The sequence below is a fragment of the Acinonyx jubatus genome, chromosome B4 (genome assembly GCF_027475565.1).
Source record: "Acinonyx jubatus isolate Ajub_Pintada_27869175 chromosome B4, VMU_Ajub_asm_v1.0, whole genome shotgun sequence".
NCBI classification, from domain to species: domain Eukaryota; kingdom Metazoa; phylum Chordata; class Mammalia; order Carnivora; family Felidae; genus Acinonyx; species Acinonyx jubatus.
In genome coordinates this window covers 26,855,193-26,999,371 of record NC_069387.1, presented here as the reverse complement: position 1 = coordinate 26,999,371, position 144,179 = coordinate 26,855,193, and the positions used below count along the sequence as shown (strand labels likewise).

Below are 144,179 nucleotides of genomic sequence, written 5' to 3'. Positions count from 1 at the left end.
TACAATACACACAGCTATGTGCTAACAGTCCATCAATTTCCAAAAAAAACAGGTGTTAGTATAAAATTTGCCACGACTCCTTTCTGGTTAACTAAGATCATCATAAATATATATTTTTTTAATTTTTACATGTGTTTATTTGTTTACTTTTTGAGAGAGACAGAGAGAGAAAGAGAGCAAGCCGGGGAGGGGTAGAGAGAGGGAAAGAGAGGGAACCCCAAGCAGGCTCCACACTGTCAGTGGAGGGTCCAAGCCAGGCTTGAATTCACAAAACTGAGATTATGACCTGACAAGAGTCAGACATTTAACCGACCGAGCCACCCGGGTGCCCTAGTCAGTTGTTTTTTTTTTTTTTTAATGTTTATTTATTTTTGAGAGAGAGAGAGACAGAGTGCAACAGGGGAGGGGCAGAGAGAGGGAGATAGAATCTGAAGCAGGCTCCAGGCTCTGAGCTCTAAACTGTCAGCACAGATCCTGATACGGGGCTCGAACCCATGAGCTGTGAGATCATAACCTGAGCCAAAGTCGCATGCTCAACCGACTGACCACACAGGCGCCCCTTGAATTTATGAACCGTGAGATTATGACCTGAGCTGAAACAAGAGTCGGACATTTAACCCAACGAGCCACCCAGGTGCCCTGGTAAGTATTTTTAAAGGGGACAGCCAAATGCCTGTCTGGTCTGTCCAAAATAGGTGTAGGTGATATCCAGTGATATAATATATAAATATATTGTGTGTATATAAATACATACACATATTTATGTATTTATATTTATTTATATATATTCAATTGTAGTTGAATTAAGCAGAGCCCAATTAAGGTTGCCACCCTCACCTCAGGCTGCCTGAATCCTAAGAGATCAAAAAGTTGGGGGAAGCAAGCAGAACTGAGGAGTTCATCTTGCTTTGGAAAGGCACATGCAATGCGGTAAAGTTGAAGACTGTGCAAGACTACGTGTTAATTTGATACAAAATCCTGGGAGTTCTTCTTTTTAAATTTTTTTTTAATGTTTGTTTATTTTTGAGAGACAGAGGCAGAATGCAAGTGGGTTTGGTCAGAGAGAGAGGGAGGCACAGAATCTGAAGCAGGGTCCAGGCTCTGAGCTGTCAGCACAGAGCCCGATGCGGGGTTCGAACTCATGAGCTGTGAGATCATGGCCTGAGCTGAAGTCAGACACTCAACCAACCGAGCCACCGAGGCACCCTCACCTTGCACATTTTTGAGGTGACATCTACATTTTTTTCTTCATTAAGTTTAAATAGCTACAACAGATAGAATTTCCAGCACAACACAAATGTTGGCATTTTAAAACAAAAGGGCTCCATCACTCTTTCAAAAATATCTAATGGAAAGTAGACACTATAGTGATTTCATGTTCAATATCATCCACTTTAAAAGACATAAAAAATAAAATAAAAATACATATATATTCTCTTCTTTAGCTGTTGGAAATCTGTTATCTTTAAATCCTCCTCCACATAGGATTTTATTCCAAAAATATATATTTTTTAGTATTGAAAATCTTTCATTGATTGCCCGTCATCCTTCTTTGCCAAAGAAAATGTGGGAGAATGGAAATTAAAAAGTCATTTTCTTCCAGACTTAGTTATTTTAATATTAGTCCACATTTCATCAAAATAGTTACTTCGCAATAAATTGTGATGAAAACAATTACTAAATATAAAAAAAATTTGTTGGAAATGTGTCTTTTAATGAGATAGTTAAGGATATCATGATGCCTTGATAAAGGGACGCCTTGCTGATGCCAGTATTTCTAACGATCCCGTTTTTGGTACCCTGGTGTGGTAGATGGACCCTAGATGGTCTCCACTTATAGCCACCTCTTGGGGTCCACAAGCGGGGTAATCCCTTCCCTGAAGGTGAGAAGAATCTGACTTACTTCTAACCCGCAAACATGGCAAGGGTCAATAGGATGTCACTTTTGTGATTGTTACATGAGCTTGTAACTTCCGTCTTCCTAGCCAGCTCTCTTGCCTCTCTCCCTTGCTGGCTTTGGTGATGTAAGCCACCATGTGAAGAAGCCCACGTGGGCAGGAACTCGGAGCCTCTGGCAGCTGACCGCCAGCTGGGAGCTGAGGCCCTCATTCCGACGGCCGACAAGGAACCAAATCCTGACCAACACCACATGTGCTTGGAAGCAAATCCTTCCCCAGTTGAGCCTCAGATGAGACCCTAACCTCAAAAGACCCTTTGAGTACAGTCTTATGAGAGACTGAGAAGCAGAGGACCGAGCCAAGCCACACCTGGACTCCTCACTCACAGAGACGATGAAATCATAAATGTGTGTTATGTTAAGCCACTAAGTTTGGGGTAATTTCTTATGCAGCGCTGAATGAAAACTACACCCCAGATTAGCACTGTAGTAATCGTTGAGATGAGGGAAGGACATGGCTGCCTCTTAGAAAGTGGTAGAAGGGTGTTTGTGACAGGGAGGTGGAAGATAGAACTGGCCTGATATTGCCACCAAGAGACTGTTGTCTTGCAAAGATTTGATTTTATTTTATTTTATTTTATTTTATTTTATTTTATTTTATTTTGTTTTGTTTTGTTTTATTTTATTTTATTCTAGTCTATTCTTTTCTATTCTGTTCTATTTTATTTTTCATACTCTGAAAGGTAGAGTGTTTTTTGGTGTTTAATTCTTTTTATTTAAATTTTAGTTGGTTAACATACGTGCAAAATTGGTTTCAGGAGTAGAATTCAGTGATTCACCGCTCAGATACAACACCCAGCACTCACAGCAACAAGTGCAAATATTTTAGAAAGGAGTACATTTGGAGGTTGAGAATCTGGAAAATGGATTCCCTTAAATGTATAGTGTCCACAAAGGCCTTGGAAAATCTCTGCATCCCCAGAGGTTGGTGGTTGGCTTAGTTTGAATTGGATTGTACAGTTTGAGCCATTGTGCAATATTGTGATTATAAGAAAAAAATATACATAATCATTTAGGTATTTAGATCATTTGATCATTTAGATACCAAATAGATACTTCTCAATATACTGGGGCTTTGGTCTTTGTCCATGATTCCTGACTCACAGGAATTGGAATTTCCTAAGTGATGAGAGTTTAAAGCTATCTATTTTGTTATGCTAATGAGATGACTTTTGGAAAGTACCTAAGGATGGGGCTGGTTGCCTGTGGAGCCAACCAGGGGATTAGAAGGTTGGATCTGTCAGTCCCACCCCACGCCATCTAGAAAGGAGTGAGAGGCAGGAGAATGGCCAGTGATTTAACCAATCATGTCTGTGTCATCAAGCTTCCTTAACACAGAAGGAGAGGGTCCGAGAGTTTCTGGGTTGGTGAGCACAGGAGAAGCAGGGAGAATAGGGCAATCAGAGAGGGCATGGAAGCTATTCACCCCTCCCCGCCCCCGTACCCTGCCCTGAGCATCTCCTCTGTCTGGCTGTTCTTGAAGTCTATCCTTTTTATAATAAAGCTGTGATCTAGTAAGTAAAATGTTTCTCTGAGTTCTGTGAGTTGCTCTAGCAAATTCAGGGTACCTAAGCAGAAGTGATCTAGAACCGCTCCGGCAGAAGCCCACGTGGTAGCCTGGGCTTGCCCCTGGTGTCTGGGGTGCGGTGGGCAGTCTTGTAGGACCGAACCCTTACTCTGTGATAGCCGATGCGACCCCTGTGTAGAAAGCGTCAGAATCAAGTTCAATTGCAGGACGTCCAGCTGGTGTCAGAGAATTACTCCTTGGGGGCATGGGAGAAACCCTGCCTACACGTTGAAACTGGGTCCCAGAACCCCAAAGACACTTTTCAAAAGTGGAAAGTAGGGTGTCTTATGGTAGCTGCAGCCGCAGAAGTAATACGGCGTCTCCACTCTCCCATAGTAAGTTTCCTTCCTCATCTCTCTCTGCCTCTCCTTTCTCCGAGCTTCCAAGAAGGACTCACAGAATTCTCCAGTCACAGAGCCTGGTGGATCTTCCTGCTCGGGCCCCTCTCCTGCTGTCCTTGCCAGCTGCTGCTAAGATGGGAAATGAGCAGGTTTGGGGCATAAATATGGGCACGAACCTGGACATGATTACCTGGGCATGTTTAGTAAGAGGGAAAACACGTGCTTCAAATCGGAAACTTTTTTTTAAGTTTATTTATTTGTTTTGGTGGGTGGGGGGAGGGGTAGAGAGAGAGAGAGAGAGAGAAGGAGAGAGAGAGAGAATCCCAAGCAGGCTCAGCACCGTCAGCACAGAGCCCGACGCAGGGCTCAAACTCACGAACCGGGTGATCACGACCTGAGCCGAAACTGAGTCTGACACTTAAGTGACTGAGCCACCCGGGTGCCCCAGAAAACATTTCTTTTGAGCGCCCTGGGACTTCTGGGATGATCGTACTGAAGTTCCGCCCTGTGGATTTATTTCTCTTCGTCTTCCCCACAGCATGGCCCCTTGGTCTGTATCCGGAACCAAGAGCCTCCTCCCTCTTTCCTTCTTTGCCTGGCCCTCTTGTGCTGTCACATTCAGAGAAGGCAGATGCTGGTCACACAGCCAGTGCTCGGGTCGCTGGAGCCCCGGGCAGGTAAGGCCAGGCAGGGCTCTGACCCCCTCTGAGCTGCGGGACAACAGCCCATGGGCAGCCCACAGGGGGCCCAGCCCCCAGCCCCGGGAGGACGCCTCTTCTCTTCATGCTTGCCCAACAGGGCATCCCATCCGTTCTTACTTCATGTGAAACAGTTGCAAAGCCGGCTGGCAGTGTTTTCCCACCTTGTTGCTCCGCCTCAGCAACGGGTTTTGCAGGAGATGAACATGCCCAAGGAAGGAAGGTCTTTGAAAGGGGGAGAGGTCCGCAGAAGAATAAGCAAGTTGGATTGTACAACTCACGCAACCTGGGTGACATCAGAGTCCTTACTAGAAGCCCCCAGAGACATCTCTCCGAAGCACCACACTCAGAGAAGGGATTGAGAGGCTTGTTCCAACGAGGGCACGGAGAGGTGAGGGCTATCGCCCTGGAGTCGATGAAGACATTCACGAATATTTATAGAGCACCTATTATGTGCAAAGTGTTCTATCAGGCACCATAGGAGGAAAAAAGGAGATCAAGAAGACCAGTTCTGTGTGTGACAATATGCGTGTTGCCCCATCAGAGAGAATGCCATCATTTCGGGAATACGCCTTTTACTCAGCAAGCATACAGTTCCCCGTTCCGCTCCGGTGCCACAGCCCCCAGCTGCCCGTCACACGGTGCAAGGGCCGCCGCTCCCATCTCCACTCTCCCAGCCCCCTGCCCGCCCTCCAGTGCCTCTCGGCCGTGGGACTTCCCGTCCTCCCGTCCATTTCTCCCTTGCGACACTGGAAGGGGGCCCCGAATTTCAGATTCAGATCAGAATTCCACGTGTGTCACTTGTTGGCCGTGTGACCGCCGACAAAGTTCGTCATTAGTTCTCTGTCTGTTTCCCGGGTTGTCAGATGAGGGTCGTCCCAGGCAGCTCGCTGGGAGCATCACAAGCAGGGCTCACCGGCAGGGTGTCCCTCTTCCCCGCGCTCCAAAATCCCCGGGCGGACCAGGGTACTGTTCCCCCTTCCCAGCAGAGGTTTTGAGATACGGGAAGAATGCCCTATCGCATGAGGATTTAATGAGCAAAAGTACAGTCGTTATTTTTACATTTTGGATCTCGGTTTCATTCTCGCTCTGCCACGGTGATTAATGTCGTATCACATTTCCTCCCCCAGCCAGAGCCGCTTTTATTATGTCATCAATTATACACGGACGGATGTCTGTGTTCGTGGGCCCTTCCAGCTCTCTGGAAGAGGAGGCACCAGGTTCTCAGGCCGTGGCTGAGAACGTTATACGGGGACTGGGACGTATGCGGCTCGCTTGGCCGGACCTGTGAACGTTATAGATTTCCCGTCTCGTGTTCAGGACAGCCAAGCAAAGCCAGCTGCCTGGAGGTGAATTTGCCCTGAGAAAAAGGGACCCAGCCTCTGCAAGTTTTGTGAGAAAACTGACGTCTGGAGGATCAATACAAAAGGCAGCCACGGCGGGTTCACAACAGACCCAAGCCTGTAGCCCAGACTCATGGCCCACGTATGGCCTTGGTAACTCTGGCCGTATTGAAGACCAAGTCGTGCACAAAGTGAGGCTGGCACTGTCTGGAAATCATCGGTAAAACGGGACACTTGGTGCCAGGGAAGAATGTTTCTGTCACTCCCTGAAACTATTCACGGGAATGCCGTGGCTCCGACAGAACCCACAAACGCTCACGTCCTGAGCTAAGGGCTTCAGCTGGCTATATCAGTCCACGTTGCAAGGGACAAGAGAGAGAGAGGAGGGGGCACCTTTGTGACGACCAGGGACTGACTGCTCTTCTGAGAGATCAAAGACCTTTGAAGGCATTCATTTATTTTGCTGTGAGTGGAGACCCGCTCCCTCAGTAGGCGTTTGAGGGACTGTTCTGGAACACAGCCTTGCCTATGGGGGTGTTAAACTATTCTAGGACGTGTCTAGTCTAACATATGTCAGAGGAATCGAGCCCAGTGGGGTGCTGACTGCCTTGGAGTGGCTGCCAGTCCTGGGCAGGCATCCCGGGATCGGAATTCCTAGGGGTGGGTCTAACCAGATTGCTTCTTCCTTTCCCCACTCTGCACTAATTATTTGAAAAACACAAGGCAAGACTCGAAAAGTTTGATTACGATTCAGACCAAACAATGCCAGAGATGCCACGAGGCGGTGGGCCACAGACCCCGGGTAGGGGACAGGCCGTGGGTGCCTGGAGATTTGAGGGCTGGGGGGGGGGGTACTGTGGGGTCAGCGGTCAGTGGGGCCCCAGGGGTCCAAGAACAGTTGACATGGCCAGGTCTGGGCCCCAGAGAGTCAGACGGGCTTCTAGGGAATCATTTGGCCACCAAGAATCCTAGCCGGAACCCCAAGGATTTCAGCCCCAGACGGAGGAGAAGCCCGGGCTACCGGAAAGACGGTGACCTATCCCACTTCCTTCTGGACTAGTCCCTTCGCCCAGGCAGGGCCGTCAGACCACTCCGTGGACTCCCTTCATCACGGCTGAGGGGCAAAACCAGGCTAACCTGAATGTCATGCTCTGGCTTGAGCGATAGCCCCACAGCCTGTGGCAGGTGCGAGGGACGTTCCCAGTGGTGGGTCTAAGGGTTGGTGAGCAGACTCTGTGCTTCCGAGCTCCCGCTGATGGCCCCTCACCAACTCCATCAGGCTCCCTGGTTCTGTGCCCAGCCCCGGCCGTCAGCACACCGATCAGCACTGGTTCTTCCCCGGGAGGCCAGGAGCTTCTGCTGCCAGTGACCCTGAGCAGACGAAAACACGTGAGATGTTGGGAACACCTGCAGAGGGGTGGCAGAGGTGGCCGAAGCAGTGTGCCATGTCTTGCTGGAGTATAGGCTCCCCGGAGAAATCCCTTGAAGGGGGAGCTGTTTCGAGCACGGGTACAAAATAATCACGGGGGTAGATCTAGAGAATAAAAGACTTCCTTCTCGTCCTCTTCCTCAAGTGGAATCCATTTGCCTGTTTGTTTATAAACCCATTCTGATGCGCACGCACAGATTTCTTCCCAGCGTGCGTGGAACTTTGTTGGCCGCGTGAATATTCTAGTACGTCCTACTGGCGTCTGTAAGCATTGCGATAAATTAGACATTTGAAGTCTACATATCTCTGAAAATAATTACTCGAGTTTTGGCCCACAGAGAGGTATCCCCAAGAGAGGCATCCATTTCTTTTGCTGGAGAAAAGGCCAACGGTTCTATACAAAAACAGTGCTCACTCCACGGAGAGGTGGACGTCGGAGGCTACATGAGAGACAATGCAGAACTTTTCCCATGCAGCTGAATTGAAAGACTAGACAAGTGTTTTGAACAGCTCATATGTCAGAGAGACATGTGCAGTCTCCATTTATTAAAATAATAGTGGTATCACGGCACACTGATGTGGTGCTTTTATCTTCAAAGTAACGTGTGAGTGTTCATGAATGGACTTGGGACAAGAGGTCAGAAATTGGCAGGAGATCCCGGTTCTGTGATTGGGAGGAGAATGCATGGGACAGAGATCAAAGAAGTACCCCTCCACCGCCCCCCACCCCCCCACCCAGGCTTTGTTGTGTGTCCTTTCGGAGCCTAAAAGGAAGCGGGTGATTTGGTCCCCGGAGAGGGAGAAGTTTCTTCTGGACAGTGGAAGCTGACAATTCAATGGCAGGGAAAACGATCGTATCTGTTTTCACCAAATCCTATTCCCCTGGCCCTGTCTGGTCGCGGTCCTAGAACCAGGGCGAGCCAGGAGATACATTCCACATCAGGGTCCCAAGGACCACCTCACACCCAAATAAGAAGTTTCAGGCCCTAACACGGCCTGTACATCATTCTAGTCTTTTGAGGCCAGGATGACCCCGCAGCCTAAATCTGATGTCATAATAGTGATACTGTTACTGAGTGTGTATAATGAACTAGGCCTGTGTCACTCTTTCTTTGGATTGTACCATGGAATCCGCACAACTACTCTTTGAGGTAGGCGCTCTGATTTCCCCCGTGTTAGAGATGGAGACAGAGAAACATAGTGTGGTTCTGAAGCTTTCGCGAGATCGACACATATAGGCAGTGGAGTGGAGGTTCGTACTCAGGAAGTTGGCCTCTGCGTCTCATGCCTTCAACCCTACGTTGCCTCCACACTGCAGAGAAAGAAGTAAAAGTAATTTCTTTTAATTTTTTTTTTTTTTTTGAGAGACAGGGCAGAAGCAGGAGAGGGGCAGAGAGAGAGAGAAGGAGACACAGAATCGATAGCAGGCTCCAGGCTCCGAGCTGTCAGCACAGATCCCGGCACGGGGCTCGAACCCATGAACCGCGAGATCACGACCGGAGCCGAACTCAGACGCTTAACTGACTGAGCCACCCAGGCACCCCAGGAGTAAAAAAAAAAAATAGGTATATATTCTGTATACAACAAGCTTCTGTGAGGACCTCAACTGTGGGCTTGTGCTCAGTTGGTCCACCATCCAGTGGGCGTTTCACACTGTTGTCAAGAAGGGCAAAAAGCCAGGTGGCTTTTCGGCCCACTCCGTGTTCCCGGATCACTGAGAAGTGAGCGGCAGACTTTGATCTTAACCGGCTAGGTTAGGAAACAACAAGAAGAAAACTTCTAACTGGACTATAGCAACGTGTCTTTGCAGACACCATCTGTTTTGACCCAGATGTCTACTTCCCAGTCCCGAGCAGGCCACTGCTCCTTTGCTCTTTGGGGCAAAGAGCTTGCTCCCTTGGTCTGAAATGTATAGCTATTCCCTTCTTTCTATGTACATCTGTCACTTTCCCATCTCTCTCTGGGCTGACCGACACTCTCAGCTTCTCGGTTACCCCGCATCCTTGTGGTTCCTTCCTTTCTATTAAGCTAGCCTAATGATGGTGCCTTGGGTAAGGGGACCAATGCCCTCAGACACCTCATGCCTTGATTGGCTTCCGTGTGCCTTAGTGAAGTCTGTGGAGCACCCACTCTGTGCCAGGCTCTTTGCTAGGTGCTGGGGACACGGCTTGAATAAGACAGTCACTGTCCTTGCCCTCATGGAGCTGATGGTCTACTCATCCCTGGAAATGAGCACCTCAAACGAAAGCCCTGGGGAGCCGAGTAAGCAAACTGGCACGGGCTCCCCACCTCACTCGGGAGTCAGGAAAGGCTCCCTCGAGAACGTGGTATTTGAGATGGGTGCTGGGGACTCACCAAGAGGAAAGAGGGTGGAGGTGGGGAGGGGTCCAGGAAGAGGAAACTGCTGTGGGAAGGCCTGAGGTGGCAAAGAGCCGGTGAGGCGAGGGGCTTTAAAAAGGCCAGTGTGGCCAGAACCCAGAGAGTGAGGAGGCAGCAAGAGACAGGGAAAGGGGTTACATCCCAAGTTACGGGTCGTCAAAGAGGATACGATCTGATTTACATTTCTTTAAGTTTATTTATTTATTTTGAGAGACAGAGAGTGAGCACGTGTGGGCACCCACACATGCAAGTGGGGAAGGGGCAGAGAGAGCAAATCCCAAGCGGGCTTCGTGCCGTCAGCACAGCGCCCAACACCGGGCTTGATCTCATGAATCGTGAGATCGTGACCTGCGCCCAAATCAAGAGTCGGACGCCTAACTGACTGAGGCATCCCAGTGCCCTTCATTTACATTTTTAGAAGATCGCTCTGGCTCCTGTGCAGAAAGGGGTTGCCCAGGGCAGGACTGGAGGAAGGGATGACCCGTTAGGACACCATTCTAACAGTCCAGGTGAGAGAATGGGCTTGGATTAGGGGTGTCAGACGAGACAGAGGGGACTGGCTTGGCTGGATGTAAGTTTCTGCAGGCCCGAGGAAGAGGCTTCGCATACATGCTCCGTCAATAGTAAGTGTTCTACAAAGGTCAACGCTTGTCATTCTTGGTGTGGTCCATGTATTTTGTTTGGAGGTGCATAAATAAATTAACACAGCATCATTAAGTAGTGGGAAACAGCATTCGAGACCGAGAGCTGGCAAAACACAGCTCACCTGTGAGTCCAAACTGGCCCACTGCCTGCTTTTGTGAACAAAGCTCTGTTGGAACACAGCCACATCCACTTATTTCCACATTGTTTATGGAACTTACCTCTCCTTTGCCGAGTGAGTTGAGTAGTCATAACTAAGATTATGGCTTGCAAAGCTGAAAATACCTATTATTTTACAGAAGAGTATGCTAATCCCCATTCGAGATCCTGATGCTTCCTGTGATGAAAGCTGAATTTCCTGACTTTTTTTTTTTTCTCTCTGGCTTTGCGAGTCCTGAGAGCGTTAGGGCTCCTCTGTCATTTCTGCCTTCAAGGTAAAGGCAATTGCCAATCTTCCTAGACAAAAGAAGTGCTGTGGATAGATGGGTACCGCCTGTTATATTCTATGCATTCTTGTGCTATAGGACAGACACAAATAGAACAGGAAGGCCACTGGCCCGGGTATTTTATCTTAGATTGATACTCTGGGTGAGTTACACGTAGGGCACTTTGACCAGATCCTACAAAGTCTCGGTGGCAATTTAGAGAGGGTGCTCTCAGAAGCTCCCGGCTGCCCGACAGGTGGCAAGCGGAGACATACACCTGTGTCTGTGTCTGTTGAGGTGTCTTAACATCTCTGCTCCTATCCACAGCAGGCTGAATAGGTCAGGCTTGAAAGCATTTTTCAAAATAAAATTGCGAGATTGGCAGCTACCGAGGAATTTTAAAATGCTTATGTCTGAGGAGGCTTAAGAAAAAGCTGCATCCAATCTCATAGTTATTTTCGTGGATTTCCAAGAAGTGGCAATCATCAACACCTATCGGTAATGGGTAACCTTGAGGGATGGAATCCTCAGCTTTCTGTGACAATAGGTAGGTCACCTGTCAAGATCACAGGGCTTGGCATGGACGGTCTGGGCTTCACCCAGCTGTGTGACTTTAGAAAACCATCTGATTCCTCCAAAATCATTTCACAAATGAGGAAAATAACAACACTAACCTCATAGGGTTTTTCCAACACATATTTATTGAAGATCTACTATACCAGGACGGTCCTTGTTTTGAAGAATACAGTGGAATAATCAGACGGCGTCCACACTTCCAGAGCTTCCAGAGCAAGAGAAGCCATGAGACGTGTCCAGCAGATGCAAAGCTCTTCATGAATTCAACTCGTACTGTCCAAAAAACTTAACCCATTTCGCCAAATGGTTACCTCGGACCTTCTTCAGTAACCCACGTTTTCAGGCTTGTGGCTGTCTGAGAATTGTACACAAACAAAGTTAGACCGTGGTCAGGAGCACATGTCTCAAATGCAAAGTTTCAAGGGGCACCAAAAATTTCTAATCAATTCAACATCCATAAAAAAAAGAAAACATAATGCAGAGGAATCCGTGATGGACAAAGTGTCACAACTTTATTTATTTATGTATTTTAAATATAGAGTGTGAGTGGGGGAGGGGCATAGAGAGGGGGAGAGAGAATCTTAATCAGGCTGCACCCTCAGCAAGGAGCCTCACATGAGGCTCGATCCCACGACCCTGGGACCAGGACCTGAGCTGAAATCAAGGAGTTAGACGCTCAACCAACTGAGCCATCCAAGCGCCACAAAAATGTCACCACTTTAAACAAAAATGGAATCATCTCTACTGAATTTCTGGTTTGCCTCAGGGGCCAAGATAGCTTCACACAGAGCGGCACGAACTTAGAGCCTCAAATCCAAGTTCACTCGCCCTGCCCTGGGGTGTACCTCACACTGTTCCAGGGCAGACACGTTTCCTCTCTTCTCTCTGAAGCGTAACTACTAGCAAAAACTCCCAATTGTTAAGCATATGTTCAGAAAGTCCTTTTCCTCTCCTTCAGACACTTCGGAAATGGAGTCTTTGCTGTTTTATTTTATTTTGTTTTGTTTTGTCCTGTTGATGTAAACCAGAGAGCTTCCCATTGTTATTGGCAGCGCCTGAGAAAGTAAAAACACATAAATAATTAAAATGGCACCCAGTCAATTTAGACATGCAGCCTTGGAGGCCTGTGGGCTTGGGAGAGAAGAGTCAGACCTCGTCAGCCAGGCCGACACAGCCCAGAATTCAGAGTTAAAATGATTTGTGTCACATGAGGATATATATTCATATGGAAGTTTGAACAAAGTAAGTAGTGTGTGTGTGTGTGTGTGTGTGTGTGTGTGTGTGTATGTGGGAGAGAGAGAGAGAGAGAGAGAGATGGGGAGGGAGAGAGAGACAGAGACAGAGAGAGAGAAAGAGAAGAAAACCCTCCCAGGAACATAGCAGATCCCGTGAAGTCATCTGGCCCAACATTAATGCGGTGCAGATGTGGTGGTTCAAAGCCAGAGAGCCTCTCAGCCCCTCCCCAATGCCCCGATGACAGTGAGCAGCCTCCATATTGTTGTTGGCATTGCTAACAGCGGCAGACGCTGCCCAGCTTCATATTTAACGCAGCCTGCAGGCCCGATTCATTAGAAGGAGATTTATGGGCGTTACAGCGTTTTGCTCCAGATTCTGTCTCCGGGAGGAGAGCCTTCTGTGCTCCAGGCAGGAGGAAAGGAGGCATTCGATTCATCAAGTCCAAGTTGAGCTACATGATCATGAAGAACATTCAAGCAGGTGAGGGTGCAGCCTAAGAAACTCGTGGCTCATTGGTTTTCCCATTTGTAAAGCACACCTGAGAAATCGGTAGATGGCCTGGGTGAATTCTTTCCCTTGGCGGAATTATACGTCCGTTAGTAGTCAACAGCCACCTGCGGCTTACTGTGCAGGAAGCTTGGAGGGAAAGGGGTAAACGACGTTGATTCCTGCCTGCAAGGGGCTAACAGCATAGTTGCCTGATTGTGAAACGATGACACTTCTTGGGGGAAATGGTTTGCGGAATCCATTTTAGGAATCGGCACCACCCCTTGCACACGCTCGACCATCAGTTGGCACACGGGACTGGGGGTGGAAGGAACACAGCCCGGTCCTGCCACCCACCGTCTCTGTGACCGTCCCATGGCCCCTGAGGGGCAGCAGCAGCAGCATCACCATCCCCCAGTAGCTTGTGAGAAAGGCACATGCTCAGGCCTATGCAGACCTCATGAATCAGTGGTTTTGGGAGTGGGGTCCAGCACGCTGCTTTAACAAGCCTTCCAGGCAATCTGGAAACATGCTTAAGTGGAAGAATCATGGCCTTAAGCAAATCCCTCGATCTCTTTGGTCTTATTTTCCTCACCACCCCCCCCCCCCCCCCGCCCCGCAACACGGTAAAAATCGCATGTCGTTGTCCATCCACCCATTAAGTTGCGGGTATCGAATAAGCGAATCAAGGCACTTATAGATAGCAAGGAACATTAACGAATTATCAATAAATAACTAAGTATCACCAGTGCAGAGCCTAAGGCGTCTCTGGAGGAGATCAGCAACTTTTGGCAATGATTAGGGCTTTCCGTTTCAGGGATGGTCTCCATCATGGAGAAGGGCAAGAAGAAGTCTCCATACACGACCGTAGTTTAAGTCCCCACAGCCAAGATAAAACCGATCCCTCATCCTCAGCAGGGCTGCTGCCCTCATTCAGCATCTTCAGTGTCTGGAGAGGAAAGAGTCCGGATTTTCGGATGCATGGGCCCTGTGGGTGTGGGCGTGAGGCCAGGGTACTTCAGGCCAGACAGGTTGGATCCTTTTTGTCCAGAGTTCCTAAGCAGGAAGTGGTAGTAAACCCAAGAGGGAGACATTCAGGGGGATTTGGCAAAGTTATCCCATCACGTTGGAGGCAAATTCAATCCATCATGATGAACAGAAGAAAGAAATTTCTTTGTTTAGGACGTTGGGAGAAAGATTACGTTGGTAGTTTCCAGAAACCGTCTCTACTGTTCAGTGTTAAAAACAAAGACAATGCAAGATCCAAACAAACGATTCTTTTCGGATAGAAATTCCCAAACTGATCAAACAAGAACGTCTCTTGGTAATATCAGCTTCTCACCTGACAATGTTTTTACCTTTTTTTTAACTGTGGCACAATATGCATAACATAAAATTTACCACATTAGCCACTTAGGGTGCACTGCTCTGTGGCACCCTAAGTATGTTCACGCTGTTCTCCCACCATCCGTCTCAGGGCCCTTCATCTTCCCCAGCTGCAGCTCCATACCCGTTAGACACTAACTCCCCATTTTCCTTCCCCCCAGCCTCTGACGACCACCAGCCTACTTTCTGTCTCTAGGAGTTTGACCATTCTAGGTGGGTGCCTCATATAAGCGGAATCAGATAGTATTTGTCCTGACTTATTGTACTTGGCTTAACGTCTTCAAGGTTCATCCGTGCTGTGGCATACGTCGGAATTCCCTTCCTTTTGTAGGATGCATAACATTCCGCTGTAGGTATGGACCCCATTTTGTTGACCCATTCATCCACTGATGGGGAGCGTTTGGATTTTCGGTTGCTATTCACTAAACCACCTCAAAAGGTAGGGAATAAACAAGGCATCTGCAAAACACTCCGTCCCATGCTCAGAACCCAGTATGTGCTCCGCAGATAAGGATTAGCACTAGTTAGTATCTCTTGACTAAGAAATGCGTGTTCACCCACAGATGTGTGCCCCCCGCCCAGCCTAACTGCTCAGCCACTAGCAGGGCGGGGGCGGGGGGTTGGGTCACTGTCCCAGGCTCTTAGCAGGGGAGTTGATCCGATGGCCCCCATGCCCAGCTTGAGAAAGGGATGGAAAAAGTGACCTAAATGTTTGTCTGTAGAAAAACAAATATAATCAGGGTCATATGACTGGTGATGTTAACTTTTATGTTAAGAAGCTCCCACAACAACGTTTTGAAGCACCAGAAATAATGATGTCGTGGTGTAGACTTATCTGGCAAATGTTTATATATATATATATACACTGAGCCTGGATCCACTAACAGTGACTACAAGGATATTAGGGTTAAGGTTGATGATTCTATTCTTAAACTAGTGGTTTATTTAAGCAACAGCTACTGTCTTTATATGTGGTGAGTAAATGCTTTTAGGATATAAATGTTCAAAGTGCTGCATTTGGGAAGGACACAATTTGGTGTTGCTTTCTCATTTGTTCCAAAATCTGCCTTATTTTTTAACAAGTTTGTTTATTTATTTTGAAAGAGAGAGCAGGGGAGGAGCAGAGGGGGGCAGGGGGGAAGGGAGAGAATCCTAAGCAGGCTCCACACTGTCAGTGGAGAGCCTGACGCGGGGCTTGAACCCATGAACCGAGAGATGATGAGCTGAGCTGAAACCAAGAGTCAGACGCTTAACCAACAGAGCCACCTTACCTAAGGCTCTAATGAGGAGTGTAATTTTTGCTCAACCAAAAGGGAAGCACCGAGGAAACAGGGGTCCCTGCTGGACTGGCCATGACTGCGCACGAGTTAGAAGGTACGTGTCAACCAGTGGCAATTAGCAGCATTATCTATGGAACTGTGACACTAGTCTCTATGAAACCTCCCGGTGGCCTCCCTTGACAGGAAATGAGGAAGAGAGACGCCTGGCCGCTCCCATGGCGCCCAGCCCATCCCTCGGCAAAGACCAGCCTCTCTACCCTTTGGCTCGAGTTGCAGAGTGAGTCGGATGCAGGTGTTGTTTGTCGGGGTCTGCTTACTCAGCAGAACGAAAGGGGAGAAGAAAAGTTCAACTCCACGTGCGCAAGGGAATGGCTCCCTAGGGGAGAGAGGAAGGTCTGGCCAGCATTCGTGCTAGGTGGAATATTTCATTAATATGGCTAGCGAGGCAGTAAGAGGGTGATTAACCTAATGTTCACATCAAATTAGTAACCCAGGGGAACGGGGAGAGAGAGGAGAGCCCTCTCCATCTCTGACAGGATTCCCAAAAGAACGCGTAGAAGGCTCTTTCTCACTTCTCCCCCTAGAGATCATCTACGCACTACTCAAAATGCCTCTCAGTCTCTAGCTCCTGGGCCTGTCTGAACATCGAATCCTATTATCTTCCCTATTCCAAATCCATTTATTTAGGAGAACTCTGCTAACTCTGAGCTCTAGAATCTTGCTCATTGCATCGAAATTCTCTCTCTCTCTTTCTCTCTCTCTCTCTGAAGACAGCGTCTCTGGCCTGGGGACTAACAATGTGTGTGGTACATAGTGTGTAGTCGGTAGGTATTTGTTGAATGAGTGAACGATAAATCATTGTATCTATCCATCCACGAGACCACGTGGAGTTTCGGAACGACCTGGCCTGATTTAGACAGGTCCAGGGGCACATCTTCGCGGGAACCCTGAATGGCCAAAGTCAAGTGCCAGCAAGGACCCCTCCAGACCAGATAACGCCCAGCTTCCTTTCATCTGCCACTTTTCCAACAGAACTTCTCTTTGGACCAATGCTCTTCAACAGGAATACGATGCGAGACCCAAAAGCAAACCTCCTACGTCGTTTTGAACTTCCTGGTATCTACATTAAAAAAGTAAAAAGAAATGGGTAAACTCAAATGTATTTTCTTTGACCCTATGTTTCCAGAGTAGTATTTTAACATGTGATCGGATGAACATCGTAACCGAGAGACGTTCTATTCTTTTTTTTTTTTTTTTTTTTTTTTTTTTTTATACGAAGTCTTTGAAACCCAGTATGTATTTGTACTTGGAGCACATCTCCGTTGGGACCAGCCACACTGCCATAACCACATGTGGCCGGGTGCCACCCAGTTGTACAGGGGAACTGTGGAGCAGAATCTATAGCAACACTGATTAGCCTGCAGCTCCTGGCTGGTCAAAAGAACGTGAGCCACAGGACAGAAGACACCATCCATCCTGGAATGAGCAGTAGTTCGTCGGAAGAGCCTTTGGCCATGACGTGAGGTTCAGCTCAGGCCTGATGATAGATGAGGACAATCAGCACCAGAGGGAAGGAATTCTGGCCTTCTCTTCGTTCAGTCTAACAGATACTTATCACACATCTGCGCTCAGAGAAGCTTTTTTCCTGTTGGGTTTTTTTTTTTTTTTAATTCCTTACACATGCTGTATTCTGTACCCTGCTGACATAGAATCACGAGAAAATGACAGAAACCGAAGTATGGGGTAACTTGATAATGAATTTGATACTTTAAAAATACCAAAAATATCTGTTCCTCTCCCCATGTTTGTACATCATCTCCAACCATTATGGAAGCAGCGAATTTTAAATTACAGCAAAGAAGGACCAAAACTCAAAAGAAAGATTAGTTCAATTAAAAAAAAGGCAACGTATGAAAACTCTTGCTGTTTTTCTACTTGCCAACCTTCTTTCCTTCTTTTCTGTGAGATCCCATAAAACCCAGCATTTTCTTGGCAAATGTATTCTCATACTTAGGCCTCATACGCCTGTTTATATTTTCTTCCCGCGTGCTCCTGGGCTATCTTCATGTGGCTATACTGGCAGGCCGCAACACTTTGGCCATCCGTTCTCGAAGGGATTTCACTGCGATGAGTTGTTTAACGCGTGGTCTCCCTGCCCTGCCTGACACTTGACCAGGAACAACCAGACGGAAGGCAAGTGATCACAGTCAGGGCTTGCACAGCCCCGGGTTCTTTCTGGGAGGCCTCTGCAGCCTGGAAGAAATTCAGGGTGCCGGGGAGTTGGTAATCCTCGCCACCTCTCCACCAGCTCACAGTAGAAGCAAGCTTTCGACCAAATTTCACCGCACACGGTGACACTTATTAAACAAGTGTTTATTTGCAGCATGCAGGCCCCTAATGGCCTAGATAACTAATTTGGGAGCTTGATGAAGGCAGTTTGCTGCCTGTTTAGGTGTCCAATCCCCCCTTTGGTGAAAAGCTTGTTCTAGAGAAGAGCACATTCTGTAGGCAGAATCTGTGGGCATCAGACAACAAAAACGTCCTCAAAAAACTCCATCAGAAACAAGATCATTGGGGCCGAACCCCAGGACCATCCCTAAGGGTACGGGCCTCCCTTTTACAAGGGTGAGGAGTAGTTCCAAAATATTTTTTCCTATCCACATAGCTCACATATCTCGACCTCCTTGCATTCCACTAACGAGGGCTTATTGCTAACATTTAACACACTAGTCAATAATCCTTTGTTTTCAACATTAAAAACCTGATTTCTAGGGTTCATATGCTAAAGGATAGCCTTTCGTGTGCTGAAGAATGGAGTGAACAGTTGATCAGGAATAGGTAACAAGACCTTGCAGTGGCCACCTTTGGACGATGGCTTGATTTTTCCCCACTTTACTGAGGTATAGTGACAAATAAAATTGTGTATATTTGAGGTGTACCACGTGATGACTTTCTATACGTATACGTTATGAAATGATCATCCTAACCGAGTTAATTAACACACCCATCACCTCACACCATTGGTTATGTGTGCGTGTGGTGAGGACATATAAGATCTACTCTCCACAAGTTCTAAATATCCAATACGATGTTCTTGACTGCCCTCACCATGCTGCACATTAGACCCCCAAACGTACTCATCTCATCACGAAAAGTCTACCCCCTTTGCCGACAAATCCCCACTTTCTCTAGCCTCCACTCCCAGCCCCTGGCAACCGCCATTCTAGTCTCGGTTTCCATGATTTTGACTTTCTTAGATTCTACATGTGAGATCATACAGTATTTTCCTTCTCTGGCTTATTCACTAAGTCTAATGCCCTTCAATTTTATCTGAACTGTCACAAATGGCAGGGTTTCCCCATTTGATGGCTGAATAATATTCCATGGTGTGTGTGTGTGTGTGTGTGTGTGTATATATATTACATCTTGATTCATTCATTGACAGACACTTGGGTTATTTCTATATCGTAGCTATTGTTAAAGATGCTTTAGTGGATGTGAGAGAGCAACCATCTCTTCCAGGTACTGGTTTCCTTTCTTCTGGATAGATCTGGAAGTGGGATTAGTGGATAATGTGGCAGTTCTTTTTTCAATAGTTAGAGGAACCTCCGTACTGTTTTCCGCCGTGGCTGCACCAGTTCACATATGCACTGACATTGCACAAGGGTCCCCTTTTCTCCACATCCCGGCCCACATTTATCTCTTGTCTTTTTGAAAGTAGCCATCTGAAAAGATGTGAGGTGATATCTCACTGTGGCTTTGATTTGTATTGCCCTGATGATGGGTGATGTTGTGACCATCTTTCCATGTACTTATTGGCCATCTGTAAGTCTCTTTTAGAAATCTATCAGGGCGCCTGGGTGGCTCAGTCGGTTGAGCAGCCGACTTCGGCTCAGGTCATGATGTCGAGGTCCGTGAGTTCGAGCCCCGCATCGAGCTCTGGGCTGACAGCTCAGAGCCTGGAGCCTGTTTCGGATTCTGTGTCTCCCTCTCTCTCTGACCCTCTCCCATTCATGCTCTGTCTCTCTCTGTCTCAAAAATAAATAAACGTTAAAAAAATTTAAAAAAAAAAAGAAATCTATCTATTCAGGTCCTCTGCTTATTTTTTAATCAGATTACGTGTTTCTGACGTGTGTCAGATCATACCTGCTTAGGTGCCAACCTTTTGACTAATGGGAACAAATAATTCCACACCCTGTGCTGATTTTGAAGTAAATTTTTTTAATGTTTTATTTTTGAGAGGGATCCCACATGTGTGCACACACATGAGCAGGGGAGAGGTGGCGGGGTGGGGGCTTGCGGACAGGGGATCCGAAGTGGGCTCTGTGCTGACAGCAGAGAGCCCGATGTGGGGCTTGAACTCATGAACCATGAGATCCTGACCTGAGAAGGACATTTAGAAACTGCAGCACCCTCTATTAGGAGAGAAGGACAGGGGACCATGGGGCGGCTGAGCTAAGGGAGAGAAACTAGTCTGGCAGCCACGGAGTTTCTGTGTGAGGTGATTATGAACAGAGCCTTGAAGGATGAGTAGGAATTGGCCACGGGAAGGAAGAGGGCAGAAGGGCCCAGGGATAGGAAGGCCCTGGTGATTGAATTGCCACAGAGAAGGAAGCAGGAGGAGCTGTGGGCACCCTAGCTTCACAGGAAACAGCTTGGCCCCAAGACCCAGGACTCGGACACAGATTTCTATCTTTAAGAACAGGCCTAATTATCCCAAGGGCTCAGTTTCCTTTCAGGGGCCCGACAGTCTCTCCCTGTTACTTCTGACCGTGAACTTGGGCTGCGATGTCAAGGTGAACATTAAGTTCTGAAACACATTTATGTGGAATTTTGCACCTCTGCTTTGTTTTATATGCTGAGCTTAAGTGCGAGCGAACGTAAGGCTTAGGTGCTGAGCCACTTTTTTCAATGCTCATTCATGGCTCATCTCTAACTTCAAAACTGTTGCCTTTCATTACTGGAAGGAAATGGATTTTTGAAACCGAAATCTTTCTTTCGCCCACCAAAAAAAAAAAAAAAAAAAAACAAAAAACAAAAAACAAACCTGCTTTTGAATCTGATTTCTTCTTTGTCTCAAAAATTTTCAGCTGGATGATCATTTTCCCACCCGATGGGGTGATGGCTGCCTTGGGGGGAGGGTCTGTAATTATCTACCTGGGGGACAGAATCACCTCCTATTGAGGCAGAGGGAGCTGGGTTCACACAATGGGCTGAAATCACTCCTCCACCTCACAGATCAATAATCAGATGTTGGAAATACCTTCTGCTGTATTTAAATTACCGCAGAACCATCAGCCTACTCACGATATTATGATCTGCTAGTTTAGTAGGCATTCAGGTATCTTCTATTTTGTCTTCCAAATCAATAAATACATCAGGACAGATGGGAATCAATAGACCAGTTGTAACACTTGAAGAAAGCTGGTGACTTCACCTGCCACGGCTGCGTTAGTCAATGAGAGGCAGCTCAGACAGAGCTTCTCCTGAATAGGAGGAAGCAGAATTTGCTTGCTTAACAGGCTGCTGGGCCCCACCCCAGAGCTTCGGATTCAGTAGTTAGTACTGGGGGTCCCAGAATTTGCATTTCTAACAAGTTCCCAGGGGATGCTGGTGCTGTGGGTCCACAGAGCACATTAGAGAACAAAAGAAAGAAAGGACTAGAAAAAAAGAGAAAGAGAAGGGAAGGGGAGGAGAGGGGAAGGGAGGGAAGGGAAGGGAAGGAGAAAGAAGGAAGAGAGAGAGAAAGAAAGAAAAGAAAAGAAAAGGAAAGAAAGAAATTGAAGGAAGAAAGAGAGGAAGAAAGAGAGGAAGAAAGGAAGAAAGAAGTCACGAGCATCAACTACCAGATCTGTTTTCTTCTCTGATGACTCTTGGCTTCTTTTTGGTTGTCTCCATAACCATGTGGGTCTCCACAGGCAGATAATCAGAGAAATGTCGATGGCGAAGAGGTTGATGGCACAGAGATGGGTATCCAGAGACCCAAGCCAAGCATGGGAGATGGCAGTGGAGCCCACAGATGGGATGGGGAGCCCAGGCAAAGCTGTGGGGGATAAAGCCAGGTAAGCCTGGCAGGTGGAGGGGAGACCCAGAGATCTAGAATGCAAATGAATCATTTAGAAATTCTGTGACAGTACAGTTTCACTAGGGCTGGGGGGGAGCCAGAGAAACTTTCTAACACGTTCCCAGGTGACATTAGTGCTGCTGGTCACTAAACCGTTTTTGGAGTAGCAAGAGTCTAGATGGCACAGGTGAGAGGTCTTGGCATTAAACCCACGACACCTATAGCAAAACAATTGGAAATGGTGTTTGCCAACCTCTCCCCAGAAACTTCGTGTGTTCGTGGCCCAACCCGGAGCACTGGGGGCCCCAAGCTTGCAGGAGGAAAGGCTGTGTGCACAGCAGGCTAATCTACCCAGAGGCAGAAGTTTGAATGAGAAAAGAAAGTGGATTCCATTGGCCATTGACTCATAGAAGGACTTTTCCTTGTTGCTTGACTAGTATTTTTCTTTTCTTTTTTTTTTTAAGTTTTATTTATTTTGAGAGAGAGAGAGAGTGCACATGTGCATGAGTGGAGGAGGGGCAGAGAAAGAATACTGAGCAGACTCCATACTGCTTAGTGGAGCCTGATGCAGGGCTTGAACTCATGAACCATGAGATCATGACCTGAGCCAAAATCAAGAGTTGGCCGTTCAACCAACGGAGCCACCCAGGCGCCCCTTGACTAGCAATTTTCAAATGTTATTTTGATTTAGTCATTCACTTGTTCAAAAATCTTCCACAGAGAAACAACAAATGTTGGCAAGGATGTGGAGACAAATGAACCCTTGTGTACTGTCGGTGGGAATGCAAGCTGGTGCAGCCAGTCTGGAAAACAGTATTGTGTTTCATCAAACAATTTAAAATAGAGCTCCTGTATGATCCAGTGTATCTCACTACCGGGTATTTACCTCGCAAAAACAAAAACACTAAATCAAAGGGATGTGTGCACCGCCATGTTTATAGCAGCGTTATTTTCAATACCTGAGATAGGGAAGCAGTCCAAGTGCCCATGGATAAGGAGGTGGGCAGGGGGAGATGGGTGAAATAGGTAATGGGGATTAAAGAGTACACTTATCGCAATGAAAATAATAATAATAATAATAATAGTCTTCCATGGCTACTTGTTGCTTCAGTATAAAACCACACTGTACTGGGAACAACATTAGCTCAATGTATTTTTGGTAACTTTCTTCTTTGATAGCTTAGGCTCCAAACTCCTCCCCGCTTCCTGCCATCAATCCAATGGACTATTCCACTGGAGATGAAAATAGAAACCCAGCCCATGGAGAAAGGCTTCCCTGGAGGCTCTGTGCATTTCTTCTTCCCATCTTTCCTCACGCAGCTTAACAGCTTTTTGTTGATCTGATGTTATGTAGCTTTCACGGAAGTACCATTTCCTCCCAGATGTCTCTAACTGTTCTCTCTTCCATCCCAGCCACACCGACTGTTAGCATCTCCTGCCATATTTGTGGTACCCTGACTATTAAAAACCTTATGGAAACTAGATTGTTAAGTTTCTTAAAAACTTTCTCACAATTCGGCCTTGAACCTGAAGCGAGTCAAACTCAAGTAATAGACATTCCCGCGGGTATGCGTGAATGATGAACATTCAAGGGAGCATCATTTGTGTCTAAGGGAGTTACTTTGATAGTCCTGTCTGAGCCTTTGGTACGAGTTTACACTCCTTAGCCTCTAAGACTTCCAGAAAATTCCAGCATTATTGGAGAAAGTGGTCACTTCCAGAACAGCATGTTGGTTTGATAGAACTGGTTAAGGAACGATACTTTTTTATTTAAAATCAGTTCTGCTTCTTTATGATGCTCTCTTGCAATATCCAATGAATGTTTTCCTGATTAGAGGTGGAAAGAAGAAAAAAGAAAGAGGGAATGGACTAGATGGGGTTGGGGCTGCGGCAGGTGGGGTTGAAGGGGTGGGGCGGGTGTGAAGAAGGCTGCGTCTTCAGAAATGGGAGAGAGGCTCTGAGCATTTGGCAGACTGTATCCTAAAACAGGGTTGACGGGGCTGGGAGCTATTTCTCTGCTTTATACAGCTTGACTGGTTGAGAGAATGTGGCCTTTTTGAAATGCACCAGTAAAAATATTACGTCACTGATACATATAGAGAGGAAACTATGATATAGCTCTTCTTTAAGTGTGTCTGCACATATTTATCGAGATGCCTATCCATTGGCTATTGTCTTGATTTTCATAAATGGGATCACACTACATGTATAGTAACAAATAACATTTTGGAGGTATTTGCTCGACACTGGTACCCTGAGTCCTTAACGTGCAGAACTTAAGTCTCAGAAGAGCCTTGTAAGTACTATCTACACCCCCATTACACAGAGAGGGGGGAAAAGGCATGCCGAGAGTCAGTGGCTTGCTGGGAAATGACAGAGCCAGGGTCTGAGCCCCGGCTGTCTGGTTGTAGAACTCTTGCTTATGACCAAGTCAGACCACCTCTCCTGTTGGTTCTTGAACTTATTTTGTATTTAAAAATGTCTTTTGTAAATACATTTCCATGTCTGTTCATCTCATCCTTTTAAACGGCTGCGCCATGCATAAAATTCCCTTCTGCGTGTGCTCTGTGTTTTACGTAATCGTTTCCTATTGACCTTTAGATTGTTGCTTTTTCTCTCAGGAGGCAGCAATAAACACCCTCCATCCAGGTTCGTGGGTCTGTATGGGCAAGCACACACTCCTAGAACTGCAATTGCTGGATGAAACGTTGTGTGTCCTAAAACCTGTGATCGATAGCTGCCAAATTGCCTCCAATTTACGCTCTTGTCATCCGTGTATGGGAGTCTCGATTGCTCCCCCCAAAAAATAACTGCATACGGTCAGTTGTAGAATGTTTGGTTAGCAGAGCAACTTTTAAGTCATCATCAGGCTTAACTCCCTTCCCTCAAGAGACAGGAGAGGAGACTGTGTGAGTGGTTACAAAAAACCCAGCTCTTCAGCTTCTAGATCCACGCCGCCAGCCCCTTGTTCTGTACCCGTTGCACCCCCACACACCATTTGCACAAAGAATAAATTGGAGGGTTTTTTTTTAACACTGTGACTTTATTTAATGGGTTAATTATTTAAATTGAACTAAATGATTAAAGTATGTAATCCGCCCTATGCGTAAGTGTGCAGCTTGATGTGTTTTACGTATGTCATTGAACTGTAATGACCACCAGACCTACACATGGGACATTTCCAGCACCCCAGAAGCCCTCCACAGTCACAAGCTGTCTCCCCAAGTGTACATTACCTGGACTTCTGTCATTATAGATTAGGTTTGCCTATTTCTTAACTTTATATAAATGGAGCTGGAAAATCCGTCCCCTTCGTGTCTGGTTTCTCTCATTTACTCTTGCGTGTCAGATGCATTCATGTCACGGGACTGAGCTGCCTGTTCAGTTTCAATGCTGTGTTTATTTCATGGCACGGATATACCATAGTTTAGTTATCCGTTTGCAGTGTTTCTAGTTCGGAGCGATTCTTGCACATCTTTCGATCAACATATTGGGTAGCGACTGACGAATGGAATTGCTGGGTGATAGGATTCATGTATGTTGTTTTAATAGACGCTCCCGGTCAGTTTTCCAAGGTGGTTGTAGCAGTTTACGTGACGACGGGCAGAGCGGGTAGTGTGCTTTGCTCCATATCTCACCAACATTGTATATTGTCAATCTTTTAAAAAATTTGTACCGTTCTGATGTGAGTGTACAGATACTACACTGTGGTTTTAATTTGCATTTTTATTTTTATTAATGTTTATTTCCTTATTCTGAGAGACAGAGTGCATGAATGGGATGGGGCAGAGAGGGAGAGAGGGAGAGAGGGAGAAAGAGAGAGAGAATCCCAAACAGGCTCCACGCTGTCAACACGGAGCTGTGGAGCTCGGACTCAAGAACCAGAACCTTGAGATTCTGACATGAGCCAAAATCAAGGGTCCAATGCTTAACATTTAACTGCTTTACTGACTGAGCCACCTAAATGCCCTTTAATTTGCATTTCTTTAATGACTAATGCGATCGAACACCTTTTCATATGTTGATGGCCATTTGGATATTTTCCTCTAGTATACATTCAGTATTTTTGTAATATTTCTCTTGGGCTATCTGCCTTTTCTTAATGATTTATAAGAATTCTTATTCTGGGGCTCCTGGGTGGCTCAGTCGGTTAAGCATCTGACTTCAGCTCAGGTCATGATCTCTTGGTCCGTGAGTTTGAGCCCTGCGTCAGGCTCTGGGCTGATGGCTCAGAGCCGGGACCCTGCTTCCGATTCTGTGTCTCCCTCTCTCTCTGCCCCTCCCCTGTTCATGCTCTGTCTCTCTCTGTCTCAAAAATAAATAAACGTTAAAAAAAATTTTTTTAATAAAAAAAAAGAATTCTTATTCTAAATCTGAGGTTTTTTGTTGGGACTTGAGTTGCAAATACATTCTCCCACATTGTGCCTTGTCTTTTCTTTTTCTTAGTGGTAGCTTTTAATCGACAGAAATTCTTAATTTTAATATAGTCAAATTTTTAAAAATTTTAAGTCCATTTTTTGTGTGTGTGCTTAAGAATACTTTGCCTAGCCAAAGTCATGAAGACATTCTTCTGTATTAGCTTGTAGAACTTTATGCTTTCCCTATCATAGATCTAAAATCCAACTGGGATTGGTTTTATTGATAGCATAAGGGAGGGATGCAGTTGATTTCTCTCTTATATGAATATCCAATACCTCCAGGCACAATTGATTGAATAGAACATCCTTTGCCACTGAAGTGTCTTAGTCAAGCGACCACATAGGGGATGATGTGTTTCTGGACTTCCCATTCATTTTCTCTGGTCTATTCTTTCTTCTTGGGCTGACACCACGTTTTCTTAATTATGTAGCATTGTAATAAACTTGATTTCTGACAGTGCCTATTTTCCAACTCTGTTCTTCAAAACTGTCTTTGCTATTCTTCTCCCTTCGCCCTTCCATATAAAATTTAGAATCCGCTAATGTCTACAGAAAATGGCTGGTGTTTTTAATGGAATTGCATTGAATCTACTTATTCAGCTTGGAGAGAATTGGGGACAAAATTGTAGTCTCTATGATATTCAATCTTTAGCTCAATACGTAAATATGCTATATCCCTCCCTTTATTTAGGTTTTCTTGAATTTCTCTGCAGTATTTTGCAGTCAGTGTAGAGATACGGAATACTTTAGTTCCTAGATATTTGACTTTTTATTCTACTGTAAATGGCATTTTAAATCAAATTTTCTAACTGTGTGTTGTTACAGCCTGCAGTTGAGTTTTTAAAACATTGAAATCCAGTAACCTTCAGAAATTCACTTATTTACCCTAAAAGTTTAACTGCTAAGTTCAAAATCATTGTGCCTGACAATATAACAGTATCGTTTCTTATAAAAGTTATTTATTTATCAATTTATTTTTCTTGCTTTATTGCACCAGCTAAGACCTCCTGTCACAGAATGAATAGTAAGTGGTGAGAGCAGGGGAGCCTGGTGGCACACTTGGTTAAGCATCCAACTCTTGATTTCAGCTCAGGTCATGATATCCTGGTTGTGAGATCAAGTCCCACACCAGGCTCCATGCTGATTGTGGAGCCTGCTTGGGATTCTCTCTCTCTGCCTCTCTCACGGTGTCTGGCTCTCTCTCTCTCTCAAAATAAAAAATAAACATAAAAAAATGTGGTAAGAGCAGGCTTCTTTGTTTCCTTCCTCATGTCAGAGGGAAAGCCTTCAATGATCAGATGATCATTGATTGGGATGCTTGCTGGTGGTATTTTTAGAGTTCCCCTTTAGCCTATTAAGAAAGTTCTACTTCTAATTTTCTATTTATCACAGATGAGGTTTCAATTAAAGAACTACGCATTTTGCTTATTTTCGTTTATTTTCTTCACTAGAATTCAGCCCTTCTCTCTTTTTTTTTTAAGTTTGTCTATCTTGAGAGAGAAAGAGCACAAATGGGGGTGGGGCAGGGAGAGAGAGGGAGAGAGAGAGAGAGAGAGAGAGAGAATCCCAAGCGGGATCTACACTGTCAGTGCAGAGCCCGATGGGGGTCTCAGACTCACAAACTGTGAGATCATGACCTGGGCTGAAATCAAAAGCTGGACGCTTCACCACTGAGCCACCCGAGGTGGCTTGGGTACCCAAGGGTAGAATGCAGCCCTTCTGAGAGCCGGGATTTTGTCTGCTCTATTCCCTGTTGTTTCCCCGGTGCCCAGAACTGATACCTAGAGTCATGGTCCCGAGGCTGTGGGGTTAAATGAGATAATGTATGTTAAGCAGCAGGCACTATGCCTGACGCACAACAGAACCTCATGAACGGTTGCTGGGGTTTTTTCGTCATCGTTCTGACTGTGTGACCTGCCAGGTGGCTCGTCCGTAGCTCCCATTCACGTGCCCGGGTACGGAGGGCATACCTGGGGCCATCCACCAGCAAAGGCACCCACAAGAACTGTGAATTGGGGTGCCTGTTTTAGCTCTTGAGGCACTAAAGCCTTCTGAAGTGTCCCTGCTTGCCCCCACAGCGGCTGTCACCCTGTGTGCCTCCCAGAGCAGGGCTGGAGAGACTCCCGCAGATCACACAGGTGCTGTCCATTCACATCTGGCACCTCATCACCAACATGGTGCGGGACCACTGGAGGGGTTCAGAGAAGAGCTCTGGCTCCAGTGAGGACAGTTGACAGGCCGGTTTACAAGGCGTGGCTGGAGAAAGGACCACTGAGAGCAGAAGACGCCACGGGAGAGCAACTATTAATGTGGTGTGAGCCTAGCACGAAGAGAGTGTTTCTTGAAATGCTCCAGGATAAAACCAAGGGGAGACAACCTAAGACTGGCTGTTGTGGGGTGTCCCTGACAAAAAACAGCAGGTCAGCAGAGTTGTGTTTTTTTTTTCAACAGGAGAGTTGGAGCCTCTGTCACTTAGAAAGCAAAAAAAAAATTAGAACAGATAGAGTACTATTAATTATTGTAGGTGAAACTTCCTGAACCAGCCAGGGATCGAACCAAATAGGACATCTTTGGTCTCTAGAACACTAGTACCTCAAGGAAATTGCCAAGGATCCATGATCCTGCCATCTGTGTCCTGTCTGGTCCAGAGGAACAACAGCAACGGTGTATGTAACTTACTCAAATTGAAACTAGAGTAAGCATGTGCAAGTCAGGGAAGGGCCTGGGGGCAGCTCTGGGAAGTGCATGTACAACTTAACCTCCCATGCCTTTCAACAAGCCTATGCCTTACGGCAGGGTTTCTCAACCTCAGAACTATAGACACTGGGGGCCAGAGAATTCTTTTCTATAGGGGCTGCCCTGCGCATTGTAAGATGTTTAATGGCATTTCTGCCTCTACCCGCCAGATGCCAGTAGCACCCCCTTCCCAACCATAACAATCAAAAAGGTCTCCAGACATCACCAGATGTGCCCCTGAGGGACGAACCCACCTCTGATTGGGAACCAGCGCCCTAGAGAAAGTGAGCGTGAGAACGTGCTCAGAACCCAACACCTTACTGTATTGTGAGTATCTTGCCACAATAAACACTTTCAAATTTCCAGGGGGCGCCTGGCTGGCTCGGTTGCAAGAGCATGTGACTCTTGATCTTGGGGTCACGGGCTCACGCCCCACGTCGGGTGTAGAGATTACTCAAAAAGGAAACGAAAAAGAGAATATAAAGACATATGTAAAGACATTTCTTCTACTACTTAACTTGTGAATACAACTCAAACATTTTATCCAGGATAGATGAAAAGCTGGCCCGTCGTGGGCTTCCTGAGGAATGCTCTTGACGTGGAGGAACACTACAAGACTCTTCAAGGAGTACTTTGTCCACGATCTGCACTTCATGCTCTAACGTTAGACCCCAGCCTCTAAGTCGGAGGGTACTCCATTGTGAGGACCCTTTGCTGCACCTGGGATTATAAGAAAGGTGGATGGAATTCAAGGCATTTTGCAAATAGAGGCGTGCAAGTTGCCATTCTTGGGAAGATAGGCATGAATAGCCACGTGAGGACTGAACCTAGATGCAGGGGATGCGGTCCTTGAAAATTCCACAGTGGAAGGAGTGCATTTGGGTAACAAACAGCCCCAAAATCGGTGGCTTAAGAAAGGCAGATGCTTATTTCCCACTCATTAATGCTCCCCATACTGGAGGAACAGCTCTGCTAAAAACGAGAGCTTTGACCTTTATTGGCAAGGACCCAGACGTCCATCTCACGACTCCACCATCTCCTAGGGTACTGTCCTTGGCCGCCAGACCGAAGCCAGGCCATGAGATGTCACTGAAGGGGAAAGAGAGTCCAGGGCAGCAAATTCCGTCTGTGGCAAGTGAGGCGGGAGTGGCACATACCTCTTCTGTTCACATTCCATGGGTGACAACGAGCTATGTGGCCACACCCAGCCACAAGGAAGGCAGCGACGTGTATAAATGACTTGAGTTTTGTGGTCCTATGAAAGGAAGAAAGGGAGGAACGAAGAAAGGAAGAAAGGAAGAAAGGAAGATCAGGGCTGGGAGAACTCTGACCAGCATCTGCCAAATGAAGAATTCCAGTTCAAATTCTGGAATCCCTTCAAAAAAGGATTAATGTGGTTTTTTTTAAGCTTATTTATTTATTTTGAGAGAGAGACAGAGACAGAGAGAGAGAGAGAGGGGCAGAGAGAGAGAGAGAGAATCCCAAGCCGACTCTGCACTATGAGTGCAGAGCCCGACCCGGGGCTCGAACTCATGAACTGTGAGATCATGACCTGAGCCAAAATCAAGAGTTGGGCGTTCAACTGACTGAACCACCCAGGCGCTCCAAGGAATTTTATAATCTCTCTAGATTATACTTGACCCCTTAAACTTTCCACATGCTCCTTGATTTGGGACCAAAGGTTGTTTAAAGACAGGCATCTGCCTTTCCCCCAAACATAGGCCTCGGGGAAGAGACAGTAAGCCTTCTGAGGGCACGAGTTATTTGAGAGAAGATGAGGGACGCCAACTTGGTGGGTTTAGGGCCCTCCCTAGTGACACTGCAGGCCTGGGGCTGGGGTTACGCCAACAACGGGCACCCTGACATTTTTCCTACTTCCCTGCAGAATTTCTGTGCTGAGGGAATTAATTATCTTCCCAATTTATCCTCTTTCCATCTCTGATGGTTAGAGCTAACTGTGCATAACGCAAAGGCCCGGGAAAAATAATAAAAATGAATAAAAGGCCTTCCCTTTAAAGGGACCAAAACCCTGGGTTTTTGGTCCAGGCATTGAGCACAGTCCAGAGACCTACACCTGGCTGGGCTGGAGACAGGGACGGAAATGAGCCCTCCCCTCACCTCCTGGGCAACCCCGGGAAGAGTAACCAGAGGAAGGGGTTTGTGCAGGAGCAGAGGACAGAGGTGAGGTGGAGGGAGAGAGCGGAACCTAAAAGCCCAGAGAAGCCCGGGGCTGGAAGCCGGGCCCTGACTTTATTTCCTTTGCAGAAAGTAGGTCCTGATCCCGCCCCCAGTCAAGACTCCCTTCGGCCAGGTTAGGTTAAATGTGAGCGAGCCTGCTCCCAAAGCCATCTTTTGCCATATCACCTGCCATTGGGAGCACTGAGAGCACAGTAGGACAGATGTGTCCATCATGGGACGGACGTAAGCCTGGCCCGGCCAGAGCAAGCATCGATGCCCAATCCAGACACCCAGACGTTCTTTTTTTTTTCTTTTTAGTTGTAAATTTATTTATTTTGAGAGAGACAGAGACAGCAAGACTGGGGGAGGGACAGAGGGAGAAGGAGAGAGAAAATCCCAAGCAGGCTCCACGCCACCAGCACAGAGCCTGAGGCAGGGCTCGAATCCACAAAACCATGAGATCCTGACCTGAGCCGAAATCGAGAGTCGGATGCTTAACCGACTGAGCCATCCAGGCGCCCCCCCAACCCCGACACCCAGAAGTTCTGACGGAATGGGTCTGCATGGAGACACGGACCGCGGTCATTCTCAGCGCAGCCAGGACCGAGAGCTGTGGGCATACAGAACCTCCAGAGAGCCTCTGTCTCCCCACTGAGAAAAGTTGGGCCATTTTATGGATGAGGAAACCATGTTGAAAGTGAGATCGCCAGCGGACTAGTCATTTGATTCTTGGCCAGAAACCACAATTGAACTGCCCCTTGGAGGAAAAGAGAGAATGTTTTTCAGAGTGGATTTACAGGATGCCCCTGCCTGTGCGGTCTGTAGCGATAACGTGATTCAGTTTTACTCTTGCAAAAGTGACCGAGAGGAAGCCACCTGGGTCCCCAGGGCCCCACCTGCGTTCTTCATGTGCCGCGCTCGGATGAGCCTGCGTGCGGGAGAGCGAGTCACTCGTTTACACGTTGCCAATGTGTGGATTTTATGCCACGTGCTTTTGGTCTCCTACAAGCTCGGCCATTAGACATTTGTGCCTTGTTCTTTTTTCTTGCCTGGCATCAGGCATCTCCACTCTGGAGAATCCAAGTCTGCCCCCACTGCTCTCAATCCCCCACCGCCCCCTCCCCCAGGAAGATACCAGCCTGAAAGCAAGCTGTGGAGTGCAAAGCAGGGGACATCTGAACCACAAAACAGGTTTGAACTAGAATGTCCTACTTGAGACTTCTTGTGGCCAGCGGGGGGGACATCTGTGTACAATTATGGAAACCATTTTGTGTTGTAGAAAGACCCAGCACGGCAGCAGGACCTTCCTGAAGTCTGGGGACCCTGACCTGTAAACAGAGGTCTCTTCCCACAACCACCGAGGATGTCTGGCCCCAGCAACTGCTGCTACAGGGAATGGGGGGAAGAGGTAAGATAAGGAACACTGTCGCTTTGGGAGTGTTAGAGCAAGCGCAAGTGCGCACGCGCATCATCACGCCCACCTACGCAACACACGCTCGCCGCAACAGCCGCAGCACCTGCACAGGTAACACACGCTCGTGCAGCGTGCGTGGACAATACATGTTCTTTCAACACACGCTCATGCAACACGGAACGCATGTAACACACTCATGTGATACACATACACAGCACGTGCACACACGACACCGCGCGTGTGCATGCAACACACGCTTGTGCGACACACGGTGCACGTCACATGCTATGCGATATGTACACAACACGTGCGCACACAACACTCTGCACGTGCACCTGTAACACACGCTCATGCAACTCATACAGTGCACATAACACGCTCATGCAACACATGCACGAAACACAGCGCACGCACATGTCACACACGCTGCTGTGACTCACGGTACACACGCGTGCACTCACACTCACATGCAGGTTGCTTCCGAGGGACCTCACAGAGCATTTGCGATGACCAGCCAGCAGGGGACAGCATTGCAAAGGCTTTGGAGGGCGAGGACTTTGCATCCAGAAGCAATACTCACAGAGGACCAATTTCCCAGGCTGCCTCAGTCGATTGCTTACGTGGTGCCAGGCATTTTGCCGGGTGCTGCAGGGAGCCGGCAGTGAAAACCACCGGAATGCCTTCTGCTTCCAGCCGAAGCTTCCTTCTGACACTCTCCCGAGCGGGGCTGCACCCAGAGCCAGCGTGGGGCCGCCTGGCTCTGAGGCAGGCGTGGGGAGTAGAGTCGCTGCCTTAGATCCAGCCCTGGGCTCAACAGGTCCGTGATGGCAGGCAGGCCACTTCATCCCTGCCCCGTTTCTGGAACACGAAGCGGCTGCTAGAGCCGCAGCGCCCGATAGAAATACAGCGCGAGCTGCCAATGAAGCCACACTGGGGGCTTTAAATTCCCTAGTAGCACCTTTGAATAAAAGAAACGGGTAAAATTATTTTTCACAATGTATTTAATGTAACCCAATATATCAAAATGCTATTTCAACGTCTAATACACAAATATTGGGCTATTTTACATTTGTGCTGCACGGAGCCTTCAAATTGGGGTGCAGTTTCTTTCCACTTACAATGTGTCTCGTTCCAGACAGGCCGCGTCCCAGGTGCTCGGTGCGGACGGAGTGGCCCGAGTCTTTGCAGTGCATTGGAATCATCTGGAGAGCTATTAAATTTTTTTTTCAACGTTTATTTATTTTTGGGACAGAGAGAGACAGAGCATGAACGGGGGAGGGGCAGAGAGAGAGGGAGACACAGAATCGGAAACAGGCTCCAGGCTCTGAGCCATCAGCCCAGAGCGTGACACGGGGCTCGAACTCACGGACCGCGAGATCGTGACCTGGCCGAAGTCGGACGCTTAACCGACTGCGCCACCCAGGCGTCCCTGGAGAGCTATTAAAAAAAAAAGCCACCCGTGGGGTGACCGGGTGGCTCAGTCGGTTAGGGCCCGAATCTTGGTTTCAGCTCAGGTCGGGAGCCTGATATCAGGAGTATCAGGAGCCTGAGGTTGTCACCAAATATCAAATGGCAGCCTCGCCCTTTCTTTCCCCTTGTGTAGTGTGTACCCTCATCCTACTCTCCACACACACACAGATACACAAAGACACAGACCCATACAAATATATACATGCACAAATACACACAAAGATACACACACAGAAGATATACACGTATACATATATACGCACACAAACACACACATGCAAATACACACACACACACACACACACACACAAAAGCATATACACAGGCAGGTACACACGCATGATGTTTGGAACCTAATGTTAGAGGTTTATTAGAGTTGCCTTTTATCAGAAAACACAAAACAGGGGCGCCTGGGTGGCTGAGTCGGTTAAATGTCCGACTTCGCCTCAGGACGTGATCTCACAATTCGTGAGCTCTAGCCCCTCACTGCTGTCCGTGCAAAGCCTGCTTTGGATCCTCTGTCCCCCTCTCTCTCTGCCCCTGCCCTGCTCACGCGCACTTTCTCAAAAATAAATAAACTTAAAATATATTAATAAAATATAACATAAAACACAACACAAAGGGATGGAAGAGAGAGTCGGACTCGTGCATTTCTTCATAGCTGGACTCCAGCCCCTGTTCTGGGGGCCCCGTGGCTTCAGCTGAAGTCCCCTCAGAGAGCTCAGTACTGCCCTCCACAGTGAGGCCGGGACGGCCCCTCCTCTGTTCCAGTGCTGGCCGCCTCTTATCACCTTCCTTCCAGGCGCACAGTGCCAACTCCTTTGTTGCTGAGGAAGCTGCAAGTCCCAGCAGTCACAGCCCTTTCCTCTCCTAGGAGCTCAGCCTCCGCCCGCCCCCTCCCTGCTCCCACAGGCTAGGGTGAGGCGAGGTGGGGACTTTCAGGGCTCCCTGCCTGCGGGCATTTCAGCATTTCCTGGGCTGAGAGAGCCTGGCTGATGGGTGTGGCTTGAAGCTTTCCAGAGGGGATCACCTGGAGGCCACCAGCTGCCCCCTGGCCTGGGTGTCCAGGTATGTGACTGTTGAGGCTCCAGGGAGACAGACGCAGGAGGAATGGCCGAGGGAAACCCCCATGTACTTTGGTCCCTTGAGCAAGAGGATAATAAAGCAAAATCCCATTGGTACCACTCGCTCTCTGTAGGGAACCAGAAATTAGTTTAATAGCAAGCACACATGTAACTCCTAGTTACCCCATCCAGGTTTGGGAAGAGAAGAGAGGTTTGGAGGAAATATTGTTTCCACTTACTGTCCAGACGGGTCTCCTCTGCCATGATATTAGCTGACCTTGGAAATGTCCCTAAACTTCCTGAGCGTCTGTTGCCTCACCTGCAAAATGGGAATGAAAATACTGCCGTGTCTGGCTCTCAGGGGGTTGAGGAGGCCAGAAAGGAGACATTGGCTCAAACTTTTGTTCAGCTCAACGAGGGGTTGGGCACGGCCGCCCTCCTTGTAAGCTAGCCAGTAAGTCAGCCAATTTCGCGGGTGGTGGTGGAAGACACGAGACTCATGGGTCAGAGATGAAGGACTCTACTCCTCACAGCTATAGCGGCAAGCCGGGTAGCAGCATTTCTTGCACCAACCTAAAACCCAGTTCACGGGGCAACATAAGACCCCCATGCGGGACAGGAACCCTGCACTCAGGAAGCCCGTGGCATTTAGAATGGGTGGTGAGCTGGTGTGAGCTCTGCCCCACAGAGACACATTCTCCTCATTCTACTGGGCAGTGAACAGACCTGCCTTTGCTGTGGAGACAGCACTGCCTCTGTCTTCCCAGGCTGTTCGCTCTACAGACACCCTTGGCAAGCTGGTCCTGAGCAAAGTCCAGAACAAAAGCAGTCAGCTCTTCTGTGGGCACGTGGGAGACCCATGGAGAATTATCTCCCCACAGAAGTGCTGTATAAAGGGTGCACACTGTGCACATGTAGGGCGTCCGACTTCACGTATTCTGACAATTGCCCCATGAGGAGGGAGAAGCAGAAGTTACCATTTTGTCGCTTAGGTGGATCGGGAGCCTGGGGTGGGAAGAGGTTAAGTATTTGCCTACGGCCACCCAGCCACTTGGTGAACTGCCATGTCTAACACTGAGAAGTCTAGACTCCAGGCCACTGGCAAGATGATCTCTCACTCATTCATCTCCACTACAATCTACAGATTGTAACACCCGGGGGGCACTCAGCACTCACTGCCTTTAGACTCTTCTAAAGCTTCCAAGGCTGAGCTCATTTGAAAACAGGTGATACGGACCCTGAATAACTAGGCTCTGTTCTGGGTTATCAAAATGATTCCAGGGGCTGTCCTGACCTGCCAACTTGGATGTCTGGAGGGAGGGATAGGAAAGAGCTCAGCGACACCCAGGAGCAATCAGGCGCCACAGGGATCGGCCTCTGTGAGCCTCCTGATCCAGGAGCTGCCTGGGAGGGGCAGGAGGAGCAGGCCTGAGGGGTGGAGGTCAGCCAATGCCTCACACCTGCCCCCCATTGCTGCTCTGTCCCCAGGGGTCTTGCCCTGAGGGGTTCTTCCTGTGCAGCAGCTGAAGGTTGCCAGCCTCAAGAGGTCACATGGCCTGGGACTGAGGTCTCTGCTTCAACAAATATGGTGGCACTTCCCCCCTCACCCCCGCCAAGGGGCAGGGGCTTGTGCAGAAGCAGCAGCCTGCCTGCTGGGTCTCTTCAGGGGTCTCATGCCCAACGGGGGGGCCCCTTTCCAAGCCACTAGTTTGGCTGCCTTGTTGACACTGGTTGAACGGTGCTGTGACAAGCCCGTAGCAGGCATGACCTTATTTAATCCTCACAAGCTGCATTCCTACGGTGACATGCTCCAGTCACACAGGTAAGTAACCGAACCGCAATTCACCGAAGGCCCATCCGTATGTGCTTCCAGCCAAGGGCTTGTGGGTTATCTGCACATCTCCACAAATCAGGTAGGGGTCCAGGAGCAGAATCCCTTAAAAGCCTTTCTTTGCCAGCCCGTTGCAGCCAAGTCCCTCAGCCTAGATCTCTACAGAAGCTACCACGTGGGCTCCGCAGGAAAAGCTGTGGCTGTTGTCCCATCCAGCAGGGCCCCTGGCGCTGAGGCACTCTGTCCTCTAGTGGCATGAGCATACGCTGCCCTCTAGTGTCCAAAGAGCGGCAGGACACTTCCTTGGTTCAAGACGCGCAGGCTGGCGGCCCCTGGTCTTTTCTTGAAGCGAGGCACAGAGCCCACATTTTCCCACTCTGAAGAATGGGCCTCTTCCCGGCGGGCTCTCCCACACAGACAGCGAGTGAAAATCCCCCCGTGTGAAAATCCCCAGCATCCGTGTGCCACGTGGGGCTGCCAGGACCCCTGCAAGCTCAGCTCTACAAGAAGGGAGTTTTGTTTGACTCTGAGGGGGACTTTTGTACACTGTTGGCCACAGTCACCTCCCAAGTGGCGAGTGTTGATACGGAACTATTTTCAGCTCGGATTCCACAAGCCTCAGATCTATTTCCCATTCTCTCCCATGTCGCCGTCTCTCTCTCTCTCTCTCTCTCTCTCTTTTTTTTTAACGTTTATTCATCTTTGAGAGACAGAGAGCATGAGCAGGCGAGGGGCAGAGAGAGAGAGGGAGACACAGAATCCGAAGCAGGCTCCAGGCTCTGAGCTGTCAGCACAGAGCCGACGTGGGGCTCGAACTCACGAACTGCCAGATCATGACCTGAGCCTAAGTCAGACGCTTAACTGACTGAGCCACCCAGGCGCCGCCCCCCACCACCCCGCTTTATTTTTTACCATGTCACCATCTCTTCAGAAACCTAGGTCCGAAGAAAATAATCTGTACACTAAGGAGCAAAGCAACTCCTCACGTCAGGATTTTAGAAAAATGTTTTGAATGTACAAAAAGCAGAGGAGCCCTCTGATGATTAAAAATCATTAGATCATTATTACCCTTTGAAGAAGTGTGAGAGGAAAAGCCTGAGTTCAACCTGACCACCAGGAATAAATGGGGGTGAGCCTGCATGGTGAGATTTCCCAAGGCACCAGTCCTAGGCTAATCGAGCACTGATATTTCCAGGTCAGGTGCAGGGTCAAAGGGCAGAGAGACAATCTCTTGAGTACACTCCCTCTCCAGGAAATTCTTGATATTCCTGAAGGCCTTGACCTCAGGCACAATTCTCCCCTTGAATGTAATAGCATATACATAAAAAATGGAATTAGCGTATGTCTCAGTCAGCAACCATTATCATTGTAATGCTGCGTAACAAGCAACCAGAAAGATTTCAGGGTAGTTTTCCTCATGCATCTGTGGGTTAGCTGACCCTTGTCAAGCTATGGGTCTTCAGGTTGACTGGGGTGGTCTGCCTCTCTGTGTCTCTTATTTTCCTGAATGAGGGGCTGCCTAGGGCATATTCTTATGGCAATGAGAGAAGCACGAGAGGGAAAGCCCAACCATGTGAACACATTTCCAGCCTTTGCTCACATCCCGTCTGCTGATGCATCGTTGGCTAAAGCAGGCTGTGTGGCCAAGCCCCAGCTCAATGGGCAGGAATTGATTCTCCGCCCTCCATGTGTGCACTGAGGAGGGGGGAGTGGAGATTAGAGACTAAACGTTTGTTCAGCTGTAATCCAAACAATTACACCCCTTTGGACCCTCGTGTGCCTTTGACTTAATCAGTGGGTGGGATACACAGAACCATGTAGAAGCAGATGCTGGGCTGACTCTCGGATGGGTGACCTATTCCCACACAGGAGGCCTTATTTATGAGCCATCACTACTCTTCACAAAAACCACTCAAGAATAGACAAAACTCTGCAGGCCAGCTTGGTAAAGGCCCTGTGACGGTCCAGCTTCCTCGGGCTGAGAAGTCTCCACCCAGGCGGGTCTTCAAGCTGGTCAGTGTGGAATTGCCTGTGGAGACGTTCCTCCGTGGGACTCCTGGTTCTCAGGCCAGCGCTCACGCCTTGAAACGGGTGGCCTGGCACAGTGTCTCTAACACTTGTCTCCAACAAGACATGATGGAGAAATCTGCACTGGGAAACCACATGTTGTTTGCACAAGACGTTTTCTCTCTATTGTGTGGGATCTATGCGATGGTTCTGGGACTTGAAACTTCTCTGGATTAAGAAAAAAAACTGAAATCCTCCACAGAGACCATCCACTGGAGGTCCCTAAACTGAATAAAGATGCTCTGTCGTAAACGAAATGAATTCTGCAGACTTCAGCTTATTTTTCCTCATGGTACGACCTTATGTACGTGGGACGGATCTCAACCAAATATGATATGGGCACGATTTTAACTCTGACAGGGCATCTTCTGTGTAACAGACCTTCATGATAAAGATAATCATTTTAACATCGTGGTAGGGACCCCGCGGCACACCCGTGTGACCCAAGCACAGCGTTCCGTCCAAGCTCATGCACGCGGGGCTTCCCAAAGGCGGAAGTGACTCTCCTGACAGCTTGTATCATTTGTTCTTCCAGAACAGACCCCGTTGCAAAATTATGAAGCTGTCGGAATGAATCCCCCCAGCCCCCCGGTCTTCTGTTTCTTCTTCTTTTCCCTGATGGCGACCACAAGTTTCCCTCTGCTTTCTGACTTCCTTGCTCGGGTTCAAGGTCAAACATCCAGAATCAGTTTCCTAGTTCTGTGCAGCAGATCCCCTCCAAACACCGCAGCTGAAAACAACGGGACACGTTCATTATTCCACATCATTTCCGCAGGCATGTGGGAGCAGCCGGGCTTGGTGGCACAAGGTGTCCCTTGAGGCCACCCTGGAGATGTCAGTGGGAGACTCTGGAAGCCTCCATGGGGGCGAGAAGGCCTGCCTCCTCCTCGGCTGGCTCGCAGGGCCCGGTGGGGGGCTGGCACTGGCTGGCAGCGAGGGCCTCAGCTCCCCACCTCGTGGCGCCCTCCCCCGGGCTGCAGGAGCACATCCTGACCTGGAGGCAGGCTTCCCTCAAAGTGAGGTACCCAAGACAGCAAGCTGGACACCCCAGTGGTGTGTTTTTTTGTTTTTTTGTTTTTAATGTGTTTTTCAGAATTCACACACCGTCTTTTTTGCAACCTGCCGTTGGGTACAAAGTTCCGCCTTCCTCAACGTGGGAGAAGATTCCGTAAGCACGTGCAAACCACAGAGCAAGGGTTACAGGGTCCATTTTGTGAGGCTGGCTACCAGGCCTCCAGCTCAGGGTCAGGAGCCTTTTAAACAGAAATCCCTTTCTCCTACTGAAATGGAAATCAATCTGAAATCAGTCATTGGCACCGGCTGATTGAGTGGCTAGATTTCGGAGTGAATATCAGGCAACAATCCATCAACCAGCGCCTGATCTTATGCCTAGTTGTAATAAAAGGCGTCGTCCCACGCTGAAAGTATGGAGGAGGCACGCACCAGGAGGAATGGGGGTGCACCCCTGCCATCACCTGCTGATTTACCTGAGGTCTGATGTGAGGGGAACGGACGGCCCTGGGAAGAGTGAATAGGGTAAAGAGGCCATGCGGGATCTGTGGGCTTTCTGCAGTGGGGGAGGGGTCCTTCCTTCGGCATCCACAGGACCCACCATCAAGACAGGGGAGGGCCAGGGGCATCAGGGTGGCTCAGTCAGTTAAGCTTCCAACTCTGGGTTTTGGCTCGGGTCTTGATCTCATGGTTCGTGAGAGATCAAGCCCTTTGTCAGGCTCCATGCTGACAGTGAGGAACCTGCTTGGGATTCTCTTTCTCTCTCTCTCTCTCTGTCTCTGCTCTTCCCATACTCAGGCCCTCTGTCTCTGTCTCTCTCAAAATGAATAAAAACTTTAAAAAAGAAAAAAGACAGGGGAGGGCCAGCCCAGGCTGTGTGGGGAAGACAGAGCGGGAGGGGGAGGGTGCGTCCTGCTCTCCTCCCACCCATGCCTGCTCACGCCCTCCGCCCACCTTCCCTGAACTCCAACGACAGAGCCAGGACCTCCTGCGTGTGGCTAAGATTCCACAGCCCTGAGTCTGCCTCCCCACCGAGCCCCCCCCCCCCCTTGACCCATTCAAATCCCAACTACCCTGTGTTAACATGGGCAACTCTGACCCCGCTCAGGATCCAGTTCGATTCACTGGCTGGTTTTTCTCCTGTCTCTTTTTAAACTCTTTCCTCTTGGTCCATGCAACAGCAATTTCTTATAGAAAACACAGTGAAACCATGTATGCATACTTACATCCATACCCATGATCCCGACCCCAGAGATAACAATTGTTGACATCTTGGTGAAAATACTTCCAGGCTTGTTTTATTTATTTTTTAATTTTGTTTTTATTTGAGAGACAGAGAGAGAGAGAGACAGAGAGAGAGAGAGAGGCAGTGAGAGAGAGAGAGAGAGAGAGAGAGAGAGAGAGAGAAATGAGCAGGGGAGGGGCAGAGGGAGAGAGAAAGAGAGAATCCCAAGCAGGCTCTGTGCCCATCAGCATGGAGCCCAGTGTAGGGCTCAATCCCATGACCATGGGATCATGACCTGAGCAGAAATCAAGACTCAGAGGCTCAACTGACTGAGCCTCCCAGGTGCCCCTCCGGCCTTGTCTCCAGAAGAATTTCCTCAAATGTCTACGGGACGATGGACGTGGAAGTCACATGCCTACTAGTTAAAAAAGAAGTGTCCTAGTTTTCACGCCAGATACACTGGATCCGCCTCTTTTTCTCTTTTAACAAGTTCCAGGAAACAGGATACACACCCAAGTTTGCAAGCCACAGCCCTGGGGCCGCTGCTTGTGGGGACGGCCTGGCGCTCCTGGCATCCAGGCTGGTCATTCCAGAACCAGCCCCGCAGCACCCCAGCAAGGGAGAGACGTGGTCGTGCAGACTGGGAGAGGGAGTGAAGGTCAGTTCCTGCATTTCATCAACTGCATGGGCACGTCCCTGTCTCACATCTTAACATCTCTGAAATCGGGATGGACTTAGAGTCAAAGGCAACTAATCATTTAACCGACAGCATTTGCTTCCAAACAAATAATGGCATGTCTCCCAGGTTTGTGAAAATATGGTGGTCATCTTTCCCGACTCCCCGAGCCTCTCCTCCCTTGTTTAGCATAGCGCAGCCACCCGACTGGAGCTCAACTCTTCTGCTCCTCTTGGGGAGACCTTCCGGGGAGAGTATTCTACGCCCTTCGGAATATTCCAGAGCATGCTGTTAGACTGCATGAACAGTGCTACCTGTCACAACTTTTCCCCACACCCTGGACATCTTTAAATGTTTTCTCGTGGCTCCTGTTTCATTTTTGCCTTTAGTCATGATGTCTGCCAAAAAACAAAAAGAGTTTCTGGGGCACATCTGCTTCAGTAGAGATGCATCTATAAATACAAATCTCCATGACCAGGAAGGGGGTTCAGGGACTTTCCCTTGCATCGTTTACCAGCTGAGATCATTAATTGGAGAGGCAGAATATTCTACTGTCAAACGTGCTATCTGACCTGCTCAAAGTTCTGGTCCGGTTCCCTTGTGGTCAACTGCAGGACTTCTAAGGCTGAAAGCATCCATCTTGGGCAGGAAGGCACTGGCATAAGCCCCCCTCTCCAGACCTTTCCAGCGAGGAGGCAGGAGGAGACGCTGCTTCATCCATCTCCGCGGTGGCTGTCCCCACGCCAGCCCCCTTCCACCTCGGGCTCACCCACCAGCTGCCCCTCCCCCACCCACCCTGGGGACTTTCTCCTGAGGACTGTTGGGACCTCTGTGAAGACAGTCCAGAGTTCAGCCCGGGGCCTCTGGGCAGAAGGTGTGATGAGTGGCCACCGGAGCCTGGAGGCGGCTGGACACAGTCTGTGGTCCTCAGAACCCGCAAATGGGGCATCTCCGCTCCCTTGTGTGCCGGTCACCTTGCCTCACACTTCCGCATGAGCGCTGATGTGGAAACATCATTTTCCTTCGCTGGACAGTGCATATCCTAGAAAGCAAGGGACATTGTCAGACCCGAAGGCTGGACTGCAGGGGGGGGTTGCCTACAGCTCGCCCTGTTGGCTTCACGGTGGCTCCCTCCTTGGGGTAAAGGCACCATTAAAAACTCTCCGTTTGAAGCAACCTATTTAATCTTTCATGAGCCAGAATCTTCAGTGTTGCTTGTGGAGTTCCGTCGCGAACGTTCTACAGAGACGTGGAAGGCACACGGACTGCTCTGTTTTGTGGCTGGTGGGCACCCGTCCGCCCTGGGGCTAATGCCTGTCGGTAATTTAATGCCGCAGAGGCTGCTTGGTGGTTGCCTATAGTTATTGACTATTATTCCTCTCTTGATTACTAATAGAACTTTGATTTTATACAGACCCTTGAGAGTGCCCAGGTTAAAAAGAACCACATTTCCCAGCCTCCCCTGCAGCCAGCTAGACCATGTGACTGAGTTCCAGCCAATGGAATGTAAGCAGAAGGGTGTCAAATGGCCTGGACGTCTCTTATAAAGGAAGGTGACTCGTTTGGAAGGAGAATTCTTTTCTCCTGTCAGCTACCTGGAAGGCGTTCAAGATGGCTGGCACCCTAGTAGCCACCGCAGACCAGAAAGTTACCCTGAGGATGGAAGCCACCATGTGAAGAGGCTGGAGCAGACTAGGCATGCTAGTCCCGGACCACCTGCCTCTGGACTCCTTTGAAACACGAGAGAAATACGCTTCCATCTCATTTGAGCCACTGTTGTTTCTAATTCTCTGATGTAAGGAGCTGAATCTGATCCTAACAAATGCAGTTAGTATCGTTAAGCTGTGACTTTTGAATGTCTTACCTGGAGGATCCTTGTCTCATCCTCCCAGGATACAGCAAGCTAAGACGAACAGCATGGACTTTGGGGTATAAAAATAGGTTTGAGTCTCTCCTCTCCTGCTAGCTGCAGGCTGCAATTTTTTATCGTCTCCTCCCTGTACCCTTTTGTCTTTTGTAAAGTGATATGCATTAGATTAATCAATGCATGCAACGTACCTGGTCCACAGTGGGGACCCAACAATGTTACTTTCCTTGTCACCCCCTCATCCCCATGTTGAACATTTTAAGGACTCAGAAAAGGCTCTAGGTGAATGCACATTTGACTTCATGTCTCCACAAACTGACCCTGCCATCGTAACTGGGGAAACACCAGTAGGGTCAGGCTGGGGAGAAACAGCCACAGTAAACACAGCGGGCGCACAGGACGGAGGGAGGTAACCAAGAGAGGAAGCAAATGGATGCTCCACGTGATCTGGCACAGACCTCCTCTTGTTCAAAGAAGAGCTAGACGCTCCCTTCCAGCCGAAGACAAACCAGAGGCCCACTGCACCTGGGAGCGCCGATGCCCCCCGGTTTTCCCTGGAGCCATCGTCCCCAAAATGCTGAGCACTGGGGTGGCTCACAGCATTTCCAGCCTGCGAAACACAACCTGGGGAAAGATTTACGCGTGGGGTAGTAGCAGAAAGGCCAACTTTGCTGGGGAGACACAAACATCTCCAAACCTCAGTGCATTTAAAAGAACCCCAAGCAGGCAAATTGTGAGAAAAGCACTCTCTACAGACACTGCAGATTAATGTCTTGGGCTGCCAGCCAGGCTCATAAACGCCCAGTGCCCTGCTCTAACATAAGAAAAATATGTTTGGGAGAATTCAATATTGTCAGTCTCTTGGCTGGTTCCAGACTATGGCGAGGCGGAGAGAAGTATGATAAGTTGTTGGAATGGAGAAATGGACCACCCTGGTGAAAGAAAAATGGCAGGGCTCCCTACCCCGGCGATGACCCGGTCCTCAGTCATGTATGGCCGTAGTTTTCAAGTTATTTTACTCTTGGACCCTTCTGGCAGGGCAAAGACCCCATGGACTTCCAATTTTGCCAAAAAATAACTATATAATCTTAGCGTTGGAAGAAACCAGTTAATTTAGTCCAATCCCACTTTCTCTACTTGTGAAATGTTCCGGAGAGAGTAGGGGAGGTGGCCAGAGTCGCAGCTAGTTACTGTAGAGCCAGGCCCAGGATGGGTCCCCCGATTCCTAGGTTACGTATTTCATCGTACAGCATTACTTTGGACGAGGGACTTCTTTTTCAGTTTTATTTTCTTATGTGGATTCAATCATCACCCAACCGGGAATAGCTCTTTCATACCCGCATTTGAACATGATCCGAAATGTCAGACTAGTGAGAGGGCCCTGGAACCCTCGAGCATGGAGCCCCACACAGGCAGAGACACAGAAGGAGTGAGGACAAATCTACAGACGCGAAGGGGAAAAAAGAAGGAGCTTAAGTTGGAAAGAAGGACCAAATCATTTCTTTTTAAACTCAGAAACACCAGCTTATAAGTTTCCTGGGCTACTGGAAACAAATTGAGAGCATCAGTTTGGGACTTTGCATGTGCTTCCAGAGCCGGGATTCTAAAAACAAGGAGTGAATCCCTAGGAGGGGACTAAGGCCTGGATTCTAAAACCTGCGAGTTCCCAGACGAGCATTTTCCCCATCCCTCGTAAGGTCCAGGTCTATATCCGTTTTCCATTCATTGAACACCCACGACGTGGGCTTCTCTGTATGTTTGGTCCTTATAGTCAAGGAATAAGAGGGGCAGGTGGGGCAACAGAAGCCAGGAAGGGACATGTGCAAGACCATGTGGCTCATAATGAAGCCCAAGTTCAAACCTAGTCCCCAAATTGACCACAGGCCTCTTTTCCACCGCGTCAGCAAGTCCTTGCGGGAGATCCAAGAGGACCTTGAACACCCACCCGGGCGATACTCGGTGAATGCCAAAAGGTGCCGGAGCCCCTTGGGCCACCCGTCCCTGTATTACGATACCACCCGAGCTGCACCCTGCTCAGCCTGCTGCCGTCCGAAGACCAGCCTTAAAGGCTTTCAGGGCGGCACGTGCACCCACAGCCAAAGACAATGGACAGAGGTCCTTTCATGCAAAATGTTTATTTGGAATACGTGTGCTACTGTGCAGGCCAGCCATCCTGAAAGAGCAAGTCTTTACATTGTGCGGATACAGGAGCTCCTGGGAGACATTCATCTGTGCTCTGCTGGCGTTACTCTTCACCCACCTCCACCCCTCATCACCTTAAGGCCTCTGGTGCTGCCTGAACTGGGGGCGATGACCAGCAACCGGCGATTGGCCATTACCAGTTGTGCCTTCTCCTGGAACCCTCTCTACCTGCCTTACGTTATTAATGGTGCCCAAAGAAATGATGAGCAGATACAAAGTTTCTGTGGGGTTACAGAGCCTTGTTTTCACCAAGTTTCGGGAGTTTTCTTTCTTTCTTTTTTCTTTTTCTTTTTTTTTTTTTTTGAGATGCTTCTGCTTAGCATTCCTGACAGGCCTGAGTGTGAGGGCTCAAATTTCAGCTGACCCAAGTGGGGAGTAATTCATTGATTTTTATAATCCGTAGGTTACTGCTTTTCTCCCTGGCTCCGACATATGGTTTTCATTTCTAATTTCTGCCATATGCTTCTCGACTTGAACTCGCTCTTGTCTCTCTCTTGCTCCGTGACAGTGAGTGTCACGCATGTTGGCCCTGCTACAGGGTGGAGTGAAGGGTAGTAGGAGAGAGCGGTCTTGCTCCTTCGGCTTAGCCACAGGCCCCAGCAGACCTGACTTCTGTATGGAAAAGGGGACAGGTGATCTTATGAGGAGTGTTTCCTCCTCACTCCCAGTCAAGGCAATGCCACGAATGGTTGGACAATCTGGACTTGCCTTCGGGTTCAAGTTTCAGTCACTGAGCAGAGGCCAGAGAACCAGGACCTCCCTGTCTTCTATAACACAACTGCGATAGGGGCTCTCGGAAGTCAAAGCCAGGAATCTGCAGGCACTCCGCCCGCCTCTCTGCACTGCTGATGAACCCAAGGACTGTTTCAATGGGCAGACTGCTAGACCGTATCGACCTTTCTAAGAGGTCTCAATCCGAATTGTAGTCTTAACCCTCTTTTTGTTTTTTTTTGAAACAAAGCGTGCAGGCTAGGGGGTGGGGTGTTCTTTCTTTAATGTTATTCTTTATCATCCCCCTTCTTCTTCACTTGGTGGGTCCCAAAGTGGGCCAACCCCCACTCCTGGAAAAGGGCCTCCCACCACGCAGACTCTTAAAGGTCACTTGGAATCTGTCTCTTAAATCCTGTCCTGAGTAGCAACTCTCCTCCTACAAACAGATGTACAGAATCTGCTGTTAAAAACAAAAGCAAAAGAAAACGCAGAACTCCCCCAGGCCTACGAGCCCTGCCTGAGACGCACTCCCACCCTTCGTTCCGTCCCCTAAGCACAGATGGATCTGGCAGAAAATGGTCCAGACACAAAAGTCACTGCTCACAAGAACTTGGGAAGCTGGGAGTGTTTCTCTAAAGCTCAGATATTTAGACGGTGGGAGTTCTGCTGTGCTGGTCACTTTCCAAGAGCTGCTAACCTGACACTTCATTGTGTACTGCTTAATCATTTTAAACAAAACAAAACAAAGCGAAATAGCCAAAACACACAAACACAATCTCTGGGGCGGGGAGGGGGGCAGGAGAGGGGGTCATGGATGAAATGGTGGCTGAATCAGACTTTCCATCAGTCGTTTCTGCTCAGAGCTGGGAAGCAGTTGTGTCCACAGCGGATCGGCTTCGCCCTTCCTCCTCGGGAGCCCGAGGCCGAGCTGCCATCACAGGAAGTCATTCTGTGGCTGCAGGAGGCGGTCAGGGTCTGGTTCCGGAGCCATCCACGTTATTACACATTTGAGCTCCACGTTAACAACACTTCACCAACAGTGCGACAGAACAGAAAAAGTTCTACTTCGAATTTGCACGTGGATCCAAACCTTAACCTACGACTTCAGTGAGGAAACCAGCATCTCGGAGACTAGATGCGTTTTAAGGGACTTCTAAAGAATTCCATGTTCCAAGCGGCATGGAAAAGAATTCTGAAGACACACTCAGGAGCTGTGCCCCATTAGCGGGCGGTTTTCTGCGGTCTGCAGAAACGTAAGGTTGAATGGGATAATGAAGATACTTGGTTTTCGATAATTTAGAAATTGTCTTAAAAAAAAAGGGAACTCGAGCTGTATTACCAACATTCTTTCCCTTGCTCTGCACATCAAAAAAGACAAATACATTTCATATGCAATGCCGCATGTAACGTTTGGTCCAAATGGTCAAAATTATAGCTTTTAATTTTATAAGCCCCAAAGTACGAGACACGACCAGTTAGCATCCGTGCGAGAAAACGATGACAAACACAAAATAGGAACACTTGTTTTTTCCAGCCACAAATAATAATGGAGAGTTATATATGTATGAGAAATAGTAATAATAAGAGAATAATCAGCATTAAGTTCAAAACTTCCAGGAAAGCTATTTTGGATTAGATAATGTTTTACTTCAGAATATGCAAGTTTAAAAGTCAAATTGTCAAAGTTATCCTCCTCGCCACACACCAAAGATTTATATACAGGCTGGAATCCAGAAATTAAGGTTCAAAGTATAAATATTGATAATTGTGGCTAAATTCAGAATGGTTTCAGAAAGATGATACAATTTCAAATAGAAACTGAAAGAAATTTTGCTTTGTGATCTACATAGATTACTATAATTTTTTCTCTTCAGGATCCTTTTCTTTCTCTTGAGGAGTCAGCTAAATCTCAAATTATTTTGATTACAAGAAGTTTTTAGATGGGATCAGCAAATTTAGGAGGAAGTCAGAGCAGAGTGAATACATATGGATATATGTATGTGCCTATATGTGGACGTATATATATACACGTATACCTTCTTCCATCTGCAATGCAGAGGGAAGAACCCCCCACAAAGACCTCCCTGTGGCCCCCCTCAATTAGTTCTCAGATGACTTGAGCGATTCACCAACTGTAACAGAGTAACTGACCTCTTCCCCATTAAAACTTTTCCCGGGAAGAAGTTTCTGCCACTCCTAACGCGGAGACTTGGCCCATGTCCTTTGCGGGGAAAGCAAGAGCCCACGACAACTTTTCACAAGAGCCAAAATCTGGAAGGAAGTAGAAGACTCGGGGTAATGGGTAAGGACCAAGACTGCAGAGAAGCGTATTTGAGGCGACTGCTCAGGACGACTTCGGTTCTGTATTGTTTATTACAGTCCAAATGCATGAAGTTCTTAGGAAATCAGATCAGATGGTACAGATAAAAACGGGCCACGAAAGCCCGGTCGGAGGTGTTTTCGGGCCAAATTGCAGACCACCCAACAGTTCACATTTTAGGAATTTGAAATGTCTAAAAATAGATAAGGTGGTTTCTCAACAAAAAAAAAAAAAAAAAAGAGAGAGAGAGAGAGAGAGGGGGGGGAAGGAAGGACAGGAAAGGGAAGGAGGAAGGAAGGCGACAAGAACCCATTCAGGAAGTGTTCGCTAACGAGAACACCTTACTTAGAAAGGAGGGGCAGAAGCATGAAGACCCATTAACTCTGTGCATGTTACTGCAACGGTAAACACAGCAGAATGCATAGGCCTCGTAATACTTCAGTGATGGCATATATATAATGTCTCTAGCACTTTTAAAAAATATGCCGAGACTAATAATTAACGACCATCCCAGATAAAAATACATATTTCATAGAGGGGCAGGGGGAAGGGGGAGGAAAGTTTGGTCCCACGGTTGATCCTGGGACCTATCAAGATGAAACCATGTTTTTTTGGTAATCCTAGAGGATATGGCAGCAAAAATAGTTGTAAGGATGTTGGCTGGTTTTAAGAGGGTTATTTTCAAATATAACCTTACAGCTACATTTGCAAAAGCATCTTCGTGAAAAGTTTATTAACCCTGTAAACTGTCTATAGTGACATCTCTAAGATAAAATAAAAGTGGCTGAGGTGTGAGTGGGCAAGGGACGTGTGCTTTAAAGCAAAATCCGAGCCCTTTTGGGGGCTCCTCTCACACAAAGGGATACAGACTCTTAAATAAAATAATACTTCCTTAAAAATCTGCCACCTCACAATTGTTTACATCATAGAAAAATAGCATTTTTGTAAAAAGAAATAGAGTTACTTTGTTAAAATGGTCTATTTTAAACCAGCAGTCATTTCTCATATAAAGGATTTCTAAACATCCATACAGAACATAAAAATAGTACGGAGTGCAAAGCAGACAGTGGCATGTTTGCGAGTGATCGAAGGATTTCACTGCCAGATAAATAATACTCTGAGTACATTATGGTACAAGTTTTAATCTTTTAGAAACTTAAAAGGTATCGCTCTTATCCTCTGATGGCAAGCTACTTATAAACAGAGTTACTTGCAGCAGCAGAAGGCCAAATTGCTTAGAAATGGGTCAGATGTATTCATCACGTCTCCCCTAAACTCAAAGCGCCGGGACGCTGGGCAGTTGGCCCGCGTCCCAAACTCCTTAACGCAAGCGCGGACCACAGGCCGTGGAGACGCAGAGGGGAATTTACGACATTCACAGTCCTTTTAAAATCACTCACGTTTGAATTTTCACATAGAACCAGATTAACACCAAACTATCTACCAGCTTGGCGAAACCCGTCATGAAGGAGAGTTTATGTGATTCCTTTCCAAATACAGGCATTCACTCTTTATATTATAAAAACAGATGGTTTCAACGGACTAATGCTTTATTTCCACACAGCGATTCCGTGGGGACGACGAAGTTCTCGGTGGCAGTGGTAAAGGATGTTACCCGGTACACGAAGGGCCAGTAGTCTCCAGCTTACACAAGGGCAAGTCGGGCTAAACGAGAGAACACTCAGTTAGTAAACTCTGGCAGTCCCGTGCTCACTGGCGTCTCCTCACACCCTCTCCACTCTGCTAGGGTCGTATGAATCTGTATAAAAGAAAAAAAAGAAAAAAAGAAAAAAATTAGTAGTATATTCAATTTGCGTGTTTTGGTTTAATCCTCAGACCATAAATAAGTATGTTTAGGGAGCAAAATCCACAAGTGTAGAGTTAATGCTTCAACATTTAAACAATATTATTTTTGCTGAGAGGCAAAAAAAACTTATCACCAAAAGGCTGTTTCGGGGCGCCTGGGTGGCTCAGTGTTGAGCGTCAGACTCTTGATTTCAACGGAGGTCACAATCCCTGCCTGGGATCTTTTCTTTTCTCTTTTCTCTTTTCTTTCCTTTTCTCTTTTCTTTTTTTTTCTTTTCTTCTTTTCTCTTTTCTTTTCTTTCTTTCCTTTATCTCTCTCTCTCTTTCTCTCTCTCTCTCTCTCCCCCGCCCCTCTCCCCAGCCAGCACGAGCTCTCTAAAACTAAAAAATCAAAAAATTCTTACAAAGGCTATTTTAAAAGGACACGTATGATCATTACCTAATCATTGATAGAAAAATGTTAGTTGCTTAATTTTTGATAATCTTTTCCTGTTGTCCACAGTGGAACAACATTAACTTTAAATACAACACCATAAACCAGCAAAGGCATGCTTGGCTGATACCAAGGATTTTGTTTGCTTGTTTGTTTTGTTTTTGTTTCTTATAAATTACAACTCCACTGAAATCTTGCTTTAAAAAATGCATCTTTGTGATCAAATGCTGTCCCTGGAAGGCTTGAGGACCCTGAAATCTTGACTGCTTGGCCAGCAATGAGAGGCCTCTTGTCTCCGGCCGCCATCAGCCAGCAGACAGGCCCAGGCCTGGACACAGGCCTGTTCACACACTCTTCTAGGCCTTTCCCACGCACAGGGGTGTAGGAGCCTGGGCCACCACACTGACCCGTTCTACAGCCCACAACTGGAAAATCCCAGCCTGGGCCCGAGTGAGCTGCGTTTCCAAAATGGGCCACCATACAGAACGATGGTCCGAAGCTGATATTAGTCCTACAGCTGGGTGATTTTGATCTGACCACCCCGGGATTCACAGTCCTCCGGGACCCACATAAGCCCCAAGGCCACATGTGTGCCTCCTACGGCCAGAATTTCCTGCCACAGAAGCTCAAAGGCGTCCTGACTTTTATTTAAGAGAAAATGCTTAGGAAATCTAGGAGGATTGGTACAATTTGACGGTTATAAAAACGGTGGCAGAATGATCTCTTCCCAAACCCATCTGGACCCCTGTACCTCACGAAGGCCACGTACATCCCAATTTTTCTAGCCACAAAATGTGCTACCACGTCTCCTCACACCTTCTCGGCATAGCCACCGTATGTTTAGCGCACGTAAGACAACCGTGACGCTAAGAGCGTGCCTACGGCGCTTTGAGCCCGACATCACAAGCCAAATAGGACAAAGCGTCTGCGTTCAGGAAGAGCAGTCTGCTCCTCCTCGAACGTGATTTACCACACCACTGGGCTGAAAGCAAGTGGAGTCCAGGTGGGTCGGCTGCCTTCTGACACATTACGCTGAACGACGCCCAGTGTGACGACACAGGATGTGAACAGCTGAGTGCTACACTTCTGTGCTCAGTCAGCCTCTGAGTGGGGCTGCTTCTGAGTGGGGGGCCTCCTCTGAGCAAAAATATCTTCTTCTCCACCGAGAATGAGGAGAGCGGTCACTAATGGATGACACGGTAGGAAGGACACGCTTTTAGCTGGTGACAGGCCAGGAGGCTAAGCATCCACTGAGCCTTGAGGTACACAGACAGTGGGCACTGAGCAGCTCACCTCGGGCCAGGCACCGGGAGACACCTCCACAGACCGTGCGTGTACCCCCGAACCACACTGATGAAGCTAAGGGCCTGGAGCCAGGGAACTGGGGCTAGAACTCTGGAGAACAATGGGCTCCTTCTTCAGATCGTGGAGCATGTAGGTCCAATAAAAATATAACGTGAGCCACATAACATTACTTAAAATTTTCTACAAGCTGTGTTAAGGGAAATGGAAGGAAACAGGTGAAATTGATTTTAATAATATATCCCATTTCACCAAATCTATCAAAAACACGATCATTTCAACAGGTAATCAACATAAGAATTGTTGAGAAATTTAAACTTTTCTATCTGCTAAGTCTCTGAATTCTGGCATGTATTTTACACGTACAGCACATCTCAGTTCGGATGAGCCACATTTCAAACGCTCAAGGACCCACATGTAATAAGGAGCTAGCAGGTCTAGAAGACAGACAGGTTACCGAGTAGTTAGAATCCTGGTTCTGGTGGGCAATATTTCAGGTGAAGACAATTCAGTAAGGCCCAACCCTTGTGGATATTTTGTGTATTAACACCCTCGAGGGCTACTGCCCTTGACATCGTGCTGACATCCAGCCTTCTCAGACGGCTCCATCACACCCTCCCTGGCTGGTCTCTCCTTGTTCCCTCCCGCACCCATACGGATGGAGTGTGCCACCAAAGCTGATGGAGCCAGAACATTCTGAGCACTGCCAGTGCCTGGGATTACACTTCCGAATTGGAACACAATCCACCCAGAAGGGATGGACTGCTGTCACCTGAGTTAGTTTTGAAGTGCTGACTTCTTGGCCAGAGCCCCAAAAGACCACTAAAAAGATGTCAGCTGAAAGGACTGTCTTTCAGCGGCGTGAAGATACTTTATGATACAGTAGGTGCTCCATTACAACACAGATCATTAAGTTCTAGAAGGGTGTGTGCATGTGTGTACGTTGGCGGGGGTGGGAGGAGGTTACAGATACTCACAGTATAGTTTTATTTTAAAATTCCAGAACAAAATCCGAATATAAGTGGGCTGTGAATTCAGGAGCAGTGAAGTGGTTCCTGCACACTGGGCTGAGGGGGGCAGGGGAGGGGTGGGGGTGGAGACAATTCTTGCGCATAAAATGATAAAATGTATCAAAAGGAAAACAAAGTCCAAGAAGTCCATCTGTGAAAACGCGGTAAGGCTTTACTCTAACTTGTAAAACGACGAGTGGAAAAGTGAACATATCTCAGAGTTTGACTATCTCAGTCACATGATCCACATTCCTCTCCAGACGATTGATTTTGTGTAGGCCTGGTGACCATGCCATGAAGGACTGACGGAGGTTCACCGGAGCCCCTATGTGGGTATGAAACCGTCCTTCGGGGTGTCCTGCTATGCAATTGCTTAAGAATGCCACCGGTATCTGTGTGGCATCATGAGTATCTCTCTGCCTTTAGATTTTGGGTCATTTCATTACTTATTAACAAATGCATCAGGTGGAGAGGAGAAAAAAAAATTCTACTTGTTAGTCACTATGTTTAAAAAAAAATAAGGTCACGGAAGAGGTGTTTTAGATGGCTAGCTAACACTAAAATTGGCACAATCTACATGTTTTCAGATACCTCTCCAACCTCATTCACATGCCAAGGGATCACGCTAAACATTGAGGGGCACTTGACTGAACTAAAACTTCTGTGTTACAAAATACTGCCCAGAATATGTGCCCATGGACTGAGACATAGAAATCTTACACCCTGGTGTTTTATTATAGCAGGATTTGTCTTATTTTATTTTTTTTAAAATGTTTATTTATTTATTTTGAGAAAGAGAGAGAGAACATATGAGCAGAGAAGGGGCAGAGAGAGAGAGAGAGAGAGAGAGAGAGATAGTGGGGGGAGGGGAGATAGAGAATCCCAAGCAGGCTCCATGATGTCAGTGCAGAGCCTGATGTGGGGCTCGATCTCACGAACTATGAGATCATGACCTGAGCCAAAATCAAGAGTCGGACGCTTAACCCACTGAGCCACCCAGGCGCCCTGGATTTGTCTTATTTTAAAATTCTTACAATTCTCAGGATGAGACAGGACTGATAAAGAAACTCATTTTAACTCGTACTGAAAAGCAAGTGGGCATATTTGGGGAGGTGGGGGCGGGGGGACCAAGAGAGGAGGAGAAACCTAATAAATCCCAACAGCTTAAAACATGGGCCATGTAATGCTTTTTCTGCCCTTATGGCAACGGTTCCACATCCTAGTGTTCTCTTTCTCAGAAAAGACCAACTTTGCTAAGTCAGATGATCTGACAGAGCCCTGACAAATGGCTTGTTTCAATAATGTATTTTGTATAAGGAACCAAGCAACACCATCTAACACTCCTAAGAATCATACTGCATTTGTGGGAAAATTTTTAAAGTGCCAAGTAGGCGTTTCATGAAACAAAAATTCTGGATTTTTCTAGCTGAAAGCAAGTGAGCTTGTCCACTGACTTTTAAATCCTTGGATTTCACCACAGGAAGCAGAGAAGGGGGGTGTTCAGGAAGACTAGAGGGCTGGGCTCCGGAGGTGGGCCTGGGACCCAGGGTCCCTGCTGTCCCGCACACAAGGGAACGGATTCGCCTCGCTGTAAAAAGGTGTGAATGATTCATGGTCTCTTCTGTCTGCGGTTTGCATGTGGGCCTTCTGACATGTACAACTCTTCTTCGAATCAGTTCTAGGATAGATAATCGATAATTCCCCGGCCCTGAAGAAAACACCAGAAACAGAGATCCCTGTTTGTGTCAGAGCTGAGGCTGAGACTGTGTTTGGGGAAAATCCCCGTTGCCACCACTGGGAACCCGCCTTGTGGTTTGAACCAGAGCAACTCTGAAGGTGTGAAGGGGACAGAAGGGAGAGGGCCCAGAGGCGTGCCAGGCCCTGCTGCCTAAGTTCTCTGTCCTGGGCTTTAGTGCACAAGACCATAGGGGACCTTATGGGACACGGCTGGTGGGTGAACTTTTTTTTTTTTTTTTTTAATATTTAATTATTTGGAGAGAGAGGACGTGAAAGGGGGAAGGGTAGAGACAGAGGGAGACAGAGGATCCGAAGTGGCTCTGTGCTGACGGCAGAGAGTCCGACGTGGGCCTTGAACCCACGAACCGTGAGATCATCATGTGAGCCAAAGTCGGACACTTAACCGATGGAGCCCCCCTGTTTAGGGTGTTGACACAGTGCAAACTGCTCCTTTTGTTTACTAAAGCTTTTTAAAGTTTCATAAATGGCCGGTAGCAAAAACATAAAATGAGGGTCAAAGGATTTTGGAAGGTACAATGTAAGACAGCATCCTGGGCTGCGTAGTTTACTTAATCATATGATTAGGTTGGTACAAAGAGCATGTGGGGGTCTGGGGGGAGCGCTTGTTTTTGGGGAGGGTGCAGAGCACACACTGTCGCCTCCTACAAGATTCATTGAGGTACAGCAGCACAGTTCCAGTACTTTACTGATTTACCTCTGCACGGTACCGGGCCCAAAATGTGTCTGTATAGATACCTATATATAGCTGCTTGTATAAGGAATTTCCGTAAATATACAACCATTTACGGTACACTACCGATCTTGATTTTTAAGGAAAGCCTCCGGATAATTCTTTGGACGATGGAGAATCTTTCGGGGCAACAATGCACAGTATCAGCTTCACCAGCGCAGGACTGGCATCATCCACCAGCCTGGCGTGACACGCTCAGAGCACCACACTAATACTCTGTAACGCCTGCCTGCACACTGACTCCTCACCTGGGCACCAGAAATCCTGATGGACGGTCTTCTTCTCCCCGTGTGCCGTTGGACGACCGTCTTCTTCCGGCGGGAGGGCGCCCTTGGAGACGACGAGCGGGAGCCCGGCCTTCCGAGCCAGGTCCCCGGCGTTCAGAGACACCGGGCCTCCGGGCTGCATCCCGGGGTCCCTCTCGGCCTTCGGTTCCTCGGCCTCCTCCGTGGAGTCAGCGCTCCGGGAGGTCAGGAGCCTCATCCGGGACACAGAGCTCACCTCCTTCATCCTCATCAAGCGGCCGGGGTCTGCTCTCCTAGGGGGCGAAGCCAGTTTTTCTTGTAAACTTTCAATCACTTTGGAAGTGCTTCTGAGCCTCTTTTCTGAGCCTGGCATATTTGGGGTCCTTTCTATAAAATGGAACAGGGTGGACTTGAAGGGTGGTTTTGTCCCCATGTCCTTGGGATTGAAGGACCTGGACTCTTGGGGACTGTACTGAGGCTCGGGGCTGGGGGCCTTGCTGGGGACAGTCCCGTCCGCACCCGAGGGCTCAGCGGCCAGGGCAGCGCGACGGGCGCTGTCCCTTTCCCCTACAAAGAGAGGGCTTTGGGTCCAGCCGCACTTTCTCCTGCCGTAAAAGGCGTCAGGGGACGCTGCGGGGTCATCCAGCTGTGAACCGGACCCAGGCTCCTCCCTGGGGGCCTCCAGCCCGCGGCCACCTCCGTCAGGCTCGGGGTGCTGGTCCGGTCCCGTTCTCCTGGTGCCTGGCAGCAGGGACTCCACGGCCACCTCGATGCCCAGGATCCTCGCAGCCCTTGCTTGAAGGGACTCATTTGGGGGGATTTCTATTGCACTGGCTTCACCTGAAGACGCATCTGACTTCCCGGCACTCTGCTCCTGTGCCCGCGTCAGTCCCACAGACCTCAAGTCCGGCGCCGAGAGCCCTCGGGGTTTGTTGGCAAGAGCGAGCGGGACCGGCGGGCTCCTCCCCTCCTCGCCACCAGCCTTCCGAGGGGTCGCTGGGCTCAGCTCGGCAGAAATGGGAACACGGGGCAGTGCCTGGCTTCCCGGGGGCTGCCTCAGCGAGGCTGGATCCGACGAGGGCACTGGTTTTGTGTCACCTGACCTGGAGGAAGCCGCTCTCTTCACAGGACCTGGGCTGACGGCTGGCTCGGTGTTCAGTGCGCGGTCCACCTCCTGGTTTCCCTCGTCGGCGATCGGGCCTCCGTGTGCCGCCACCGCCGCCCCCCGGCCTCCTTCCACCTCCACGGGGCCCGGGCACTGAGCACGGGTGCCAGGCCAGCCAGGCTTCTGCCCCTCGCTCCAGCTTTCGGACTTACTCTTGGCTCTTCCCGGCCTGGCCCCGGGCTCCTCAACCCTCCACGCCTGGCCGTCTCCCCCGCAGCCCCAGTGCTTGCCCGTGGCCTCAGCACGGCCTTCGGGCTGCCACTCTGTGTCACTGTCCTCGCTGCTGCTGTCGCTGTCGCTGCCACTAGGACTGCTCTCTTCCTCTTCCTGAAGCTCCTTGTTAAAACTCTCTAGCTGGCTAATCAAATCCCAGGGACGGCGGCTAACTGGCTTCAGGAGAAACTGACCAAACAGCTGTTTGCTGTTGCACGGGCCGGTGGTCTCCCCCTTCACCACGTCGCCCCTGGGCACGGGGCTGGCTCTGCGGCCACGGCCCTCAGCGCAGGCCTGACTGGGCCCGGCTTTTGAAACAGGTGCCTGGCTTACGCAGGAGGAAGTCCTTGAGAAAGCACTGTTGCTGGAGGGGCTGAGGGACATTTGGCCTTTCGGGTGATGAGCACTTGGCCTCTCGTTTCGGTCGCCGGGAGCTAACTCCGTGGGCGCGTGAGCCTCAGAGACAAGAGGGTCTGAGTATTTTGGAGTCAGCACTGCTTTTGGTGAGCCTCCCGGCTTCTGACCGGGGAGGGACAGCGCGCTTCTGGACTCCTCTGCAAAAGTGGTTTGGGTTTGCTGATCTCTGTACTGGTGCCCTGGCCACGAGCCAGAATACTTGAGCTCTCTGTGTTGTGCAGGGTGAATGAATCTGAGGTCATTTGTTTGTTTGGCTTCTTCTGGTTCCCCCAGATCTTGTTTCTGGAACTCTGTTCTCCCCACCATGCTTCCTGTGAGTGCCTGCAGCTCCAGGTCGGTGGAAGACATGCTCAGCAGACTTTGTTCCTGCAAAGCTGCGCTCTTATCAAGCCCATTCCTTTTATCAGTGCCCTGTTTTAAGTCATTGTTGTTCGTATCTATATCTGGCAGATGTGATTCTGATTTAACTGGGATGGAAACCAAACAAAATATTGTCTCGTTCATTTTCTTCTTTGAACTTTTCTTGGTCCGAATCCCAGTTTCGAACTTCTTGAGCTTGGTTCGAGTTTCACAGGTACTCTCGCCCTGCAGGCTTGGGGGGGAGACGAGGCCTTCTGTGTGCCCGCCCCGGCCGCCGCCATCCAGGGCAGGCCACTGTCCCCCCACGGTGCCGTGGGCTCTTTGGTCAGGAGCGCCATTTTCCGCATCCCTGGGGAGCTGGTCCCACAGCCACCAGGGACTGGGATCGGCAGTGGCCGGGCCGCTCACACCCCCTGGCGAGGTTCTCACACTCTGTGGGCTCAAAACGGCACCATCTTGTTGACCGTTTCCATGAGCGGGGGCCGGGGCAGTGCTGGGACTAGAGTTGTAGGACTTCTCGTTGGCTGTTGTTTCTTGACAGAAACCCCGGGGGCGGGCCAGCTTAAAATGCCGTATCCGTGGGTCGTCAAAGGGAATATACAGAACGGAGCCGTCGTACGTGGTGGTCGGCCGGGGCTGCTGAGGGACCCCGCGAGGAGAGTGTGGGCTTGCACCATACTCATTGCCGGTGCCAGGGGGACCGGCCGGCTCCAACGGATGCTGCTGCTGACGGGGACTACACACGGGCCCAGGCACTGTGTCCTCCACGTAGGGGTTTGCGATGTGCTGGGGCGGCGACCTGTACGATGGCGGAGGCACGTACACGGGAGGCTCCAAACTAGAGTCGGGCGCGCACAGCTCCAGCCGGGGCTCGCTGGATTTGGTCAAGTAGGAGACGCACAAGTCCGCCTGCTGACTGTCCAGAGAGTCAATGGCCTCCACGCCCGCCCTGGAGTGTTGGTGGGAGTCGTAAGGTGGAGGCTTGAGGGGTCTCCCAAACTTAGGCCGGGGGAAAGGGACCGACGAACCCCCCTTCTCGGGGTTCCTTTTGGATTCCAAATTTGGTGCACAATTTGGGGGATAAAATGGCATTTTAGGAACACCTGGAAAATGTCCGTCATTTAATGGAATGGGAATTTCCATGCAACTCAGGCCCTCGGGGGAAAGAACCCTGGGCAATGACTGGGATTTCCCTTTGCTTTGGGAATTCAGCACATGTTCTCCTTGCACGAACGGGTACAGATCTTGAAACAGTCTCTCCCCATCACCATCAGACATTTGCCTCCCTAATTTCTTTGGCTGGTTCCAGCTCTCCAGGCTTATATTCTGCCACTTGGCAGGTCCTGCCATTCTCAGCTCTTCTTCCCAAACTGCCTTCTTCATCACGTTCTCTGTCCTTCCTCCAACTTCCCATGGGCCCTCCCTCATGTGAACGGGCAGACTGTGGGCTTGGGCCATCCCTCTGACCTCTGGGTCTTCTCGGGCCCTTGGCCCCAGCAAGCCACCGACCTCCTGTCCTTTTCTTCTCCAGTAGGCGTGGTCGTGAGTGGTCTGGGGCTGAGAGGACCACCTCAGCACGGGCTGATGATAAAACCTACAAAACAGAGAGGCGTGGAAGTTATATCAGGGGAAGAACCACACTGAAGAAATGTGGATGTGTCTGCTTCTGAGTCAAACTCAGGTCAGTACTTCTGAAAAGTGTATTCCTAACCAGAGTACTTACTGACTTTAAAGAAAACACGTCCCAACTAATTATGGTTGGAAGGCAGCCACGTGTTTTGCCACCGAGGGCCTAGGAGTCTCAGCAGCAGGCTTCCCACAAGAGCATCAGGCCACTGGTGGTACTTGACAGATGTCAAGGCCCTTACAAGTTTGAAATGCCCAAGGGAGCAAGGGTAAACTCGCAAGTAGTATTTCTCAAGTGTGGTCATGGGCCACTGGGAGTCCACACCCCACGAGGCCAGACCACTGAGTTCCCTCAGGAGTCGGTCTGGGAACCTGCTTCTCACAGCCCCACCCTAGAGCGGTGGTTCGTCAGCATGAGCAGGAATCATGAGAGGGCTGCTAAGGACACAGACTGCTGTGTCCTATCCCCAGTTTCTGCTTCAGCAGCTTCCGGGGGTGGGGGGGGGGGCGGGGAACTCTACAATTTGCATTTCTTTTTTTTTAAAGTTTTGATTTTTTTTGTTTTTGAGGTTGGGGGCACAGAGAGAGTGGAGGGGAGAGAGAATCCCAAGCAGGCTCCATGCTGTCAGTGCTGAGCTCAACGTGGGGCTCGATCCCACAAACCATGAGATCATGACCCGAGCCAAAATCAAGAGCCGGACGCTTAACTGACTGAGCCACTCAGGTGCCCCTCCCCAATGTGCATTTCTAACATGTGCCCAAGCGATGGGGTCCCAGCACCCCACTGTGAGAACCATCACTGCTAGTTGTTGGGAACCATGACTTCACAAGTCCCGAGGCCCAGACAGTGTCCCAGCTCCACTGCGTCAGAATTGTGGAGGCAGGAGGGACACCCAGCATCGGCGTGTTTCTAGGCGCCCCTGATATTCCCAGTGTGCAGCTGAGATGGAACCAGGACTTCAGCCGGGTTCCCACACTTCCCTGATGGCAAGAATCACCCAGTGGGCTCAGTAAATACACACACGACCACGTCACTCCTGTCAAAGTTCAGATTCAGTAGGTCTGGATTAGGGTCCAGGTGCCCACATTTTTGTAATGAGCCCTCCAGGCGAGTCTTAACTTAGGTGATGTGGGAATACGGCTCGGGCCGACTCTGACCAGAAGAAGGGGGGCTCTGTCCATGTGGCAGAACCCCCTGCCAGGTGGGACAGGGCGTGGCAAATGCCAGCCTACTTCTAGGTCGCCCCCCATCACCAGGCTGCACAGCAGAAATGTCCTCGAGAGCCTTTGCGAAATGCTGATGCCTAAGGCCCACCCCCCCCAAATATCTTGATCTAATCAGACCAGCCAGCAGCCACCCGTACATTTCAAAATCTCCTCAAGTGATTCTAGTAGCATCAGCCAGAGTTTGGAATCACTGCTCTAATGCAGCTGGAGAAAAAAAAATCCGAACAACTGTTACACTGTCGATGACAGTCAGCTCTGTGTACAAGTGACCAGAGACCAGGACCCTAACACAGAAAAACCATCAACTGGAAGGAAGCCTTGGCACACTCCCCTACTCTGATTAACCATGGGCTACACGGACAATGTTCCAGCTCCAAAACTGCTATTCGTTTTGTAAATTATAAAAGTAATATGTAGCTGTTGTTGAAAATTCAGAAAAATAGAGGAAAGAACAAAAAACAAAACCGCCATGGAATCTTTCCCCCCAGAGATAGTTATCTTGATATATATCTTCCAGTCTTTGTGTGGGTGAAGATGTGGGTTCTCAAGTAGTCTTGGTTCTCTACGAGGGATCTGGTTTTCTGTGAACGTTTCCCTGCACTCACAGCGCAAACAGCAGCTGTCACTTGCGTGGCGGTTACTCTGTGCTCAGTCCATGCTTAGTGCTTTCAGTACATTTGCGCACCCACACCCCTCGGGAGATAGGAACTGATGTCACTCCCATTGACAGAGGAGGAAACTGAGGTACAGAAGTAATGTAACATTAACATGCACTTGGGCACTTACGCTGTGTCTGGCCCTGTGTGACGAATCATTTCCTTTAAATTTTATAACCACTGTTCTCGCTCCCTTTTACAGATAAGGAAACCGAGGCACAGAGAGCTTTTGACAGCTCTCTCAAGTGGTACAGCTTGTAAGTAACAGGGAAAGATTCAAACCCAGGAAGTGTGACCCTCCATGAAGCCCATTCAGTTAGCCACTCCGTTTTACTTCTCCTAATGTAATGAAAAATTCCTCAAGTGCATAATTTTAACAGTTGAAGAGTATTGTGTCATATGCACATGACTCACTCAACCACTGCTGGGCATCTACGTAGATTATATTCTAAACGCTTTGAGAAACACTGTCATTCACAAACACTGAGCGTGTCTCAGGTTATGTAGAACAAATCCTTAGAAAAGGAATTAGTGGGTTGGGGGCATTATGTTATCTATATCGTCAGATCTGCCCTCTCCCAACTGCAATTTACTCTCCCACCTGCAGTGCAGGGCACCAGTCTTGCTGATTTTTTCCATCTCTGGTTTTTCCAGTCAATTTGTTTCCTTATTATAGAAGTGCAAGTAGCTCCTGATTGGTTTTAATTTGCATTTCCTTGATTACTTCTGAGGTTACCTTTTTTTTTTTTTCCATGTGCTTAGGTGTCATTTGTGGTTCCAAAAGACTTCTACAACACAGCCCACTTTGCAGCCGACAGGTGGTAGAGAGAGGACGGTGTGAACAGGGAGGAGTCCGGGCGACAGCAGGGGAAGGCCTTGGAGGGGACAACGGTGGGGACTGGCTGAAGGGGGACCACTCCCAACACACAGGAGGAGGCTGCCGCTCTGCGGGAGCCAGGATGGTAAATACGGATGGTAAATGCATAGTAAGCATCCATCATTACGATCACGGGCATACCTCGCTTTACCGTGCTTCACAGATACTACGTTTTTTTTTTTTTTTTTTTTTTTTTTTTTTTTTTTTTTTTTTACAAATTGAGCATTCAAGCCTTGAGTGGAGGAAGTCCCTGCAGATGGGGGGGAAACAACAGGAGAACTGGAATTACAAGCGGAGCCTGAAGATGGGGCTGAATTGCTGCCACCTTGTGATCAAAGCTCAATGGATGAGAAGTTGCTTCCTATGGATGAGTAGAGAATGTGGTTTCCTGAGATGGGGTCTACTCCTGGTGAAGACTGTTGAAATGACAGCAAAACATGGAGAATATGCCATAAACTCAGCTGATAAGGCAGAGGCAGGGTCTGGGCGGATTCAGTCCAATAGTGAAAGAAGTTCCACTGTGGGTCGAGTGCTATCAAACAGTATCGCATCTTACAGACCAATTGCGAAAGAAAGAGTCAATAATGTGGCAAACTTCACTGTTGTCTTATTTCTAGAAACTACAGCCACCCCTGCCTTCAGCAGCCAGCGCCCTGATCAGTCAGCAGCCATCAACGTCGAGGCAAGACCCTCCACCAGCAAAAGGACGATTCACTGAAAGCTCAGATGATGGTCAGCATTTTCAGCAATATTTTAATGCTTTATTTTATTTTTTTGAAGTAATCTCTACACCCAGCATGAGGCTCGAGCTCACAACCCTGAGATAAAAAGCTACATGTTCTGAGGTGCCTGGGTGGCTCAGTCGGCTGGACGTCTGACTTTGGCTCAGGTCATGATCTCGTGGTTCATGAGTTCGAGCCCCATGTTGGGATCTGTGCTGACAGCTCAGAGCCTGGAGCCTGCTTCGGATTCTGTGTCTCCATATATCTCTGCCCCTCCTCCCTTGCTTGCTCTCTCTCTCTCTCTCTCTCTCTCTCTCAGAAATAAACATTAAAAAAAATTTTTTTTTAAGTTGTATGTTCTACTGACAGAGCCAGCCAGGCACCCCAATTCAGCAATATGTTTTTTTGCTTTTTTTTTATTGTGGAGAGAGAGCATGAGTGGGGTAGAGGGGGAAAGAGAGAGAATCTTAAGTGGGTTCCATGCTCAGCACAGAGCCTGACACGGGGCTCAGTCCCACGACCCTGGGAACTTGACCTGAGCCCAAATCAAAACTTGGATGCTCAACCGACTGATCCACCCAGGCGCCCCTAGTAATATTTTAAATTAAGGTATATACTCTGTTTTTTCAAATGTAACACTGTTGCACACTTAATAGACTACAGTATGGTGTACACGTTGCTTTAATATGCATCAGAAAACCAAAAACTTCATGACCCAACCCAAAATATCTCCAAGGCATGCCATCATTATTAATAGTAGTAGCAGTAGTGTCTTGGAATTACTTCCTTGCCTTAGTAAATGAGGGTTGCTGTTCAAGTCCTGCCCCCGCTCCCACTCCCAGATAACTTTTTAAGCAGCCACTGAATGAAAGGGTTGAAAAAGTAGAAAAGATTTCAGATCAATTTGAGGTAAAGCATTTGCCACTGAGCAGCCTAAGTGCTTCTGCATTTACTTCTTACACGCAGTGACAGCTGTGTTAACCCTGGGCGTGGCTGAAGGTCAACGTCTTCACGGCTTCCGGCGTTATCAAAATCCCGCTTTGAGTACTCAGGCTTTGAATGCGTAACAGAACACCTCTCGGGTCGGGTTCCATAAGGATGGTTCCCATGGAAGCCACCACTGTCAGCCCTGCGTGCACATCTCCTGCCCCCACCCTGGTGAGCCAAGGAACCCCCCTCCTGAACCCCAGAGGCCACGGGCCCTTCCCTTACGAACTCCTCCATGACCGCCCATGCATCACAGATGTGCCGAGAAACGCTAGGGGATGAACCGCTTCTGGGGTGACAGTTGTCATAGCCCCGATTAAGAGAGAGTAAAACGAATAATTGACGTGTGTGGCTGATGCCTTGCTTCAGAATCCCCTCTCCTGCCTTGATTCCTCAGCTGATGGGGAGTGGATACCACATGGCTTTAATGGCTTTAATCAGCACCACTCACACATGATCCTTACAGTCCCATAAACATGTTGCCGGGACACCGACTTTAGGGGAAAAATCCACAGTGTCGCTTTTGCCCATTTTCCCAATGGAAATTCTGGTTTCTCAGTAAACATGTGGCGTGCTTAAGTGCCAAGAGGTAGCTGGATTCCCGAGGTGCTATTTGTCTATGTAAATGCCATGAGCACCATCAGAAGACAAATAAAAAATGACATAAATAGGGCAAGACTATAATCAGACCCTAACTACCTACACAAGTAATGCAGTCTGTTTTCTTCCCTGCCCACCTAAAAAGGTTACACTCTATAACCTTTGTCAAATCTGCCCTGACTAACCCAAATGGCTAAGCATTCTGGATTAACCTTTCTTCCTTTACCAAAATCCCAATTTAAGGTAAACACAGGTCATCTGGGAAAGCTTATATAATCTGTTTTTTTAATTGCTTATTTTTTTGGGGTGGGGGGGGGTGGGCAGAGAGACAGAGGGAGACACAGAATCCGAACCAGGCTCCAGGCTCGGAGCTGTCAGCACAGAGCCCGATGCGGGGCTCAAACTCACAGACCGCAAGATCGTGACCTGAGCTGAAGTTGGATGCTTAACAGACGGAGCCACCCAGGTGCCCCTTAAATAATCTATTTTAAAATTACGCCATAGGATATAGTGCTAAAGACCTTATTTAACAAACATCTATTTAACAAACATCTTATTTAACAAACATCTATTCTGTACCCAGTATAAGCCTGAGTCTGACAGGCGTGAGTGGACCCCACATGGTGGCAGTTTTGTAAATTTCTCCCACGGACAAGTTATCAGCCTGGATATCTACTGGCTACCATGCATGATGTCCATTCCTGGCTCAATTGTGTCCTCCCTCACATGGCTTCAAGGCCAAGAATATGTTTTCTGATACCTTTGAGGAAATAAGATGAGATCAAATTTGTCTTTTTAAAAAAATGAGACCTAATAATTTACATCTTAAAAAAGTTAACAATGGGACGTTTTACAAAAACATGCTGAACACATTAATACAGGGTGGGAAAAAGATAAGAAAAACAAAGAGGAATGTGAGAGCTCAAATAAATTGTGTGGACAAGTTCAACGAGACAAGCAGGGTCTTTATACAGAGCCCCTGGGAAAACAGGACCGAGGTGAGACAGAAGTTACACTTGCTAACAGCTCCATGCCTTATCACAGAAAAGAGACATGATAGCAACGAAACAACTGATAAGAAACTGCTTGGAACATATCTGAAATGTGAACATGTGAAAAACAACATGTCTAAAGGAAAACAGGCAAACCCATTCACTGAAGTAATAAAAGCTAATGATGAAAAACCTCCGGAGACATTTCTATTAGTGCTCTCAGGACTCCTTTTCAACCACAACAGAAAATACTGTCCTTCTTTTGAAAAAAGTAAAAGCCTACGTAGATTGGCAATATTTGACATGACTTTTTGTAAGTTTATTTATTCATTTTGAGAGAGAGAGAGAGAGAGAGAGAGAGAGAGAGCGAGCGAGCATGCACACAAGTTGGGGAGGGGCAGAGAGAGAGCAAGAAAGAGAATCGCAAGCAGGCTCCAGGCTGCCAGCACAGTGCCCGACGCGGGGCTCGAACTCACAGACCGTGAGATCATGACCTGAGCCAAAATCAAGAGTTGGACGCTTAAGCAACCGAACCACCAGGTCGCCCCTCTGACATGACTTTCAACCATGGTTTCACACGTTCCAGGATAACCTTCTGACTCCACGGTCCTCAGCTGTACCAACTTGTTACCATCCAGGCACACTACAGCCTAGCTCTGTGTCGATACGGGAGGGCATGGGAGAGATGCCCTCCCTCCTCCATGAACAAAATCCCGAACCTGGTTCCCCGTGAGCAGCCCCCAAAGTCTAGCCAACTGGGCTTCCCTCGGAGGCCTGCATGGAGGGTGGGAGGTTCCACCCAAGTGGTCTCCTGGTCCAGTGATTTCTTCCAGTTAGCAAGCCCGCCCGCTGGCCTAGCAGATGCCAGTATGGCCATCCGCCTTCCCACACCAGTGGGCATGTTCTGGACCAGGGGACAGCTGTGCCAATTCTGTTCCTTCAAAAGCCATGCCCTAGTCCAAATGTACAGTCTGAGCATAAAGGTGGAAAGGGTCATTTAAGGAGCCTCATACTCCTCAAGGGAGAAGCTCTTCTCTTGGAGATTGGCAGAGGCGTTGGGGCATCTCTTCAGAGTGACTCATATTCACCAGCCCCATGTGAGATGTTTGCCATGTTTCCGTGAGAGGGTCAGCCATCTGCTGCTACAGAATTTGCTCTTAATGCTCTCTGGGCCCGGAAGCCTGCAATTTTATTTTTCAGTGTGCCTTGGTATATTCGATACACTATACTAGGTAAGTAACCCTCTGACACAGGGTAATAAAAAGGTAATTTTGGAAAGGGGAAATAGGAGTCAGGAGAAGATTAAGCCTAACCTACGAAGGTTACCGTAAAGATCAGTCAGGAAAGACGAGGCTGTTCTGGAAACACTATGGGTGCATATCACTATTTAGCAAAAATTCAGTCTCAACAAGAATGGTAGGCTGCATTTACTGCTGGTTCCTAATCACCTTCTGATGAATGTCTGAGCTTCCGGAAGACAGGGCTTAGGCAGAGCAGAGGGGAAAGAGATGGGGCCTGCAGTCAGGCCGGAGGGAGCCCAGTGTACCTGTGCCTGCCCCCCAGGGAGGGCTACTCGGAGTCGACAGGGCTGACGGGAGCGTCGGTGGCTTTGGACTTCTCAGTACGCCAATGGGGAGAGTGAGGCAAGCCGCCAGGGAGCGTGAGCCCCCGGCCCGGGCGCGGGCTTTCCAATCAGAGCCTTCAGCAAGATACTTCGCTTGGCTTTTGCCTCTCATTCTTCATTTATACTCAAGGGACGGGAGTAGTTCCTTCCTTTTTGGGTTTGTTGGGAGGGCTTAATGAGATAATGCATTTAAACTGTTTAGCAGAGTGCCTGACACACAATAAGCCCTTGGTTTTTTTTTTTTAAACAATCACTACTATTATTAACCCAATTAAAATAAATTCTCAGCAGAGTAGATAATTTTGAAATTCTTTTCCTTACATCAAGGAAGGAGGTAAGGGGCACAAAGGAAAGAGAGAAAGAACTGAGTGTTTGTCTTATGCGATGATTATTTTCGGCCCGTATTGTCTTTTTTGAAGTTGTAATCAATGGGCCTTCACAATAACAGGAAATAATGATATAGCTGACTGTCATAACAAGACTCTGCCCCTCCGGTGATGGCTGGTCTCTAAGGAAGAAGCTACACCCGTTTCCACAATGATGATGTCGAACAAAACCAATATTTAGTTTATTACAACAAAGCAGGAAGAGCAAGCTCTGATCCCTTTTTTTGCACATAACTCCAATAGGTGAAGCAGACTGTCTCAGTATTTTCCTATTTTCTCTTAAACAGGGATATTCTTTCACCAAGGTAAAATGTCTTCACTGGCACAATCCACACACTGCCGCCATCGACAATGAAATGAAACAAACCACTCCGAGCTCCTCACTTCCCTTTCACGAGTCTGTCGGCACCCCCACGCTCACGTGGCGGTCTATGGAGCACTCTGTGCCTCAGAAGCGAAGCTTACGACAGTGAAGAGTGAGGGAGGCAGCCACCAAGGAAGGTAAACCGGAGCCAGAAGGAGCTAGGAGGAAGCAGTCGGCTCTCTGTGTAGACAGACAAGGACACTGATCCCACAGTCATGTACATCAAGTACAAGTCTACCCTCAGCTAGCCTCTGGTCTAAGGCTCTTTGTTCTTCGTCAAGCACTCAGAGGCATCATCATCTCTGAAACAGAGTGAACCAGAACCGAAGACCCAACTGCAGTGCCTTCTTGGACCCAGGTTTCACATCCTTACCATCCAGTGCCTCTCACTTGGAAACGTCCTGGCTTCCTTACGAACCCGGTTCTCCACCTGACGAAGAAACGCAACTCACAATCCTCTCGAGGGAGGCCCAGCTACCAAGACAAATGAAGTTCTAGACTGTGCTTCTGGAGTCTTCCCATTTCTTCTAGAGGCACCTCCTCATCCTCGTCTCTGTTCTGCCACAAGCCTCCTCTCCTGCTTTTTATTGGGAAGAACTGCAGACGGGAAAGCACCCTGAGAGTGTCTGCAGGAGAGGGGGCCGGCTCCAGCCACTTCCGAAAGGTTGCACTGCCTAACAACAAGAACAAAGCACCCCAGAAGAAGGGTTTGTTCTTGAGAAGACCATGGGAAAAACCAGGGGTCTGCCTTTTCACGTGTGTTCATGAGCTCACCAGCTCAAACAGCTGGCACTTTTCTCTGTGAAGAGGTCAAAACAACAACACCTAATAATTAGGATGCGAAGCAAGCAGCGAAAAGACAAATAACGTTTGTGGAAATGTAATTTCATAAAGACAAAGAGAGATATAGAAACAGACGTTAAACTTGAAGCATTCCTTCTTGGGAAACCATTATAAGCAGGATATGATTGGACAGCAGCTTAGAAAGCCTCTGAAAAGTGACTGTTTGCCATACCCAGGAGCACCATCTAGAACGGACGTTTGCTAATCAAATATAAACCTCCCGAGATGAGGCCCCCGACCGCCACATCAGAGGCTCTTCTAGATTGCTATGTCTCTACACGGTTATGACTGCTGCTAATGACAAGAGAGAATTACAAGTTATTCTCAGGGTTAACTGACAAACATCTTTATCAGAATTCCTGGGGCCGAGCAGAGAAGAACCTATTATGGTATGACTTTCAGATCCAAACTTCTGCTACGTTAAGTTATTTTACAGCTTCCTCTGATTATAGTCTCTCAGAGGAAACACAGTAAGGAAACCGTGAATGCCTGATAACAGTCTTTTACATATTTTAAAGGTAGCTAAGTATTATTCAATTATGGCTACTTACATTTTAAGCACGCAGTTTCCTCCACGTATAGATAACGGCTAGCTTTTCTCCTGTGCCCACTTCCTCTATTCTCTCCTTAATCTTGGCAGGTGCAGGCGTGCGTGTGCGTGTCTGTGCCCGGGTGTGTGCACGCGTGTGCGTGTGTTGGCAAGCGAGGCTTGGAACAACACAGTAGGTGCACAAATAGCTAAAGTGCATGCAAACTGACGAACTAGAGAATACTTCTCTTTATGGTCTCTGAACACGGATGTAAACGTAAGCTTTCAGAAGCATCCTTTCCATATCGCCAGAGGGAGGACAGAGATGCCACATAGGATGCGCTCGAGAAGTATCTGTCGTTGGTTAGATGGCAAAAATTAGGATACAAGAAAAATCTGGCACCAAGTCATTTGATAAGTGGAATGCTGACTGTCTGTGCAGTTTTAGGACATTCCTGGTTTTCCAGCTATGAACCTATCAGTCCTGCAGGGACACCTGACGCTGCCTGTGAGGTTCTTCCTGTACCACGGGAGTGACGTCTGTGCAAAGCCTGCGGCATCTCCATCGTCACAATCTGCCAACTGAGACCACTCAGGAGTGGTTTAGCATCAGGGGAAGGTCTCTGGAGTACCCGACTTAAGGGGGAAATGCCAAATCTCTAGAGTTACTAAATGAATGGCCTGTGAAGAGAGAACAGGTTTGGGGTACACGGTCAGCACTCACCTCCCTCATCCGTAGCCCCTTCATCGAGGGCAGGTAAAGGTCAGACATCCACATCTGGTCATCCCCTCCTCCCCATCCACCCTGCCTTCCCCTAATTAGCCCCTACTCCCTGTCCCCATTGATGGGACAGGGCTGAGATGTGCCAACCAAGGCCAAAACCCAACTAATGATTCCTTGTCTCAAAAACGTAAGAGACATGGGTGGCAGTCACCAGGGCCGTCTGGAGCTAAACCGTCACATAGAGGCAAGAGCGGAACAAAAGTCACTGTGAGCCAGTTACTGGAAAGCAGGGACCGTCAGTGAAGGGAAGAGTCCGGTCTGCAAAGGAGGGAGCAGAAGCGCGGGGAGATGCAGAGACAGGAGACAAGGTGGGACCCAGTGTGAAAGCGCCCCCCCAGGGGAACAACTCACAACCCTGAGAGAAGTCACCTGACTACCAGCCTTGGCTCCTAGTTTTCTCATTCCCACCTCGGTGAGGCCCAGCCAGGCTCCATTTCCTCCCTGCAGTGGGCCCCGAGCCGCCCCAGTACGGCCTCACGAAAACTTGCCCCGTCTCACTCAAGTGGGCTAGATTGTAGATTCTTGCACCCACAGAATCTACAAAGGAGGGGAATTTTACCACCGAGGCCGTTCGGCCTAGTGGGAGTTTGGCCGAGTCTGTGACTCGCATTTCCTTCTCCCTCCCTCCCTGTTCATCCCCCAGGAGTTGGCATGTGGACAAAGCCGTCAAAACTGCTACCTCAGCTGCCCGGCGCAGAAAGCCAGCGCCCCTCCCTGTCACAGTGGAACCTTCCTCCCCACCCCCAGCCTCACACAGGTCCTCCCGCTGGAAAAACCTCCTCCGTTTCCCATCCCGCTTTATCCCAATGTTCCGAAATGCTCAGCACTTCCACAACTGCCTTGGCGTGGAAAGCACTAGGTTTCATCCAATTTATCAAAAGAAGTTTTTCTGAGTGTTTTAATAAGTGCAAAATTCCTTAATAGGCTTTAGCAAAACCAGAGGTGAATCAGAAATGGGGTCAGCTTTCAGGAAGCTGGTGGCAACCCTGGAGGAGCACCGGGGAGCCAGTCATTCCGACTGGGAGAGCTGAAGAAGCCACCAAACTGATGGGTGGGGCTTCCAAGGGGAGTGGGAGGAGGGCCCCGGGTGCTTCTAGGCAGGGCTTAGTGCTGGGGAACACACGGTGGCCCCGCGTGCTTGGCACCCTGAAAGCACGAGAAGGCACAGGGCAGGCAGGTCAGGCGTGGAGAAGGAGGCCTGCAGGGCCATACGGAGATGGGGGGGTGACGCTGCAGGAGAAGGGGGTCAAGGACCCAGTGCAACACCCTGCACGTAGCTTTGGAAGGGAGCTCTCTCCTCACTAATTCGGATACGTGTGTACCAGCAGGAAGTGACTCTTGGGCCCGTCTGCACCACCTGAGTAAAAGAGCTTCTCAGCAAGCCAGCGGCTCCTTCAGCTCCCCACATGACACAACTGTCATGCTCTGCCCGTGTCGGGATCTCCGTGTCACTTGTTGCGGTAACAGTGCAACCTCAAAGCACAGCCTCTTCGGCCAAGTTGGGAAACATGCATCCTGCATGTTTGGAAATCTAGTCAAGGCTCCATATTTGTGGTTTTTCTTTTTTTCTTTTTTCTTCATTTTACTGGCTATAACCAGCCCTTACATAAGAAACTCTGTTGTAAGATGATGTTAATTCGCAAGGGAAAGGAAGAAGCTCGATCATGCTCCCAAGGCAGTCTTGATGTTTAAGCCACACCCCAGATGACAGACAATATCACAGAGAGAAGCCACGTTGTGCACACGTATCTGATCTAGGTGATTAGATTAGATTAGATTAGATTAGATTAGATTAGATTAGACACGACAGGATGCATTCCTTAGGCAGCTCCCCAGACAGGAAAGGGACACAGCTGTGCCCTGGGAGCCACTGCACATCCCCTCGTGCCCGTAGAGAGGGCAGAGGACAAGGAAGTGAGAGAGGACAGTCCACCACAAGGCAGCTGTGAAAGGAGCTTGGAGAAATGCAGGCCCCTCTCAAGCAGGGACAGGCCCCACCTGGGGAGAGCTGGTCCGGGCCCGACACCGCTATGGAGCAGCAGACGCTGGCCTGCCTGGCAGCCCGGAGCCTGGGGCCCAAGCCAGGCTTCCTTCCGAGTGGCCCTTACAGAGTCACCGAGGACCTCTGGGCTTCATGTCCTTTGGCTATAAAATATGACTCCGCTAATGTGCTCTCCTAACAGAATAAAACAAACCAGGCTTCTTTTGGCCCCCGTGGCCTTGGAAACCACTTTGACCACCGCCTTCTCTGGGAAGTCCACGAGGCCCTGAGGACTGGCCTGGGGTGGGGGGATACTCTCTAAGGCAAACCTCAACCCTCCTAAGAGAGTGCAAGAGGGTACCCTCGTGATGCTTCCCAGCCACCCTGATGGTGTGGAGTTGGGGGCCCCACCTGCCCTTCCCGGGCCCCCCTGCCCCTCCAGACCTGGAGCCCAGCCCAGAAGAGTCGCCGTGTGGGATGGGCACGCAGCAGGACCACAGCTGCCCTGGTCAGCAGCCTGGAGGCTAGGATTTGGCAAAGCACCATTTGCTCACCCAGATTCAGAGTTCACAGAAGCCAAAGTATTGTTGGGTTTGTTTTTTCTTCAGTTTTCAGGCTTTAACGATTAGCACCTCTTTATTTCCTCTCAAGGCACTTTTTTTTTTCTCCTGAAAATGCATCCTCCTGCCTACCTTTCTGTTTGCTTTTCTGTTTGCCTCCTGTTTTCAGGTCTCCGTAAGCTACTAGAGAAAGAAAACATCTTTTCACTTCAACCCAGGAAGGCTTGCAGCTGGTCTCGGAGGCTTTGGGCACTGGCATGGATTTCTGCGAACACGTATGCATATTCTGTTTTTACCCTACAAGGCAACCTTCAGTCTGACAGCTAAGATACATCTCAGAAGGTAATCAGCCCCCCTCAGAACTGGGGGGACACGGCCAGATCTGCCGAGAACACGGTCGTCTGTATGAAGACATCCCATTGCTACACGAAGCCACTGAACTGAGCACGTCTCATGACAGAAAGAAAGACTGCCTACAGATCCGATAATGCCTACCTACCTAGGGGCTGGGCTGTGAGTGCCTGGGGTCCCCAAAAACCTTTAGCACAAAGGGGCTAGAAAGTCCTGAGCAAGTTGTAGACGAGCGTGGGGGCCACATGGCCCACAGAGCATTCTAGAGGGGATTTTACTGCCTCCCACCGTGGGACCCAACTCTGATCTCTGATCCAGCCCTCTGAGATTGAGGGAGCCCCCACACAGCCTCCAAGGGGATTTGTAGGGATTCCACTGCCCCAGTCTTTACCTCATTACAAGTTGAGGACTTCTGCCCCTCAACAGTGGAAGAAAGAACTGAATCCACGAGCACATATTAAACACACTGTGTATCCAGCAACCATAACAAACTCCGTAGGAAACACACAAGAAGGGGAGACAAGGTACAGCCTCAGGGCCCCGAAATCCAAGGTGGAAGGTACAGATATACTCAGCACAGAGCTAGAAGCAACAGAGGGCAGGACAAAGTCCAGCACAAGTTTGTGTAGTGGTAATTACACTAATTCTCTAATTCTCAGCCAACTCATCCGAAAGCAGCCTCTTCCAAAATCCAGGGCGGGCGTGTTTTTCAGGGAACGTGGCCAAAAAGAGACTTAGGCCCAAGACAGTAGTGGACACAAGTGTGAGTCTGAAGGGCAAGGTTAAATAAAAGCAGTTTTATGTCCCTTTCCATTGTGGGTGTCATCCTGAACCTGGCCACTAACCCTTGCCCCTGGCCAGAGAAATGGTTCTGACGTGGCAACATAAGCCTGCTTTCACTGCACCGCGCACGTGGAAGGCAATCACCTTGGCTTTTACTCGATAACGACGGGGCTGAACGCTCTAAATTTTAAGAATGAACCCTCTCCCTTCTTCACCTGAAAGCCGTCAACCCACATGGAAAATCCTTTCTGGGAAAAGGTGAGTTTTCACCATGGAAGCCTGCTTCTTTCCCTTTAGACTGAACTCATTCCCCTTTTAAGTTTGCTTGGCTTTTTGTTTGTTTGTTTCCCTTGAAGATAGGCCTCTGCTTCCACTGGTTGCTTTGGTCCCTTTCTTGCCGGTTATGCACAATTACATAACCTGCTCTACAGAGGCAGAACCCTCCTCCTGCAGTCTGAGCCTGGTCTTAATGCAGCCCTGGAGACAAACGCACTTTTATGAAGTGATGACAAGGGTCTCCTCTAGGTGGAAACCCTAGGTGCATGACGTGGAAACTCCTCTAGGTGCATGAGGGCTACAGGGCTCCCCTCTCATGCGGCTCTGTGGCAAGCTGCCCAAATTCCCTCTTTTTTACCCCCCCGCTGGCCCCCCAGCCAACCCGCCCTCTTCTTTGTTGTAGGAAAACACCCACAGATTGCAGCTGTATTCAGATGGGATACCCACATTAGGGCTAGTGTGTGCTAGGGAAAGATGGGTTGGAAGCCAACGAAATTACACAAATGTACAAGAAGAAAGGTTTTCTTCTTCATACACGGAGGGGGACATACACCTCTTCCAACTCTGTAATGTACGCAATATTGAAACATACTAATTACTAAGGAAGCCTGATGCACTAGGAATGTGTGCCTGACAGAAACTAGCTTCTCCAGGGTTTTTAAACGATTCCTAGTGAAGGCAACGTGAGGAGATTCTAAGGGAAAACAGAGGGTGGGTATTAAAATGCCGTGGGTTTCCCATGACAGAATTCACCTGCTGACCACTGTTCATCGAAGGCCTCCCGTGGCCAGGCCCTGTGCTCAGTGAGGCGAACCCTGCACCCCCCCACCCCCCCGCGCATGGAACGAAGCGCCCCTGTCTCTCACCCTTCCCCACCTCTCTCTGAAGGATCGGTCTTGCAAACCTGCCGCCAAGTCCCCGAGACAAAAGAAAACGGCGGGCTCTTGTGGGAGCTTACCCCGCCTCACGAGCTCTAGAAGCAGAAGCGCTCTGGGGCTCCCCGAGGGCTCTCCGTAGGTGGTGGCTGTCTTCCGAGGCGCTCACGTGGCCCTTCCCCGGGGACGGCTTACTGGGGGGGGGACCCGCGGGGCCATCCTCGCACCCATTCAGCAGGCCCTGGCCAGCTCGCGCGCGGGGCCTGGCGTGCCGGCGGCCCTCGCGGTCACCGTCGTGTGGCGCCGGGATGCCTCTTGACAGCTTGTATCCATGAGAAATCAGGAGGTCCTCTACGCTGTACATAATGCGCTGGCTTCATGGGAGCTCGGCCGCCGGGACCGTCGCGTTGGCAGGACCCACCCTGAAGGGACAACAGAGAGGGTTCGTGAGGGGTGCCCGACTCTCCCCGGAGCTGCGGCTGACATGTCCTCCTCCCCTCGCTCCCACCAAACTCGTCCCCGGTTGGGAACGTGAAGGAATGGGGACCACTCCCCCTAAAATTCTGCCCCGTCTAACTCACTGGGGATGGTGCACGTGGTACGGGCTCTGCAGGATGAGGCTCTGGGGACCCCACCCTGTGCCGGCTGCCTCTTGCAGAAGAGTCTGGACTAGCATTGAAGCAATGAAATGACTAACAGTGTCCACCATTCCCTTGCCCCGGGCATCCAAAAACAACGGGCACGAGCAGTGAAGGCAAAATAAATACAGATGCGGAAGCTGCAATTACCACGTTGAGTTTCTAAAATGAGAAACTGCCAGTGTCCGGCTTTACCTTATTATACTTGTCATCTTGCAGCCATACCTTTTGCTCTCAAAGGGCAGAGCCGGATCTCTCATCAGCACGGAGCTGTGATCCACCCTGGCGCTCTGGGGGCTCTGGGGGGCGGCCACACCGGGCTGCTGCGAGCAGAGCCCAGGTCTCTGGGCGCATTGTGAGAGACCACGGGCCCGGCTGGCCAAGCACGCACACCCAGCAGCTCCACAATCCCCAACTTCTCCCTTCCAACGTGAAATTGTTTTTAATTTTTTTTTATGTTTGTCTTTTTTTTGAGAGAGAGAGAGAGAGAGAGAGCATGAGTGGGGAAGGGGCAGAGAGAAAGAGGGAGACACAGAATCCGAAGCAGGCTCCAGGCTCTGAGCCCGACGCAGGGCTCGAACTCACGGACTGCGAGATCACGACCTGAGCCCAAGTCGGGCACTTCACCGACTGAGCCACCCAGGCGCCCCTGTGACGTGAAATTTTTAAGACTCCGATTTCTCGCCAACAAATCCTGGGGCAGCTCTTCCCTCTGGAGCCACTGCCCAATCCCATCGTGGTAGATGAATTCTACTTGGGCAACTTCCCCAAGTCAACCGGCCCAGGGCAGCAGGACCACGGGAGAACAGAAGGAACCTACCTGTGAGCACAGGTGTAAAACAGGCGGGGCCGTGTTTGTTTTTACCCAGGGGAATCTTCTTTCCCGTGGCTTCCGGCTAGTGGGGAGCAGCCCTGCGTCCCCGGAGGTTGGGCCGCAGGCCAGGCCTGCAAGAGCTAGGCCAGAGCCGGCCCCACTTCTCTGGTGGACGGAAACGGCGCCATGGCAGCCCCCGCGAACAATGGCCAGGAAATGCCTGCCGGCCTGTGTGCAGGTGAAAGGGAGACACATGTGCTTCCTGTCGGGGGAATTCTTACGGGGGCCCGTCCCACAATTCTGCTGACCGGGCGCGTCCTCGCTCTTCACCACATGCTCCGTTACGGTGGCAGAAAAGTCCCGGCCATCAGCGCAGAGAGCATCGAACTCAGGAAGTCGATCACTTCCCACGAGGCCCCCATGTCTTATGGAAGGCTGACAGGCCCTGGCGGTTACTGTAGCAGAAGCCATTCCTGACGCTCCTGCTGCACGGCTCGCAGGGGTTGTACCACTTGGGCCGTTCACAGGAATGGAAGGACCAGAGAGGCGAGCATGTGTTCTTGGATTCCACTGCAAGTCACTGGACTACGGTCCACAGGGGAAAGTGATCCCATTACAAACACAGGGAGGGCTACAGGAACACAGAGGCAAGGCCACGAAGGCGGCTCCCTGTTCTGTGTGGTGCTATACCCCCGGCATCTAGCACATAGCCTGCTCTCAATAAATAACTGTGGAATGAATGCACAAAAGGAGAAAGGGACATTTGAGCTGGGTTTTGAAGAATGATTAGGAGTTCACTAGATAAACTGCATGTGCGTGTGTATGAGAAAGGGAATTGGTATACAAAATAGATCTGGGGTGCAATTATGTCATTGTAGCATTTAGATCAGGGAGGGCCCCCATAGATCGGGGAGGGTCCCCCCCACTGACTGGCTTCGTGTCGCACATACAGTTGGCACCACAGTAAGCCCTGGAATGTAGGTCTGATTACACTCAGTTTCTCTTACCGTGTCAGGCTCTTTAAAAGCCAAGTGTACCATGCAGGACACAGGGGGGCAGGCAGTGCCCACGGCACAGCCCCCTGCCAGTGCGCAAGGAGAGAGGGCCCTCACCAAACACGCACGCGGCCCCTCTTCCTACTGGGGAAGGAGATGGTCTGGTTAGTCTGGTATGGTCACGTCCGCATGGACATTGTGTTTAACAAACCCTCAAGTGGCATGACGACCCAGGCCGACCTATAAACCTCTTTCAAAAAAGATTCAAAAGGTAAGAGCCATAACTCGAACTTACAGGTGTGAGGTCAAAAGCATACTGGTTATTGGAAACTCCGGACTTGTGTTGCCTCATGGAGGCCAGGTGCCTCTGTGGAGCAGGATTACAAAGCACGCCAGCTTCAGGACACCGGGCCTAGAGCCGTGCGGGAGAACGAAGAGCAACGGGCATGACCCGCAAGCCCCACAACCCAAATGGGCGGTCCCAGCCACCACCCGATCCCCGAGGACTTCTCTCCTTGGGCTGACACTCTTCACCTTCTCATCCCAACTCTTCCCCTGGGCCTCCACCTCATTTCCACCCATGCTAAACACCACCTGAGACAGATCTGGGAACAGTTACATGGGTTTTCCAATCCCTATCACCTTCTGCTTACTGTCTTTAGCATCCTCATCTACTTAAGACGGAATGGGCCGCCTCAAGAGGTAGCAAGCGCCCCATCACACGTCAGTCACAGCGGCCACCATTAGAGGAGCTGGCTTGCTGAGGAGACAGGCATCCAATGAACTGGACAAAAAGCTGTCCCTTTTAAAGTCTCTTTCTGATCCTGAGATCCCAGCATTCTAAATCAACAGTATTTAACTTGATCACCCACCCACCGACTCACAGGGTGGCTGTAAATACAAATACACAGCAAAATTTGCCATAAATGTAATTATTACAGCATTGGATTTAACAACTTCGAAAGGTATGGGTATGGCTCAAGTAACAAAGTATCAGGGGTGATCCTTTTAATCCTAGTGCTAATGCCGCTGGCACCCAGCCCCAGCTATGACCCCTGGAATAAGTCACTAACTATACCAAACCTCAATTTCCTGATCTGAGAAATGGCAATGCTACCATCTGCCCGTCCCACTAGACTGTTTGAGGACCAAATAAATATATATAAAAGTATAAATCACCACGTAAATCCAAGATTGTGGATTTATCATGCTACAGTGGTTCTAGTTTGTCTCTGAAGGGTTACTACTTGCCTTATGGAAAGACTTCATATTAGTTGTTAATTTTCGCCATGAAGTTTAGACCATTTCCTAATTCCTCTTGTATCCCTTGGGATCTGACTTTTGATTTCCAAGGTCAAACCTGCTTTATATCACCCACATATCTCATCTTTTGGGAATGGATATTTCGATCTCCATCCAAGTCACTTAGAAGAGTAAGTGGTACTTTGGAGAGCCCAAAACATTGAAGCACAATTCCTGAGTGCTTAGAAACCACCAGATACTCAAAGTATAATGAATAAGACACATACTTTGCCCTTGAGAATCTTACTATCCTGCTGTACAGACAGCAGGAAAATAGGCAGAAGGGACCCTAACCCAGTCTCAAGGGGTCAAGGAAGCTTCTGGAAGGAAGACTGCTTCTAAGCCAAAAAATCCTCCACCTCAAGGTAGATCTGCACTGTAAGATCACCCTGTAAGTATGATTGTCCAGCCAGTTCATTTAAGAAATGTTTTCCTTCCCTACTTTGGTTCATTACCTTGTTCATCTAGGAAGAGGTATCAGGACAGTGCAGGTGCCTGGATAGATCTCAGGGAAGGAGGGGACTTTTGGCACCAGCTGGGCCAGGACACAAGAGACAAATGAGCTCACTTTAAATATTTATTTTTTTCATTCTGTGAATATCTAAATACCATTCACACAGATGAAACATTTAATATAAGAACAAACATGTTCAGAGAGAAAGCACACTTTATTTCATTTTATGCTCCCAGCAAACTTCCTAAGGTAGCTACGGATGTCTCCATTTTGCAGACAAGAATACTGAGGCTGAGGGCCTGAGCCTGTAAGCACAGATCGGAGGTTCAAACACAGGTCTGTCTAGCTTCAAAGCCCTCACTACTATTTTAGGCTTACCCATCTAAATTTCCTTCCTTGATGACAATAGAAGTTTCCTAATTTACCAAATACTGTATAAATATAAACAAGGAAAAATGAAAGGCATGGTGACATTAAAGTGCAAAACTAGGGGCGCCTGGGCGGCTCAGTTGGTTGAGCATCCGACTTCGGCTCAGGCCATGACCTCTCGGTCTGTGAGTTCAAGCCCCGCGTTGGGCTCTGGGCTGACAGCTCGGAGCCTGGAGCCTGTTTCAGATTCTCTGTCTCCCTCTGTCTGCCCCTCCCCCACTCACGCTCTGTCAAAAATAAATAAACATTAAAAACAAGTTTTTAAGTGCAAAACTATACTTAAAAGGAAAAAAAAATCTCCTTTCTTCTCTTGGGTTAAGATGGCTCTTCTACAGGATTCTTTCCCAGTACACACCAGGGCACACACACATATGTACATACGCACACACAGCCACAAGGCCTGATGCCTCACTTGACTGTAAGGTTTTGATGGCAGTGTTTGTATTAATTTTCAATGCCCAATAATAGGACTCATTCACACATAGATCACGTCATTGCTCTGTGACCTTCAGTAGCCCTCTTTGGTCATTTTTGGATTCAGGCTCCTACAGAGCTATCGTGAAACCTGTTGTGTGAATTGGAGAAGCAGACAAACTACAGCTATGGTAAATGGGAGAGGAGTGAGTAACCTCCAAGGGAAAAAAAAGCCACCTAAATTCTAAAAGAAAAACTATCGATCTAGAAATAGTCACTCTTATCTACAACACTGATAGAATTTGGGCTTCATCTGGGCAAGGGGAAACCACAAAAGCGTCTGGGCGAGCAGGGGAAAGTGTGCCTGACAATCAGTATGGTGGGAAAGTGGACAACTAAAGTGGTTAGAACACAGACAGACGTGCAGACGAGCAGTTATGTCTCTTCTCTTGTAACATGCAAGGCTGGTAGCAGAGGAGATGGGGGAAAAGGAGTAATACAAGTAATTTTCAAGAAAACAAGTGCAATGTCTTACTTGGTGACTAAGATAATGGTCATTTAAGAGAAATGCGGAAATCAGAAATAACTTATCAGTTGGAGAAGATGACAGGTAATTTGATTTTAATTTAGCCAACCCAGTCCCATAAATTTTTTTCTCCAAATCATTTTTGAGTGGATTTTCATCAGATTATTTGTCCTGTCCAAAAAACCGGAATGAGACCACTTAAAGTAATCTTATTTTGTGGTAGATTTCGAAGTTCTATTCAATATTAGCCATTAGCATTTAAGCAGAGAGCTGTCCACCCCTTCATTGTAGGGATGAATTTCTGTTTCTCCACGTTGTTCAATATGTATCTGTTGTGTTGAATTGAGCCTGAGACACTGCACAAAAGAAGGGAAAATCTTTGGGCTTCAGTCTTCTCTGAAGGTTCTTCGGGGTCCTTCTCGCTCTAGAAATCTGTCTGTCTCTCTAGCCTATTCACCCTTGTGATGAGCAGCATGTGTTTCTAAGTCAGCTGGCCACAGTAAAAAGGGTACAGCTTGTGGCCATGACACGGAACAAAGCTAAATAGGTCACACGAAGACAGAACCTCTGACCTTGGCCCCATTAGCACCCATAGAGGCCAACCAAGAGAGCTGAGCAAAATGGTCACACACGAAGAAGAGGAAGAGGAGAGGGTGGGGGCTGAGGCCATGGAGTACACCATCCAGCAACTCTCCACCCAGGGGTCCCGGAGGGCAGGTGTTGCACACTTATTCCAACGTAGGTTGGTCAGGACACTTGTTTTACACTGAATGTGCTAGGCACTGGGCTGCACTAAAGAACATAAAGACACAAGGCCAGCCAACACCCTCCCTTGCAGATGCAATGGTCTAGGTTGTAGTATGTCGATTAGGGGCTCATCACCAGGATAGACGTTGGCAAATGGATGTTATTTCATAACAGGTACCAATTCCTCCTCCCTCTACAGCCTTAAAAATAAAAATAGTTTTTGTTCTCGTATTTACAGTTGTAAGGCTCCCCACGACAATGAAATAAAACTATTAATAAGCTCATGAGATCAACCAAAACTCTTCTTCCTTTTAAAATTTGCCTAGAACATGCACTGAAAATAAAGGAAAAAGACAAATACCCAATTAAAAATGTAAAACAAATTGGGACACCTGGGTGGCTCAGTCGGTTAAGTGTCCGACTTCGGCTCAGGTCATGATCTCACGGCTTGTGAGTTCGAGCCCTGCGTCGGGCTCTGTGCTGACAGCTCGGAGCCTGGAGCCTGCTTTGGATTCTGTGTCTCCTTCTCTCTCTCTCTGCCCCTCCCCCACTTGTGCTCTGCCTCTATCAAAAATAAATAAATGTAAAAAAAAATTTTTTTTAATGTAAAACAAATGATCACTCTCACCAGTAATCAAAGATACGTAAATTAAACCCAAATGCCATTATTCACTGGTCAAATTATCAAAGTTTCCAGAAGGCAGTATTTGTTGGTACGGGCATGGTAAGCTGTAAGGGTTCTCCTATTTGTGGGGGCGTATGAATGGGGAGGGGGGAAGTATCTGTGTGTAAATGGGTATTTCCTTTCTTAAAAGTGATATGTTATAAAATCTTCAAAAACCTGAAACTCTAATAATCTCATTTCCTGGGATCCATCCTAATGAAATAATCAGAGATACCCACAAAATCTTCTATAAAGAGACTTACCCAAGTTTCAATTATGATGACAAAAAAATTAGACCAAATAAATGTCCACTTGAGATATGGCTAAAAAAACAAAACAAAACCCTGATGCATCCACACAGTAGACTAGAATATGTACACACATGTATAAAATTATGTTTTCAGATATACAATGGCACAGGGAAATGCTCATGGTACCATGTTAAACAGAAAAATAGGATACAAACCCTACATTCAGTGCAATAGCAATTTCACACACACACACACACACACACACACACACACACACACACACACGAGAAAAATCACCAAAAGCAAACACATCAAAATGTCAACAGTGGTGTTTTATTCTGGTTTGCTTTTTTTTTTAATGTTCTTATTTATATTTTACTGTATTTTACAGTGACCTGTCATGAAATGCATTTGGTAGAGCCATATGAAGTAACGCCATTTTCAAGGAAAAAATGGCCACATGCTGACACTTTCATGTACTTTAACTTGATATGATCTCACCATCAGAAAAAAAAAAACAAAACTTAGGGGTGCCTGGCTGGCTCAGTCAGTAGAGCATGTGACTCTTGATCCTGGGCTTGTTGAGTTCGAGCCGCACGTTAGGGGTAGGGTTTACTTAATTGATAGATGGATAGATGGACAGATAGAAAGAAAAACAATTAAGAACAGTTTCTTAGGTAGGATTAGGAAAATGTATCTGTGAAAATATATTACGTATTTGGAAGGCTCAATGAAAAGAAACACCGAAGAAAAAAATAAATGAGCAATAAATTACATAAGGTTCTAAGGGTCTAGTATATGGCACATGGGTCTTATCTGCTACAGAGTTTCTTAACCTGTTTCCAGGAAGCCTAAAGTTACATGTTCTGCTGATAAAAATCTAATACAAGATTACAAAACAGCATTCTAAAGGTCTTGATTAGACATTGTTACTCTTCTAGAAAACCTAAAACTTCTCAGTTGTGTTCACTGACATTCCATATTTAAGATGTAATTAGTCCCTCAAGTTGTTGGCAGTTCACTGTAAATACTTCTTCCACTGACAACTTTTCAGTCTAATGTTATGATTAATATATAACAAAGTACTTTCTTTAAACAAGAGGTAAATAGCTAAGACCTAACAGCAGGATGAAGCACGTTGCTAACTGACACATGGATATTTACTGCTTTCTATGTACTTTTTTATGAACAATAGGATTGCCATTTCTCTCTTCCATCTCAGTGAAAGAAAGAACTCAACAGTTTCAGTGTAAACTCTGGCGCGGTGAAGTGCTCACACGCTGTTGTTACCATACCACAATACTGTGATGACCAGCTCTTGTCGGGGCACTCAAGTTGTTAAAATCTTCTCCACATAAAAAGCATATTTAATCTGTGAAGTAATAATTTCAGTATGGCAACCATTCCTGAGTTAAGTTTCTTTAGGGTGACAAAAAAAAAAAAAAGGAGGTGGAAAACTTGGGTCTCAGATCAAAAGGACTTCTGGAATGCTAATCTTGCTGGGTTGGGTCGGTGTTAAGGCACTGATTCCAAAACAGAGAGAGACAAGGGAAACAAAGTACCAAATGTTATGCACTTTATTTTTTTCATAAATATTATCTCTTCTAACTTCTTTTTTGTCTTTTCCCCCAAGACCTGAGTGAACACACACACACACACACACACACACACACACACACACGCGCTCCCGTCTTCTCTTTCACCTCTACGTTTGGTCACACAATTATTGCTTTGGTGACCCCACCCCCTTTTTATGAGACCCTAAGTACCTCATTAACATTTCTGAAAGATTAGTGGTCATTAAGAAAAGGAGTGAAATTGGATAAGATTTTTTAAATCTTCTGGAATTTCTGGCTATTTGCGAAAATAACCATAAAACTTACAATAGACTAGAATTTAATCCCACTACCAACATGCATGTCAAACTCCACATGTAAAGATTCCTGGAATGGTCTATTAAACTTAGAACACACTAGTTTTCTTTGAAAATATCTTGAGAACAAAAGAGCCAAGGTTTTATAATAATGTTAAAGTTTAAATCATTTCATAAAACTTGTAAATTATTTTCTAATTGCAAAAGTCATGTAAAGTTATTCTAGAAGTAAACGCTGCAAAATTCAGTGTTGAAGAAAAAAGTAAGAGTTCCCAGTAACCCCACTGTGCCAAGAGATAACCACCAACAGTTCGGTTTCTATCTCTCCTATTCTTTGTATACATGCAGTTGCTTTCTCACTCTCTTTTTTTTTTTTCTTCTTCGAAATGTATCTTGGTGACTCTTCATTCTTTCATTTACGTACAGAAGAAACAAGCTTATAGGTAAGCTACAGACAGATCACCAACAAGCAGCAACTTACAAGGATATTTCATGGTCTAATAATTAATCTTTACTAGTTTAGCCTGCCTGTGCCCAAATATATTATCTACAGAAAGTTTTTGGAGAATATATTTAAAGAAAGTAAAGGTAACAGTCCAAATTCTAAACAAGATACCACAAATTTAAATCAAGATAACTGACATTTCAGTACCAGGGCAGTTCCTGTATTTTTTACATGAATGTTAGTGGTTAAAGGATATATCAAAGTACTGGAGACCCATCTGCCCCCCCCCCCCCCGCCCCGCCCCAGGCTGCTGGCCTTACCAAGTAAGTGTCCCTCAGCACTCCTTAAGTTGGTAAGCTCTTGGAACAAAACACAGCAGCAAGGTTTTAATGAGTGAGAGAACCCTTCCCATCCAAAAGGTGAAAAACAACATCTGTTACCAAAAAAGTAAGTAAATAAATAAATAAAAAGAAACAGCGGTAATGGGATCAACGATAGACCTAAAGGATTTCAGAGGCATAGTCTTCGCTTATCAAAATCAAAACCACAACAGAACAATTGTTTCAACGCAACACTCTGTGTTCTAAACTCTCTCTAGATTAATTAGCGTGAAATCCCGCCAAGCTCATTAAGGGAGAAATTCTGGACTCCTACAGCACGACTGGTGTTTACTGTCCTCCCAAACTACAGGACTCTCCAACAAGGACAATGGGAACTTGGCGGAACCACAGACTTCTGGGCTGTCTTTACTGATAGCATTTCTAGTTTATTTTTAAGCTGCATTTAAAAAAAATTATAGTCCAAGGATCTTTTCAGATTTGGGTGTTTTTTTTTTTTAAATGAAAAACTGGTCCTTATTTACTCTCCTTGTGTACCTCCAATCTCCAGTTACATTTTATAGCTATTGAACAATAATCCATATGCCTCTGGAGTCTGTGACGACTCAGATGCGTTATTAGCTAACTCTGATTAGCTTGTCAAGTCCTCCAGAGCATGTGAACACTCGGGCACTTTAAGTTATATCCCAAGGAGGTAGAAAGACAAAAAAATTTTGGTTTGTTTTTTTTCTTCTTTTTTTTCCTGGCACAGGCTTTCTCCGCCCACCCAATCCCCTTAAATCTCTTGGGCCTGCCAAGGGCCTGACCTTCCATTCTCTGGAGCACAGGGTGAAGTTTGCCAGGAGGAAGGCCGAGCAGATTAAGGCCTCTGTTCAACAAATATTTGCTCACCCACTCTTGTGGGAGTGAAAACTGTTTGCTACAAGTTGCCTCCCCAGAGTAATAGTTAGGGACCTGCAGGATGCCTGTTTAGTTGGTGGCTAAGAATTAGACACCTAATAGCAAGGTAAATAGAAAGTTCAAACCCACACAACATTATGAAAAACCACATGAATTTACCAAATTCCCAATTTCACATGAAAACCATCACAATTCTCCTGAAATAGAATCCGCATATGAGTTCCAAAACACTATACACGCTTGCCTTGCCAAAGGGCCATAATCCAGTCATCTTAACTTCTAAAACTGCCTGACTCAAGGCACTGTTTTCCTGAAGTTTTACCTGCATAGCCTGTGACCACTCAGTTTTGAATACTGAGTCTGCCATTTTTGTCTAAGTATTTCAGGCAGCCCGACCCCTCCCACCCCATCTTCCAACCCTCATCTCAAATCCCTAGGATGTCTGTTCTTTGCAAATCTGAAAAGACAAAAAGCCAGAGAAGGAAGACCTGAAGATGCAACACACACACACACACACACACACACACACACACACACACACCCTTGAAATTGTGTGGTCCACATTACTCCATCCGTCTCCCTAAGACAGGCCAGGCAACTAGACTAAGGGAGGGAGAGGTGAGCATGGGGGTAGAGGGAGGAGATGCCGGGGATGGCCCTGAGGGTGGCAGGGTGTATGTGTTGGGAGGGGGAAAGGGAGGGTGATCTGCCTAAGCTAATTCCCCAAAGTCCTCTGCTCCTAGAGAGCACGGATGAGCAAGGAACGGGGCATGACCAGGTCGCGCTGGCGAGGAGTTCTCATTTTTCTTTTTTTCCAGTAGTGAAATCACAGCTCCTTTCTCAAAACCCCAGAGGAACCCAAGGGGGCTGGGCTGCTACCTCCAGTAACAAGGACCAAGAGCGGTGCTGAACCTCACTGCGGTCAGGGCATCTAGGCAAACCCGGGCATTCTAGGGTGAACTGATGGCGACGGGGGTGGGGTGGGGGTACTCAGGGGATCCAAGTGCGAAGACCCGGCGCAGGCAGGCAGGCTCCAGATCCCATAAACGAGCTGATTAACGAGATTTACAGCACTCTCAGGCGGGGCTCTTTCCTTTCTCCCACCCTTTCTCTCCCCCCCTCCACCCCCAACTTAACCACCAGCAGCCGGGGAGGCCCGGCAGCCCCGGGCAGTTGCTGGGAAGCAGCGGCGATTAGCGCCCTAATCCCGGGTCCTGACCCGGCAAAGCGGTGGGCGCGCAAGGCCGGGCGGAGACCCGAGCAGGGAGCGCCGGGCGCAGCAACGAGCTCCCAACGTCCCGCGGGCAGGTCCGGACTGCCGGGGGGAGGGGGGGGGGGGCGGTGGGTGGCGGGTAGGGGACCACCGTGGGAACCGGGGACCTCGGAGACTCTGAGCAGCGGCTGTCAGTTCCTGGGGTGCTGTCCGCGAAGTCGGGGCGCGCAGGCGAAAGAGCGGGCTGGCCGGAGCCGGGCCGGCGGGGAGGACGCCGAGAGCCGAGGCAGCGACCCCCGCCGTTCCGGGCCCTCCCCGCGAAAAGGGCCGAGCGAGCGCTAACGCAAGCCGCGGCCCTCGGCGCGGGACCCGCGAGTCCCGCACCCGGGCTGGGCACCTGAGGGGCGCGGACGCCCCCTCCCAGCAAAAGCGAACGCTCCCTCACCCCGAGGCTGCGGGCGTGCGGCCCGCGGCGGCCGGGCCGGGCACCGTGTGGGACACCCGGGGCGGGGGTGCGGACGCCCCCAACGCCGGGGGAGGCTCGCACCGGAGCAACGTCCGGGCTGGAGAAGTTGGGGGCGCGCGCGGGAGGCTGGGGGCGAGGCCCGCGTAGCGCCGTGGGAACGGGCCAAATGGGCGGCGGGAGTCAGGAGGGGCGAGACACACCGGGACTTACCGAGCGGCTCCCTCATGCTGCCCCGCGCCGCCGCCGCCGCCGCCGCCGCCGCTCGGGCCGGCCGGGGACCAGCGCGACCCGCCCCGCTTGCAGCCGCCGCGGCGGAGCATGCCCGGAGCCGCCGCCGCCCGCCCCACCCACCGCCCGGCCTCGCCCCGCCTATATCTCCTCCCACCGCCCGGCCTCGCCCCGCCCACATCCCCGCCCACCGCCCGGCTTCGCCCCGCCCACATCCCCGCCCCGCCCGCTAGGCGGCCTCCAGGCTCTGGCTCTCTCAGCGGGAGGGCGGCACCCGAGTAGGGAGCCTAGCTCACCCGCCTCGGGTGGGCCCTGCGTGGGTGGGTCTCCCCAGAGGTACAGGTGACTGGACCTTCTCTCTTTTTCCCTGTCACTTAGGTTTGAGCGGCTTCAACACTGTGCGAATGTCCACACACACACACACACACACACACACACACATACATACAAAACAAAAATATTCGTATACAGATGCACACACTCATATATAATTACGCAAAGATGCATATAAACACACCCATATGCAGTCACACACAGATGCATACAAACACCCTCATTCGGTCACAGGCAAACCCACACACATATACACACATATACACACTCACACAAAGACACACATAAAACACAGACACACACAAACACCCATACACACGCACTTTCAGAAAAACACAATCATGGAAGGTGTGAGGAGCAGTAAATAATGCCGGGGACAACAGCTTAGTGCTTGGGATTTCCTCGTTTAAAAAAAGACCTCTAAGAGCCTTAGCTATAGGCTGGAGACTTAGAGGCCAGTTAGTTTATCCTCTCTTGTGATAGATGAGGAAACTGAGGCTAGGAGTAGGATTTGCCTAAAGGCAAGAGTAAGGAGGAGGTCAGAGGGAGAGTTCAGAGCAGAATGAACAATTATTCGTAGCCCACTCCACGTTTCCCTGGCAGCAGTGATTAGACCACTGCCAGGTCCACTCAGGGGCAAAAGTCCTTGTACTTTGGAGAGTAGAGAAAAGACATGAAGCGTTCAAGTTTGCTGATGAGTTGGAGAGAGAGAGAGGGTGTTGGCTAAGTCAAGTCCAAGGGGCAAACATGGATGGCAGAGCAGACTGGAATCCCTGCAGAATTTTTAGGAAACCTCTTAGCCACACCGTGGATTTAGTGTCAGAACAGCATTAACACATGAAGCTGTTTGCACTGTCACCATGGGCGACCCTGGTCCGAGGATTGTTTTCTTTTGATCCTCACTACCGGGACTGGGGCTCAGGGAGGCACACAGAAGTTGCAGAATCAGGCCAAAGACCCTTGCCCTTAACGCTGACTATGGAAGAGTATATAGGCCAAGAGAGCAAAAGAGCTAAACACACTGGAAAAGAGAAACAATCAAATCCGATGCTGTGTGTGTGTGTGCGTTATCTACCGCACATCAAGCATACCGGGGAGACGGTGCAGACAGGGCAGCGTGATGAGGTGCTCAAGGAAGAAGGTGTGGATCCCGATTTGGGGTACTTCTGCCACTTTCTAGATGTGTTATTTTACTTCTGTCCACTTCAATTTCCTCTCTAACAAAATGGGGATAATGACAGTGTTCACCTCCTAGGAAATGAGAATTGAAGGAGGTAAGTAAGGCCTTTTGAGCACTCAGCATAGTCCTGGCACATAGTGAAAATGTAGAAAGTGGCAGCCCCTACCATGGAAAGTTCTGTGGGCTGGAGCCGGCAGGGGAGGCATTCTGGGAGGGCACCCTGGAGGACAGGTGGGTTGTGTCTAGGCAGAGGCAAAGGGTATCATCTCCAGGCTGGAGGAGTTAAGATGAGAAAAAAAGACAATGAATCGCAGCGGCTTTTCTGGAAAATCGTAATCATACACAGTGGTGACATTACTTCTTGCCATAAACACATCTTTCAGGGACAGAGTGCTTCAGTGACATACAATTCCCATTTGTCCTCAATTTGTCAAATCAATGAAATAACTTCTTCTTCTTGTGGAATGCCTATACGTGCCCAGCACTATGCAGACACATATGGAGCTCAATATTCCTGCGAGATCATTTATCAGCCTGAAAACTGATTAGAACAATGTTATATTGTTGGGTTTCTGGGTCACCCCCGCAGAAGTTTTATAATGTCACTGAAATGCTATATAGTTGCAGTAGAGAAAACACGGAAGCAATACCAGCAACTAGGCTAAACATACCTAAATAAAGTTTAATAAGAAATTGTGTCTCAGCAGAAAGGTTGGTAAAGGCAGATTTCATTAGAGGAAGGTAATGAGATTGAGATACTGTATATTCTGAAGAAGATGATGGTGCAATTTCAAAGATTTTTGTGGTTTCTGAGCACTGGCTCTTTATCATGACAACCTCATTTCAAGATGTTTTGCTTCCCTCTTTCTCCAGCACTGATGTGTCACCAGCCCTGTTCTATTGCTTCCCAACCATGACTAAGGCCATTTCAAATGAACAAGCAAATGAAAACATGAGGATAGAAGGTGGTGGAGGGGCTGGAGAATGAGGAGAAGGATGGAGATTTTTTCAAAAGATTTGAAAATAGAAAAATGAAGAAGGAGGTAAGGTTGAAAAGATACATGAGTACGAGTAGGTAGTTGTCTGAGTTACAAAGGGGAGGGTGGTGCTTCCCCAGATGAGGATGAAAGTTTGAGGTCCATCCGTTGGGCAATTTGCCACACTGGTGACAGGGGCATGGACACGAGGTGGTGGACAGGATATGTGAGAAGCCAGCTGTACATACGCATGTATGCATATGTTGGCGGTTATGATTTTAGAGGAAAGGAAATTTCTTCGTAAGTCAGGATTTTGTCGCTCAGAAACCACCTGTGTAAGTTTTATTTTGACTGTAAGAAGAGTCACGTTCCTTCTCATTGCCACCCACCCCACTTCTGTGCAACTTCAGTCACTTGTTCCTACCTACTTGATTCGGGGAGGTTTAAACACAGGACAAAAATATCTATCTGCTGCTTATGGGATATGTGATATAAAATATGATTGAAAACAACTTTGAGCGTGATGCTGTTAGAAACCCAGCACCGGCTAGGGAACGTGAGCCAGATTCCAGCCCCGGGTGCCCAAATGTCTCCGCCTTTCTCTGAGTCCTGGAGAAGGGATTTCACAGACTCAGGAAGGAACTTGGATTATTGAGTCATCAGGGCAGATGTGCGATGACCAGAGAAAGAATGCTTAATGGCCTCTTAAGAAAAAAAATGAAAAAAAAAAAAAAAACAAACAAAAAAAACCCTTGTTTCTTTAACTCCTTGCCTTTTCAAGGACCTAGAATAACCCTCTTCCCTCCTTGCTTTAGGGCTCTTTTGTGATGACCTAATATACGGTTTCCTTTCGTTGACTTAGATATTCTTTGATGTTTTTCTGAGTTTGAAAAACACTACCAGTTCTCATTTTTTAAAGATTAATGTCCTTGATAAAATCTTGAATCCTTCTCGTTGGCTTGTACTAAAAGTCAGACAATAAGTATTATACAAAAACTACAAAAGGTTTTATGTCAACAAGTGCTAATAAACCTTATATATTTTTTAGATACTGACATGGTCTATATTAATTCAGAGGCTATTCTGCATAATTATTTTTAGCCCTAAACTGGAAATCTGTTTCTCAAACTGCATTCCATGGACCACCTAATTTCAGATTAATGTTGGGTTTGACTGGAAGCCGAATATCTGGTCCTCATCCACGTCGGACACAATCAGAATTTCTAATTACTGCGGTTGGGACCCAGGAATCTGTACTCTTAAAGTGAATGTCCAGTAAAGGTCCAGATGATTCTTACACAAATAAAATTTGAGAAGCAAGAATAGAGCACAAGAAATAGAAAGAGTGTATCAAAACCTAACAGAATGATAGGCACGGCTCAGGTCATGATCTCACGGTTCGTGAGTTCGAGCCCCGCGTCGGGCTCTGTACTGGCAGCTCAGAGCCTAGAGACTGCTTCAAATTCTATGTCTCCCTCTCTCTCTGCTCCTCCCTGGCTCATGCTCTGTCTCTCTCTCCTTCAAAAATAAATAAAAACATTTTTAAAAAATTAAAAAAAAAAACAAAATACAGTAGTCATCACCATCATTGTATGATGGTGAGGAATGGTACAGCGATGCCCCCTGTGAATAAAATGCAATAGATGTTTGTTAACTGTTGACTTAGAAGATTTGGCATCAACCCAGACAGAAAATTGACAATCCTGGGGATTAAGAGAAGAATAACAAATATTTTTAATCATATACCTTCACTCTAAGGAGAGTGAATCTGCATGGTTATTGCATAAGAAAAATCATTTTTAATCATTTGCTATCTCTTTGTTGGCTTTTTTCCTCCATGAGGCTACACATTAATGGGAAACAGCCTAGCTCTGCCTCTCTCCCAAGCCCTGTCGCCACCCTAGCAAAGGGTTCTGTTTACTAGTGGTTGACAGAACATTCCACGCATCCCCCTGCCTGCAGTCTGCGATTCTTTCCCAGATTCATTAAGGAAACCTTGTTTTCCTGTCCTCCAGGGAGTGACAGTGGCTGGCTGGGATCCCACTGGTAGAAGGGAGATGCACACGTGACTTCAAAAAGACAGTGACGTGGCCGACAACAGAGTAGTCCAGACATGGGCAGCCCTGAGCTGCCTCTCTTGCCATCACATACCAGCTAATCAGGGATCAACTAAAAACAACTCTAGCATTTTCTTTAACCCATACAACTTCTTGGGGCGCCTGGGTGGCTCAGTCGGTTAAGCGTCCCACTTCGGCTCAGGTCAGGATCTCATGGTCCCTGATCTCAAGCCCCGCGTCAGGCTCTGTGCTGACAGCTCAGAGCCTGGAGCCTGCTTCGGATTCTGTGTCTCCCTCTCTCTCTCTCTGCTCCTCCCCCACTCATGCTCTGTCTCTCTCTCAAAAATAAATAAACATTAAAAAAAAAACATACGACTTCTTATTAAAAAATGGGAACTATGTGAACAAAAAGGATACAAGTTGGTTACCAACATTCATTGAAAAAAAATGCAATGCTTCCATTGGGGGAGAGAATGACATATTGGCCTCTTATTAAGTTGGCAATGGCTAGCAACACAAAAAGGACACCGACTTGGGGGGGAGAAGTGTGAACTACCTTTCATTTAATGTTTCTTTTCTTTTCTTTTTTTTTTTTTTTTAGTTTATTTGTTTAATTTGAGAGTGAGAGAGCACACACAAGAGCGTGCAGGAGGGCAGAGAGAGAGGGAGAGAGAGAATCCCAAGCACCGTCAGCACAGAGCCCAACACGTGCCTCGAAGTCACAAACAGCAAGATCATGACCTGAGCCGAAATCAAGAGTTGGATGCTAAACCTGACTGAGCCACCCAGGCGCCCTCATTTAATATTTCTTATGTGCCAGGTACTTGCTAGGTCTTGACTTGTTGTCTTTCACGTACATAAGGGCAGCATTTGTTACCAGGGTGCTCTGATTTTGAAGAAGTGCTCCTAGTTGAGTGTTGAAGATATCGGAAATCTCCCATATAAGAAAGCTTTCTATGTCTTGCTTGAACAAGCTTGCTTGTTCGCCTCTGTGAAACTTCTCTAGCATCTTGTTTAAGCTCTTGGTACAGCATTGATCGTGGCATGCCTTGCATTTGCTTCATCAACCCATGTGTTTAGTTCAGCTACTAGGTTCTGAGTTCCTAAGTGGAAGGGATTGTCCCCTTCCACTAGGATCATCCCCATCCTAACTGTGTTTTCTTCACCCTTCTGCTTGTCTATTTGGCATCTATCAATCACAGTACAGGGCCAACCTGATGGCCATGGTTGTTTACAACCCCCTGGTGATGTAGAGCCCATCCTCTAAACCACCTCCTTATCTACCTGTCACACACCAAGTCAGTGTCTTCCCTGACCTAATCATCCCAGGTAGCCCCTTTCCTCTCCACCTGCCTCAAAACCTACTAGAGTTATTCAAACCAGCGGACCCTCCGCTGATTCCCCAGCCCTGCCTTGCCTTTTGCACAGAGACCTCAGTAAAGGCTGTGGTCTGTGCTTTTCTCTTGCTTCTTTCTGCCTCCTGATGGACACTGGTGCTTCCCCCTGTGGTCCAGCATGGCGTGCCATGCCTGTTTCTAGGGGAACAGTGAGTAACTTGAAACTTTTCTTTCATTTGTTTTGAGAGAGCATGCATGTGAGTGGTGGGGCGGGGGGAGGTTGGTCAGAGAGAGAGGGAGACAGAGGACCCAAAGTAGGCTCTGGAGCTGACAGCAGAGAGCCCAATGCAGGGCTTGAACTCACGAACCACAGATCATGACCTGAGCCGAAGTCAGATGCTCAACCGACTGAGCCACCTAGGTGCCCGGGAACTTTTCTTCCAATGGTACTTACATCTTCAGGTTGTCACTCAGTCACCTTTATAAATTAAGACCCAGGTACAAATCAGTCCCGCTGTTTACCCCAACTGAGCACCATACCTTTGGCAGCTAGATGAAACAGCTATCTGTTGAATTGAATTGGTGAGTACCTCGGAAATGAAGAGTGATCATTTAAACTCACACTGTGCAAATACAAAGTTGTAAATCCTCGCCATACGAATGGGGTCAAAACACTTAGGTGAGGGCTAAGGGTTACCACAGGAAAAATGGCTAGCCAGCACTTTGAGAAAAGGGCTAGGTTTTCTTGAATTATTTCTGTCTGTGTTAAATCTGTTTGGAGTTTTGCTTTTGCTTTTTCCGTGTTCTGTCTTAAAAACAGCTTACTCTCCTCAAACTCTGTTGATGAGCCTTTCAAGTACCTGGGTGACATAGAGATCAGGCAGATTGCATGCTATTTGTGTCTTTGGTGTAATCCAACAGAAATTAAATTTTCTAAAAGCAGGCAATATACAACATGCAAATAAGAGAGGGCAAAGGGAATAATCAGTAGTTTGTAGGAAGGCAACAAACAGACATGAAACATAATTCAGGGAAAAGAAAATAAATTGACGGAAGCCAGCCTTACATCAACAGTAGTTAAAAAGTAGCCCAGTGTCTCATTTGGCTAGAACGTTGGTTAGCAAGTTCCAGAATAGTTACTGCCGTGTTTCTTTTGTAACCCACCCTCCCCTGATAACCGGGTTCATTTTTCCCCAGTCTTTGCTGATAAGGCCCCGCAAGACTCTCCATTCCTGCAAGTGCCATCACTGGGGCCTCTCCTGCATGGGGACCAGGAGCACATTTTCTTGGTGAGAGGCCGAACTGAGTGCCTTTCTCAAGATGGCAGGAACTGCATGTACTTTCTAGTTTTCTCAAACTAGTGAATGTATTCATTCTTTGTCTAAACATTTTTATAGTCTTCCCTATAGTTCTTGATGCCTGGAATGTGCATCAGACCTTTAGCTGAAACCACCAAATACCTGAAGGTTACCATAACTAACCAGTCACAGATGTAATATTAAATCCAGTCCTATTCTCCCCCCTTCTCTATACAGCATACACTGGAGCTATAATATTATACATTCTTGGAACAGATGATATTCATAAACACAACGACTATCCTTTCCAGAGAGCACTGCCTTATCCGTGGTCAAGGGCCACCTGCTTATTTTATCGGGGGCCACCTGTTTACCAGTAGGCGTGCCTACTTATGAGGTTATGATGGATTTTGTATGTTGAAGGATTCATTTAAAATGTAGAAGAACATTCCTAGTTATGAATTCTTCACGGCTACCCCTCAGTAAATTGTTCCGTTTTATTTATTTATTTATCTATCTATCTATCTATCTATCTATCTATCTATCCAGCTGTCCTAATGAACCGTAGTATGAACAGGGCACTAACACGGGGGGGAATGGGAATGTTGGCAGACCGAACAGCGTGAGGACAAAATAATGTTGAAGTGGTTGCAGGATGGTAAGTCTGATTTTCAGTCATTTGATGTAAAATCATAGGGTCTTCATAACTACGTTTAAAGGAATGTATTTAAATGTTAAAAGACAGGGGCACCTGGGTGGCTCAGTTGGTTGAGTGGCCGACGCTTGATTTTGGCTCAGGTCATGATCTCACGGTTTGTGAGTTCGAGCCCCACATCGGGCTCTGTGCTGATGGTGCAGAGCCTGCTTGGGATTCTCTCTGGCCCTCTCTCTCTAAAAGTAAATAACAAAATTTGAAAAGAATATTTTAAAAAGTTAGAAGACAGGTAGATATTCTTAGAGGCAGATTTGAAACGCTAATATAAAGACAGTAAGAAGGATCCCCACAGACACCAATATATCTTTGCTTTGGGAAAACAGAATGCTCTCTTCTTTCGCAGAAAGGCGGATGCCATGAAACCTCTTTAAGTTCACAGCTAACTCCCGCTGCTGAGTTACGTCTATTTATTTAACACTCCCATTTTCCAGGTTACGTGCTATGTTTTGTACTCCTTGCTATGGCAGACACTATTTCTACTAACATCTCCAAATAAGTGTGTGCCTTCTGCAGCCTTCCTATGTGCACGAAGGCCTCCTTCATCACCCCAGATTGTGAGTTTCTTAATGGCCAGATACCTGATGACGACTGCCATTCACAACATAAACCACTAAGCTTGGAAATGTCATCGTCCGAATCTGTTGAAGTATGAATTGGTGAAGTTATGGGCTGTTTGGAAAAGAACAGGTGGTTAGCTGTCATTGGCCAGAAACATAGAGGCGGGGCCCAGAAACCTGCCTTAAAACAAGTTCCCTGATTCTAATGAGCACCAAAGTTTGCGAGCCACAGCTTGTGACCTAGCCTGATATTAACCTGCTACTACTCACAGTCATCCTGTACCACCTCTTGGCTGGCTCTGTAGGTCTCATTAACTGCAAAAGGACCGGCTGCCCCCCTGGGGGAGCTGAATGCATTCCCAGTAAAGGTGCCTCCCAATTCCCCTGCTTGTCAGGAGGTACCAAAACCTGAAGGAGGAAATACTTGGGCTCCAGAGTCAGACAGACTTGGGTTGGATGCACATGTTGCTGTTTATGAATTGTGCACCTTTAGGGAAATCAGTTCTCTGAGCCTCAGTTTCTTTATGTGATACAGAGCACGGTCTTGCTATGAGGATTAAATGAGGTATTTAGTGAGCGTCCTCAGTACAGAGTCAACATTCCATAAATGTTAGCTGGTCTCATGCTGCCCTCTTCATCGGGTTCACAGGAGAATGAATGAGAGAAACACAGAGCACCTGGCACATCGTAGCACTCTGCAAATGACAGCTATTAGTATCGTCAGTTTCTGGCCACTAAATATAACTTATGAGCACAGCTCCTTCATTTGTTGAGAGCCAAGGGAGGAAACTATTTCTAAATTCATTTGCTTTTTATAGGAAAAATGTTACAGAGATACTAGATGATTAACAAATTTTAAGAGAGACTGTTCCACTTAGCCTTTTGGATGGAAAGCCAGATTGGTATTTCTTTCCTTCCTCCCTTCTCTCCAGACGAGAAAGTGGTATTGCAGAGAGCATGTGTATTTTAAGGTTAGACGTCCTCAAAGTGGGGTGCCTGGCTGGCTCAGCCCGTTAAGCACCTGACTCTTGATTTTGGCTCGGGTCATGATCTCACAGTTCGTAAGATTGAACCCCGAGGTTAGGCTCTGTGCTGACAGCACGGAGCCTTCCTAGCATTCTCTGTCTCCCTCTCTGTCTGCCCATCTGCTGCTTGCATGCTCCCTCTCTCTCTCTCAAAATAAATAAATAAACTTCTATAAAAAAAGAAGTCCTTAAAGCTATTGAAATATCATAAAGAATTTAGTTAAGATAGTGTGTAAAGCAGGATATTTAGAGTACCTTCATTTTTCCAGGGAGCCCAGATATCACAGGATTCCAAGAGAACACTTTAATAAAAGGACTCTTACTTAATGTAAAATGTGAAGTCTCCGAGCTTAATCTGAGCATATGGCTCTGTGTGTGTGTGTAAGTGTGTATAGGGCAGTAAAAGAACTAGCTTTTAGGATTTAGAAGACCAGTTTTGGCCCAGTGACGAGAGGATGAATAAATGTGTTAGAAATCTTGACAAAAATACTGTGGACAAAATAGCCATCTGATACTAAACCAAGTATATCCTCTGAAGCCTACACGAGCGGGATACATTTACATGACTCTTCCTTTGGATATTAACACATGTCGTACCTGTGGCTGGGACATTACTTCACCGCCTTTCACCCCTTTCTTCCAAATTGAACGGGAGGGCGCCAAGCAGGCAACCGGCCAAGGTGGAAGTAAGGCAACCATATTATAAGCCCACTGAAACTTCCAGTGATTTCAAGATGAAATACTCTGATGTATCTGGGGCCAAATTCTCCAGCCTAAATATCCAGAGGAGTCAGCCTGGCTATCAGCGCCTGGCTTTTCCCACATTCCCAGGTGGACAATCTTTCTCTTCATGTATGAGTGGGTCATGGCAGGGGTAGCTCTGGTGTGTATATGGCTCTGCATCTGCCCAAACAACCCACGGCAACGGTTGCCAGGGAAAGACAATATCTGCAGCTGTGTGCTCACCTCCAGCTGCCAGCGATCCCCACGTGGATGAGGAATCCAAAAGGGGTGTTGGAATCCTCTGAGCAGGGTTGTGGAGGAGGAAGGTCATAGAGCATGTGTTACCCACGGCATGCCGACCATTCCCTTTACTGTATCCATCACATCCCAACACATGATGCTTCTCATATGTGAAGCAAAGCAAAAACTTGCTTGGAAGACAGACCCTCCCCCCACCCCCTGCCCCACTCCTTTCCATTTCTCACCTCAAACTAGCTCTTAAAGGCTCTAATGACTTTATTCAAATTCTGGCTGCACAAACGGGAACTCTGTGTAGACTTCGAGGCACCACCATATTCTTCCCTGGGGAGAAAGGTCTTGGAATCCAGAATGGAATGGGTTAGGGTTGTCCTAATCTCTGAAGGAAATAAATGTGCTTTGGAAATGGAGGACCTAATGCAATGCTATGAAAAAAGCCCACATGTGACAGACTCTGTTATGTGTTGCCTTCAATATGTTTTTAGTAGGATTCTTGAGGAACAACATGCTCTTCTCATTAGACCTGTTAGTCCGGTGTCATTTCACACAGCTTTGTCTCAACTCCCTGGAATGGCCTAATTGATTTCACATTCCTGTCAGTACCGATGACACTGGGTAGTTTCTATGTAATAATTGAGCTGATGGCCAGCCAAGGAGACAGAGTACCCAAGGCTTGCTACGACTTTGTTGGATTTTTGAAGCTAAGTGGTACGCCTAACCCCCTCCAGGAACTTATATTCATTCTAGAGTGGAAGAAAACCCTCGCATAAAATGAAGCCAGTGTCACGTCAGAAATGCCAAACACCAAGCACTGACAGATGCCAGCCTGTCAGAATCATGCCATCAGATTATGGAGCAGCCCAGTGGAAAAATCGGGAGTGGGTAGGAGGTGGGGGAAGGTAGTCAAAAATCGGGGCAGTTGTGTTTTGCTTTACTAACGCGTGCTCGGGGGGAAGCAAGTCCCTTGGAAGAACTGGGGTAAAAAGCAACGAAGCTATCATGCCCTTGTGTGTGCTCTGTTCTCCACAGGCTGCCACCACTGTATCCTCATTATAACACTTTGTCCCAAGCACTGCCATTTGTTCTGAATCTTCTCGACCGAGATGACAAATGGAGTTAGCCTGATGCTTCCTGGGGCATACGTGGTTTCACTTCCAATTTATAAATATGGTTCACACAGGACTTTTGGAGCACTGGGTGCCTACCCAGAAATCTGACAAGAGTTCCTTCTTTCTAGAGATAGAATGCCAATGCCTTGATTCAGTCAAAAGAGCTACACTGTACAGGTGTTTGTTGATTGCGGAAACCACAGCCTGAGCTGAGTTTCAAAGCATCATCCTCTGAGACTGTGGATCTCATGCAGCCAGATGTGGAAACAGGGGTTCACGTTTCCCTGTTCACGTTCATCCCTGAGCGGATGCATCCCAGGGCTGTCTGGCTATCCCTTCTCGAATTTTGCAGTGCAATTGTGAAGGGCTATCTGTGTGCAGGTAGGACAATATAAGGACACACGTGTGGTCCTGGGCAGCATGGCATTGTGAATGACCAGAGTCTGTATTAGAAGGGACCGAGGGAAGGCCTGTTATCCTCAACTTCACAGTAATAGAAGTCAGCATGAGAGCAAAGCCATCATGCTTGTCAAGGGTAGAAGGGAACAAAAGACATACTCTAAGCTGGTGAGAACCAGCTGGGAAGGCTGAATTGCTCAGGCCCATGTTTTATTCATGTTAAAAGGGTTTCTCAGGGAGAGGGGAAGGCACATTCCCCAGCAGAACTTGCTTGCCCAGAAAGGCAGGCAAATACACGGACATGTATTTGATTGAACTTGAAAAAATCTAAGAAGACATTTGGAATTGTGGAGAATATTAACAAGGCAGCTGCAAGCCAGCCGGAATTGTCCAGTGAAACCTGCCTCCCAGAGTCAGAGCTTCTAGTCTTCTCTGTGACAAGGTGACACCCGGGGTGTGGCTTCTTTCACAAACCCTGAGCAGAAGATGGTGTATGGAATCGGGCTGCCCTCAGCAGGGAATTGAACAGAAGACATGTACCTTTCTTTTCACCATGTTATCCATTGTTAAGCGTTATAATTCAATAGCATTAAGTACATTCACAATGGTACACAGCCACCACCACTGTCCATTTCCAAAGCGTCTTCATCATCCCGAACCCTATACCTATTAAACAGTAAGTCCCCACTCATCATCCCATTCAGCGTCTGATACCCTCTTATTCTATGTTCTGTCTTTAAATGTACCTATTCTAGGTGCTTCACAGAAGTGGACTCCTATAACACTCCCCATTCTGTGACTGGCTCATGTCACTTCCCATAAAGTTTTCAAGATTCCACGTTGGAGCATGTGCCAGAATTTCATTCCTTTTTAAGGCTGAACAATAGTCCACTGGGTGTTGAGACTACCACTCATCTCTCAATGGACATGGGTTGTCCCACTTTTTAACGGTTGTGAATAAGGCTGCTGGGAACACTGGTGCAGAAATAGCTGTCTGGGTGGGTCAGTTGGTTGAGCGGCAGACTTCGGCTCCGGTCATGATCTTACAGCTCGTGGGTTCGAGCCCCATGTCTCGCTCTGTGCTGACAGCTCGGAGCCTAGAGCCTGCTTTGGATTCTGTGTTTCTGCCTCTCTCTGCCCCTCCCCCACTCATGATCTGTCTCTCTCTCAAAAATAAGTAAACATTAAAAAAAAATAGAAATAGCTGTCTGAGTCCCTGCTTTCAATTTTTTTTCAGTATGTACCCATGGGCGGAGCTACAGATTGCACGGTAACTCTATGTTTAACTTTCTGAGGAACTCCCAAACTATTTTCCACATTGGCTGAACCATTTCACAACCCCACCGGCAATAAACGGGGGTTCCAATTTCCCGCTACCATTGCCAACACTTGTTATTTTTTTTATTTTCTTTTTTAAAAATAGCCACCGTAATGGGTGCAGAGCAGTATCTCATTGGGGTTTTCATTTGCATTCCATACTCTTAATAATTTGGTCACTGAGACAGGTATGGCTTGTCCTTTGAAATTTCAGAAGCTCGCCCTGGTCAACGAAATAGTGTCTGTGTGCAGCCTGTTTCCTGACAAATCTCAGAGCAGCTCGGCAGGGATTCCATCGTGTAACTGTCACAACCACATAGCACACAGAGACTGATTGCAATTGTAGAAAGGCAAACATCTGAATCAAGAAAGACACTTTGCAATCCCAGTGGGCTGGATGAAGGGTTTCTTTTTTTAATACCGTGGCTTCAGAGACCTGCCATTTAGTGCAAACCAGGCAAATCACCCATCAAGCCTGTGAAGATAGTTGAAATAGATTCTCTAATGGCTGAAAAGCTAGACAAATGGTGATCATTCAGGGTTTTCTGCTTTTTGAGGGAAGAGCTGATTGCTCTGACCCGACAGCAAGACCCATAAATTATACCTGTGATAATTGGAAAGAGCTGTATGTGGACCGATCAGTCAGAGAAGTTGCTTCTCAGGTGATTGGCCGATGGCAGCAGGCCCCTTTATACTCCTACATAAAAAGGCCACAGGACAATCGTGCATTCCTCTTTTGAACTAGATATATCAGAGCCTTTCTCCTTGGTGACCCTCAGGATGACGGCACACCCCTGATGGGGGACCAATGGGAGAACACCCAGGAGAGAAAGGTGTGGCCAGTACTCTTAAATACACCTTGGTAATGGGTGGTGAGATGTCCTGGTCATCTCTTTGACATGCCCCCGAAGCCGGCAACTGTATTGGGTGTGGTGGAGAGGGTGGTAAGAGCTCCTCAAATCTGGCTCCCGGCTCTAGTTGTCAGGCTCTGGTGAGGCTCCTCCATTCAACACCAGTGAAAGTGCTGGTGATGCTGGTCTAGGGATCTGACTTCGTTACTAGGTCAAGTAAGTATAGGAGCTTCTGGCTCACTGGCAGCAAACAGAAAGGTACACGTGAACTTTAGAGTGAGGGAGATATTACTGTTCTAAGTGGGGCTCTTTGAGTTTCTAAAGAGGGAAATTACCAAGAGAAACAATCTGATTGGTTTACTTAATCACCATCATCTCTGGGTGGAGTGTTTGTTTTGTTTTGTTTTGTTTTTCCAAACCTTCTGGATTTCTGGCCATGGATTTGGCTGACCTTGTGTCAGCTCATTGACCTGGTTCCCATTGGCTGTGATGGGGATAGGGGTTTGGGCGCTGGAGGGCTAGGTCAAATGATACACAGCATGGCTGCTCCCATTCAAACACTTGAGGGCAGTGGGCAGGAGGGTTTCTGGAGTATCACACCTATGCTCATATTAACTCTGCACTTATGAAAACCAAACACTAGGACTTCACATTTGTCTCCCCTGCCTAAAACTTGGAACGGTTTCTTGAGATTATGAGAATATGTTATAGAAAGAATTTAGCTCAGGTCTTACTTGCACAATTATTCCCAATTATTATTCATCATTTGTTTAATTTTTCAAACATCCCTGTCCTGAAGAATGAACAAGAGTAAAAATAATATCCATACAAATCTCTTGGCAGTAAATAAAATCTATAGGAGGGTTCCCTTAATGAGTTACCTGTGTTGAGGAGTTGAGATGTCTTTGGAATGAGTCCAGATCAAACTGATCCTCTTACTGTCCAGTGGTTCCATCTAATTGTCACTGAGTGAAAAAAAAAAAAAAATCTTGTTTTCTTTTTGGAATTCTCATCTTGGAAGAACCACCAAGTTTCTAAGCATCACTTCTGTCTTCTTGAAGATCCAGTGTTGTTTCCCCTTCTCCCCCTCCCCTGGTCTCATCTTCAAAGGGCATCCACTTCAAATGGTGCCCTCCAGTCAGTTCCTGGGGCTGGAAGCTTGGAATCCTCTTCAGCCCCTCCCTCCTCACCTCTTCTTCCCTAACAGACAGTCACCACTTTGTGTCCTTTGGACCTGTCCCTTTCGTCAACAATGTGCTGTCTGGGGCTTTGCCATTGACCTTCTTCTACTCCCTCAGATTTCCCACATAAAGCCTGGAGAACAATCTGACATAAATCGAATGCCGATCATCACCCTACTCCCGTTTGTGAACCTGTGGTAAAGCCTCTGTCGAATTCAAATCCTACATCACCCGCTTCCTATATTAAATTCCTAATCCAATGCTTCCTGGTTTATCAACCCTCTCTCCTGGGTAGGACGGCCCCACCTCTGACCACCCTCAGTCCACTGTGCTAGGCCCACTCTCCTCTCTCCCTTTCTACAGGCCAAGGCTTCTTCTGGAATGCTCCCCATCATCATCGCTCTGCGGTCCCCCTTTGATTACAATTCCAGCAGCAATGCCCAGGTCTGCACACACTGAGGCTTTCCTTTAACTCTCTCCTCTGGCTCAGCCCATATCTTCTTGTCTGTGGCGTCTGTTGCCCAGCTGTTTCCCTAAGCTCCTCTCCCACCAGACAGGACTCTGTAGGCTTACGGAAAGAGGAAAACAAATTCTCTTTTCACCGGTGCAGTCCTGCTTTAAAGTTGTATCACGCATTGTTCGTAATCCAACTTCCCTGAAGAACAATAGAATGTATCCTCACTGCGGCCCAAACCTCCTTACTGCTGACCACCCATAGTTCCCCAGGTGAAGGCAGGGATCGAACTCACGAACAGCGAGATCATGACCCGAGCCAAAGTCGGATGCTCAACCGACTGAACCAGACACCCCTATTTTGACATTTTATACATCAGTCAGGCATCTTTTTTTGGTTTAAGATGACAAAAACCCAGTTTGAACTAGCATTGCCATTATCAGGGATGTAGTTGGATCACGGGGTTGAAGAAAAGGTAGACAAACAAGTTGGGTAGGTTAAGGCATGGAGTTGAACCAGAACCTGGGATTCAAATGCCAGCAGGTACCATGGTAGTACCAGTGTTCCTCTAACTAGAAAAGAGACCAGTATCACAGAAGCACATCCCTGAAAAGATGGCACACAGCCGCTGTGTAGCAGCTCCTGGAATCAGCAGACCCTTGTTCGCAAGCTCTATCTAGTAATATCACCTCAAGCATTGCCTGCAATTCTGTTGCAACAAAATGTTCTTTTAGTTTTCAGGGATATCATATGTGTGCATGGCGAGGATTTGGCGGATGTATCAAATTTATTTGCTACAATTTCCACGTGGCCACATTTGTTTAAATGTTACACCTTTGAAGTCAAAGTCTAATTGTGTTTTTGCCTTTTTCTTAGAAACGAATAATTCTTAATATATATATTTATACATCTCACACATAATGGTGATGATAGAAACCTTTAAAAGTTCCATGAGCAGATGGTAGTTTTAGAACAAAACAGATCCATTAGCTGTCAAATGCAGCTTCCTGAAGGATGAAAAATAGAGTCAGTTCTCAGGTACTGCTAAGAAAAGCTCTCACTTACTCTAATCCCTTAGGATACGGATTCTTTTGTAAAAATTTTGCTATGGGACGACTATGACAATTTGCTCTTAAGGAATGTCACAAAATGCAAAAAAAAAAAAAAGGCTTTTGATCAAATGGTCTGAAACTTAATTCAATATGTGTTTTAAAAGATGATGCAGTTGATTCCAGACCAATTCCAGGTGCACATTTCCAGGGGTCTCCAGAAATGCATAGTTTTCCTGTCCCCATTTGTAGAAATGTTTTCTCTCTTATAGTAAGCATAAGAAGGAGGGGAAAAAATAATCTCCTATTTTACAAAAGTAGAGTTTTCTAAAATTGGTGAAACCTTCAGAAGTGATTACAGATGAAGCAAATTACTTGTCTAGGGTCCGATAATGGTTTAGAGGTAGACCAGCTGGAAACCAAGCATTCTCTCTGTTGCCTTCCCACCACCTCCACCCAATGCTGAGCAAGCATTTTCGAAAGGATCATTTCTATAAATAGTCCCTCATATTAGATTTTCTGCAGATATCTGTGTATGTGGATCTACTGAATGATTTGATAAAAGATTCTCAGACAACATTTTACATGACCACAAACAGCTGTCAAGATTTCAAATATATTTATTTATGGGCATCTCGCTCTACTCAACAGAAACAAAATACAGGGCTACAGACAGCCAAGAGAGCTTTAATTTAATAGTTAAATCTAGGGGTCCCTGGGTGGCTCAGTTGGTTAAGCATCCGACTTCCGCTCAGGTCATGATCTCAGTTCATGAGTTTGAGCCCCTGTCATGCTCTGTGCTGACAGCTCAGAGCCTGGAGCCTGTTTCAGATTCTGTGTCTCCCTCTTTCTCTGCCCCTCCCCCACTCGCAATCTCTCTCTCTCTCTCTCTCTCTCTCTTTCTCAAAAATAAACATTAAAATTTTTTTAATTTAATAACTAAAGCTCAAATATCTATTTGCCAAGCCATCCAATCTGTGTTTAAATGACTCAATCCATAATTTTACATGGGAACCAAATGAAACTTCTGTCTTTCAGCCTGAACATAAGTCAGTACTGAATCAGAACAGAAATCAGGCACGTAGACCATAAGAAGGGAAACATGCAATTGGCCAAAACACTTGTAAAGAGTCTGAAAATGTTTATTATTCATGAGGTAAGAGAGTAAATCCAATTAGCTTCACATAAAATTATTTACAATCTGGAAACCATTCATTGTGCTTTCTGCCCTCACATGGTCTTCAGATTGATTTGCCCTTGTATCTTCCCCCACAAAAACAAAGTAAAAGTCCTCATACTTGACCTAGCAGTACATTCCAATCCTGATACTGGAAATACAGTATTAGGTACTAATACAGTATTAGAAATACAGAAATAAGTACTCTGACGCTCACTGGTGACTTTTCTTCCAGTTATAGAAACTTTTTTTGTTCATTAATCTTCTAGTTTGTTTATGAACTCAAGTTCAGCTTTTACATTTTCACTATTTCAAGAGGTGTCTTTTGGTATGACCTAGACACTTGGTGTTAAAGTCAGTCCTTCAAACTGTGAAGTCAGGCAAGGCTTAAATAAAATGATCCACTATAAAATGAGCACATTGTGGCCCAGTTCCGGGTGGACCATCTGCCCGATCTGCCACTATTTTCAAGTGACTTCGTATGGGTCTTTACACTTCAGTGAAGTGTAGTCATATTACTACATAGGTCCATTTTTCTTTACCATAAGAGATTCCTTCTAGTTCAAAAATTCTGTAAGGAATAAAAGTCTTTGATTTCAACAAATTTACCATCAAGTTAGAAGACATATGGGACACAGGTTTTGCAGAAACCCTGCAAAGATGGAGGTCAGTGACAGCCTTGTAATCACAAAAGGCTACTTGAAGGGAATGAAATGCCCTCACTGGATGGGAAGAAGAAAGGGCTTCCAAGTGAGGGATAATACACATTATGAGCCAAAGAGATGAGAACCAAGGGCGGATGTTGGAAACTGTGTGTGTGAGTGGGAAATGATGGGTTGACCTCGAAGATGCCCTCCAATCACTGTAACTAGGCCAAGAGCCCTAATCTCTAGCATCACTGATAACTCAGTTAACCTATTGTATCTAAGAGTGTCCATGGAGTTAGGGTGATGTTGCCTGATCTGTGGGCTCCTAACTGCCTCCCCTGCTCACCTGTGCAGTAGAAATCTATAGCAGTGGAGAGAGCTTTGTTTACTCAAATTCTATCACCAATCTAGCTCTCCCTCTATACAGCTTATTTGTTTAGATGAACTCCTTCGAAAGGTTAAAAATTGAAACGACATGGAGCATGCGATGGGATTTTATGGACAAAATATATAAAACTCTGTATCTCTACCAACCCTTTTGGAAAATGTAAAATTCAGAATTTTTTTTAGCATCAAACTGCCACCAGAAAAATAAGCCAGTACATTTAAATTTTTTTAAAGGATTTTTCCTCAAGGAAGAATGAACACGTATAAAGTGCACAAAAGATGAGCTGCCCAGAAAAACAATGAGAAACGTCTACTTATTGTCTGCCGCTTTTTGGACATTGAACTTGTCCCCTCCACAAAGGACTGAGTTGTCCTTTGGCAGACAAATCAGTACAAATTGTGTGTCAGCTGTGCAGAGCATTAACCCAAAGGGTGTGTTTTACTGACAGGGCAGAAAATAGAGTCTACTACTGAGTTCAAAATGAGCTGCGATAGACAAGTCAATCAAGAGGTCTCTTCTCTTGGTTTGCCTGCCGGATGACATCAGTAGCCCAAGTTGGGAAGTTTAGTTATCTTAGCTTTGGATTTTCAACAGTGACTTTTGTCATCTGAGAGTCACATCACAAATTAGGGTCCTCAATTACTGTCTAGCTTGGGTGTAAAACCAGTCCCACAGTTGAAAAAGCTGTTCAGTGTTTTGTTTTCATTTTTGTTTTCCAGTTGACAAAAGACATCCTTGCTTTTTAACCATGATCCTTCCCATAGCTCATATGTTGGAGGAAGAGATGGGGGAATTCAGTAGACCTGAATTGTTTCCAATTTGAGGCATATGATCTAAAAAAGGTTCATATAAGGGCACCTGGGTGGCTCAGCCAGTTAAGCATCTGATTCTTGGTTTCAGCTCAGGTCATGATCTTACAGTTTGTGAGATTGAGTCCCACATCGGGCTCTGTGCTGAAGTGTGGAGCCTCCTTGGGATTCACTGTCACCCCCTCTCTCTGTCCCTAGCACCCCCACCATCTCTCTCAAAAATAAATAAACATTAAAGAAGTAAAAATGTTCAGGGCGCCTGGGTGGCTCAGTTGGTTAAATGTCTGACTTCAGCTCAGGTCATGATCTCGCCGTTCACGAGTTCAAGCCCCATGTCGGGCTCTGTGCTGATGGCTCAGAGCCCAGAGCCTGCTTCAGATCCTGCTCTTTCTCTGCCCCTCCCCCACTTGTACTCTCTCAAAAATAAGCAAAACATTTTTTAAAAAATAAAATAAAAATAAATAGAAATGTTCATATACTTCTTAACAAAAAAGCAATTCAATCGACCCAAGAAGTCAGAAATAACTTTCTAAAAGGTATATTGCTATATTTCTCTCCTTTTTAAAAAAACAGAGCAAACTTCTTAGTTTTGGTAGATTTTTATGTCTTGCTAAAGAACTCTTGCTGTTATCTGTCAGAAGAGGAGGGTAGGTATAGAGGACCCAATCTCAGACTTGGGGTCTGGAGACTTGGGCAGGAAGCCTAGCCCTTCTGATTTAGGGTCACCTGTTGGACGGAGGAAGCCATATTCCCCACTGGTGACACAGAGTCATACTCCAGGCTCTCCACTCCCGCACACACCATACCCCAGGCACGAGGCAAGGTGGCATCTCACTGTCAAGTCTGGGAGGAACTGAACACACTCAGCACCTTCTTTCTTCCTCTCCCAAACCTCCCAGTCATCAAACACACAGTCAGTCCTCAAGGCGGGGGCCATGGTTGTTCAGCAGCAACACTGTCCGAAGTTGAAAGCAGGTCTAATTTAGGGGCACGGTATTAAACCCACTTGGCTAGTAGACTGAAACCACATTCTCCAACATCATTTGATCTGGAACAAAACTGCCTGATTCAACTGTTTCTGAATGTGGTAGAGGAATAGTCAGGGGAGTTTTTTCTTCTTTCATGGTACCTGGCACCTCACTGACCATTAGTAAAGTTTTGCTTAAAACTAATGAAGATAGAGAGTGGATCTGGTGAAAAGAGCAAAGGCATCTGAGTGTGAACATTATAAACAGGCAGTGTGAAACAGCTTCAAATACCCAAAGAGAGATCATTAGTATTAAAATAGAAAATGGCAGTATTTCTCCCCACGGGAAGTTCAGGATAAAATCGTCACCCTTAGGAGTGCCAGAACACAACGCTGTTCTCAGTCTGTTGGTCTCAGCCAAAGCTGGAGGGATCCTCACTGCAGGCCTCATGGTTCGTTTGTTTACTTAGAGCAAATGGAGAGATCTGCCAGCTCAGTGTTCGGGTTTTAAATCAAATAGTTTGGAGGGGAAGGGAGAAAAAAGTTATGGCAAACCATAAGAGACTCTTAAAAACTGAGAATAAACTGAGGGTTGATGGGGGGTGGGATAGAGGGGAAAGTGGGTGGTGGGCTTTGAGGAGGGCACCTGTTGCGATGAGCACTGGGTGTTGTATGGAAACCAATTTGACAATAAATTTCATATTAAAAAAATAGTTTGGAAGATAGCAAGATAAAGGCCCTGATTCAATTTCAGTTTTCTTTCTTTTAAAAAAAATAAAATAAAATAAAGTTCAAAAACCCAGTGATTCAAAAGCAGGAATTAGATGAAGCTCATTTGGTTCCCAGGCCTTGATCTCTAACCCAAGGAGGGAGGTGATGTTTAAAAAATAACACTCATTAACCCAAATCAAGAAGGGTCTTTCCCCGTCTTCAGGGCAAATTTTAGAAACCATTGATGACAAAAGGGATCTGGTTCTTAAACCCTTTTTTAGCTTCTGTGATGGAAACAGCACCCTGGCATGTGGTAGACTGACCACTGGGATGAGAGTCAAGAGGCTGGGGCTTTCCTAAAACGTCCTGTGTCCTTGATAAGTTGCTTTCCCCATCTGTGAAATGAAGGGCTAGGCGGCTTCCTTCCATTGGTGGTGAGGCTGGGCCTCTGCCTCCGGCGGCCTCTAACTGGTGAGTGGAAGGAGCTGCCACGGTGTCCGTGGACGGCTACCTGAGAGGAGGCAGGAGGAGCATCCGTCTCTCAGCACCTTGAACAGCACCTCTTCTCGCCCCGCTTCGTCTGGCTGCCCTATTTGGCAGCTACTCGCAAAGCTACCGCTGTGCTTCCATCTGTCGAATCTCAGCGGAACATCAGGGATGAGGGGTGTGAAATGTGGATGCTCCTTCCATATTTTCTTAGCTGCTGCTAATGGCTGTCTAGGGAAAAATGTTGGAAGACCTTTTTGGAAGTCCCTTCTGAAACACCTAAAAATATCTAGAGTTTGCTGGATAATTGTTTCGTAGCACACAGGCTGGCCACCACCATTTTTGTAGCCAGTGACGCTGTCTGATTTATCCGAAAGAGTGAAAAGTCACTGTGGATGAGTTAATCTGTGGGACTAGAACAGCAGATGCCGGCTGCTTAGCAAATAGAAAGACTTTTCTGTATTTGGTGGCTTTTAAAGTACACACACACACACACACACACACACACACACATCAACTCTGCTCTGTAAAAGTTATTCACGATGTATGGAAACACAATTGTTTCAATATAAATTCAAAATGACTGGCTTGTTTTGTTCCCAATTATATTTATGAAAATTGATAAAAGAATGTCTGGGTCCCAGTAGTCAACATCGGTGATTTGTAACGTGGTTAACTTTTACTAATGACTAGAGAATATGCTGACGTTTTCCTTCTCAACCTAATGGGTACTTATTTAATTAAGTATTATCATCTTTAATTTAGGGGTTATCAGCCAAAAAGCTGCTGGTCCAGGAGCGTGATGAATGGTGTTCTGTATATTCCCTGGATTCCAAAGCCAATGACACTAAAAATACCCCAAGAATAAATCAAAGTGCAAAACTTATCCGGGACACCACCTGCTTACTTGCTGATTGCTTGAGGAATGTTTTAGAAGAAATCTTTGCATAAGTGAAAGGAAATCACAGAGGGATGTGGATAGAAGAGGGAGTTAAAAGAAGAAAAATGTGAACATTCGAGATCTTATGTTTGTCAACTCCTAAATCCCTTTCCATATTCGACCAAAGGTCCTACCAGATCATGAGAAGCAGGACTCCAGAAACTGAAAATCAAGTCACTGTAGGGAATGTGGCTCATCCGGGCCTCTGGGACACAGCTGTCCTCACTAGGCAGAAGGGTGGGCCATGATTAGCTCATTGTCTGTTAGCTTCTGCTCTAATTCACATGCTATTGATAAATAAGATAGGGGGCGCGAGAGGGAATTAGAGCCAGGCCCCAGGCAAGATTAGAAATGGCAGCCTGGCGCAGACCCAGCCCCTAGAGAACATGGAGCACTGGCCTGGGCCCTCCCAGCTGGGCGGGGCCACACTCATGAATCTTCTTTTGGGACCACAGGTGCAGAGGCTTGTCTTCGTCTTCATGGCTAAACAAAAGCATTCAAGCTCTGGAGGAGTAACAATATGGTGACTTAAAGATGACTGGTACATTTGAGAGCAGCTCTGCAATCTGAGTTCTGACAGTTGTTTGGCATAATTAAAAGATCACTAAACAGCGCTAAGAAAAAACGGTTCAAAAATAGATGCGATTCTGGATGAGATTCTAATGGCATAATGGAATTTCTGTTTAAATTTATCTTTAAAGGAAGTTCCTGTCAAAAGGAGGGGGGGGGGCTGACACATGGGAACTGACGTCAAATTTTCTCAGATGAGTGTAGGAGTTAAGAAGGTGGAAATGCATGTAAAGCTATTTGAATGTCCTCATGACGGCAATAGCCATATTCGAAACTCTAGTAAGTTCTTCTCAACCTACTTTAGGTCTAAAATCACAGAGTACGTTTTCTACAACACAGAGGGATCCTCTGGAAGGAGAAAGAAGAGTGGAGCGTGGAGACAGGGGCCGGGCAGGGGGTCGGGGAATGGGCGGTTGTACGTGGAGATCCAAGTAGGGCCATGGCGGCAGGAAGGGCCAAAGACACATATTTGTACAGCAGCGCCTAACCACAGCTCCTGGCTTATGGTGGCAGGCAGAACAGAGCAGCTGGGAGCCTCCATAGTCATCAAAACCATCACAACCACCCTTCCCTCCCCCACTCAACCCCCAGGCCCTGCAAACAGGAGCCAGCAGCCCCACTGGAGGGAAGAAACACCCGAGGGCTCTCCTCATGGACACCTGAGCCCATGGCCAACATCCTGAGCAAAAGTCTCCCCTCTGAGCACAAAGCCCAGTGCCGCAGGTCACACAGCCCCCATAGTGAGTGGCTCCTGAGGCTTCAAAAAGAAGCCTTTTCCTTCCTGAAGGCAGGATCAATAATAGTGCCAGCGCCAGCATGTTGGATGATGGACATTTGCAGGTCAACTGTTCCTGGTCTGGACTCTCTGTGAACAACCCCAAAAGCCTGTGACATGTAATAATTTGTTCTTCTGCTGAGGCATGGACTAGAATGGCCCAAGAGCAGTTGTCTGGGGTGAGGGCCAGCTGCTTAGCTGGCGACCAGCTTGGCTCACTCCTTGGCATCTGCATTTCAACTCGGGTTTCCCCATTTTTCTGCTCAGTAACTCTCGTGAGCCGCCATTGAAAGTGTTCTGCTGAGGAAAAGTTCTGTAAAGAAAGCCAACGAAGTATGCTGATTTTGAAAGTGAAAAGTGCAAAAAGCTCCAAGTGAGCCGTGGGTTTTTGCCAGAAAATAGATGGCATTGATACATTAGAAAATAATGGAAAGGATATACTACGGAAGGAATTCAAATTCGTATGTGCACATATGCCAAGGTCCCGGATGTTAAGTCTACTGTACTTTCCGATTTTGAGATGTGAAAGGCCCGTGCTCTGATCTACATCCTGAGACCAAATAATTAAAGGAATCTGCCTTCAGCCACAACTAAGGTGTCACGCTCACTGGCCGTGGTTTAAATGTTACCCAAATCCACAGATGGTCTCCTACTCTGTCCATGTGGGTCCCAACGGCATGCTTACTCTAGAATGACTTTTTGGTGTCCGTATATTAGGGCTGCTTACAAGCCCATTGTTTTTCACATCTGGGCACCCGTGTCAGTTTGGATTATTTAGAATTGGCAACTAAGTAAAATCGTTGGTGCATATAAGCTGCCTGTGGACAGGTGTGAGACAAACGGAAGGCCTGCAGCTGGCCCCCTCAGGACTGGGGGACAAACGGAGAAAGAGGGTGGGTGGGGTGCTGAGCATCTGCATGTGGGATGGCTGAATGCCTTGCATCCTTGAGTTCCTGCAAATACCTGCAACTACTTGGAGGTCAAGTTTCTTTTTGTTTTCAACGTTTATTCATTTATTTTTGAGAAAGAATATGTGTGCATGAGTGGGGGTGGGGCAGAGAGAGAGGGAGAGAGAGAGAATCCCAAGCAGTCTCATGCTGTCAGTGCAGAGCCCTATGTGGGGCTTGATCTCACGAACTGTGAGATCACGACCTGAGTCAAAATTGAGTCGTACACTGAAGCGACTGAGCCACCCAGACGTCTGGGGAGGTCAAGTTTCCTTAATAAGCATCTCCAAAGTAAACTCTAAACTGGTTGGTTGTGTAGAATATTGGGTTATCGGCAGGGCCCCTAGGTGGCTTAGTCAGTTGAGCATCCGACTTTGGGTCAGGTTATGATCTCCCAGTTTGTGAGTTCGAGCCCCACATTGGGCTCTGTGCTGACAGCTCAGAGCCTGGAGTCTGCTTCAGATTCCCTGTCTCCCCCCTCTCTGCCCCTCCCCTGCTTGCACTCTGTCTCTCTCTCAAAAATAAATAAACATTAAAAATTTGTTTAAAGACTATTGGGTTATTGGCTATTGTTTGCAATAATTAGGCTTCATGTGAGAGCTTGGGCATCTTGTTTTAGAGGGGACTTCCTAGGACTCGGTCTGATCTCGCCTAGAACCTTGGTAGGCCCCCAGGGACTCAGTGAGCATAAGAAGGCACTGCCATATAGAAGAAAGGTAAGTGATGCTTCCTTTAGGGTCACTCTAGGAAGTCAGCAGGAACTTGCCTTCCTGCTTTGTCATCACTGGTATTGAAGCCCAGGTGAACATTCATGACATGTGCACTGGTGCAGGATGGGAGGGCTGTGAATGATGGGAGGCGCAAAGAAAGGAGTGAGTCAGACCACCAGGTGCTATGGAGTTGCTGTAGCTGCTCAGGGGGCTGTACAGAATGCCTGCCTGCTTGTTGAAAGCAAAGGAGTTCTATTGCCTCCTGCACTCCGCCCCACACAGTCTTGGGGGAGACAGGTGGTGGTCTTATGGAAAGAAACTGGTTTTCTCACTGCTCTAAACTAAAGCTCCATTCTTGCCTTTATAAAGGCCAGCCACCCACTCCTACCTTATTTTCTTCTTGCCCACACATCTCACAGATTTAGCCTGCCCATCTCCGTCATTTTCATCATCCAATCTTATGCCCGAATTTCTCTGTCCCTGAACTCACTGAGGTGTGGGGTAGTTTCCCCATCTTTTCCTCCTCCCACACTCTCTCTAAAACGAGCCTACAAAGTCCCCCATTCGGAAGTGCCAAGGAGAACATCTAGCTCTCACCAGAGATAAGTTCCATTCAAATTGTCTGAGTAGGATGTTGGACCCAGTGATTTAGACTTCAGTCCAGGATGGGTTCAGGCTGGTGCATTGTAAACTATGGTGTGATTCTGAGTCCCTCTGATCATTTCCTCCTTCTCCCTAGTATTCCCTGTGGCCTTGGGACAAACTGTATGTCCGCTCTTTGTGCCCTGGGATTCTAGGTCCTTCCATGGTCCGTGCCCCCAATGAACTTGCAGTTCCCAATTTTGCCCCGATGGATGAGTCCATGACTCTCATCTCTTGAAGTTATTTTTGTCACCAGGCCCATTTCTTCACTTCTAGTTCAGTATTGCTGATATTTACCAGCCAATTATTAAAACTGATTCTCTCTCTGAGCGAACAGTGGTTTATAAAACTATTTTTCTAAATTAAGTCCTGGGCCAGCTTTCCCAGTGGCCCTGTGACCTCAGCAATGGGTGCCTATGTCCCAGACATCGTGCCTGTATTCCCTCAGTGCTAACCACAGTCTGCTCCTAGCTGTCCCCTTTCTAAGCTGGCATCCTCATTTACCCTGACCTAACTTGAGATTTGGGGTTGAACGTATGCATTTAGTACTCAAGTCATTCACGCTTCCTATGTCCTGGTATCATAACATTTATCCTGCTGTGTTTTAATTATTTGCCGATGTGTGGTTCTCCCAGGCCAGACCACGGACTCCTCTCGGGTAAGGACTGCATCTCACTGACCCTTGGATCATGAGTGCTGAACACAAGACAGGTGCTGAGAAAAAACATGTATGAGTCACTCAGGTTAGCTGTTAAGTTTCTCTAGGGAAGAGGCCTTGCAGAATCCAAAAACCCTAGCCTTGCCATGGACAGTACTTTCTCTCAGAAGCAGCAGTAATAACAAATGACCAAATTAGCAGGAGGTAGGCTGTTCCCATTCATCCTGGAGAATTTTTTTTTTGCAGGTTTGTTTGTTTCTGTTTGCTTATTTGTCGCTTTTAAATAAAGCGGAACTTCTCTCTGAAAGTCATGCCATGTTGAGTCAGCTGACAACAACAAAAAAAACATGCCGTGTTTCACTTTTTTTTTCACCGTCAGTAAGAGTCAAGGTTCAGTGCACACAAGTCATACCATCCGTCACCTGAGGAGCTACAATGAGGAGAAGATTCCAGAAAAATTTGAGCAGCCTGGACCATAAAGTCCTGCTCTCCCAGTCACTCTGCCTTGCTGCCTGCCTGCCTTGTCCTGTCCCAGGAGACAGAGGAACAAGCATCTGAGAGCTAGCCCTGGGGGCCTACAGTCACCACAGCTTTGAGCTGGACTCCCGCTGTGCCCCTAACCTCATCTCCCTGAGCCTCAATTTCCTCATCTATAAAACGAGAAAGCTACCTGTCTTACAGCATCATCCCAGGGATTAGTGATCCTGTATCCATGCCATTATGACTGCGTTATGATCTGTGCATCTAGACACAGACCACATTCTCAAGCTAGCACATAATGAAAATCAAGGCATCTCTAATGCATTATTCATCACACCTTGACATGACTTTTATATAACATTCAGCCAGACTATCTTCGATCTATTTCTTCTTCATTTGCTATTCTGAGCTCAGAACATAGGATAACTAGCTCATCAGTTCAACAAGCTGATTTTTTTTTTTTTAATGAGCATCTGCTTGTGCCAAGGTCTTAGGTTCCTGAACATACCTGGTTTCCTGAAGTTGAGGTGTAACTGATGGAGGCTTGGGCGGTGCCATCGAATTTCTCCAACAGATAATTAAGGCTGCATGGCATATATGTAACGTGTATCTATTTGGAGACACTGTGGGAAGGTGAATCAAGGAAGAGCTCAGATTTTCCAGGGAGAAACTGTAGAATTTTAATGAGCTTGGAGTCCATTTCTCTGCTGGAAATAGCAGATCTTTAAGCATTTCTTCAATAGCATTACAGTAATTATGACAATTCTGAAAGGAACAATTTACGGGATGTATTTTTGTAAGCTTGGAGGAACAAGAAAGGCCACATCCGGTTCTGCGTTTGGTACATGCCTAGAGTCACTGTCAGATAGATGTTTAAAAATATGAATGACAAGACTATAGATTATTCAGTTCATGGTCTCCACCAACATCTTAAGACAGTACTGTCCAATTCAACTTCCTGTGATAATAGAAGTATTCAGATTTGTGCTGTCTCTTAGGGTGGCCACTGGCCACATGTGGTCATTGAGCACTTGAAATGTGGTTAATGAGACTAAGGACTGAATTTTTAACTTTACTCAATGTTAACTGATGAAGTTTAAACAGCCGCATGTGGCTAGAGGCTACCGTATTGTACAACACAGCTCTAAGGTACCAGCTGAAACCCACTCCAGTCACCTTGCCACTTAGAGCATCAAAGCGCATAGGAGGAAACCTAAAAGGTACCAAGGGAGCCACAAAGCCCATGTACTCAAGCTCATCTGAAGCCTTTTGGTTTGGTTCTCTGATTTTTCATTCCACAACAGACTGGAGTGTTCAGTTATGTAGAGAGGCAGACACAATGGCAGCAACTGTAAATGAAAAAGGTTGAAAACAGACCAGGACTCAAAGAGACAAACAGTCTAGGATTACTGAGCATAGGACAAGCAGCCTTTATACCTCAGAAGTACAATATTTGATGCATTGCTCCATTGAGAAAAATGTTAAGAATTCAGGGATGTAAGCCTCAGGAAGGATAGAAAATGAGCAAACTTCATCCAGACCTTTGTCCATAGAAGGTGGTAAAAATATAGGCATTTTTGGCACACAAATGAGTGAATTTTGGTTATCTGAAAAGCCCAGCCACTCCGTGCATCTCATCCTTCCCACAAGGAAGAAATTGTAGTTCCATATGATGTCCTACTGCTCTTGAGGTAAATCCCTAGACGATGACCATGACTTCCTGGGCTGCCTTATGTGGCTTTGTCTACTTCTGCTGCCTTACTTCATCCCAACCTCCTGACTCTTTGTTTTCTAGCTATGCAGGTTTTCCTTCTATTTCCTGAAGGTGCCATGAACCTTCCTCCATAGGGCTTTGCATATGCTGTTCCCTCTATCTAGAAGGATTCTTCCACCCAACTTCCTTCCTCTCCCTTTCAAGATCCCAGTTCTAATGCCACTCCTTGGAAAGCCTGTTTATACCTCCAACCCTCCTCAGCCAATGCAGACCTGGCTCTTTTGTTATTCATGCTTCCATGTGAACTCCTTTGCCCAGAACACCTACTTGAACATACATATTCACCAGTGAGATCATCTAATTTATTGATTTGCATACTCTAAGAGAGAGATTGTGTTTGGCCCAATTCATCCATCTTCGTAGCCCCAGTAGCTGGCTTATGTTCAATAAATGAAAGAATGAATGAATTCTGGTTTGTTTGTAAGATCTTCAGAATGACAGGTGTCCTCTGATTCCTAACACATTCGCATCTTTTTGTAAAGTCTCTTTAGTCTCTGGGATGACTTATATCTTTAACCACCATGCCAAAGTTCTTATTGTCCCATAACTTTTTGCCATGAAATCTCTAACCTAAAAATCCCCCTACTGCTCCCTTATTTGCTCCACTTACTACCTTCGCCCCACCCTCCAAACTTCTCATTTCCTTAAAATAGTCAGCTCTCATGCTGGCAAACTGAACTACGTCTGTGTTTCTTTTCTTAACAGTGCATTTTTTTTATTTTTCCCCACTGTTTCCTTCACTTGATTTCACTGATAGCCTCTGAACTTCTTGTTTGCCATCTGTCTGCCAGGAAAGCTGTGTTGGCTTTTGAGATTTTTAGTTTATCCTCCACCTGGACTTTTTCTGTTATCTCTTCTGTAGACTTCCTCTAAATTTCCAATCTGCTTATTTATTTATTTATTTATTTATTTATTGAGAGAAGATGACTACATGGGGGAGGAGCAGAGGAAGAGAGAGAATCCCAAGCAGGCTCTGTGCTGTTGGCATGGACCCTAACACAGGACCTGATCCCACAAACTATGAAATCATGACCTGAGCTGAAATCAAGAGTCAGAGGCCTAACAGACTGAACCACCCAGGAATCCTGATCTGCTTAGTTTTCATGCTTGCCCTTAAAAATATTAAAAAGTGGGGAAAATGAAACCTACAATTATCCCCAACTCATCTTACTCCCTACCTTCAAAACAGACAACATTAGGAAAGAAAGGTCTCTGATAATCATTTCCAAAACCTTCAGGGGATTCCCATCTTCCCATTTTCTGCCTCATTACAGTTTTATCTAAACAAATCAAGGGTTAAAAAAAAAACTTTCATTATTCTACACACCGCCCCCCTCCCTAAACTCAACCAACTACTTATACCTCAGGCCGCATTCTCTTTTTCAGAATGAGGTTGCTTCACTGGTTAAATGATTATCTCTTTCTCCTAGACCTTATTTAGTACCAAAGTCTTGATATAAATCACAATTCTCTTTAGCGAGTATTTATTGAGTACCTTCTATGGGCCAGGCACTATGCTAGGGAAACAGCCATGCATAAGATGACGGGGGCGGGGGGGGGGGGGAATCCCTATCTCCATTTATAGGGAGAAGTATAATAAACATGAACGTATATAAAATAATTTTGGATAGTGATAAGCTCAACAAATAATGTTATGTGATCACTGCTAGATACAACAACAAAAAGTCTGAATTTGTAGCTCCTAACCCACAGAATGTTGTAACAATTAAGTGAGCTAGTATATGCATAATGTACAGAGGAGGATCCATTACTCAGTAGAAATTGTGGGTTTGTTTTTAAGCACAGACTCCTGTCATAGATGTGTTTAAAATTATTATTATTATTATTATTATTATTAATTTGATGAAAGATTATCCACTCATTCAAGAGATATTTATGGGGTGTCTCCTGTGAGCAAGGTACTAACATGCATGTGAGGTACTGCAATGAAGAACAGAAAACCTGCCACATTCTGACTTCAAAAGCAGGACTGAAATGAGCCAACTCCGCTGTGGCCCCTGCCTGGGAAAGGCCAGCTGGGCCAGAGGATGAGGTGGCCCACTACCTTTCAGAGCACTCTTGGTGACTCACCTCTTGCCTAGTCAACTTCACATGGCTCTAGAGGGCAGAGCCCTGGTTATACTTTTGCCATAATATTTACAGGTGTCGTATAAGGATAGGGAGGCAGGGGCACCTGGGTGGCTCAGTCGGGTAAGCGTCAGATTTTGGCTCAGGTCATGATCTTGTGATTTGTGGGTTCGAGCCCCTCGTTGGGCTCTCTGCTGTCCGTGCAGAGCCTGCTTCAGATCCTCTGTCTCCCTCTCTCTGCCCCTTCCCCGCTCATGCTCTCTCTTTGTCTCAAAAATAAGTAAACATTTTGGGGCACCTGAGTGGATGAGTCAGTTAAGCATATGACTCTTGATTTCAGCTCAGGTCATGATATCCCAGTTTCATGGGTTCAAGCCCCACGTTGGGCTATGCGCTGGCAGTAAGGAGCCTGCTTGAGATTCTCTCCCTCCCACTCTCTGCCCCTCCTCCACTCAAACTCTCAAAATAAATAAATAAATATATTAATTAATTAATAAACAAACATTTAAAAAAATGGGGGAAGGCCAGTAACCCAGATACATAGAGATTCAGAGTTGAAAGGAACTTTGTATGTCGTATGTGTATTTCACAGATGAGGAAATCTATATATATTATATATATGTGTGTGTGTGTGTGTGTGTGTGTGTGTGTTTAAGTCACACACACACACACACATACACACACACACACACACACACACTTAAATATCCAGATCTTTTGATCCCAAACAAACCTTTCCTCTATCCCTATTGTTACTCGAATGACCTACAATTAGAGACCTACAACTTCTCAGTTCAATTCAACCAACCTTTTCTGCTCTTTGGTTATGGGCAAAGTAGCATGCAAAGTACTATATGAGGCATAAAATTGAAGAAGATCTTGTTCCAGGTTTCAGGGAGCTTGCTGTATAAAACAGGAGGCATAATTCAAAGTGAGCATGGTTAGTGCTACAGTAAAGGCACAAAGTATCATGGAAACCCACCAGAAGGAATTAACTCCAACTTGACTGGTTCTTATGGGGACTAGCCGGCAGGCAGAGATGGGGAGGAAAGGGCACCAAGAATGAGGGAATTGGGAGCTAACTCACTGAGAGAGGGCTTGGGGCATAGGGCTTTTGCAGGAAAGGGCTATGATTTTAGGGGTGCTGGAATGTAGGGCTCACAGGGCTGGAGAGGGTTGCTGGTGGGAAGGAAGAGAGAAACACCTTCAGGAGGGGCCCCTCATGGCAGCTGTAGGGGTTTGGACTTAATTCCAGCCCCCACCCCCACCCCCACCCCCAGTTTTGAGCAGGGGAGTAACTTCATCAGAGCTGTGCTTTATAACTAAACTCACAGGAGGGAAAAAAAAGAGGCAGGCTGGCAATTGGCTGAAAGATGGCAGCTCACTTCTGTTATTCACAGGTTACCTGAGATAATAATAGTTAACTCGGATTGAATGTGCTAAGAGCTTTGCATACATTAACTTACTTAATTGTCATAACATTCCTGAGGGCTAGGAGCTTTTATTATTTTGATTTTACAGATCAGGAAACTGAAGCTTAGGGAAGTTGAGGTTCTAGGAAAGAGGCAGACTGGGGAACCAACCTAGTGGGTTCTATTTCGAACTCTACCCTCTTAACTGTGGTGCCATATTGCCCTGCTTTGCTAAGTCTAGTTGGCAATGATTTCGCTTAGGAGAGTACCCAGGGGAGAGGTGAAACTAATTTTTAGACACCCTTTTACGGCTGGCATCGAAAAGGATGACAAGAAGACAAAAGCTGAGCTTCACAATGCTTCTCTGCAGCCCTGTCTTGTGGGTGACATCTAACCCCGAAGGGGCTCCTTCTGCCAGTTTTCTGGCCCGATTCCTCACCTTCAGTTTGTGTGTGCTGAAACGTAAACATGACTTCAGTATTAATTTAAGAACGTTAAGAATCAGCAAGGTAAGGCTATTAGAAAATAATTCATCGTATACTTTTTAAAGCCTACATGCCCTGGGTGGCTCAGTTGGTTGAGCATCTGACTCTGGATTTGGCTCAGGTCATGATCTGGCCGTCATGAGATGGAGCTCTGCATCGGCCTCCAGGGCTGAGTGTGGAATCCCAGTTGGGATTCTCCCTCTCCTTCTCTCTCTCTCCCTCCCCTATCATGCTCTCTGTCTCTCTCTTTCTCTCTCTCTGTCTCTCAAAATAAATAAATAAACATTAAAAAAATACTTTTCAAAGCCTAAATTAAGCCAGTGGGGTAGCTGTTTTATTTTCATCATCTGCCATTATAAATTAGCTTTGGCATTAACTGGCATTACTGCTTTTGATAAACATAAAAGATCAAAGGCTGATTTTTACGGTTTGTGTGCAAAAGTCCACAATGGTGGTTTTACATCTTAAATCCTGAAATGGCTCAGACCCAACTTTAATCCAACTGTGCTAACCCATGTAATCACTCATATCCTAGAGGCAATATCTAGGAAGCCGCAGTATCTAGGATAAAACATCCTACGGCACTAAGACCCCTACCAGTGTTTCTGCTCAAACACAATGCCAGAACATTAAAACCATTATTATAGATGATGCCTTAAACATCATCTATTATTTTAAACAGATGTTTTACAACAGGGAAGGGTGCATCATGTAAAAGCGAGTACATTCTCTGGAATTTTATCACTGCAAAGCCTGCAGTAGCACAGAGGGTTAATTTGGATCAACACATTGGGCTATACATCTTTAAGCTTGGATAACTTACAAGGTGCCCGTTCTCCCGTTTAATTTCTCAGTTATTATCCTCCTGGCTGGGTGTGCTAGGGAGGCAGGGAGACCACAGCTGTATGCAAGAAGCCCTGCACCTGGTTTCTTTGCACTTCTCTTGTATAATCTCTTTTCAGAAGACCCTTTATTAAGACTTCAGAACAGGGACACAAAGTGAGAGGCTCATCATCCCCATCATCCCCGGTGACACCAAGCACCCTCCTCGGTGTCCTTAGCCAGCAGGGAAGGACAGCAGGGACCATCCCCTCACTGGAGTCTCCATGGAGTCTGTGAGAGGAGATTTCTGCCACTAAATACTCTTTCCCAAGTCAAAGTTTTCCATCCTAAGTAATAAGTGCCTTCTTCATAAATATAGGTCAGTCTACATTTTGATGGAAGAGAAAACCCCCATGTCCTTCATATTAAAAAAAAAAAAATTAGCTCACACATGTTTTTGGCAAGTTCCCATAAACACACTCCCCACTAAACACTTTGGGAGTAGATTGTCTCCACCCCTGCATCTGGATGCAGCTGAGCTTGGAGTCCTTGGCCCAACTTAGCCGGTTGAAATACATGAACCAGAGCTGTAGACCGAGACCCTTGGAGCTGCTCCCCACCATCCTCCAAGGGCCGAGCTCCTTCCTTCTTCCCCAGGCTGCTTTTCTCACATGCCCCTGTGCTCAGGGATCTTTAGATACTTCCGTCGTGTGCACTGAGGTCATTCTCTACCATGGTTCCACAGAGTGCAGAGAATACCCATGTGCAGGGCAGAACTTTGCTCCATGGTGCAAAGAAGCCATGTGAGGCTTCAAAGGCTCCCTGTCTCAGGAATGTCCTTATAAACTCTCTGAATGAAAAGTCCGGACTTTACTCATTACTAACCTTTCATCTGGAAGGTCCTGGGCTGCAGGCGGTCAGGTGAGGCTAGTTTTACAGTGTTTGGAGAGACTGAGGGGGCAGGGGGGCAGGGAAAAAGGTGGACCCACAAGTCAATTGCCAAATCTCTCTCTGTTCCCCATCTCTCTCTCTCTCTCTCTCTCTCTCCTGCTTCTGAATAGGTGGAAAGTATTCTGGAATACCAACCCTTCACTGCCTCCTCCTCTTCCTAACCCACCTCTCCCTCTCCTTTCTCCCTCCCCACTTCCTTTGTTGTGCTCCCTCATCTGTGTCCTACCTCCCTTCACTTTCCTCTCTTCTGCATCAACATTGCCCAACTCTAGGTTTCTCCCTGTGCCCTTCCCCCTGCCCCTCTTTCTTTTGCTCCCCCCTCTTCTTCTACCCACACTTACCAGTGCAACACTTACGCATTTCCCTCCCTCTTTATGCCTCTCTCCCTTCTCTCTGGAGCTCTGTCCATTCTCTGAGTTGGACATCTCATTGATGTCCTGGATGCTTGACCTTCCCTTATCAAGAGGATCTTCCTTCTGGTCTCCTCAAGTCCAGGGCTGTGTCTGCCACTGCCACCTCAGCATGCACGTTCCCATCTCTTGTTTTCTTCTCAAACTCAATGTAAAGCAAGCTTCCCTTCCCCTGTTCCCAGACACTCTTTCTCCCAACTTCCTTTAATGGCTAATGGTGCCACTGATTTCTCAACCTTCCAAGTTCAAAATTTGAAGTTACTTTGATTGACACTTCAGCCAGTCATCTAGTTTTACTGATTTTTCCTTAAATATCCCCCTGCTAGGTATTCCTCCCACTCTGTTCTTGCTGCTGCCGCCTTAGCTCTGGCTCTCATGACTTCAAACCTTGACTATCTCTATAAGTACTTTGCTGTTCCCACTTCTCTCCCCAAACTCCAAAGGGTGGGTGGATGGCAAAAGGGTAGTATGGCTCTAGCAACCTGAGCTGAGGGTAGGGAGGGTGGGAGCATGGTCAGGACTGATGTACCGACCAGCTCTGGCTCTCCCTTCACAGTGCTGCCCTTCTGCTAACCCATCAGCAGGAAGGTGAGGCCTCAGGCTCAGGGCTGTGGGGAATAAGCATAATTTGATCTTTAGTTATTCTGCAAATACATACCAAGTCCCTGCAGTACCCAACCCTGTCCCAGGTACTGAGACACAACCATGAACAAAACAGAGTCCCTGACCCTGGAGATCACCTAGTCACAGGAGAGATAGATAAATAAACATGTAATGTGACAAGAAGTGGTAAATCACAGGACTTATGTATCAAGAATAGAGCCGAGGGGCACCTGGGTGGCTCAGTCTATTGAGCGTCCAACTTCGGCTCAGGTCACGATCTCATGGTTCGTGGATTTGAGCCCCACATCGGGCTCACTGCTGTCAGCACAGAGCCTGCTTGTGGTTCTCTCTCTCCCTTTCTCTCTGCCCCTGCCCCATTCATGCTCTCTCTCTCTCTCTCTCAAAAACAAATAAAAGCATTTATTTAAAAAAAAAAAAAGAATAGAGCTGAATAAAGGGAATAAAATGTGAACGGAGCAAATGGTCAACAAACGAGTGAAAAAATGCTCAGTGTCATGAGGGAAATGCAAATCGAAACCACAACGACACAGTGTTTCACACCCACCAGAATGGCTGTAATAAAATAAAAACAGGAAGTAACCAACGTTGGTGAGGGCATGAGGGCATCGAAGCACTCGCACATGCTGGCGGGACCGTGAAGTGACGCAGACCCTGTGGAACGCAGTGTGGCAGCGCCTCACCAAGTGTAACGTGGAGTTAAATGACCCCGCAATCCCACTCCTGTGCTTTCATCCAAAATAACTGAAAACATGAGCTCCAACAAAAACTTGCCCATGAATGTCACTGCAGCACTGTTCGCAGCAGCTGAAAGGCGAGAACGACTCAAACGTCCATCGAGTGATGACTGGATGAGCAAAACGTGATGGACGCACACCACGGAATATCACTCAGTCATGCCAAGGAATGAAGTATTGATTCATGCTACGTCGCGGATGAACTTTAAAACTTGGTGCCAAGATGAAGAAACCGGGTACCAAAGGCCACATATTGTATGATCCCATCTCTTTGAAATGTCCAGAATGGGCCAATCCATAGAGACAGAAAGCAGATCAGTGGTTGGTTGTCAGGGACTAGAAGAGTGGGGACTGAGTGTAGGATTTAGAGGGTGTAAGATATCCCTTTGTGATGATGGAAAACTTGTCTGGAATTAGACGGTTGCATCATGTTGTGAACCTACTAAACACCACTTAATTGCACACTGTAAAAATGGTTCTAAAAGACTATTTTTGTGTTATGCGCATTTTACCACAGCAAGAACAGCAAATGGGGGTGGCCACAGGGTGCTCCTTGAACAGCAAAGTCCAGGAAACCTCTCAGCTGAGGTGAGAAGCCTCTGTCACAGACCTGGGGCAGGAGGGTTTGTGCCCTGCAATTACCAGGAAAGGCAGGGACTAGAAAAGCATGCCGGCAGTTCCGTACGATATTCCTGGTGATCTGACCCCCTTTCTTCATTTCACTCCACAGTCGGGCACAATGCTCCTTCTGTGCCCACACCTCTGCCTCTCTCTTCCCAGCACTTCCCTGCCGCCTCCCATCACCGCACCCCTGCACTGTCCCCCAGACACACCTACGCTTCCCCCCACCCTGCCTCGCCCTCAGAATTGCTCCTTCTGGCCACTTGGCCACTTTTAGGGCCCAGCCCACTAAGCCCTTTTCTTGGGACACATTTTCTGACGCCTGCCAGAGCATGAGCACCTGCTAGACTGAGGCTCTGAGCGTCGAGTCTGCTGCTTATCAGCCATGTGAGGCTGGGCACCTGACCCCTCCCTGGGCTTCAGTTTCCTGCCGCATCAAAGGTGGGCTATTAAGAGAAGAAAACAAGATGACCAAAGTGCTGAGCTTAGTACTTGGCATGTAATGAACTCTCAGGAATGGTGGTCGGGTCACTGCTTCAGCATTTCCTATAATCCCAAGTTTGAAATTTCCCACTTCATTTTGTACTGATAATATTTAGTAATTATTTATTGAATGTATGGAGGAGTCAGAACACATGATAAACATAGTGATGGTATTTATAGACTTTGAGATAACCTTCCTGCAACTCTAGTAACTATTTCAATACAGAGCATATAGATCACACTTGAATAAATGTTTAATTGACCAATGATTGATTGATTGATTTGGCTCTATCACCAAATAAGAATGGAATTTTCTTCAAATTAAAATATAAAGGGAAACAAGATGTCTGGGCAGGGGAAGGGAAGAGAGAGAGGGAGGGAAAATCAGCAAATAAACAGAACCTGACCCAGCCAGGGTGAGATATATTGAAATATTCCATAGGCATAAATGTTTGCAAAAAAAAAAAAAATGCATAGTTGAAGAAGGACTTGGAGGGGTGGTGGAAAATTTTTCAGAAAAATGGCTCACTCTACAAATGAATTATTTTATTGTTTTATTAATTTTTTTAATGTTTGTTTTTGAGAGAGAGAGAGTGAGCACGAGCAAGGGAAGGGCGGTGGGGGGCGGGGGGGACAGAGGGTCTGAAGAGGGCTTTGTGCTGACAGCAGAGAGCCCAATGTGGGGCTCAAAATCATGAACTGTGAGATCATGACCTGAGTAGAAGTTGGACGCTTAACCAACAGAGCCACGGGCGCCCCTGAATTGTTACTTTGTTTCAAGATGCCATAGTTACAGGTGTTCAAAGTAAATGTTAATGCATTTGACAAATAGACATAAGATAAATCTTTAATGTACTATCACTGGAGAAAGGCATGAGTTTAAAATATTTAAAAATAAGATAGTAGAGATACATTTCACAGATTTCTAGAAGTGGGAGATGATAGATAGATAGATAGATAGACAAACAGATAGACAGATAGATAGATAGATAGATTATGGTGGCACCCAACTAGTGGAGGAGAAATCAGCAAGGGAAGGAGAATCTGTTTAGTTTTATTCCATAAAAAGATGTGATCACAAGATAGGGCTGGGACTCACTCCCCTGTGCCCTGGTCACGTGACCAATCTCCAAAAACTGCACAGAGTAAGACCAACCCAACTATTGTTTCCTATTTTCACGACCTGCACACACCCAAATGCGGTTTGTTGACCCACTGAGGCACATCGCTCCCTCAAACCCCCAGCCCTCTCTCCAGGAACAGAATCGCCCCTGCACTTTCCTCTCCAGGAGATTCTTACTCGATTCCCCTTTCAGAGAAACAGACACAAGCCCCGTTCAAGAGTCAAAAGCTAGAAATCAGCTGGCTTCTTCCAACGCTTACTGACACAATTTTCTTAATCATATTTCCCTTTCAATAAAACAGTGAAAAAGAAAAGAAACCGTTTACCTGACCAGATCCCTGACGTCTTCACGAGGGTCTAGAACTGAATATGGAGAAAGCCACTCGGAATCGTCTTCTGAGACTTCCTGAAATCCCCAATCTGCCTCCGATGGCAGCTCTGAGTTTGAGCCGTGAATAGAGGCTGTGTGTTATTTTAACCACAAGGTTTCTAGTCAGAAGGGAGGAGAGATGGAAATGAGGTACGTTGGCAAGCAGAAGCACCATCCACCTCAAGTGAAATGAGCTCGCCGATCTGATGTAAGAGCTCGGGGACATTTGAAGAACCCTCAAACCAACTTTTGCTAAACTAGAGGTTAAATAGCTGCGGAAAATTCCAAAGGAGTAAGATAAGACACTTATGGTCTTTTCTAAAAAAAGACACGTTGGTATGCCCTGTCTGATACTGTCTGAAGGGAAGCCCAGCATGGAGCTGGCTTCAGGAGCCCTGGGCCACCGATAGGAGACCGTGACACCTGGAGACAGCTTTGCTCCACACGAATAAAGGAGTCTTCCGGGGGTTAAAAGTACGGAATGACACAGGAGGAGGACCAAATCACACCTTTTGTGTAAAAACAAAACCGGTATCATGAACAAGCCATATGAAGTTATGGGGTAAGGGAATAGCTATTCTGGAATAGGTTATTCTGGAAGATTAACATGTGTGAGTGTGTGTGTGCGTGAGTGTTCTCACTTCCCAAACAACTGAAAAAGCAAAGATCCAGCCTCAGCTGAGACCAGTTGGAGATCTTCCTCCTCAGTATCTTGGCAAATAGAAATGCCACTTTGGACTCGGAGGAGGAGAATGATTTATCGTTCACAGATCAACAGCAGAAACTAGAGCCGCTGAAATGGCCAACAGTCCTTTACAGCCAGCCCTTCCCAGATGCCAGAGGGGTTTAACTCCACTTTTGGAAAAACTCAGCAGTGCTCCCATTAAGCAGGGTCATAATTCAGTTTTATATAGACTCTTTCATCTCAAAGGAGCTCGAGGTGGGTTTACACCAAAATATAAATTACCCTGTGCACAGTCACCTCGGGGACGAACCACAGCTCCTGCCTAGCAGCAGCTGGCCCGGACGTAGGCAGTCAGTTTGGAGCGGCAGTGAGACAGCGGGTCAAGAGGTGCTCGGCGAGGAAGAATGTGCGGGACCCGTGCTCCTGACGTGGCCCTTTCCTCCCTGGGGCCAGGACCTCTCTGATCTGCACGTGGCTTTCCTTCCCGAGTCCCCCAGCACCCTTCCCCAGTACCTGCACATACAACCTCAAAACGGACCTCAACATCACCAACCAGGGTGGCCCCTGGATGGCTCAATCGGTTAAGTTTCCAACTTCGGCCCAGGTCTTGATCTCACAGCTCGAGAGTTCGAGCCCTGCATCGGGCTCTGTGCTGACAGCTCAGAGCCTGGAGCCTGCTTCGGATTCTGTGTCTCCCTTTCTCTCTCTGCCCCTTCCCCACTCAGGCTGTCTCTCTCTCTCTCTCTCAAAAATAAACGTTAAAAAATCACAAACGAGGAGTCAGTGATGACTTCATTTTCAGATCTCATCTTATAGAAGTGGGCTTGGCAAAGCATGACCCTTGGGCCAAATCCAGACACTTTGTAAATAAAGTTTTATTGGTATACAGCCACACTCACTCATCTATGGACTGTCTATGGCTGCTTTGGTACTACCACAGCGGGGTGGAGTGGATGCGGCAGAGATTGGAGTTAGGGTGTTTTGTCTTAGAGGTAGAAAAAATGAACAAGGAGTCTCTTTCAATATGGAAGACGCACCTACTCATACCACCAAACCTGTATTCAGGCCCTGAGTCTCCATTTCAATTATTCCTTCATCAGAGAAACTCTCGCTCAGGCATTACCTAGCACACTGCCTCAGCTTACCTAGTTTCATCCCCAAGAAACTACAGTGGCTGCATCCAACTGTTCTCTCAAACAGCAGCCTTGGAAGCACGCTCAGGCCCTCTCCATATCATCCCCAAGTGCACCTTGTCTTTGAAACCCTCTCTGGGTCTCTCCAAAAGAGTTAGCTGCTCCCTCCTGCAGGATTTCATCATGTTTTGTTTATTTTTCTCTTCCATTTCTTGTAGCTCTACCCCAATTATCTCTCTGTTTGCCTTTCTTAGCACACTATGCATTTTCTGAGAGTAAGAATGATATCTTATTCAACCTCTAAAAATTTTTTTAATGTTTTATTTATTTTGGGGGGATGGGGGAGAGAGAGATAAATAGAGAGAGAGAGAGAGAGTGACCACCTGAGTGGGGGAGGGGCAGAGAGAGAAGGAGACACAGAATCTGAAGCAGGCTCCAGGCTCTGAGCTGTCAGCACAGAGCCCAACGTGGGACTTGAACTCATGAACTGCGAGATCATGACCTCTTATTCAACTTTTTATCCCCAGAACCTAATACTGTAAAAGACATGTAAAGTGGACACTCTGTTAGGGGTTTTCTACAAACATAACTCAGTCAGTCTTACTCCACAGGAACCCAGTCTTAAAGGAAATGAACAAAAGGATAGTCTGACACTCCCTTAACATGAGGTGTTCTTGAAATAGCCTTCCCGGGGATGACGCTGGGTCTGTCCTTCTAACACTGCCCCTGAGTTGGGCTGACTTTTACACATCCTTTGTTAGCTGGTCCTTTTTTAAAAATGTTTTAAGTTTATTTATTTTGAGAGAGAGAGAGAGAGAGCAGGGGAGGGGCAGAGAGAGAAGGAAGGAGAGAATCTCAGGCAGGCTCCACGCTGTCAGCCGAGAGCCTGATGTGGGGCTCGAGCTCACAAACCATAAGATCATGACCTGAGCTGACATCAAGAGTCAGATGCTTAACTGACTGAGCCACCCAGGCGCCCCGTTAGCTGGTCCTTTAATTTGGAATTTGTGGAGGAAGAGTCTCCTTGCAGAAAGATCAACAGCAGTTAGAAAAAGACAATCTTTGTAACAACTAGAGCAGTCAGAAGACCTGGAAAGATCTGGCACCAGGTGGAAAAGAATCTGTGTATTCTCTAAGCTCACTTCTCATGCTAAGTTCTGGTAAAGCCTAGTTTCCCTGGTGTGAGCCCATCAGAACAGAGCTATCGCATGGCCAAAGGATGCAGATGTCCCCTCTGTGGGTCTGGGGCACAAAAGGAGCCAGATTTCTTGCATTGTGGGGTCAGTAGCGCTGCACCTTCTCAGTAGATGTACCGCTACGCCTCCTCTTATTTGCATCCTTTCTAATGGTCACAAAGGTGGCAAGACCTTGATAATATTCTGCGGTAAACAAAAGAGGGTTATGTGGATATGCTGGACATTTATCATATGCGTGGCCACTCCACGGCTTGTGAACAGTCTTCCTTTGGTGAACGTGGACTTCTCACATTGAGTCCTTGTCTAAGTCTGCTCAGGCTTCCATAACAAAATAACATGGCCTGGGTAGCTGAAACAACAGACATGTATTTTCTCATGGTTCTGGAAGCTAAAATTCTGAGATCAGAGTGCCAGCAGCCTCAGGTTCTATGAGAACTCAGTGCCCGGCTTGCAAACTGTCATCCACCTTCTCCAAAGGCCTTTGCACGTATGGGAACATCTCTCTCTTTCTCTCTCTTTTCCTCTTCTTATAAGGCCACAAATCCTATCAGATTAGGACCTACTCTTATAACCTCATTTTACCTTACTTATCTCCTAAAAGCCCTGCTTTCAAAAACAGTCATATTGGGGGTTAGGGCTTCAACATATGAATTTTTTGTAGGGTGAGGTGAACACAACTCACTCCGTGGTTGTCACCCTTTCTCAGAGCAGAAACCAGGCTTTCTCTTCCAGCCTCCTTTGCAGCTGGCGCACAGGCGTATGTCACAGGCTGGGTGTTCAGCTGCCTTCAACTTCGTAAAGACCAGGAAGAGGCAGGAAAGGGGTTGAATCCATTCTACAGGAGGTCAGTGCCATTTGGCAGGGAGTCATCAGCTCTCAGAGGCAGCCCCAAGGAAGGCCAGTCATCGTGTCTATTGGGTGTCTGTTGGGTGAGCTCAGGGGCCTGGCCCTGCCTCTGTAGCAAAAGCCCACAGCCCCCTAACAAAACTTGTATTGTGCTCCCTCCTGGTCGTGCAGCTTCTCTGCCTGACCTGGGTCTCCTGGAGGTTCTGTGACGTACTGATGGTCTTCAATAAATAATGTTTTGGCTCCCAGTAGTTAGAGGTACCATTTATAACTAACAATGCTCTTGTGTGTGGCTGATACGGTGACTTAAAACCAAACCATTTAGTACCTTTTGCTTTCTTGCCCAGCACTTGCAGAGGGTTTTCCTTTCTCGCCTCAGCGCCTTTTTGAATGAGTATTTGACAATGTGATTCTGTACTCGTTCTTAGCTTGTTTGCCCATGGGCTCATTCCTCATCCTTTCCCTACTTCACTCGGTATCAAGGGGGAGGCGGGGATGCTCACCCCTGCAAGTTGTATGTCACAGACTCTCAAGACACCTGGTTTCCAGCTGGGTTCAACCAAGGACAGGCACTGGTTGGAAGGCTGGAGGGAGGAGAAGCCAGGGTATTTCTCCTTCTCTCTCTCTCTGCCTCTGATCGTTTTGCCAGCAGGGCCACATCTCCTCCCCCATGACTTTGGCTCTGTGGGGCCAGGCTCCCTGGGCCCAACTTCTACCAGATGATTCTGTCTCTGTCCTTCAGCCTGGGGGTAGTATGGCTTCCACCTTGGCTGATCTCTCAATTGCCTCCCCACCCCCATTTGGCTTCTTGGCTTTTCCATTATCTGTGGTCACTACCCTGCTGTAAATGCTTATAATTGCTCTCATTTTCCTGGTCGGACCCTTAGTGATACAGCTATCAATGCCATTTCTGCTTTAGGTCAAAGAACCAGCACCTGCCAGGAGCCTGAGTGGGACTCTGCGCAGCACGTTCATGCTGTTGGGTAGACTTCCTTTTTATTCTTTGGATAGGGTCATGTCTCCAAAGTTGGTGACCATGAAGCAAGTGCTATGAGGCTATCTACATAACTCTTCTGTCCTTTTCAGAGAACAAGAAACAGCATTCTAAGAGGCTTGTTGATAGAAAAAAAATCATGATTAGAAACAGCAGCTAATTCCTTGCCTCCCTGACCAGAAGATCCCATGAGGATTAAGCAAGATAAAGCAGAATAGGTCAGCGAAGGCTGATAAATACCAGTGTGTGGAGAATTTAGAAAACTCTGCCTGGCTTTTAGAAAAAATAGATTATAAACACTTTTTCCTCTAATTCATTAGGAGAAAAAAAAAAGGCTACATACACAATGTATTCATTATGGCATTATTTATTAAAACAAACCTAAATGTCCAACCGTAATAAAATTGGGATTTTCATCATGAGATGCTTTGCCCCATGGGATAGTTTACAACCAGTAGCAAAAATAATTATGAAAGTGATGTAGCAACTTGGGAACTGTTCATAGCAGTGTTAAGTAGAACTTACGAGTCACAAAATGTACCCTGTCTGTGATCACAGACATCTGAAAATCATTAATGCATATAAATAAATTAGAATCGGTGTGGGGAAGACTGAGTTGCCAGGTTAGGGTGACACCTGATGGGTGGATTATTTGTTCCACAATTGCCTTTTTGTTTTTTTAAATAAGGATGTTTGTACAACAATAAATATTCTTCCCTTTCCTCTCTTTTTTGTTCTTTTCCTATCTACGGTGGGTCGTGTCACCCTAAGTGAGGATCGGAAGAGGACAGGCAGGGCAGAAAGGCAGCCAGCTACCAGGACTTGGGGCATATTGAAGGGGACACAAAAGTAAGAAAGAGAATAAAAGAAGATAATAAGGACTTTTAGTGACTCTTAGGTCTCATGTAGAAACAAGAACGCATCAATTTTTAAATTGGAGCTGGATCATATGTTGTAGGTTTCATATTCAATGCTTTACACACACTTCCTCATCTGTTTCCCCGGAAGAGAGGGCAGACCTCCTTCCCTGCCTCAGTTAACAGGAGAAACTGGAGCTAAGAGATGTGGAGTGGCCTGCTCTGATGAGCACAGCTGGAAACATCTTCTTTGACTCCAACTTCAGGGCATCGGCCTCCACACATGGTTTCTTCCAAACAACTAAGACGGAGGTTGAGCAATCCAGTGTCCCTGACAACCAGAGGTGCTTCTTCTCTTGTTGAGCCTCGAGACCTCCTCCTGAATCTCCCTGAGCTGCTCAGATGAGACATAGTTGTGTGCCTATTCCTCCCTGGAGATCAAAGTTGTCTCCACAGTGGGATCTTCTTATCTCCCATTGGGCAGGTTTCCTGCCGTCCATAGTCAGCTCACCCTCTGTGGATTCCCAGGCTCAAGAAGACCTACTCACAGAGAGTATCCGGCTGCTTTTAGGAAGGACTGCACATAAAAAGAGTTGCTGGCAAGAGGTGAGGACCTACTCACAGGGCGATTGTAGGAAGAACTTTTTTTTAATGTGTGTATTGGGTTTAGAACAGTGCCAGGCACATAAAAAGTTGGCTAACTAGCTGGTAGGAAGAGAGCCACTGCTGGTAAAAATGGGAATAGCAGCAATTAACCAGGGATTAGGAATAAAAATAGCCCTATGAAAAAGTTTTCTTCAGAAATTAGGAGCAAGGAGAAAGGTTTTTTTTTTTTTCTTTCTTCTCCCAGAAACTTATTTGATTCCTCCTTCTAAGTCACTCATGTGCTTTCCTTTTAGCCCAAACTGCAAGAAGACTCCTATCTTAGGTCTTATACATTGTTCGATATTAAATATGTTTTGGAAAGAGGTAGAATAGAAATTAATTGATTATAAAATAAACCAGGTAGTGACTATACATTGCTCAGCTGATTGAATAGGTATCTCTTTGTCTCCCTGTTCTATGGTGAATCAAAGAATTTGCACAGTGAGTGTTTATATACTGAAGATAATTTACTTCTTCAAGCACTAAGAATTTGCTTACTGATAATTTACTTACTAAGTGAACAATATTTAGTAAGTGCTATTAATGTAGTTACTGCTCAGTAAGTGCTTACCACCAATAAAAAAAAGTGAACCTTAACAAGAGCTGTATTTTCCTAAATTTCTCACTCCTGTTACTCCCTGAAAATAAGTTCATGCTCCATTGATAAAGAAGCTGTGTGTGTGTGTGTGTGTGTGTGTGTGCGTGCTTCTTCTTCTCTTGAACATTCCCTACCTATATTCCAAGGCACAGCTCCTATCTTAGCGCCATCCACTCAGTCATTCATTCATTCATTTGGCAGGGATTACTGAGTGCTTGGTATACGCCAGTCTCCATGTGGTAGTAAGTTCCCCACGAAACTTTCAAGTACTCGATGGTCAAGCCTTCCTTCAAAACCTAAGGGTGGTTAGTGAATCCTGAGCCATTCATCTGATACTTGATATCTTCTGTGTGGCTTTCTAAATTGTTTTTTTATGAATGGTATCCTATATCTCCCATCAGAGCATGGTCCTCTAAAGAGCAAGGACCTTATCTTATTAATCTTTGAAGTCCCAACACCTACCTAGTACATTGTTCTACACGTATTAGGTTCTCAATAAATGGTTTTATTAATACTGATATTATGGTAATTTAAGATAAAATAAATGGATAGCACATGGGAAGTGAAATTTGATGCCTCCAGATTCAGAAAGTTTTTCATGTCAACATATTAAAGCATATCCTAAGCTTATGGGAGAGTCCAAGCCAGAGCTTATAAAGGCTACAGTCAAACATCTGAGCAAAGCTGACTGCGTGTGTCTAGAGGTTAGAGCCTGCAGCCTGGACTATTCTTGAACAAATGAATGGCCCACTGCCACATGTAAGTAGGCACGTCTAGAAAAGCATGGTGAATGTGGTAATGACAGTGGTTGGGACTGTACCTTCTGAGAACGAACAAGCATGTCATGAACAAAACCATTACTAATAAGCGCTAAGCTGAACAGAATTTATCCTGTATGTCTGCCAAGGAGAAGCCATCTTTCACGGTAGGAGGGATGAAAAATGATAGTTGACCAGCAAAGCCTTGTTCATCTTGATGCAAAATCGATTAGCTAGTAAGGCCAGTGGTGTTTAGTTTGGAGGTGGATGCGATGCAAAATGAGTAAGTACATAAATATCTGTAGGAAAGGAAAAGCCAGTATCTCGATGTATACAGTGTCATAGCAGCCAAATGTTCTCAGGGACTCCAGTGGTAACGACTCAAGAGCACCTCTTAGGAAGAAAGCCTTTTTGGTTTTGTGGGACCACGTCAAAGTCTCAGCAGCTATATCACCTAAGTACCAAAAACTTTGACCTGGCACAGATTCCTCTCACACTATGGTAGTTCTCAGACTTGACCTATCCTCAGACTTACTGTCTGAAACATTTAAAACATTTTTGTAATTAAAAAAAAAAAAAGTGAAAAGCTGATTGTTGGGCTTCACCTCCAGAGATTTTGATTCGGTAGATATTTTTAAGAACTTCTCAGGTAACTCTGGAAATTGACTGGGTTTGAAGTCTACTGATCTAGTGCTCTGTCTTCTGTACTAAACTCTGCTGGGAGCTAAAATTGGAAAAGAAGTGCATCCCCTGGTTCATCTTCAGGGGTGAGTAATTGGGAAGACAAACCTTGCACATATGAACAAAGAGAGAATACTGACGGTGAGAAAGGAGGGCTCAGGGTGGATTTAAATGCTACATGAGATGTCCCTGGACTGGAGAAGGGGCAGGGCAACCCTGGTAAAAACAAAAACAAAACAGAATTAGCAAAGCCATGGAAAGAGACTAAGCCAGGAGCAGGGAGTAGGGCCAGCTGACGAGGGTGGAGGGGACACATATTGGCATAGATGGAAATAAATCTGGTTTATGTATATTTAACAAGTGGCTATGTAGTTCTCTTTGAAGAACACTATTCTGAGACAGTGACCCTGTGGAAAGTGTGACTTTACCCAATAATTCCCAACCAAGTTGGAGTTATAAGACATTGTAATTGTTGGTTTGATTTCACAATGTCTGGCTTTTTCCCTCCATATCTCTCCAAAGAGCTCATCAGAATGGAATCCAGGCCCTAAGTATATCAGGTTTTCCCTTTGTGAGGTTTTGCAAATGCTTCTTGAGAACATCCAACTCTGAGATAAAATAGCGCTTGGGTTAAAAAAAAAAATCTATGCACCACATCTCCATATGGGTACACACTGCTTGAAGGAAGTCACATCTATATACACTTCCCAGCCATGTCCATGTGGGAATGTGGGAGAGAGGAAGTCTATCAAGGAATGCCACATTAGTCTTCAGGACCAGCCTTAGTCCTAACAAGACCTCACATAGCTAGCATGGCTTAGAAAAGACATCTAGCAATGTATTCTGAAGATCTACTGTGAGCCAGGCATCAATCATGATGAGTACAGGGATAGAGCATCAAATATTCTGCCTCAAGGAGCTCACCTATTTTTTTTTTTTGAGTAATTTCTTTTTTTTTCTTTCCGTTTTTAATTTAAATTTTCGTGAGCATACAGTGCAATATCGGTTTCAGGAGTAGAATTCAGTGATTCATCACTTAACATACAGCACCCAGTGCTCAGTACAAGCACCCTCCTTAATACCCATCACCCATCTAGCCCATTCCCCGCCCACCTTCCCTCTGTCAACCCTCAGTTTGTTCTCTATCACCTTCTCACTCAATAGATTTAAGTCCACATTTGGAGGTGAGTCTAGCACTTTAACAGGCACAGAAAGAATTGAAAATAGTGAACGACAAGTAGAAGAAAGGGGTGAGACCTTGAAGAAGTTCAAGGAGGGTCCCCTCAGTTGAAGTGTGGGGGTCATTCATTAGTATGTCTAACCGTGGCCATGAAAACAAGTCTGATACCAAGACAAAAGGAATAGAATGGACAAGACTTATGAAGTAATCTCTCCCTCCCTCGCGGCATCAGCAAGAATTGTCATAATTGACTCTTTTCAGCCGTGGCTTTGGTTTTTAAGAGGGAGGTACAGAAAACAGGAAGGCAAGAACAAGAACAATTCAAGTAGGTAATGGAAATGAACCCTAGGGAAAAGTTAAATGATTCCAATTCTTTTCAGGAGAAGAAAAGCCAGAAACGGGATTTCATCAAGCAATTAAATATAGGAGAGTTATTTTAAGGAGAGAACACTTCTCCATCTTAAAGGGGTTTAAATGAGAGGAAATGGCTTTAATTTCAAGAAGAGAGGTTAATTTACTTATAAGGAAAACTTTCTGACTGGAAGGATTGTTACGGATCAGATAACTGGGGAATTGGTGGAATCTCCTTTCCAAAAGACCTTTAAGATGAGGAGAAACAGATTTTTGTCTGGAACAGTAGAATTCTGGCAGGGGAAAGAAGAGGTGGTGAGGATCACACCCTTATAAGTCCGACCAGTCAGGCTCTGGCATCCTCTAGAATGAAGGTGATTTTTACAATATTTGCTACATGGGCAGCAATCACAGGTAGCTTTTATCTAGTGCTTTCCAGGAGCCAGTTTATATGTTAACTCCTTTCATCCTCAAGACAACCCCAGGAGGCCAGTTACTATCTGCATATTACAGATAAGGAAATGGGTGGGCAAGGAGGTTAAGCTGCTTCTTCAAGGTCACACGTCGGGGAGGGACAGGGGCCCAGCAGTCAGTTTCTGAATGACCTGAGCTAACCCATCCTGGGAACCTGCCTCTCCCCGGTGGCTCCAAACAAGCAATCCTCATTCCTATCTCTGACTCCGTTCTCCCAAAAGGCCAGAATAAAAAGTACTTTATTTGCACTGTATTCTATTCTCTATAAATTATAAAACTTGTGGTTGAGGGAAGAAATTCTTTTAACATCGGGCCTTTCCCCAGGACCTTTCTCTTCTATCCAAACAGTAAACAGGCAACAAAGGGGTGACCCAGGACCCGTGGCTCAATTCCTGGTCCAGCTTGGGACCCACATTCTGGTTATGAACCAGGGTCCAAATCCTTTATTAATATATCTGCACATGCCTTCTTCCCAAAATGATTTAAGGCAGCTCAGGGCTAAAATCAATTGTTGGCTTCAAGCAAATCAATGCCCACAGGACTTTCAGATATATTTACCTGCTGTTAACCAGATTCGGTGGAAAACTCAGCTCTTATCCAGTTTCAGGATACATCAACCATACAAGTTAAGGAAAAGAACAAAATACTCCTTTTTTGTTTGTTTGTTTTTAATTTTTGAGACACAGAGAGAGACTGAATGAGCAGGGGAGAGGCAGAGAGAGGGAGAGAAAGAATCCCAAGCAGGCTCCGTGCTGTCGGCTCAGAACTCACGAACCGTGAGATCATGACCTGAGTCGAGATCAAGAGTCAGACCAAGAGTCAGACGCTCAACCGACTGAGCCACCCAGGTGCCTCAAGAACAAAACATGTTTATCGTGGTCATTTTTGTGGAGTGAAAGATCGTCTTAATTCATCAAAGGCAGGCTGTTTTCAGGTTGGAGAACAGGGTGGGAATGAAGGAAGAATGAAAAGAAATTTGTTCCCCCATTATTAAGGCCAGTTTTCTTCAACCAAAAACAACTGGCAAAACTGAATGGAGGTGTCATGGTTTTCGGGGAAGTTTCAGAAAAAGAGTTCGTAGGAAGTGAAGGCCAGATTGTTGTCAAGGCTCCTCTTAACTTGGACCGCAATTATCGGGGTCCAGCATGCTTGTGATTGTTCATAATTCACAGGGTTTTATTTCTGACATGACCTCTATTCAGAAGAAAACTATTTATCGTTTAGGAATGTTTGGTGTTTGACGCTTTCGTTTCTGTACCCTTTGCCCCGCTGAAGTTTGCTGCATGTGAAATTCATCTTGAAGCTCCTACTTTAAGAAAATGAGTCAAAAGGACCAGGGGACTGTCTCCTGACTCTCATAACTTCTCTCTGCTCAGCAGAGCAGTACTAGTCTTGTCATGGGAGGGTCCCTCAAGTGCAAGACCCTGCCGGAAGTGGGGGTGAGGCCACCTATGATTCCAAGTGAAGCTTCCAGTGAGGGCCCAGTACACAGAGGCAGGGACCCTGGCTCAGCTGGTATGCTGGCCCACTGCCCCTCACACCAGTGAAACCAGACCCTCACACCCTATTGTAACACCTCCAAGTGGGCTGGCCAGGAGCCTCCCTGGGCTCTGTGTCCAACGTCTCCACCCAGAGTTGGTCCAGAATCCATGGAGTTTGGGCAGACTTCAGGAGGAATGTGGCAGCTGGGCAGGTGAGAGTCAGGCTTGACCGCCTTTGTGGCCATTCACCTCACATCACCATCAAATAAGCTCTGCATTGGATTCTTCATGATCAGCAGGGATGATGAGGTGGGGCAAGAGAAAGCGTAAAAGAGGGGCAGTGTGGTAAACTGGTGTGACCCTGTCACAATGTCAGGGGTTCTCAACATTTGGGGGATACCCACCTTTCAAGGGTCACTGAAATTATGCATTCTTTCTTCAGGAAAAAAACATACCACACGTTACCCACCACATCTTGCACACAGGTTCAGGTGGGTTTTCAGGGGCTCCCTGAAGCTCAGCTGTGGACATAAACAAGAGCCCCAGTGAAGATTCCCGGCCCCAAGGGTCGGATACACTGTCCCTGAGAAGGCAGGCAGAGGTTTGGGGTTGTCTCTGTCAGCCCTCCTTCCTCAAATGTTTACTGTCCCATCTTGTAACCCTAGCGGGAGTAGAATACTCTGGTACTGGTGACAGACCTGGCTTGCATCAATGAGCTGTGTGACTTTAGCCAAGACACTTAACCTGTCTGAGCCCTAGTTCCCTCATCAGGAAAATGGGGGATAATAGTAGTGCCTACAGTGTGAGATTGTTTGAAGGTTAAATGAGAAGGTACTTTAGCCGAACAAGTGCTCAGAATATAGTAGCTAGAATTGGGTCCTGTCAAAGTCCAACCACCCACACATTGACCATGAGATTGGTCAGGGCTTGAGAGTATGAGACATTGTCTCCGGCAGCCCCCAGAGGTGACAGGAGCCACCAGACTCACGATCAGGGCAGGCCTCCCGTTTGTCACAATCGGGTGACGGAATGGCCATGGCAGAGAACAGGCATGCACCCTGGGGTGAGGCCTAGATGTGGCGGGGGGGGGGGGGGGGGGGGTGGTGGTGAGGAAACCTAGGGTCCTAAGGCAATCTGACATCACACAGAAGCATAAGCAACACAAAACTCCACTCTATAACCAAAAAAGGACATGCTGATGGGATAGAAATACCTGAGAACCTCACTGCAGCCCCACCTCGCATTTTGCCAGGAGGGCAAATGAAAAGGGAAAATGTGAAAGGAGATTCTTCCCAGCATTTTGGTAACTACATCCCCAGTCCCACCCCACCAGTCTCCATGGGGATAATCCCAAAACCTGAGGCACCAAGGAAGTTCCTGTTTGAGTAATTAAGTCTTTCCTTGAGGGCATCCAACAGGACAAGCCATCCTCTCTTTGTTTTTAAGATAATCAGACACTAGGGTGTTGAGAGAAAGGGTGGGGGTGGGATGGTGGGGATGGGGGATGGAAAAGAAAGGCAGGGAGGTGGAGGGGACAGAAGGAAAGAAGGCAAAGCACCCCTCCCACTCTGTGGTGAGGGTATGGGATGTTCATTTTCTAAGTTTCCAGGTAGTTAGGATTTTATGTCTGTGGTTTTCTAGATGCAGATTCAGCAGTGATAGCCTCAGACTGTAAGTACTTCCAAAACAGTTTCAGGCTGAAACTAAATTAACCTATCTTTTTTTTTTTTTTTAAGTTTATTTATTTTGAGAGAGAGAGCAAGCTGGGGAGGGTCAGAGAGATAGGGAGAGAAAGAGAGAATCCCAAGCATGCTCCGTGCTGTCATCACAGGGCCCCATGTGGGGCTCGAACTCGCAAACCTTGAGATCATGACCTGAGCCGAAACCAAGAATCAGACACTTAACCGACTGAGCCACCCAGGTGCCTCAGCATGTTTTTAACGGATTATTGCCCTCCTCTTTCCTTCATTCTAAGCCATATGCCGTCTGCCTGTCCCTGTGAGTGATCTGTCTTCCTCAAGCCTTGACTTCGGCATCAAATGGGTTCGGCCTGTCTCATTCCTGCTGACAGCAGGGAGGAGTGATTTTGCTCACTGTAAGACAGATTAATTTGGGGGGCGCATGGGTGGCTCAGTTGGTCAAGTGTCAAACTCTTGGTTTCAGCTGAGGTCATGAGCCCAAGGTTTGTGAGATCGAGCCCCTCGTTGGGCTCCTCATTGACCCTGGACACCTGCTTGGGATTCTCTCCCTCTATCTCTCTGCCCCTACCCCCCCCTTTCAAAATAAACAAATAAATAAACATTAAAAAAACAAAAAACAACGAACATGCATCTAGTCCTGAAGCATTCATTCTATATCTGCTATTTTCCTACCTTGAAAGTAACCGTGGGGACAAAATCCCCCACGGAAAGACCAGAAGCACCTCACCGCAGCCAGTTTAACCTCAGACCAAAGGCCTAGCATCGAGGGTTCCCCGCGGTGTTTTTATTCTGGGTCCCCCACCTGGAGAAAATTTGACTCCAACTGTCCCAGCTGTGGGTCTGCAGGGCCCTCCCACGTGGTAAACGACACCGTGTGCAGACAGCGTTCCTGAAGGCTCTACTGATCCCCGGATGACCCGGGGAGGTTCAATCTGGAGACTCTGAGGCAGCAGGCAAGAGCTGGGGTCGGGTTCACCTGCGGACCCCACCTCGGCCCGCACAGCAGACCCCACCCAGTCTCCGGGAGCAGGGACGGCTGGGGGCGGGGAGCAAACCTGGGCATGCCGCCCGCCCCAGGCAGCTGCAAGGAGGTGGGAGCGAGGCAGCTCCGCTGAGGTCCCTGGATGCTGGAGGAAAAGGAGCAAACGCTCGGGCCAGGAAAAAGGCGGGGCTGTCATTGTGGAGCTCAGGAAAGGCTGGTTTGCTTGGAAGCAAAGGAACGCGGCTGGCATCGCCCCATCTTGGGACACAGTCTTCCTTCTCTCCAAGAGGCTGGCCCGCGATCCAGAAGGCACAGGTGCCAGGGCCTGAAGCACTTCAGCAAGGCTGGCCAGATGCTGACGTGGGGTGACTGCCCCACACGGGCACGCGTTGAGACCCCCCCCCCCCCCCAGGAAATGCCCCTTCTTTACGAAGCCAACGACGTCACACGTGTACACACGTGCGCACACACACACACATCACACGCACGCCACACCACACCACGGACACGTGCCACACCCGTGACATGCACACCCATCCCACACCGCACCCATGCAGCCTACTCTGGAGGAGCAGAGTGCTCCACATGGATGGTCCTTAAGGCCAGCAGGCACCCGCCCCCAGCTTGTTCCCTGCAGGGCACAGCCCAGCGAGCAGCACCATGGACTCTTCCAGGAGGACGTGTTTAGAAGAGTTCCCAGTCTCCTGTCAGCCCCAGGGACACGCTCTTACAAACCCATTTCTTGCAGCCCAGGACGTGGGCCACGCTGACCCGCTGCCTGAAGGAGGCATGAGGTACGTCCGGGGGGAGGGTAGCGAGAAGTGACCACGTCTCCTGAACCCGTGTTCCCTCACCTGGCCTGATAAGGGAACAGAACATTTTAAAGTAGAAGTAACCTAGGGGATTGGAACTGTGTATTGATTACATAAATGTTAATATTTATTTTCCCAAAGCCTTTATTATCATTGGTCAGGCATTTATTGTTATGAGTGCATTACGTAGATTACCACTAATCCTTCCGGGTGCTTGATGAGTGGGTGCCACCATCTTTATTGTGCAGATGGATCCCTGTGAGGTTGCACAAACAGTAAAAGTGGGACTCGGACGTGTCTATCCACCTCCAGAGCCCATGTTCTTAACCTTGGAACTATACTTCTGCTGTGTTGGGAGATTTTGACCGCCCTGGAGAAGAAGATCTGTGACAAAATGCAACAGTGGAGTCTAGGGAGTGAGGGCAAACAGATGAATGCAGTATCACATTAGTTTCTAAGTAAATCTGGTACAAACTTTAAAAATATATTATCATATGCTGAGTCGCGAAACGAAACATGGCAGCCGCAACCACCAGTTTCTCAGAGGGTTTTAACATCAGGCTGCCTTTGTAGAGATCTAAGCGTAGACACCCGGCTACAGAACTGAATTGGCCCTAGAGCTCCTCACTGCTGTTTTAATCAGGAACTAGAAACAGCTCACCTTTAGGGTGCTGGGTGGCTCAGTTGTTTAATCATCCAACTTTTGATTTCGGCTCAGGTCATGATCTCACAGTTGGTGGGATCAAGCCACATGTCGGGCTCCATGCGGACAGCCCAGAGCTTGCTTGGGATTCTCTCTCTCTGTCCCTCCCCCACGCTCTCTCTTTCTCAAAGTAAATAAACGTTAAAAAAAAAAAAAGGAGAGCTCACCTTCCATTTGTGAAGGCCACTTGTCTGAAAAATATCTATTCCTTGGAGGGTCCAGCTACATGGTTAAGTCTCTAAAACTTAAAAGCAGTCGTGTCAGAAAGCTGCCCATGAGACTGTCTTGCCCTCAACGGACA

At 47.2% G+C, this 144,179-nt stretch overlaps 1 protein-coding gene across 4 annotated transcripts; it reads right to left on the bottom strand.

Annotated features, from left to right (window-relative positions):
* Window positions 1-46,230: 46,230 nt before the first annotated feature.
* On the bottom strand, window positions 46,231-127,898 carry JCAD (junctional cadherin 5 associated). 4 transcript variants are annotated; one of them, XM_027073729.2, is made up of 5 exons: window positions 127,759-127,898; window positions 103,196-103,279; window positions 75,565-75,903; window positions 56,287-60,032; window positions 46,231-50,758 (listed from the first exon to the last, which is right to left on the bottom strand). In XM_027073729.2, the coding sequence occupies exons 3-5, from the start codon at window positions 75,843-75,845 to the stop codon at window positions 50,724-50,726; spliced, it is 4,062 nt and encodes a 1,353-aa protein (XP_026929530.2). In that variant the 5' UTR covers window positions 75,846-75,903; window positions 103,196-103,279; window positions 127,759-127,898; the 3' UTR covers window positions 46,231-50,723. The 4 variants fall into 4 exon arrangements, with proteins under 4 accessions (XP_026929530.2, XP_026929529.2, XP_026929532.2 ...); XM_027073728.2 differs by lacking the exons at window positions 103,196-103,279; window positions 127,759-127,898 and adding an exon at window positions 88,161-88,303; XM_027073731.2 differs by lacking the exons at window positions 103,196-103,279; window positions 127,759-127,898 and having other exon boundaries at window positions 75,483-75,603.
* Window positions 127,899-144,179: the final 16,281 nt, after the last annotated feature.

Excerpts from the sequence above, each read along its gene's own strand:
- JCAD (XM_027073729.2), bottom strand. The coding sequence starts at position 75,845 with ATGTACAGCGTAGAGGACCTCCTGATTTCTCATGGATACAAGCTGTCA. Across the intron at positions 60,033-75,564 it reads TCTAGAGCTCGTGAGGCGGG|GTTTTATCATCAGCCCGTGC; the intron begins GTAAGCTCCCAC and ends TCTGTTTTGTAG. Across the intron at positions 50,759-56,286 it reads TCAGGATTTCTGGTGCCCAG|ATTCATACGACCCTAGCAGA; the intron begins GTGAGGAGTCAG and ends TCTTTTATACAG.